The sequence below is a fragment of the Arachis hypogaea genome, chromosome 1, assembly GCF_003086295.3.
Source record: "Arachis hypogaea cultivar Tifrunner chromosome 1, arahy.Tifrunner.gnm2.J5K5, whole genome shotgun sequence".
NCBI classification, from domain to species: domain Eukaryota; kingdom Viridiplantae; phylum Streptophyta; class Magnoliopsida; order Fabales; family Fabaceae; genus Arachis; species Arachis hypogaea.
Window position 1 is genome coordinate 108,892,349 of NC_092036.1, and position 143,252 is coordinate 109,035,600.

General features: G+C 34.6%; 14 protein-coding genes, 2 long non-coding RNA genes and 2 other non-coding genes across 24 annotated transcripts in view; 8 read left to right on the top strand and 10 right to left on the bottom strand.

The window, feature by feature from the left end:
• The first annotated feature begins 5,150 nt into the window (after window positions 1-5,150).
• Window positions 5,151-6,256, top strand: LOC112782374 (tetraspanin-11-like). Its single transcript, XM_025824762.3, has 2 exons — window positions 5,151-5,697; window positions 5,833-6,256. The coding sequence occupies exons 1-2, from the start codon at window positions 5,176-5,178 to the stop codon at window positions 6,145-6,147; spliced, it is 837 nt and encodes a 278-aa protein (XP_025680547.1). The 5' UTR covers window positions 5,151-5,175; the 3' UTR covers window positions 6,148-6,256.
• A 1,805-nt stretch (window positions 6,257-8,061) lies between these two features.
• Window positions 8,062-11,010, bottom strand: LOC112709002 (protein CHAPERONE-LIKE PROTEIN OF POR1, chloroplastic). The gene is made up of 5 exons (XM_025760915.3): window positions 10,542-11,010; window positions 10,360-10,445; window positions 9,231-9,613; window positions 8,573-8,649; window positions 8,062-8,483 (listed from the first exon to the last, which is right to left on the bottom strand). Exons 1-5 carry the CDS (start codon window positions 10,595-10,597, stop codon window positions 8,333-8,335), a joined length of 753 nt encoding a protein of 250 aa, XP_025616700.1. The 5' UTR covers window positions 10,598-11,010; the 3' UTR covers window positions 8,062-8,332.
• Window positions 11,011-30,609: 19,599 nt separating this feature from the next.
• LOC112771214 (putative F-box protein At1g67623) lies at window positions 30,610-31,362 on the bottom strand. The gene has a single exon (XM_025815920.1). It carries the CDS (start codon window positions 31,360-31,362, stop codon window positions 30,610-30,612), a length of 753 nt encoding a protein of 250 aa, XP_025671705.1.
• A 1,205-nt stretch (window positions 31,363-32,567) lies between these two features.
• Window positions 32,568-34,780, top strand: LOC112771291 (protein MIS12 homolog). The gene is made up of 5 exons (XM_072233354.1): window positions 32,568-32,764; window positions 32,844-32,904; window positions 33,049-33,168; window positions 33,530-34,452; window positions 34,553-34,780. Exons 1-4 carry the CDS (start codon window positions 32,568-32,570, stop codon window positions 33,728-33,730), a joined length of 579 nt encoding a protein of 192 aa, XP_072089455.1. The 3' UTR covers window positions 33,731-34,452; window positions 34,553-34,780.
• Window positions 34,781-36,565: 1,785 nt separating this feature from the next.
• Window positions 36,566-37,905, bottom strand: LOC112709011 (uncharacterized). The gene is made up of 2 exons (XR_011865438.1): window positions 37,293-37,905; window positions 36,566-36,803 (listed from the first exon to the last, which is right to left on the bottom strand). It is a non-coding gene; the product is annotated as an uncharacterized protein (transcript).
• A 4,037-nt stretch (window positions 37,906-41,942) lies between these two features.
• Window positions 41,943-42,251, top strand: LOC140183839 (secreted RxLR effector protein 161-like). Its single transcript, XM_072233358.1, has one exon. It carries the CDS (start codon window positions 41,943-41,945, stop codon window positions 42,249-42,251), a length of 309 nt encoding a protein of 102 aa, XP_072089459.1.
• A 957-nt stretch (window positions 42,252-43,208) lies between these two features.
• On the bottom strand, window positions 43,209-44,517 carry LOC112709024 (protein STRICTOSIDINE SYNTHASE-LIKE 11). The gene is made up of 2 exons (XM_025760935.3): window positions 43,942-44,517; window positions 43,209-43,871 (listed from the first exon to the last, which is right to left on the bottom strand). Exons 1-2 carry the CDS (start codon window positions 44,451-44,453, stop codon window positions 43,382-43,384), a joined length of 1,002 nt encoding a protein of 333 aa, XP_025616720.1. The 5' UTR covers window positions 44,454-44,517; the 3' UTR covers window positions 43,209-43,381.
• Window positions 44,518-45,840: 1,323 nt separating this feature from the next.
• Window positions 45,841-53,517, bottom strand: LOC112709048 (phenylalanine--tRNA ligase beta subunit, cytoplasmic). Of its 2 annotated transcripts, none has more exons than XM_025760957.3 (20): window positions 53,197-53,517; window positions 53,052-53,107; window positions 52,843-52,946; window positions 52,569-52,698; window positions 52,298-52,413; window positions 51,904-51,970; window positions 51,244-51,285; window positions 51,022-51,063; window positions 50,787-50,863; window positions 49,921-50,047; window positions 49,676-49,843; window positions 49,138-49,266; window positions 48,904-49,035; window positions 48,617-48,751; window positions 47,477-47,551; window positions 47,255-47,362; window positions 46,941-47,036; window positions 46,740-46,823; window positions 46,323-46,409; window positions 45,841-46,144 (listed from the first exon to the last, which is right to left on the bottom strand). In XM_025760957.3, exons 1-19 carry the CDS (start codon window positions 53,252-53,254, stop codon window positions 46,341-46,343), a joined length of 1,815 nt encoding a protein of 604 aa, XP_025616742.1. In that variant the 5' UTR covers window positions 53,255-53,517; the 3' UTR covers window positions 45,841-46,144; window positions 46,323-46,340. The 2 variants fall into 2 exon arrangements, with proteins under 2 accessions (XP_025616742.1, XP_025616748.1); XM_025760963.3 differs by having other exon boundaries at window positions 45,841-46,178; window positions 53,197-53,450.
• On the bottom strand, window positions 48,066-48,207 carry LOC112714806 (small nucleolar RNA snoR135). Its single transcript, XR_003159366.1, has one exon. It is a non-coding gene; the product is annotated as a small nucleolar RNA snoR135 (small nucleolar RNA).
• A 226-nt stretch (window positions 53,518-53,743) lies between the features above and the next one.
• Window positions 53,744-55,084, top strand: LOC112709067 (H/ACA ribonucleoprotein complex subunit 2-like protein). Its single transcript, XM_025760970.2, has 4 exons — window positions 53,744-54,115; window positions 54,333-54,402; window positions 54,578-54,683; window positions 54,809-55,084. Exons 1-4 carry the CDS (start codon window positions 53,980-53,982, stop codon window positions 54,968-54,970), a joined length of 474 nt encoding a protein of 157 aa, XP_025616755.1. The 5' UTR covers window positions 53,744-53,979; the 3' UTR covers window positions 54,971-55,084.
• Window positions 55,085-55,399: 315 nt separating this feature from the next.
• LOC112709033 (inorganic pyrophosphatase TTM1) lies at window positions 55,400-62,198 on the bottom strand. Of its 3 annotated transcripts, XM_072202640.1 has the most exons (13): window positions 61,729-62,089; window positions 60,682-60,720; window positions 60,130-60,502; window positions 58,808-58,922; window positions 58,505-58,700; window positions 58,258-58,371; window positions 57,996-58,169; window positions 57,401-57,595; window positions 57,176-57,298; window positions 56,994-57,106; window positions 56,716-56,839; window positions 56,078-56,344; window positions 55,400-55,794 (listed from the first exon to the last, which is right to left on the bottom strand). In XM_072202640.1, the coding sequence occupies exons 3-13, from the start codon at window positions 60,470-60,472 to the stop codon at window positions 55,576-55,578; spliced, it is 1,983 nt and encodes a 660-aa protein (XP_072058741.1). In that variant the 5' UTR covers window positions 60,473-60,502; window positions 60,682-60,720; window positions 61,729-62,089; the 3' UTR covers window positions 55,400-55,575. The 3 variants fall into 3 exon arrangements, with proteins under 3 accessions (XP_072058741.1, XP_025616726.1, XP_025616729.1); XM_025760941.3 differs by lacking the exon at window positions 60,682-60,720 and having other exon boundaries at window positions 61,729-62,198; XM_025760944.3 differs by lacking the exon at window positions 60,682-60,720 and having other exon boundaries at window positions 57,006-57,106; window positions 61,729-62,109.
• A 9,188-nt stretch (window positions 62,199-71,386) lies between these two features.
• On the top strand, window positions 71,387-72,189 carry LOC140184021 (uncharacterized). The gene is made up of 2 exons (XR_011880681.1): window positions 71,387-71,577; window positions 71,771-72,189. It is a non-coding gene; the product is annotated as an uncharacterized lncRNA (long non-coding RNA).
• A 3,646-nt stretch (window positions 72,190-75,835) lies between these two features.
• On the top strand, window positions 75,836-76,835 carry LOC140184024 (uncharacterized). Its single transcript, XR_011880682.1, has 2 exons — window positions 75,836-76,422; window positions 76,506-76,835. It is a non-coding gene; the product is annotated as an uncharacterized lncRNA (long non-coding RNA).
• Window positions 76,836-79,723: 2,888 nt separating this feature from the next.
• On the bottom strand, window positions 79,724-80,548 carry LOC112771359 (uncharacterized). The gene has a single exon (XM_025816115.1). It carries the CDS (start codon window positions 80,546-80,548, stop codon window positions 79,724-79,726), a length of 825 nt encoding a protein of 274 aa, XP_025671900.1.
• A 7,964-nt stretch (window positions 80,549-88,512) lies between these two features.
• Window positions 88,513-88,935, top strand: LOC114925277 (uncharacterized). The gene has a single exon (XM_029292636.1). The coding sequence runs from the start codon at window positions 88,513-88,515 to the stop codon at window positions 88,933-88,935; it is 423 nt and encodes a 140-aa protein (XP_029148469.1).
• Window positions 88,936-100,082: 11,147 nt separating this feature from the next.
• Window positions 100,083-109,291, bottom strand: LOC112709075 (uncharacterized). Of its 2 annotated transcripts, XM_025760984.3 has the most exons (15): window positions 108,557-109,291; window positions 108,324-108,458; window positions 107,650-107,800; window positions 107,159-107,226; window positions 106,800-106,859; window positions 106,589-106,714; window positions 106,384-106,512; window positions 105,432-106,079; window positions 103,832-104,024; window positions 103,527-103,720; window positions 102,701-102,802; window positions 101,509-101,648; window positions 100,924-101,202; window positions 100,786-100,828; window positions 100,083-100,748 (listed from the first exon to the last, which is right to left on the bottom strand). In XM_025760984.3, the coding sequence occupies exons 1-15, from the start codon at window positions 108,755-108,757 to the stop codon at window positions 100,695-100,697; spliced, it is 2,523 nt and encodes an 840-aa protein (XP_025616769.1). In that variant the 5' UTR covers window positions 108,758-109,291; the 3' UTR covers window positions 100,083-100,694. The 2 variants fall into 2 exon arrangements, with proteins under 2 accessions (XP_025616769.1, XP_025616763.1); XM_025760978.3 differs by having other exon boundaries at window positions 100,083-100,828.
• A 17,060-nt stretch (window positions 109,292-126,351) lies between these two features.
• LOC140183841 (uncharacterized) lies at window positions 126,352-127,005 on the bottom strand. Its single transcript, XM_072233372.1, has one exon. The coding sequence runs from the start codon at window positions 127,003-127,005 to the stop codon at window positions 126,352-126,354; it is 654 nt and encodes a 217-aa protein (XP_072089473.1).
• A 14,040-nt stretch (window positions 127,006-141,045) lies between these two features.
• The window catches only part of LOC112709089 (agmatine deiminase), a 9,498-nt gene continuing 7,291 nt past the window's right edge, over window positions 141,046-143,252 (top strand). The window contains exon 1 of one of the 3 annotated variants that reach the window (XM_072202574.1): window positions 141,046-141,565. The gene's annotated coding sequence lies outside the window, so the exon portion shown is untranslated. The remainder of the gene's footprint in view (window positions 141,566-143,252) is intronic. The other 2 variants (XM_025760997.3, XM_072202560.1) reach the window with 2 other exon arrangements.

The following is a 143,252-nucleotide window of genomic DNA, read 5'->3' on the forward strand; positions in this document are numbered from 1 at the left end:
AAGGTGGTGGTTTTGGCACAAAGATGGAAGAATGAGTCTGAACAGGGCCTTTTTCGGCCTTGACAGCTTCTTTTAGTCTATAATGTGATATGAAAATCTTCTCAGCTTGATTTTTTGAAGGTAAATTGTAATCCCAATATATTTGAAAAAGTTCGGGTAGCAGGATTTGGTTGTGTGCTAAGAAATTACGTTGGTAATTAGATGAAAAGTTGTTCCAAAAATATTTCAATATGGAGTATCATAAGAGTAAAATTTTTTGGAATATGAAGAGGCATGGTCTTAGCTTGGGAATGTGGTATAAAGAAGATTATTTGTGAAACTGATTTGAGGAAAGTTTTCATTGCTGCTCAGAAGGAACCAACTTCAGATGGTAGGGAAGATGCAGATATAGTGTCACATATCTATGAAATGCTTGAAAGAGAGTGGGAGGTCCACTTGAGTTTAGTGTTACGTGAAATATTACTGAATGGCAAAGCTTAGGGATTGGAGTCCGAATGAGTATGCGGAATGATTTGATCCTCTCACCAACATTCTTAAAACTCTTCGTTAAGATCATGACGCTGTTTAAGTTCTAGGAATATTTTTTCTGTGTTTTTTATTGTACTTTTTGTTTTTTTTTTTAGACAAAACACGTTTTATTTTGTGTTATAAAATTTACATTTTTTAGTTTTAATATATTTTATTAAATTATATTATTTTTGTAATAATTATGTTATAGATTTTTAGTGTGTAAATTAAATTATATATTAAATTGTATTGAATGATGTTAAATTATTTTATTTTATAATTGATATATTAATTTTTATATTTTTAAAAATTTTTAAAGACATATAATATTTATAGATACATGTTAAATTTTTTTTATTAAGACAAATAAATACAGACTGCAATAAAAATATGAAAGAGACAGAATACTTTTTTTTAATAAATTAGTTGGCTTAAAAATAAATTAAAAAAGTTAAGAATAAAATTCTATAACCAAACAAAATATTTAATTAAATTCAACCAAATTGTTATAACCGATTTTCACATCACGTGCTTCTTCTTGTTCGCGTTCTTTTTCCTTCTCTTTCACATTCATCTTCCTCCCCAGTGATGTTGCTACTTCTTCTTCTACTCCTCCTTTTTCCTCTTTTTTTTTTCTCATGTTTCTCTTTTGTATCATCGTCGTCACCACCATCACACCACACCACAGCCTCCATCTCTTCCTCCTCCTCTTCTTTGTTTTTCTTTTCTTATTTAAATTTCTCCGATCTCCTCCATCTTTTCCTCCTCCTCCTCCTCCTGTTCCATCATGATTATTATCATCATCGTTATTATTATTATTATTGTCATCATTGTTATCATTGTTATTTAATGATAACAACACACAAACAAACCTAGTTCAAAATAACCATATTCTTCATTATCATCATCTTTTTTTTTTGTTCATCTTCTCCTTCTTGTTTTACATTCTTATATTTTTTTTTTGTTTTACCCTCTTAACAAGAATAAATATAAGTGTTGAGTTAAGAAATTAACTAACATATATGATGATGACAAATATGATATTATTGGACTAATTACCCAATTAGTTTTAATTATTTCTGTTGAGTGTTGCAGGCTAAAAATTCTTGTTGAAGCAGCCCAGTAAAATAGACAAGAAAAACAAAACTGATGGGTTGAACAATCAAAGGAAGCCCAAAGGAATCAAAGCAAATGAAATCAGATGGGCCAAAGAAATCTAACAGGTTGCTTGAATAATAACCGATCCAAACCCGATTGCTTCTCTCATTCAAACCCTTTCAATTTGCTTTCACCAAAAGCAACACTCACCTGTTTTCTCATGGTCAGAACTCAGAGAAAGAGAGAGAAAAAGTTTAGCTCCTAAGCTGTTCACCAAAGAAGTAAGAAAGAGAAGGTTTAGCAAAAAAGTTGAAGTGTAATCACCCACATCAAACTGTATCAAGAAGTCAGAAGCTAAAAGGTGACTTCATTTCCTTATACATGCATCATATCTTCTTCTCTTCATCTTCAAAATTCTGCCAATCCATTTTGGATTACATGGAAAAGATGATCTCTGTTCTAAACTGTTGTGCATCTACGGTTATAAATGTGTCTTGGGGACCAAGTTATGGTTCAAGGGCTAAAATATGGGTTTACCATTGAAAATACTTGTTTATGTTGTTCTATGGCTTTCGGTCAACAAAGAAGAGTCAGAACCACAGCTTCTAATTTGGGGGATTAACTGAAACGTTAGATGGTGAGTTGGTGAAGCACACTGCTCAAGGGTTGATCTAGGAGAGAGCAACTCAGCAACATACAAGGAGATACAAAAGAAGATTTCTCATCATTCAGAAGTCAAGGAGAGAAAATCAGAGTTTTGGTGAGTTGTGTTATGAGAAGAGTTCTCTGAAGAAGTTCATCAACTTGGACAGTGCTTCCTAGATAAAGGGGCATTCTGCCAGAATGAGAAACTAAATCAGAGGCTAGCAAATCTGGTTTATCACATAGCAAAGAGGCTGTTGAAACATCAATCTCCTTCATGTTTTACTGATTGTAATTTACTTTTCAATATTTATCTTTCTGTAATTTCTTGAGGTAAAAGGCTGAATGAGAGAGTCATTGAAAGAGTCTAAGAGTGAAAAAAGACAGAGAGATACATATGTGTGAAAAGCCTAGAGTTATTTCAGAATTTTTTTAGGTTGATTAAGTGTCTTGTATCTTGTACTAGTGAGGTATCCCTTTCTTAGTTGGATTAGCACTAAGAGTGAAGAGTTAGGTATTAGCATAACCAAGTCAAGTTAGGTTAGAATTTGAGTGTGAAATGATTGTGTCAATCATGTGGAATTGGTGTATGTAATACTTTAACTATAGTGGAAATCCCACCACTATTGTGGTGGAGATTGGACGTAGGTTGTATTGCACAAGGCAACTGAACCAGGATACATGATGGTGTTAGCTTCTTTCTTTCCTGTACTGTTCTATTTTCTGATATTTATGAGATAAAATAAAATTGTTTTATAAATTTTTCACTGTTGAGTTCAAATAGATTCAGATTAAAAGTTTATTTTAAAAGGATTATTTCATTAAAGTAAAAGAATGTCATAAATTCAACCCCCTTCTCTAAGTCTTCTACAACCTTCAATAAGAAAAAATCAAATAGAGAAGAAGAAAAAATATATAGTGTTGCAAAATTAGTAGGAAGCAACTAAATAAAATTGCTATATAATACATACATGTTCATTCAAGTATAATATGAGATGTAATGCTTCTAAAAGAAAAAATTACGAGCAACAAACAAAAAAGAAAGAAAGACTAGTAAAAAGAAGAAAAAAATACAACATTAAATAAGACATTTTTGTGTTTTCGTAACAAAATTTTGGTGTAGAAATTTAAAAATTTTGATATTTTTTTTGATAAATTTTTTATAATTCAAAATTTTTCTTCTTCCATCTTCTGCTATTTTTTTTTTCATCTTTTTTTTATTTTATTTTTTTATAATTTTTTTAATTTTATTCTCTTAAAAAGAATAAAAAAAATCAAATGGAGAAGACAATAGCAAACGAAGAAGATGAAGAGAAAAAAAATAAAAATAAAATGCAGCCATAAAAAAAAAAGAAAAATGAGACGTACAAAAAAATACAAAAAAATACAAAAAAAATTGCGTACATAATTTTAGGTGCATATTTTGTGAGTAAATTTTGTTGAATTTAAGTTAACTTGATTAAATTTGATTCTCAAAAAAACTTAGATATACAATAGAATTAAAAAATTAATTACCACCGACAGAAAAAGTTGGCTCAAATTAGTTTAAAAATTTAAATTTTCTTGTATTGCTAGTTAAAAAATTTTATATAGATAATTAATTATATTGTTATATTACAATCTAATTGAATGATCATGTAAGGTTTGTATTAAAAATTAATTTTTTTGGTATTTTCCTTGGGTATGCTATGAATGATGTTTTTATAGTGTTTTTTATTGTACTCTCGTATTTTGACCTTTTTTATCAACTTCTTAGTAATTCTTGTTCATATGATTTTTTTAATTATTTGCTTCTCTTTTGATTGAGTTTTTTTGTTGTACAATCCTATTGTTATGAATTTTTTATTATATTTATTATTATTATTTCTATTATTACTATTATTACATAATTTTAGGTGCATATTAATTCATGTATTTCTTTTTTTTATAGAGTTTTTTTTAGCTTAGTACAATTTTATGGTTATGAATTTTGTTTGGTAACTTATAATTATGGATTGTTATGCATTATGTTTATTATTATTGTTATTATTTCATAATATGAAATATTATTTTCATTAAGAAGACTCATTTAAAGACAAAAATTAAGTATAAAAATTATATCAGAGTAATAAATAATAAAAAATTATAATCAAAATAATACTAAAAATAATAACAAAAAGAATAGTGTATGTATAAGAAAGTAGTGAATATATTATATATTTTGTCTATTTTATCATGAGAGTACTAAAAAAATACATAAACTATTTATTTATTTATATATTATTTCTATGAATTTAATTTTTATGTACTGACAGTCACTATGCAATTAAATTGATGATTATTTTTGTTGATTTATATTTTTGATATATTATATATTTAGTATTTTTATATGTTATTTTTAATTTAATAATTATAAATTAATTTTATTATAAAATTTATTTAAATATTTAAAATAAATAATAAAATAATATAAAGATTTAAGTTCATATTTTCTTTTAATAATTTTACATCTTCAAATAACCTTGAGTAATATAATCCAATATTTATTCTATTGTAATTGATTTTGCAACACAATTCTATGTAATCAATTTGATGCATACTTTTAATTGTAAACTTCAATTTAAATACACATTTAGATAGAATAGTATTTCAAATTTCTACCGTTTAATTGATTATAAAAAGAAAAATAATTATGCTATCATACTGATCATGATGGCAGTTCATTTTGGTGGTTTTACTAATAACCATCCCTCAACGCAAGTGGCTCCAGAGAATAATGACAAGCAGTTTACACTAACGTGACGTGGTATTCCACCAACATTCTCAAAACAAACCGTTATTACTTACTTCCACACTTATAAAACATATTCTCCTTCTCACTCTTAATCTCCTTCTCCCTCTTAATCTCGTAAAAACAACACATTGTTACGTTCACTATTTTCTAACATTATGAGGTTCCAAATAAGCAACACCGTAGTGGGTGCTCTCAACATTCTATCTCTCCTGCTTGGTCTCTCTGCCCTTGCAACCTCCGCTTACATTCACTTTCACGGAGGTGATGGTGCCTCTGATTGCCAGAAGGTTCTCCAGTATCCTCTCCTCATTGCTGGAGTTTTCATTATCATCATCTCTACGCTTGGCATAGTAGGCTCCCTATGCCGCATCAACTTCGCATTGTATGCCTATCTGCTCATCACCTTCCTTCTTATTGTGGCTATGATTCTCTTTACCATTTTTGCCCTCTTTGTAACAAACAAGAAGGTTGGCCAGCAAGTCTCTACCAGAGCCTATGGCGAGTACGTGGTCACTGATTTCTCTCACTGGCTTCAGCATTACGTTGTCAACAACAAAAATTGGGATGAAGTTAAGAGTTGCTTGATGGATGCTGGTGTTTGCCATGATCTTGCTATCCACGGTGGCTTCAACCATAGCAATGAAGATCTCTTTTTCAAGCACTTGTCCACCACGCAGGTAACTACTCTTTATAAATAACCGTAAATTGATTCTACTATTACTTTTGAATTTTGAATTCAAAATAATATTCAGTTAAAGTATTGCTAGTCATAGTTATTAATTGTAAAAAGAATTTACTCATTGTTGTTGCAGGTAGGGTGTTGTAAGCCACCTGCGAATTGTGGATTCAAGATGAAGAATGCTACATACTGGGAAGCTCCAAAGACAGGAGCAAGTTGGGCAAATAATTCAGATTGCAAGATTTGGAGTAACAAAGAGGACAAACTTTGTTATGATTGCAATTCATGCAAAGGTGGGGTGTTGGCCAATATAAGGAACCAGTGGAAGCATCTCACCATATTCAACTCTGTTGTGTGTGTGCTTGTAACCGCCATTTATGTTTTGGGATGCTTTGCCATAAGGAACAACCGCATCGACATGTACAACAAGAACCACACACACCCTTGATCTCTCTTCAAATGCTATGTTTTCTTTAGGCTTTAGGTTCGGACTTTTATTTTTATATGTTAGATTGATTTTACGTTTTTTTCGCTTGAATTTGAAAAAACAATTAGCATATTAGTTTTAATTTCTTTAATTTCTAAAAAGATGTGTGTTATGTTTCTTAAAATTAATGGCCTATAACCACCATTTATGTTTTGGGATCTTTTGCCGTAAAGAACAACCGCATCGACATGTACAACAAGAACCACACACACCCTTGATCTCTCTTCAAATGCTATGTTTTTCTTTAGGCTTTGCGTTCGGACTTTAATTTTTATATGTGTGATTGATTTTACCTTTTTTGTTTGAATTCGAAAAAACAATTAGCATATTAGCTTTAATTATTTTTTTTATTTCTAAGAAGCTGTGTGTTATGTTTGTTAAAATTAATGGTCCAAAAACATCATCTCTTGTTTATCTTTTATTTATTATATAATAATATATAATTGTTCCTAAAAGAATATGAACTTTCTTAGAAACATTTTGATTTGTGAAAATATTTTTTATTTTTTTTATAATCAATTTTTATTTTCAACTTTTATATCTAAAAAAATATTGATGTAAAAAAATATTGATGTATGAAAGGAGGATTCATTGCAAACTAGTTTGGTCTATTTTAAAAATATACTTTTTTTTATATTTAGAATATAAAAATATTTTTTTATGTACGATTTTAGTTATTTAATTTTTTTAAAGCTAACAATTTATTTTTATACAATATTAAAAATAAAATGAATTATTATCTTAAAATAATTAATGGTATTGATCATTAAAAAATAAAACTAAAAAAGACTAGCAATTAATCTATTATTCACTATACTCTTTTAATTCTGTTAGTACGTACTCAATATTAAATAAAAATTCAACAAATACACTTTGTTTAATTCTAAATTGACTATTTTTATTAGCTCCTTTTTACTTACGGTTTATAGCATTGTGCCACTGTTTGCTGTACTTGGTTTTTTAAGTTGAACTTAGAAGATTTTATCTTTTTATTTTTATACTTATATTAAAAATCATGTTATTTTTTGTTAAATTTAATTAATAAAATTTCATTAAAAAATTACCATATTCAAAATTTTATCTTACCCCTTCAAAATGTTTTCAAACAGTGATAACTGAAAATTCTAAAAACAAGAACGCATTTTCAATTTTGTTCTATTTTTTTGAAAATATTTTCATTCGAAATACTAAAATAATCATATTTTTTATGTCTTATTTTATTTTTCAACGAATCAACACCTTAATTTCTCTTTGTACTTTGTAGTGTCGTTAACTAATATCTCACCATAATCTTTTGAGGAAAAAAATTTAGAAAATAATAAAAAATTCACGGATTAAAACGCGAATCTTGGCTTATTCCTTTGAATGATGCAACAATAACAGCCCTTTCAAAAATAACAGCCCTTTCGGGTGATATTTGCTTATTCAATTTCGTTAGGGCTCATCAACTATTTTTCTGACATAGCTTAGCAGCACCAATAGCAAGGAGACAATCGGAAAATTAAAATATGATCACAGCTAAAAGAAAGCCACGGAAAATTATAGCTAAAAGAAAGCCTCTTTAATCCAGTTTGAAAAATAGCTTAATTAGACTTTTTTAAAAAAATAGCTTAAACAATGAATGACTATTAAAAATAGTTTATAAATAAATTATTTTGTGTTTAAATTTTTAGTTATAAAAATATTTATTTTATAAAAATGTGATAAAAAATAATAATATTATGAGAGAAGTCATTTTTTTAACTTCTCTATAAGCTTCTAAATAGCTTCTTAAAAAGCTACAATTTAATTTTAAAAATTGCACCAATCATTAATACTTCTGTTTTTCATAAGTCAAAACTAAAAAAATTACTTTTGAAGGTTTACAAACGGGCCTTAAGTCTTAACAAAAGTTACTTTTGGATTCATTAAACAGATTCGGATATTACTATACTCTCAAAACTAATGGCAAGAACAAAACATGATTCCAGAACATAACCAGAACTTTAAGCAAAGAATCAAGGTCTAAAAAATATCTATGCTAACAACCGCCTAGTCAAACTCTTGCTTTGATAAGCACACTCAGAAACCCAAAAGTTTTGATCACCTAGCAACTCATTAAAGAGTGCAAGACACTGACTGAAGCTATGTAAGAATTGTCTCCACTTCACTTGAGGAAAGTACAGGCGAGGAACAAGAACAAGTAAACGAATAATGATGTTAAGAGTTCGAGTGTCCAGGTTGGGCGCAGCAACATAGACGGAATGTTGGGTACCGCCAATGAACCAGAAATCCATCCGCCCACTAGGGCCCCAAACCTGTAATTGTGCAATGAAAAACAATGTTGATGGTGAATAAGAAAAAAGGGGATTAAGAAATGTTAGTTGATGCAAGATCTGCTATGTACCCAATAATGCAGGCTCTACCCAAGCTCTTTGTCTTTTCATTGAGAAAATATATGCAAGCAGCCAAAGAGATTGCGACCTGCATCAGAAGAACAATTTCGTTAGAGGAAGCAAGAAGTTGGGGTATGGAAATGAGAGACAACTGTATACATATCAGCACTGTCCTTTGATGTCTCCATTCTAATACATGAACCACACATGTAATAAATAGTTAGATAACATAATAAACCTACATAGAGTGATGAACAAACTAGAAAAAAGTAAGCATGTATCAATAAAAGGTAATATTGACATTTTATTCAAAAGAAAATTTGACTTAAAAGCATGTGTTGGCTCAATCAGTGCAATGGCTGATCTAAGATTTCTATAATGATATATTTCTTCCTTTATCAAAAGAAAAGAAACATGTATAAGGATACTCAGACACAAGAAGTAGTCAATCAAGGTATAACACAAATCAAGAATAAGCCTAGGAAGCAAGACTATATTCAGAAAAATAATGGTACTCTTTTAAAGGATGAGGTATAGTTATGATTTTCAATTTTTTCCCCTCTATTTCAAAAATAAATACATGTTTAGTTTGAAAAATAATCATCTGACTATATACCACACAGATATAAATAGCATAATAAAAAATAAATAAATAAATTCAAAGCAAACCTGAAAAGCAGGTCCCGTTTCAGCAGAATTCATGATACTCCAAGCACCCATGAAGGCGAAGAGAAATAATCTTCTGAGGATGACTTCAGTTGGTGGAAGCTCAACAAAATTGAGCAAGTTCTTAACCCATGGTGGAGACTCCTCTACTTTCTTCTTCAACCTGCTTTTCAAGTTGATTTTTGTTTTCTTCCTCTGTTTGAAACTAGCCATCAATAGTTTTTCAAAAGCAGCCTCGATTGACTCTTCACTGGCCTCATGTCCAGAATATTGCTGCAACAGAAAATTTCTTGATCCCCAAATCTCTTCTTCAGATGCATCTCGACTAATACCAAGGCGTTTGTAAGGATCCCAAACGCTACGCCGAGGGAACTTTTGGACATTACCTACAAAGAAGATTTATATAAATACATAAATCAAATAGTTCAATAAGGTGGAACCAAAAAGACAGAGGAACACAGGGCACAAATGCAGAATTTATAAGCTCATATTCAGCTTTCATATTAGGCAACAGAACAATCCAATATTCACTGAAAAGCTACCAGAAAAGAAAACAGTACTAGGGAAGCGGAAATTGCACAATAGATCAAATTACAATCTCTCATTTCAAAGAATATAAACTTATAAAGTAATGATGCCAATCTACTCAGGCATAGCTGCAGCAACTCTCATCCTCATTCATAAAGCAGTAGAGGCCTCCGTGCACGCACACTCACATAAAATGAAAGTAAACCATAACAATGCTAACATAGCCTCCCTCTTAGATGCCCCTTTCTAAATTCCCCTTGTTATTGGTTTAGCTAAATCCATAGCTTGCCTTGTTCCACTTTAAGCACCACAACACCAACACAAAACAGGACCTAAAGGCTTACCAATCAAAAGGTTCCTACGAATAGAGCAGTGAGCAGAGATCGATTTTGCCCTAGGAACATGATAGATTCCCCAACCAAATGAAACCCAATCAAAGCTTAATTATCACACTATCAATTTTACTAAATGTCATCCAATCCTGCACAAGAGAAACATGTAATGTATACATAAAACCATGCACAACTAATCAGCAATTAGTGTAAATATAAGCACATATGCAAATGAATTCAAATTCGGTTGTTAATTAAGAACACGAAGAAACCTCCATAAGGCGTATCAACCGCACATCTGGTACGAATTGGAACATAGCAAAACTTTGTCCGCTTCCCCGTATTTCCTCGCAGCAACCTGAACAAACCCAAAACGCACAAACATAAATTAAATTAGATTAAAAAATCAAAACTTTCTTTTCCAAGAAAAACAACACAGAGAGAGAGAAAGTACAATTTATTGTGGAGGAAGGAGGTGGAATTAGGAGGGGAAAGAGTAAGAGAGAGCATGGTTGCAAGTTGTGATGAAGAGGGAAAATGGATGGGCTAATTGAAATTGAAGAGCATGGTGGGAGGGGAAGGGGAGGGGCTAAACGGTAAATATGGAAAAGATGGAGCTTGGGCTTTTGCCGGTTTGGTTCGACCACCACCACAAGTGGTGTGTCCGTGTGTGTTGGTTAGGTGGGTCGAAGAAGAACAAGACGGAAAGAGAAAGAAACGATAACAGATGATGACTCTTATTTTAGTTTGTGTGAAAGCTCGCTATCTGCTATGATGCGCACTAGGTGTATACTGCGTCTGCGTATATTATTATTTTTTTTGTCAGGTGGATTGGACAATCAATTCTAGGTACAACACACTAAGAATTGAGCCCAAGACTTTTAAGATGAGGAGGGAACAAAATACCGTGTGAGATAAAGTTCATTTACCTTGTATTACAATGTCTTTTTATTTATTATTATTATTATTTTAAAAATATTATGAATCTTAAATTATATTTTTAATATTAAATAAAAAAAATTTTTGAAACTTTTCATCTTTTTAATATTTTCAAACATTAAATATATACATAAATTCTTATCCATTTAAGAATTACAAGAATAATTTAAAAAATAATTAGAATTCTTAATCCCCTATTTTTAATTATCTCATTTTGTACTTATCACTCTTCATGTTCTTATAAAAAAATATTATATGTATATTAAAAATTAATTATTATATATTTATGTACAAATATATGTATTATTAAACTTACTTTTAATGTGTATTTTATATTTTAATATATATTTTATATTAATAATTAATTTCAGTAGCTAATTTCAATATTTCATTTTTATAGTACTAATGTAAAATTATAGAAACTCAAATGAGATTGTTTGAGAGAAGAAGAAAGAATAATAGAAAATAAATGACCAAAAAATTGAAACGTGTACAGAGAAAAAGAATTTTTTTTTACCAGATAAAACTAATCAATTATTATCTTTTAGTGCACTCAATACTTTAAAGAAGTCAATTACATATCTCAACTAACCCACCAAGATAGGAGGTAAGGCTACTACTTATACTAAATAGGCTCAACAGAATTTTAACAAGAATTCGTTATTCTCAATGGTAAACCCTAACTCTTTTTATATTGCAGATTCTGTTTTTTTTTTTTCACTGCTTAACAAGACTGATCCTCAAATACCTCTCCCTCCCCTCTCCCTATCAAGCTGAAGGTGTGCTTTGGCACAACTCTGAATTTGTTCTTAAGCCGTTCAAAACTAGCAGTAGATAATGGCTTTATCAAAATGTCAGCGACTTGTTCTACTCTTGGTATGTGAACCACTTGGAGAGCTTTATTATTCACCTTCTCTCTAACAACTTGAATGTCAAGTTAAAAGTGCTTAGTTTTGTCATGTAGTACAAGATTTGCTGTGAGCATAACGGTGCTCATGTTGTCACAAAAAATCATTGAAACAGTTGCCAAAGGAATCTTCAACTCATCAAGTAGATTTCTAACCTAAGTCACTTCTGCTTCACACGATGCTAGGCTTCGAAATTCTATCTCAGTAGATGACCTGCTTATAGTTGGTTGCTTCCAACAAGAACAATTAACCAGATTAGTTCCCAAGTAAATGCAATAACCTGAAACAGACCTCCTGCCTTCTAAATCTACTGCCCAATCTGAATCAGAAAAATCATACAACCTGTAATCTGTGCATTTATGTAGAAGTAAACCATGGTCTTTTGTTCCTTGTAGGTACCTGAGTATCCTCTTCACAGCCTTCCAGTGAGCCAAAAAAGGACTGTGCATAAAATGAGAGACCTTTTAAACAGCAAAGCTTAGGTCTGGTCGAGTTATAGTAGCATATTGTAGAGTTCCTACAACTGACTTGAAGAGTTTGGGATCCTCAAAACGTTCTGATCCAGTAGACAATAATTGTAAAGATGAGATCATAGGAGTTGACATAGGAGAAGCCTCACTCATCCCTAGTTTAGATAAGAGATCTTTAATGTACTTAGTTTGTGAATGGTGCAGCTGCCCAGTTTTACTTCGCTGAACCTCTATACCAAGGAAATATGATAATTCACCAAGGTCTTTTAAAGTAAAGATTTTGTTTAAGTTTTGAATCATAGCATTTATTTCAACAGAATCATTACCTGTTATTATAATATCATTAACATAACAAAGAATAAACATAACATAATAAGAACCATGCTTAATGAACAACGATGTATTTGATTTTGTGCTATAAAAACCAAACAGATTTAGAGTTTTGCTAAGCTTTAAAAACCACTCATGAGGGGCCTATTTCAGACCATACAAGGACTTATTTAACTTGCATACAATGTTGTCTGAATCATGAGAAAACTCAACTGGTTGATGCATGTAAATAGTTTCTTTTAGATCACCATTAAGAAAAGTATTATTAAAATCAAATTGTCTAACAGTCCAGTCTTTTGATAAAGCAATACTTAACACTAATTTGATTGTAATTGGTCTAATAACAGGGCTGAAAACTTGTTCAAAATCAAAGCCTTCAGATTGGTAGAAGTCTTGTGTCACCAATCTAGCTTTGTACTTTTGAATGGAACCATTAGGGAGTCTTTTGATGGTGTATATCCATTTGCAGCCGATGATCTTAGCATTATCAGGTTTGGGGACAAAAGTCCAGGTTTGATTTTTAATCAACGCATTATATTCTTCTTGCATAGCATTCTTCCAATGTGAAATGGCTAATGCAGCAGAGGGATTCTTAGGTGGCTGTTCTACAGAGGCATCAGAAAGTGTCTTTGTGATCTAGGTTTTCGGTTTAGAATTTTCAGTTTTAGACCTTGTAAGCATGGGATGACGATTATCAGTTAAGGGTGGTGAGGTATTAGCATGAGGGAATTTATGAAATTGATTTGGATTGCCATTAGGATCAATGGAGGGAGGCTTATCTGTGGTCCGGAGGCAGAAGTGGTATTTAGTATATTAGATTGAAGATTACTAGAATTAGGAAGATCAGTATTAGAGACAACACTAGGAAAAAAATTGTTGGACAAATAATTATTGGTGTGAGGTTGATTACTGCTGCTAACATGTATTGTATTGGACTTTTTAAGGTTAAAATCAGTAGAGAAAGAAGTAGCATTGGTATCGCGAGTATAATAGTGACTGGAAATAGTGGAGGGTATAATAGAACCTATACTAGGTATAAAAGTATCCGGTGTAGTAGAAGAATGGAATGAATGTGTAAAAAATAAGTCTTTGTAAGGGAAGGATGTTTCATCAAAATGAACGTGTCTTGTGATGTAAATCTTGCCACAAGGAGAAAGGCACTTATAGCCTTTTGAATTTGGAGCATATCCAATGAAAATACATCTATGAGATCAAAAATCAAGTTTTGTTTTGCTATGAGGTCTAAGAAGAGGGTAGCAAGTACTACCAAAGACTCTAAATTAATCATAGTTAGGTGTGGATTTGAATAGTGTTTCATATGGAGATTTCCTATCCAAAATCGAGGTGGGAATGCGATTAATCATATGAGTGGCTGTTAGCACAGCTTCATCCCAATATGTTAATGGCATAGAGGCTATAGATAACATAGCAATGCTCATCTCAATGAGATGCCTATGTTTTCTTTCAGCCCTGCCATTTTGTTCGGGAGTGTATGGACAACTAAATCTTTAAATAATACCCTGTTCAGTCAGGAATTGAGCGAACTGGTTAGAGGTGTACTCACCTCCATTATCAGATTGAAGAACCTTGATTTTATGTCCTGTGAGATTTTCTATTTGTTGTTTAAAGAGTTTAAAAACCCGAAATACTTGAGATTTAGTGACAAGAAGAAATAAATGTGTATATCTAGAGAAAGCATCAATAAGCGTCACATAGTATCTAAAATCCAAGTGAGAAATCACGAGTGCTGGACCCCAAACATCAGAATAAACAACTTGTAGAGGTGTAATATAAACAGTAAGGGATGAAGTAAATGGCAATTTATGCATCTTAGCATTCATGCAATTCTCACACATTTTTGAATTCAACTTTTCTTTATTATGAAGCAAGTCAGGATTACAATTTGAAAGAGCAGAAATTACAGTTTTCATGGCCATGTGGCCCATTCTTTTATGCCACAAGTCTAAAGAAATACTAGAAGCAGTAAAGACACATGATTTTTGTAAAATAGAAGATGTGTTAGGGGTAGCAATATTATAGAATTTGTAGATTCCTCCTTTTTCTATACCCTTGTAACAGTACCTTATCAATCCACTGGCATTTAACAAAACATACATGAGCATGAAATTGAAAATACACGTTATTATCTTCAGCAAATTTAGAAACACTAATTAGATTTTTAGTGATTTCAGGTGAGTATATTAATGTCTGCAATTGAAAAAATTTATTTGAGTCATAAGCATATAGATAAGAACTTCCAACTTTAGATATATGCAAACCTGCACCATTACCAATTTGTATTTTGTCAGAACCAGTGTAATCTGAAGAGGAAATGAAATTTGATGAGTCTTGTATAATGTGATGAGAAGCCCCTGTATCTGGATACCAAGAAAGATTTGCAATAGTTCCTGGGGCTGCTATGTATGTTGTAGGATTATGAAATGATGGGAGAGGTGGTGGTGGTGGTGTGGTGGCTGAATTCTGATTAGTTGTAGAAGAATTAGTATTTGTAGCATTTGAAAATCGTCCAGATTGATTTTCTTGGAAGGTTTGTGATGGTGGAGGAATATTCTTATCAAAACAATTGAAACAATGCCAAGTAATGTGGCCAAAGCGTCCACAAATTTGGCATTGTGGCCTTGGTGAGGAATAAAAAGATCGACCACCCCTTTGTGATCTACCACCACGACCTCTTTGACCTCCAAAATCTCTGTCAGTATTAGGGATTGATGGAAAAGAGGATTGGGTGAAGTTAGCTTGTACCATAGGGTTTGTAGATCTACGAAACTTGTCCAGCATATGATTAAGACATGATGATGGTTTCAACTTTACATTGACTGTATAATTCTGGTTTTGTATTGACTGTAGTGAGAATCATTTGATATTCTTCACTCAGTCCTTCAAGAAGAGCTTCTTTGTGTTCTTCTGTAGTTAAAGGAGATCCTAATGCAGCTAATGAATCAACAATATTTTTTATTTTGAAAACATAATCAGTGGGGCTTTGACCTTTTTTCTTGATGGCCTTGAGTTGAGCCTTTAGCTGCTTCACTCGAAATCTTGTTGATTCAGCAAAGTATTCTTCAATTGTTGTCCAAATCTGATGACTAAGTGTGCAACCAACCATTTTATTCTTGAACATAAGATCAATAGAAGCAAGCAACCAGGATTGAAGGTTATAATCATCTTGGAGCCACTATTGATAGGTAACAGATTCAAGAAAATTTTGCTGATCTTCAGTGGAAGCATATTGAGGTGGAACACGATCTGAAAATAGGTGATCCTCTAATTTTTTTTACCTCTAATAGCTGCTAATGCCTGCTGTTTTCAAGTCTTGTCATTCTTTTCTCCAAGCTTGTCAATAATGGGGTTGAAAGATCTCGAATTTAGTAGATGTGATGGAAAAGAGAAATTGTTTGCAAGAACATTGTTGTTAGGGTTTGAATTTGCAAAATTGGAGGGATTTGAATTCCCAGGATTAGAGTTGACAGATGCATTTGTCATGATTGAAGAATCCAGAAGCTCTTGATACCATATAGAAACTCAAATGAGATTGTTTGAGAGAAGAAGAAAGAAGAACATAGAACAAAGGACCAAAAAGTTGAAACATGTACAGAGAGAAAGAACTCTTCTTCACCAGAGAAAATTAATCAACTATTATTTTTTAGTGCACTCAATACTTTGAGAAAGTCAATCACAAATCTCAACTAACCCACCAAGATAGGAGGTAAGGCTACTACTTATACTAAACAGGCTCAACAGAATTTTAACAAGAATTTGTTATTCTCAACGGTAAACCTTAACTCTCTTTAAATTGCTCTGTTTTTTTTCACTGCTTAGCAAGACTGATCCTCGATAAAAATAAGAAGGTAAAAAATTATAATATTGATGGGCTTGTTTGGGTGAAAAAAAATTTTTTGAGTTATCTTTTTTTAAAAAGATCTTATAAAAAAGTAAAAATAATTTTATTTTTGGATATCTAGCAAAAAGATCTTTTTATCTATCAATTATATTTGAGTATAACAATATAAAGGTATTTTTTGTTTATTTATTATATAAAAAATATTTTTTTTAAAAAAGATCTTTTTAAAAAAGATACAAATTATAGCTTCTCAAAAAAGATATTTTTTATTTTTTTAGTGTTTTTATTTTTACTACTAGAAATTTGCCAAATACGCTAAAAAATAAAAAAGGATCTTTTTCATTGAAAAATATCTCTTTTTATCAAGATAATAGCGTCCAAACAAGCACTTATTTGATTGAATTTTTTTATATAATTTTAAACAAATTAATTTTTTTAAAAAAATCTATAATCATGCTATATATATACCAAAACCAATTATTAAAATCAGATATTAGTATAAAATATATATTAAAAATAAATTAAATAATAGTATATATATTATATATAAACATATAATAGTTAATTTTAGTGTATAAATAGTATTTTTGTAAATGATTATGCTATGTGTACATCAAAATCAGTCACTAATGTCAGTCATTAAAATTAGCTACCAATATAAAATACATATTAAAATATAAATATATATTAAAAATAAATTAAATCACATATACATATATTTATATACAAATACATTAATAATTTATTTTAATATCCAAATAGCATTTTTGTTTTGTAAAACATAATTTCCATCACGATAAAATTGTACAAAGCTAAAAAAAAGTTCCATAAGAAAAGAAATGTATGAATTATAAAGTAACAGTAATAATAAAATTAATAATAACAAATATAATACATAAAAATTCATAACAATAAAATTATTTAAAATTTAAAAAAAATCAATCAAAAAAATAGCATGCGTCAAAGAGAAGTAAACGATTTAAAAAATTACATGAATGAAAATTATTAAGAATTTCATAGAAAAATATCAAAACATACCTGAGAATCCAATAAAGAAAAAGAACATTAGAAAAAACACCATTCATCATGTGTATAAGAAAAATACAAAAAAAGAATAGTTTTAATTTTTAATATATATCGTAAATAATTTTATACGATCATTTAATTAGATTTATGTATTTAAATAATATGTTAGATAATAAATTTAAAAATAATTATTTTTATAATATAATAATATAATTAATTATCTGAATAAAACTTTTTAACTAATAATATAGTAAAATTAAATTCTTAAATTAATTTGAGCTAACTCTTTTAACAAATGATAATTAACTTTCTGAATTTACTTTTTAATTCTAAAATCTAATTTATATATTTTAAATTTTATATTTTAGATTTTCTAAAAAATAAAGATAAAAAAGTTATAATGAAAAATTGACTAATATTAATTTGATAAAAGTTAATTAGTTTTTTATACTTATTTTTTTAAATATTAATTGATACAATGGGATTGAAAAGTTAAAACTAATCAATAAAGTAGCATTTGTTTTAAGGTATTGAAACGGAAATGAAAAAATTATAACTCAGTATCATGTTTGTTAATTTAGAGATTGGTATCAAAATTTTAGTATCTGTTTTCAAAATTTCAGTATTTCAGTACCTTCAAAAAGTGAGAACACAAAAAACTGAAATTTTTGTGGACGACAACTGAAACTTTAATAACATTTTATACTTAAATTACCTCCGTTTCAATTAATTAATTTCAACTTTATTCTTTATACAAATTAAATTAAAGCTTAACTCTTATTTCAATCTTTATTCCCACTTTACATCAAATATAATACTCAAACTTATTTCAATCTTTATCTTTCAATTTCAATCTTAATATCTCAATCTTTATCTTTCTTCCAAAAAAGAGATGAAAACCATATGCACGTCATTTTGTGAAATTATTATTTAAAAATTATTAAATAATTTGATAAATTTAATTAAATTATTATTTTATATAAAAAATATATATGTGAATTTTTATCTAGAAGATAATGAAGAACTTAATTTTGATGCGGTACAATTTTGTTAGAGAATTAATAAAAGATGTAGTTAATTATATTTAACTAGTAGTTAATTTTTTTTAAATTTTTTAAAAAGATATAAATTCAAATGATCATAAAAAATATTTAAAATCTAATAAAAAATATCAAAAATTTAGACAAAAATATCTAACCGTAATAATATATAATAAACATTCAAAATCATTGTAAAATTATTTTAAATATTTTAAAATTCTAAAATACATTTAAAAATTCAAAATTTGCTTAGAAGTTTCAAAATTTATTTTAAAAATTTAAAATTATCTTAAAAATTTTAAAATTTATTTTAAAAAATCTTAATAAAAAGAAACACCCGAAACGTAACAAAAAACATCTAAAACCTAACAAAAAAGTTATATCCAAAATCATTTTAAAAATTATAATACATAACAAAATGAGACATCTAAAAAATATTGAAAAAAATTAAAAAAAAACATCTAAAATTATTAAAAAAACATCCAAAGCCCAAAATAAAGAAACATAAAAATATAAGAAAAAGCAAGCATTCGAAATTTAAGAAAAAGAAGTATCCAAATCTAGCAAAAAGAATAATCCAAAATTAAATAAAAGAAAAAGAAACATCTAAAACGTAACAAGACTTAGCAAAAAACTGGATATCGAAAAAACCTTTAAAATTTTTTTGAGAAAATACCAATTCAAATTATTCAAAAACACCTCCAAAATCTAAAAAAATCATCTAAAACTATTTAAAAAATTCAAAAATTCATTTTAACAATTCCAAAATTTATTTTAAAAAATTAGATACATAACAAAACGAAACATCCAAAACTTAGAGAAAAATATCTAAAATTATAAAGAAAAAACATCCAAAATCGAAGACAAAAAAATCCAAAAACATATACAACAACACGCTCGAAGAAGCGGCGACAGATGCGAGATGGAGGAAAAGAAGAAAGAGGAAGAAGAAGAAGAAAGTCATCGCCGACAACCAGCGACTCACGCAAATGAAGGGGGACAGGCGGCTGCAACTCACTTGGTGACGATAATGAGATGGGGGATGTCACTGTGTGGACGACACAAGCGTCTTCCTCGCTGTTTCTTCCTTCGTGAACAGCAGTAATGAAGGCAGTGGCTACAGTTGATTCTATCACGGAGGAGGGGCGACAGATCTCCAAACGATGCAGTGGTGGCTTTCTTCCCTTCGCGAGGGCTCCTGCGTCAACTACTACAAGAAAAACGCTGAATATAATCGAATTTACCCTCATATTCATCAAATAAATCCATCGGTAATCAATTTATCGGCATCTTTACCGTCGTCCTAGAGTTGATGGTATAAACGTCGCCAAGAACTTATTACTTGCATATTTTTTTCGTCTGATGTTAATTACCAGCAGATTTTCTGTCAGAATTTTCAATAGATTTGTCGAGACTAGTTTGATGATTACCATTGAATTAATTCGATAAAACTTTAGTACCATTTCACGTGTTTTGGCACCAAGTTACCATTGGATTTATCTGACGGTAAATCCTACGGTAATATTTTTTATTTTTTTATTTTTTTTGCATAATTAAGCGATAATTAGCAGTCAAATTAAAACTCTTGCTAACAAAATTGCTAGCAAAAATCTAAAATTAGTAAAAATTAACAAATTATTTTATTAAAAATAAATTGTCTAAATACAATAAAATATTATAGAAGTAGAGTACAATGAAGCAGACAAAAAAAAAATAAAACCCTAACCCTACAAAACCTAGTAATCGTCATCGTCATTGTGATCCCTCTGTTAGGGCGGCAGAGTAGGAGCTGACATCGGTGCCCCACCAGCAGCGTTGTCGCTGGAACCAGGAATGCCGCTGCCTCTAGCGTGCATTTGCTGGATGTACGCCTTCATCTGCTCTCGCAACCAATCAAGCTACTCCAGCTTTTTCGTTAGGTCCAAGTTGATTGCAATGGCTCCTTCCATGCATGCAAGAATATCGTTGTAACTCTGCTCAGACTGCTCTGTTGTTGGTGAAACTCCTGTGATAGCTTCTGCAACTCCTCCCTCAAGTTGACAACTTGCTAGGGATTGGTAGGGCTGGTAGTATAAGCAGAGGCAAAGAAAGTCGCCAACGCGAAGGAGCGGAGGTCACCGGCGAAGAATGACCCCAACCCAAAGCGGTGATTCTTTTTGGGTTCAGAGGTAGTCTCGCGCAAAACCTATTAGAATCTACCACTGAGATCTCGGAGTCAGCTTTGTCGTTTCCACTAGGTGGCTGAGATTGCTGGGTCGCGGCCTCCAACTGTTGCGTGTAATCTTCCTGTGTCACGCACATTGTGATTAGGATAATAGTTAATTGACTTTAAACCAAATAAATTTGAAACCTAGGATTAATTTAAACTTACATAATGGATCGCAGACCGCTCGTCAACAAATCTCTCGTTGTTGGCCTTCAAAATATGGGTTGAAGGTCTCTGCCAGTGTTGCTTCACGGTCCAACGACTTAGACTACAAATTAATATATCAACCAATAAAATAAATGAATAAATTAACTAACTAATTCAAGTAACTATTAAAAATTTAAACAATGACAAAATTCTTACCAGTATGCTCTTCCTCTTCATGAAGGTCACCGACCCACCCGTATACTTCGACGACTTGGGTGAAACCCTGTTAGCGACATTCATAAGACGTTTGAACCCTTCAACATTGTTAAATTAGGCTTCTAATTCCTTTTTTATGGCTGGACGGATCCACAATGTTAGGTGGTCGCGCCCCTTATAAACGTTGCTTATCGTCTGCTGAAGTCGTTTAACTGTCTGGTGGTCGTAGATCTTCCTGATCATGAGATTATGTTTCGCATCTCATATGAATTTTAACTGCACAAAGTGATTCAATAACATTAGTTAGTCATAATAAAATACAGTCTAAATATAGTTAATTAATCCAACATTGTTGAGTTTTTACCGTCCACTTCTGAAATCATCGATCTCTGGTCTCAGCTAGAATTTGCGTGTAGGTCGGCCACAGGTGGTCATCGACTTAATGACCTCGGAGATCTCCTGTGTACAAGCATTATTATTTGGTGCAGATCTATCAAAGAAAAAAATCTAACATTAATAAACACATAGAAATACATAAACTTAAGATTAACAAACTTAACCTTAAAAAACTGTATGTACTCATGCTTGCATGCCATCGGCCAAATTCTCAACCGGATAATAGGCGGTGGTGGAGGGGCATCCTATTGGGGGCACTGGAGGAATCACCCACCACGATCTCTATCACTGGATCTACAGAGGGCACAGCAGAAGAAGGTACATAGTTAGAGTGTGGGACCATGATGAACTGCTGGTCCGCTGGACTCGCCTGTTGCGTCATAAGGGTCGACGGGGTAGTTGGGGTAGAGGGTGAGGACTGAACAATCGCAGGAGATTCGATGGAAACTTTTCTTCTACAACGACCACGAGACCAACTAGGTCTACCTCTGCTACCTGTCGTCATGTCTGCCAAAAGAATGTATTACTAACACTAATCAAAATACAATTAAATTCACCAACTCTAAATATATTAATACACTCAATACAGTAAACATATTAATAACATAACAAACACTAATAAATAATAATATAAGAAAAAACTCAAAAAATAACAAATAATTATTAAAAAATGAGAAAAAGTATGAATAACAAATAATTATTTTAATTGTAAGTTAGGAAGTCAAACTTAAGTATGAATAATTCAATATTCAAGATTATATTGCAATGTTACAATCACACGAAGAAACTCAAAAAAGAAAATTGTACATGGATATAACCCAAAACACTTAAAATAAGAATTTTAAAGAGGGACCAATTCATGTTACAATTAATATAAATATTTATCAATCCTAAATATAATTTTAAAACTTTCGAAAATATAATTTTAATTTTTCAATTTTACTCAAAATCTTATTAAATTTTGGACAGAATCTCTCCTAAAATTTGGATTTTTCACCCTTCAAGAGTTCCGTCTAAACCAAATATCCATCCAAACTAATATAGAAGGGTTGAAATCCTAATTCACCCACTAAACAAACCAATTATTCAAACCAATGAAATTTACATAAAAAATTAAATCAAAAAATTTTCACATAGCCCATGATTTTTCAATCTAACAAAAATAAGTAAAAATAAAACACAAATAATAATCAAATAAGTCAGAATAAATCGTAAATTATTATATAATAACCAAGACATAAATCCTAAATTAATATGACCAAAAATTAACATGACCCTAAATCATAAATTATAATTAAGCACTGTATGTTCTGATATTTTAATATAATAGTTAACACACACAAACATACAAACCAAGCATGATTCTTGAATCAACATTCTCAGATATCCTAATTCCTAAAAAAATATATATAATGTTCCAACTAACTCATAATCATTCAACAACCACAATCCTCACTAATGAAATTCCTAACACTAATAGAATAACAAACTAACAGGTAACTCATCAACAATTAAAGAAATTATCTTTTTAAGATGAAGAGTGAGGATGTACCTGAATCTTGAGCGGCGACGGTGTTGGAGCGGCAACGAAGGGGGCTGGGCTGGGAAGAGAGAGAGAGAGAGAGAGAGAGAGAGAGAGGGTCCACACTCTCAATTTTAGAGCTGATTACCATCGAATTCTGCCTAAAACGTAATGTTTAACTAAAATGTGTTATCGTCAGAACAATTCGACGGTAGATCTGACGAAAAAGTTCGTGCCTATTCCATAGCTTTTCACAACAAACCTTCCATAAATCTGTTGGTAAACCGACGGTAACTCAAGACGCTAAAGCCGACAGTAAATCTAATGGTACTCAACATTTTTCTTGTAATGAACAGCAGTGGCTGCGACGGATTGTAACGAGGACGACGGATGATGGAATTTGGGAGGGTGCGACGACGACACGGTGGCAGTGCGATGAACATCCACGTGGAGGGGTAGGATACAGGGCAACACGTCGTGGGGGCTTGGGAGAGAAAGATTAGAATTTGTGTGGTGATTCTTTTACTGTGAGTGAGATTGTAATTAAAATTAGGATAGTTTTTTAATAGTAGATTTTTGTTACAGTAGGCCGGCCTATTTTACAATTAGTTTATTGTAGTCGTTGCCTACACTTTTAATTAGTTTTCTATATTTTTTATATTCATAAACATAATTATTTTGATTATATAAATGATTATTTAAAAAAATAAAAATAATTATACTATATAAAATATTTTATATTAAATTAGACTCAGAATGAAATGACAAAAAATTATATTATTTGTATATTTTTAATCATCATCTATTACCAAATTTAAAATAGAATGAATATTTAGTAAAATGTGGGTGATTATGATTTTTTCCTTCCACTTTTCGGTTACTTTATGGAATGAGAATGGAGTTTTGCTGGATTTTGTTAAGAAGAGATATTCTTTATCTCTTTCATATTTTTATTGGGTTCTATATTTAGTTGCCTCTATGAAAAAAAAATCGAATTTTAACATGTATCTATAGATATTATCTTTGAAAAATTTAAAAAAAATATAGAATAAAATAATTTAATATAATCTAACACAATTTAATATATAATTTAATTTACACTACAAGAAAAATGTTCAGAATCGTCAGATGTACCGTCAAATTTAGCGTCAAACGTTAGCAACGAATTTTCTGTCAGATGTCCCATCGGATTTGGCAATAAATTTGTCACTATAAAATATTACGTCAGAGTTGATGTTCCAACAGTAACATCGACGGTAAAATTTGGAGGGAAAAAAAGAAATTTTAGCGCGCTAGTTACCGCCGGATGTACCGACGAATAAATCCGACATTGAACCTTGTTTAGTGAAATGTTGTGTTTTGTTTACATGCACCACATTACCGTTAGATTAATCCGCCGATAAATCTGACAGTAATCGGATCCTAAATTCGAACCGCGAACCCTCTTCCCCTTCATTTCGAATTCTCTCTCTCTCTCTCTCTCTCTCTCTCTCTCTAACCTCTCACCTCTCAGTCTCTCTCTAGCCCATGCCGCTGCTGCAAAGGTCGCCACCACTGCTCCAACCGCCTTTGCCGCCACTACTGCCCTGCCTTGCCCCTGTTGAAAAGACCGCTGCCGCCACTGCTCAAAATGTCTCCTTCTCTCTTGTCTGTTCTTGCCGCTGCCACCCTGCCGCCACTGGAATGGCCGCCACCACCGCTACTTGAAATGCCAACTTCTATCTCCTCTCTTCTAATTGCTTTGTATTTCAGGTTTTCATTGAATCTGTTTTTCTCTTTGTTTAATTTTTGTTTAGTTAATCTTAATTTCATTTAGTTTGTTAATTTTTTGTAATTATTTTACTTAAATTAATTTCTATTTTAATTGATTTTAGGTGGTTAGAAATTTTCATTGAATCTGTTTTTCACGTTGTTTAATTTTTGCTTAGTTAATCTTAATTTATTTAGTTAATTAATTTTTAATAATTAGTTTAGGTAGATTATTTTAGTTGGTTTGGTTAGGATAATTTAGTTAGATTGATAGGTTCTGATCTCAACTCAATGTGTTTGGAATTATTATCTGAAATTGTCGATTCTTGTTGCTGGGATTATTTGAATTGGACTGAATTATTAATTCTACGTTTTACTGTTAATTTGACTAAGAAATTATTGCTGAATTTGTTTGGACAATGCTTAATTATTTTGATGATTCGCTAGTTGTTGTTGCTTTGTTTGAAAATTACTATTTTAATGCTTATTTTGCTAATTCATTTTGCTTCTGAAACTGTTGATTTGTGCTGATTAATTGTGGCATTCTGCCGTATGCATTACTAGTGATGTTTCATAATGTTAGTTTGTTCTTTCTTGACTTTTAATTTCAAATTCTTTGGATTGTTGGAATACTTTGAAAAATTGTTAGAATGCTTTGAAAGTTAGAATGTTTTAAATTTTTTTAACAAAGTTAGAATGCTTTGAGTTAAAATACTTTGTTAGAATAATTTGAAAGTTAGAATACTTTAAAAAAGAAAATAAGATAAAATAAAGTTAGAATGCTTTGAAAGTCTAATTTAATTATTTTGAAACTAAAATACTATATAATTTTCTTTTTTTATTTACTTAACTAAACCACTTTTCAATTATTTATTATTTCTTGGGTTTCTTCTTATGTTATTATTTATTAGTATTATTATGTTATTAATATGTTATTAATATATTTGTTGTACAGACATGACAACAGACAGCAGAAGTAGGTCGAGTGAGACACGTGATCGTGATAGAGGGCAGGTTTCTACCGAATTTTTCAGGGCTGCCCAATCATCGTTCTCTATCCCGGCTATCCTGTCAACTCCTGTGACATCACACGCAGATCTATCAAACCAGCAATTTATCATGGTCCTAATCCCAAATTGGGTGCCTTCTTGTACTATGTCCCCTGCAGATGCAGCAATGACATCGACAGATCTTTAGTAGGTGATACTTCTAATGCCCCCGAGCAGCATGTGCCTCCACCACCGCTCATCATCTGGTTGAGGATTTTGCCTGATGGGATGAAGTCGTGAGTTTAATTTTTTAATATTAAATTTGTTTATCTTGAGTTTGTTTATCTTATGCGTTTGTTAATGTGCGCTTTTTTCTCTGACAAGTTTGCACCGAACACCAATGCTTGCACATAGGAGATATCCGAGGTCATTAAGTCCATGTACGACCACCTGTGACCGACTTATACGCAGATCTCGGCTGAGACCAGAAAGAGCTTGTTTTAGAAGTGGGCGGTAAGAACTCAATTTGGTTAGAATTAATTTATTGTATTTGAACTATATTTTATTCTAGATAACTAATGTTGGTGAATCACTATATGTAGTTGAAATTCATGTGGGATGCGGAGCATAACCTCATGATCCGGAAGATCTATGACCACCGGGCAGCCAAACATTTTTAGTAGATGATGAGCGATGTTTGTTAGAGGAAAGTCCATATGACATCGTGGATCTGTCCAAACATCAAGCGTGACCTGAAGGCTCATTTTAGAGATAACGATGGGTTCAAGCGTTGCCGTTTGACGAATATCGCCAACAGGGCTTCGCCCAGGTTGTTGAGGTACACGGGTGGATTGGCCATCTTCATGAAGACGAAGATGAGACTGGTAACAATTTTGGCATTATTTTATGTTATAGTAGTAACTTGATTTAGTTTTTTAATTTGTTCAATTATTTTATAAGTTACTTGTTCTGTTGATATATACTTATATAGTCTTGTATGAACTGAACTGAGCTGAGCTAATATAGAACTGCTTTGTCGATTTAATTTTCTTTTTGATTATCTAGTTACTTAAGTAGTTAGTAGATTTTAGTTAGTTTAATCTTTATTTTTAGTGAATTTTAGGTGGTTAGGATAGGTTAGAATAAGTTAGATTAGGCTTTGAGATTGCTGAAAAATGTTAGATTATTGAACTGTTTGCTGATTTCTACTGCTGAAATTGTTTGAAAAATGTTTGATTGTATTAATAATGTTGCATATCTGGTTTGGATGGAACCCTTCAAGGATGGCTAAATTCGAATTTTAGAGGAGATTCTGTCGAAATTTTTATAAGATTTTCAGTGAAATTGAAAAAATTAAAATGATGTTTTCGAAATTAGAATTAAGATTTCCTGCTTTACATATATTTGTCTGTTATTTTTTAATTTGTTTGTTTATTTTATTGTTTGATTGATATATTTATTTGTAGTCTAAGTCGTTGAATCGTGAGGCGACACTGGCGGAAACCTTCAAGTATACTCATACTTTAAAGGCAAACAAGGAGAGATTTGTTGATGAGCGGTCTGCGGCCTATTATGTGAGTTTAAATTGATGCTAAATTTTAACTTTATTTGGTTTAAAATAAATTATTTAACTATTATCCTAATCACAACTAACGTGTGTGACGCAAGAGGAATTTCAGTAGAGGTTGGAGACCGCGACCTAGAAATCTCAGTCGTGGATCTCAATACGATTTGGTGCGAGACCGCCTCTGAACCCAAGAATTGCCGCTTCGGGTTGGGCTCCTTCTTTGCCAGTGGCCTCCACTCCTCCGTGTTGGCAGCTTCCTTTGCCTCTGCCTCTGTCTCTGCCACCAGTCCTGATGATCTCCAAAAAATTGTCGACCTGAGAGAGGAGATACCGAAGCTAACATAAAAGTTTCACCAGCAGGCAAATTAGTCTGAGCAGAAATATCGAGAGATTCTTGCACGCGTTTCCGTCAATTCAAACCTGATAGAAAAGATGGAGCAGCTTGATCAGTGCAACAACAAATGAAGGAGTACATAGTTACACGCTAAAAATTTATAACATAATTATTATAAAATAACATAATTTAATAAAATATATAGAAGCTAAAAAAATGTAAATTTACACCAAAAATAAAGACGGAAAGTGAGATTTGTGTCCACGTTTTACACACATATTTGCTCAATATATCTTCTAATATCCAATTTTTTATGAGTTATGATACACTGTCACACTCGCTTTCCTTTATGTTATACCATGCAAGTTTTCATTGTTAAAAATTCAAAATGTCATTTTATCTAATATTATCAATGTCAAACAAAATTGTTATTTTTTAAAAATTGTGTTTAAGTAAGTTCCATCAAATCACCATATAATCATAATTATTAGTTCCAAATTTGTATATATAGAAAAATTTAACATCTCAAATGTTATTCAAAATAGAAAGATTATGATTCTCTGTAAGATGGTAAAAATTAGTTCAAGTACTCAAAGTATTGAGAATAATTTTGTTTTAATGAACGAAATTAGTAGTGAAAAAAATTTCAATAGTACATTACATTAATTTTGTTTTTTCTTATAGAAAAATTTAAAAAAACAAAAATACTCTTTCAGAATAATTCACAAAATTCAAAGTAACAGAAGAAATTTATCAGTCAATCATTTATTTTTTGTAGATGATTCTATTTTATTCAACAAGACTTTCTCATTCTTTCAATGCTCCTGCAATGTAAAAAAGTGAATGGTCAAAAAATCAATATACATAAATCAGCATTATTTTTTAGCAATACTACTCCTCAGCATCTCAGAGAACGGTTGGCAAAAATTATGAATATATAACACATAGGAACTCAAGATAAATACCTTGGGTTACTTTTAATAGTGCAAAAATATAAAAAAGCTACATTTGGAGAAATAAAGGAGAAAGTCTAAAAAAAAGTTCAGGAAGAAAAACCTCCTTTTTGCCGAAGGGAGCCCCGTGCTCATCAAAGCGGTGGGAGAGATTGTCCAGATGTATACATTATCATGCTTTAAACTCCCTGATACTTTTTTAGATGATGTTCACCGAATCCTATGTCAATTCTGGTGGGGTCAAAGAGGTGAAGAGCACAGAACGTCTTGAATCAGTTAGGAAACAATGACAAAACCAAAGAGAGAAGATGGACTCGGATTCAAATACTTAAAGAGCTAACAATTTGGCTTTGCTTGGAAAACACTGTTGGAAAGTTGTTACTAGACCTTATTCTTTACTGACCAAATTGCTAAAAGGTAAGTACTTTAATTCATTCCTGTTGAATGCGAAAAAGGGATCTTAACCATCTTAGAATTGGCAGAACTAGCTAGAAGGAAGAACAGTTCTAGAGAAGGATTTGAGATGGAGTATAGGTGCTGGAGACAATGTCTGAATTCTCAATGATCCATTGCTTCATTCATCTTATCCTTTTATGATCAATAGTACAATTATTAACAACCCAAATGTCTATTGGGTCAAAGATTTGCTCAACGAAGAAAGGAAATGGAATCAGACACCGATTGAAAACACTTTTCTTTTTGAAAATGATAGGTAAAATTCTGGCCACTCCGCTTAATAATTCTGGGCATGATTCGTGGAGTTGGACATGGAACAAGCGTGGAACTTACGCATCCGGGTATTAAGTCATCTATGGTTTCCGACACCCACCCACTGAGCAATGCTCCCAACTGCTACAACATCGGAAGCTATAGAACTCTATTTGAATTTTGAAAGTGTCCTCAAAAATGCAAATCTTCACTTGCAGAGCTGTACATAAAAAAATTCCTATATTTGAGCTCATTCACTATCGTTTTTTTATCTAAATTGCTAATTTGTAACAGATATCAATCAGAAGATAAATCTGACATACACTGTATTTTGAGATGTCCACCATCAGTCTTAACTTAGACTATATCCCTATGAATGTTGAAGATCAAGTTGAGCTACTGCTTTCTAATTTTGCTACTTGATGAATTAAAAGGTTGGACAAAGCAGCTACAAATAGAGAGAAGTACAAGAGAGTATAAAAAAGATTGCTAATTTGTGGAAAGAAAAGAATGAATGGTTATTTAAATAAAAAGAAACACCTGCATTGAATATGGTTGCAATAACTACGAAAGCTTGTCCAAAAATTTCAGAGTACGGAGAGAAGAAGTCCCTGAACTAATCACTTTACTTTTTTTTTTTAAATATTAATATTTTACTTCTCTTCATTTGTTAGTGAGATGTGAGAGATCTCCTTTTGCTATATGTAGTCTTATGTTGGACAGCTGTATTTCTTTTATTTTAAAGAAATATAATTGTATCTCTTAAAAAAAAAATTACTGACGGCAAAAAACAGTACTTATCACATTATATATAAGTTGTGGTTATGTTTAATTTATCCAAAATATTTGGTAACTAAAAAAAATCAACAAAAAATAGTCATAATTTGTTTTATTTAATATTTATTAATTGTTACGATAATTAATGAATGCTAAATAAAATAAGTTTTCGCTTTTTTTTCTCCCTAACATTACTCTTAATTTATATTTCAACCTCCATGGTCTTTAAATATTTTGTTTAACTCATTTATCTTAGAAAAAAAAGGGAAATAATACAGACAATGAAAAGATCCCTCTATTGCGTAAGAATAATATAACTTCAAAAATTTTATAAGATAACTAATACAAAAAATTAAAGAACTCCATGATGAATTATATAGTTAGAACTAATTGATATTCATCAAGTCATAAAAGAATTCTAATTCGTAATCCCATCTACAATATTCACACGATTCAATAAGAATATCATCGTCATCATCATCATGTAGTGTCCATCGTCCTTTCTTCACTCTCCACCCTTTGCATGTGTTCTTGAAGGGACACAAAGGTAATTTTGTATTTACCTTAGTAAACATTCCCTTGTTCTTCAACATTATTCTAACAAATTCTTCTACCTTATTCCTTGTTCTTACAACGCACTTAGACTCTCTCAAGAAACGCAAATGCCATAATCCTAATTCTACCAACTTTTTATTTTGTCTTGATGAACATAACAAGATTATGCCGTACACATATTTTGCTTCTTTATGACCCTCATTAGCCGCCATATCCAAAAGCTTAAGACCTTCCGCGTTCCCATTCCCTAAGCATTCTCGCAATCCTTCTCTATATAAGCTCTCTATGTTTTGATTCTCCTTGCAACGCTTCAAGAATGACAATTCTTTATCGTTGGAATATCTTGGAATGAAGGAAAATTTGTCCAGAGAGACTCGTCGATAAACATAGTTGTCTTCTGCAGCTTCAAGAAGATCCTTGCAACTCTTCTTCACGTTGTGGAGGTCAATGAATGAATGAGAGGCTACACTTGCAACTATTTTTACCAATAAATCTTTCGGGAGTGATTTTATGGTTGAAGAAGAGGATGATGTACTCTTCTTCTTAAACAATGGTCGTTGCATGTTCTTGCTTATGTTCCTCATTGTTTTGAGGTTGTGTGTTTTGGAGTTTATGTTGTGTTCTATTTATAGTAGATGGTGTGATTATTATTCTTAGAAGTTATGGTAATGGTTTATTTAAAGATAGAGTGATTTTAAAAGGGTTTAGACAGATTTGATAAATCAGGAAAGATTCTTTAAAATATTATGCAGAATAGAAAAGTAATTCTTCCAAAAATTGTGTTAATTAAAGATATCAAATTATATTGGTAATAGCGATATAATAAGTCGGTTAGTTGATGGGAAAACAATATTTTTTTCCTGTTCAAACTACTCTAGTTAAATTAATTTGAACCACATATTTTATAGTGGTTTTGGGAAAGAGTTTATAAAAAAATCAATCCATTATGTTTTACGATTTATCTTGAATGAACCAAATAAGTGCAGAAAATTAAATAAAGAAATACGCTAAGGAAAGCTAACTTTATTAGAATGAAAGAAACTAAAGAAAGAAAAACGCTATATCATTCCTCGCTAATCACATCCCAATCTAAACTAATCAAAATCTGTAATCTCATTTAAACTAATCAAAACATAATTCCCAAAAAATAATGTATTATTTGGATTTAATTTGATATTATTTTTTAATAAACTACTCTTATTCGATTGAATTTTTTTATAGGTTTAATTACTATGTTGATCTCTATAGTTTAGTAAAACTTTTGATTAGATTTCTATACTTTTTTTTCTTTTGATTATGTTTTTTTAATTGGATTTTTACACTTTTTTTTCCTTTTATTTGGGTTTCTGTATTATTTTTTATTGAGTCCCTATATAATTAATCCAATTCCTATCAAGAAAAAGTTAATTGAAAAAAAATTTGATATAAAGATCCAATTAAAAGAAAAAAAAAAGTATAGAGACCTAATTAAAATTTTTGTAAAACTATAGAGAACAACAGAGTAATTAAATATTTTTTTATATAATTTTTAAAATAATCTAATTTAAAGAACTCTATAATTATATTATATAAATATCAAGATTAGCTACTAAAATTAAAAACTAATATAGAATACATAATAAAATATAAAATATATATTAAAAAATAAATCAAATAATATATATTTATATACAAATATATAATAATTAATTTTAGTGTATAAATAATATTTTTATGAAACAATATTCTTATAAAACATAATTTCTATCCAGCTTATTTAATTTTTTCATTTTACAAGATTTTAATTTTGATGCTATTTCTTTTGTCGTGGACCGCACAAACCATTTTTTTTCAATGGAAAATTTTCGAGAGTCCGATTTGGCGGGAAAATGGAAGGCAGAGAGAGGCCATCTTTGAATCGCTGAATCCGAATCCGCAGCTCTTTCTCAACGAAATTCGCAACACCCTCGACAATGTCGTCGACGAAGCCTTCGATTTCTTCCACCAGTAAGTAACATCCACACACTCTCCCTTCTCTCTCTCCGCTTTCAATTCTGATATATCATCTTCTGTTTTATGAATTCAGAGAGGCATCGACTAAGTTGAACTATGAAGGCTCCATACAAAGATCTGAGGATCTGAAAAAGGTAATTCATTTGCTGAATTGAACGGAATTCTTGCTAGTTAGGGTTACTCTTGTTGTGATAATGGAAATTTTGGAGTATGATAGAGTTGGTAGCTAGAGTATGCTAAGTGTGATTTATGCGATTGGTTTGGTGTTTGTGAAAAAGGGAGTTGATTGCGTTTGGAAGAGGATCCAATCTGTTCTGGACAATCGCTTAGCTATTTGGGAAAAATATTTTCTTCTTCACTGTTTTGCTGTTCTCCAAGGCCTTCATATGCCAAACACTGTATGGTTTCTCTCTCTTTCATTACATTTAATTATTACGAAGGATTATTGCGAGATATCCATGTCCAGAAAGAAGGATTATTAGGATCTATCATAAGGCATTATTATGCAAGCTAGACATTCAATCAGGTTCTGTCACAGACAAAAACTTGTAACTTTCACACTCATCACTTCAAAAAGGAAACCTGACTTTTATCTATGTGGCAACATCCTATTTGATGTCAGAGTAAAAATTAGTTCTGTACTTCTGTTAACCTGCTACTGCTATGAATAGGCGGGGTGTGTGTGTGTGAAGTCTTTCTATTATGGGAGTTCTACTCTGTTTGTCATTTGATTCACATTGATACTACTTGTGCTGTCAGGTGGGAAAGGAATTTGATGAAGTCTCGAATCATGAAATTCAAATATTAGAAAAGCAGTCTACTGTCAATGCTCACTATATCAATGAGCGATACAATTATATGAGCAAAACAATTTCCATGTGTTATTTCAGGGTAACTCAAGAGCTTCTCTTCATCTTTATATTCATTTTTGGACAGGCAAGTACTAAACTTTACCATTAGAGACTAGCTGTGATCGATGCGAAATGCATGCTTCCATTTGGATTAAGTTAAAGGGTACTTCATTTTGTACCTTTATATATATATGCTATACCTGCATGCAAATGAGCGTTGAATTCTTTGGATATTGATTCAACTGTATGGACTCTTGAAATATATTAAAAATATATATTATTTTTTTTTCTATCCAATTGCATAGACAGTCAAATAATGCACACTTAGGAAATAGTTTCTTTTTAATTTCGTGTTTTACATGTAGAAGATCAAAGTTTGTGAGATTGAGGGATTGCCAATAGACTAAAATGTATTTATAGCTTCTCCTAACCTGATCAAGCATGGTGGGGCTACAGATTTAATATGGTTTAGGGTGTCAAGCCCATGAACCCCAAGGGAGAAGCTTACCAAATAATGCTATCAACTTTTTTCCTGCATGATAATGATGATGATTATTGCTATTTCTATTTTTGTATGAAAATAAGCAGGAAGAATTTTGTACTTTATGATGGAAATAATTGTCAAGGTTTGAGCTGATACTAAATGAAGTTTTGGAGTTGACTGATCAATAAATAGGTTATTGTTTCCCATAGAGATTGTAACAACTGCAGCTGAACTTGGAATAAAAATAAAAAAGCTAAACGCTACCACAGTTGAAGAATCTGAACAAATGAAAACAAAAGTGGTTTACAACCCAGAGCTGAATCTGTCTTCTATAAAACCTGGCAAAGGTAACCTAAAAAAATATTCCTTGTATTTCCCTTGCTACTTGCTTTAGGCAAGTTGAAATGTTGCATTCCAAACTTCATAATGATTAATTTCTTTTTGTAGATCTCTCGAATATGAATCTAGATGACCTTCAAAAATTTGCAAATATTATGAAGAGTAAATGAAATTATGTGTTTTTCATCAGATCAGTCTTGTTGGAAAAGCTATTTTATTGATCCCTACTCTTTCTTTGTACTAGTTAGTTGGAATTTACCTTTGCAATACTAGGATTATTGTGAGCAATTCTGTGATACTTGAAATTAGGTTAAAAAATGAAATTACAAAGTTAAACATGTGTGACCAAGTGTCTATATATTGGAAATGTTGATTCCTTAACGATGGTACGAAGAAAACTATATTAATTTCAGAAAATTTATTTCTTTTTTCTTAAACTAAATGCATTCAGTTTAGCTTGACCTTGTTATTGCTTTATAAAACGGTATAATCGTTTCGTTGTTAGAATTTTTATCTATTTGTAGTCTAATTTGTTAATATAAAAATTAGTTTGGATGGTATGATAATTATTAAGGGTTAACCACCAACAACGTTTTTGAATTATTCAAACATCGATAAAAATGCGCTTAAATTTTACTATCAACAAAAATGCCTTTAAATAATTTAAAAATGCGACAAAAATGTTCTCGAATAATTTAAACATCGACAAAAATACATTCAAATTTTATTATAAAAAAATGTCTTCAAATAATTTTAAAACACAACAAAAATATCCAACAATAAATATATATTTTTAAAAAATACTTTAGAGATTGAACTTTAATGCGATTTTTTGTAAGTATAATTAAAAAAATAGATATTATTATTCTTAAAATTTGATAATTTTTTGTTAAGTATATATTGTTTTGTGATTTTTTAAAAGTATTATTGGTTGTTAATAAAAAAATTATAAAAAAATATATACTTAACAAAAAATAACCAAATTTTAAGTATAATAATATCTTATTTTTATAGTCATGCTTTCAAAAATTTACATCAAAATTAAATTTCTAAGATATTTTTTAAAAATATATATTTATTGTTGGATATTTTTGTTGTGTTTTAAAATTATTTGAAGGCATTTTTGTTGATAGTAAAATTCGAATGTATTTTTGTCGATATTTAAATTATTTGGGGACATTTTTAGTGATTAACCCTAATTATTAATTAATTATATTAATAGTTGGTTTGTGTTTTGATGGAAAAAACACTACTGTTTATAGAAATTTATAAAATTTGGATCTTCAATTCTAATTATGACAACAAACAGATATATTTTGATTTCATTTAGTTTGGTGATTCAAGAATTGAAAGTTTCAAATTGAATTAAAGAATATGATAATGACTAAAGATACGTAAATTACCAATTTTTATAAAATATCTAACATGTGGTATCAGAACTATCTTGTCATTTTAAAATTAAATCATTGTGTATTATTTTAATTAATTATTTAAAAAAAATACATAGTATAAATTTTGAAATGATAATTTTTGTAAATTTATAGAATAAAAAATTATTGAAATTAAAATTAACACACTATAAAAAGAGAAAATAATAAATAATAGTCTCCGAAAAAATCTTCCAAATTTGGGCTATAATTGTTCTTCATATTGGCATAATTTTTCATAATTTTTATACATTTCTGATTCTTGAAGACGATTTTTTTTTTTTCAGGTACTGAAGAACGTTTACGTGAACGTGTTAGGTTTCATTGTTTCAAATTTCAATGGGTGTTGTTTGTTTATTTTATTATATTGAATGCTTGGCCCCATTGTTACCTTTTTTTTCACGCTGTATATCGTTGAGTTTGCAGTTAAAAAAATAAAAACAAACTTATTATAAATTGTAAAATTTGTTTTGAGTGAGTATTGAATAGGCATGGCAACGGATATTTATGGGGCCTTCGCCCCGCCTCTATATTCAGTTTCTGTTCTCGTCCCATCTCCTTCACGGTAATGAAAATTCTGTATTTGCTGAAATTGGGGACTCCACGAGTACTTATGATTTTTTAAAAAATTAAAAAAAAATAAAAAAAATTATATCAATCATCATATTTTTTGTCTCCAAAGCACTAACAACAATAAAGACATTAATAATATATTTCTTGTCTTTAAAAATATTAACAACAATAAAGATATTAATATGTTCATAGTCTCCAAAAACATTAACAACAACAAACAATATCAAACATATTCATAAAACAACTAAAGTATCAAACATATCCAAAAACTACAAAGCATAATTCATCATATTATAGAATCTTTGAGTCTTTCTTCATGATATAATGGTAGTGATAGTAGATTCTAATTTGTTTAAATCCTACATAAAAAAAAAGAATACAATTAAAAGTTAAAATCATGAAATAAATCAAAAATAAGTCAATAAAATGGAAAAAATAGTATTATATATAATTTAGTAATTTTCTTATATCAACATCTGCTTCAATGCTATTAATTTTGTAGCACTCAAATCCTATATTAGCTACAGTTCCAAGCTCATTCCAAAACCAATCTTGATTATACATTAAAAATCAGAAATTGAGAATCAGAATTTCATTAACCTAACTCAGAAATTCAGAATCTAATTACCATAATTAGAAACCATAATTAGAAATCAGAATCTAATTACCCTAATTAACAATCAGAATAAGAAATTCAGAAATTCAAAGATCGGAATCTAATTACCCTAATTCAAAAATTCAGAAATCAGAAACTAATTACCCTAATTCAGAAATATAAACTCATAAATTCTTGAATCAGATCAACCTAATTCAGAAACATAAATTCAGAAACCACAGAATTGACTTACCCGACGGAGAAAAAGGAAAGACCAGCAAAGACTGGCGATTTGGCGGACGAACGGTGAAGAGGAGAAGACGACGAGTCTGCCGCGACGAGGAGAAGATGACGACCAGCGACAACGCGACAAGGAGAAGAAGACGACGTGGCCGCGACGGTGAGCGACCAGGCCACTCAAGAGGTGGGAGGCGGCGGTCGGTGGTCGGCGGTGTTTGGGAAGGAGACAAGAGAGGCTGAGGGTTTGAATTTTGAGGAGGAGCGGAGAGGAGACGAGACGAGACTGCGGCGTTGAGGGGCCCAGAGGGCGGGAGACTGGGAGGCGGCAATCGGCGATTGGCGGTGTTCGAGAAGGAGATAGGAGGGGCTGAGGGTTTGAACTTTGAGGAGGAGTGGAGAGGAGAGGACACGAGACTGAAGCAGTTAAGCATATGTGAGTGATGGGTATGGTTTTTTTTCAATAGCTCACATATTATATATATATATATATATATATATATATATATATATATATATATCAAGGGCATTTTGGTCATTCCACATAAACAGAAATTTAACGGGTCTTCACGGGGTCGGGACCTCTACCCCCGTCCCCGTCCCGTTTATTATACGGGACCCCGTCCCCCGTCCCCGCAGATAAAAATTGCTCCTTATATCTGCTCCCGGCAGGTAAATTCCTGCGGGTATCCGCCCTGTCGAAAATTTTTGCCATGCCTAGTGTTAAACTTGGATATTCCACTTTTTACCAAAATGTTTTAGCCACTGAAACACTTTTGATTTTTTGGATATTATGTGTCACTGGATTATATTTATGTAATGATGGTGGTTATATTTATATGCAACATAAATTTTTTCGCTGCATATCATATTGTGATTAATATATAATTTATTGAAAAATAGCCACAACATCATTGGTAATAATTATATTTAAAAAAATCATATAAATGTTAACATGATATATTTATAATTATTGTAAATGATATAGTAAACTTATTCACAGAAATTTATTATATTATTCACGTATAATTAGGTTAAAATTTTACTTTTTAATTATCCCACAAGTATTAAAAAGTAGTATTTTATTTTCTAGTTTTAATATTTTAGTCAATATAGTGGATATTATGTGTTAAAGTCTTTATCCACATATAAATTTTAATGACACTATAATTCATATTTATTTTTATATGACTTATATTAGCATGCATTATCATATGTTATGAATTCTGATGTGCTTATTTAAAGTTGAATAATGTTAGCATGATTTATTATTTACAACTATAACGATATCTGAAATTGTATTTTATGTTCAATTGTTAAGTGGTGACAACTATAAGGAGTGGAAAGATAAGATTCTCTTTAACTTACGGTGTGCAGATTTGGACTATGCTCTTTGTAGGAAAGAGCACTGATGCTAGTACTCAAGTCGAGATAGCATTATACGAGCGGTGGGAGAAATCCAACTGTTTAAGTATGATATTCATTAAGTCTCGTATCTCAACTAGTATCCGTGGTTCAATTCCTGATTGTGAAAATGTCAAGAATTACATAAAGCCTATTGATGAATAATTTGAGTCTTTTAGTAAGGCACTTGCAAGAACTCTAATGGCACAATTGTCATCTATGAGGCTTACTGCCGTAAGGGGTGTGCATAAACACATCATGAGTATGAGAGACATAGCAGCACATTGAAAACTTTAGAGGTTGAGATTTCTGACTCATTTCTGGTGCATCTTATTCTGAATTCTCTTCTTACCCAATATGGACTATTTAAGATTTCTTATAACACACATAAAGAAAAATGATCCATTAATGAATTACTGGTGATGTGTGTGCAAGAAGAAGGAAGACTAGTTCAGAAATTTGGTAAAAGTGCACTCTTGGTGATAAATGAGTAGTAAAAAATAAGTTCATAAGAAGAAAGAAAAGGGTATTACATCCCATTCTATGAAAAAAGAAGGTGCACAATGTTTCTTTTGCAATAAAAAAGGACGCATGAAGAAGAAGTACCCAAAGTTTAAAACTTGATTTGAGAAGAAATGTACTAACCTTTGTGATCTTATTCCTTTAGTATGTTTTGAATATAATTTTATTGAAATATGTCATGACACTTAATGGATTGATTTTGGTACTGAAATTCATATTTCAAATATCATGCAGAATTTCATAAGACAAAAAAAATTAATAGGAGGTGAACTGAACATTTATATGAATAATCGGATGCGTTCACATGTAAAAGCTGCTAGAATATTTAAGCTTGTATTAAGTACTGGTTGTATTTTAGATTTAGAAAGAAGTTTTTATGTTCTAGATTTCTCTAAAAATTTGATTTCTTTATCTAAACTTGTAAAACAAGAATTATGTATATATTTTAATGATGATACTGTTGACATTATTATAAATTCTAATATTATTGGACGTGGTATTTTAATTAGTGATTTATTCAACGTTCATTTAACTAATAATGTTCCATCAGGTTTAATGATTATGCATGGTAATGTTATGAATGAAAAATTCTTCATGTTATGGCACCGTAGGTTAGGACACATCTCCATTAGGAGAATAAAAAAATTAATAAATGATAGAATTTTTAAACTTCTAGACTTTACTGATTTTGATACTTGCATGGATTGCATTAAGAAAAAGCAAACTTAAAAGTCTCAAAAAAGTGCTAAGAGAAATTCTAACATATTAAAAATAATTCACACTAACATATGTTGTCTTAATATATCCTCAACTGGTCAAAAATACTTCATCTCTTTTATTGATGATTATTCACGATATGTGTATCTCTATATGCTTCATAATAAGTATGAAACATTAGACGCTTTTAAAGTTTATAAAGTCGAAGTAGAGAAACAATGCAAAAAGCAAATTAAGACCGTGAGATAAGATAGAGGTAGAGAATTTTATGGGAGATATACTGAAAGTGGACAGGGATCTGGTCCATTTGCAAAGTATCTTCAAGAGCATGGTATTATGGCACAATACACCATGTCTGCCACACCAAATCAAAATAGTGTAGGTGAAAGAAGAAATAGGACTTTGTTGAATATGGTGAAGAGTATGCTTAGCAACTCTAATCTTCCTTTATCTTTGTGGAGTGAAGCTCTTAAGACAACCGCATATATATTAAATAGAGTTCCAACTAAGGCAGTTGCTAAAATATCATTTGAACTATGCAAAGGTTGGAAATCTAGTTTTAATCATATACGCATTTGGGGTTGTCGTGCTGAAATTTGAGTTTATAATCCACAAAAAGAAGTTGGACCAAAGGACAATAAGTGCTTATTTTATTGGTTATGCAAAAAAGTATAAAAGTTATTGGTTTTATTGTCCCTCCCATTCAAGTAAAATAGTTAAATCAATAAATACAAAATTTTTAAAGCATGATGGAAAAAGTGAAAGATATCGTTCTCTTAAGGTTATTGATAATAATAATATTTGTCAAACCTCTCCATGTACAAGAGTGATTGTTCAATATAATGCCCATACAGATAGAATCAATATAGAATAACCTATTACTGATGTTTTACATTATGAAAATAATATTTTAGTAGATCATATAGTGAAAAATTAAACTCTTCATAATGAAAATATTGTTCAAGAACATATTGCTCAAGAACAACCTCAAGAAGAGAGATAACTTGTTATGCCATTACTTTTACAAGAGGTTGATGATGCAATATTATAAAGATCAACTAGAATAAAAAAATCTACAATTTCTAATGACTATATAGTGTATCTTGCTGAATCTGACTATGATGTTTGTGATGAAAAAGACCCAACGACATTTTTCACAAGCAATGAAAAGTCGTAATTCCAATTTATAGCTAGATGTTATGAATGATGGAATGAATTCTATGGCAAATAACTAAATTTGGGATCTTGTAGAATTGTCTGATAGAAAAAAGACATTGGCTGTAAATGGGTCTTTAAGACCAAAAAGGATTCATCAGGTAATATTGAGCGCTACAAGGTTCGACTTGTTACCAAAAGAATTACTCAAAGGGAAGGAGTTTACTACAAGAAAACCTTTTCTCCTATTTCAAAGAAGGACTCTTTCCGCATCATTATATCATTGGTAGCACATTTTAAAATAAAATTGTATCAAATAGATGTGAAAACGGTCTTACTTAATGGAGATTTAGAAGAAAATGTCTATATGAGACAACCCAAAGGGTTAATCTCAAGTGCTGGTAAGGAGTTAGTTTGCAAGTTTAAGAGAACAATATATGGTCTTAAGCAAGCTTTCTAACAGTGGTATTTGAAGTTTCACAATGTGATTTTTTCATTTGATTTTATTGAGAATATTTCTAATCAATGTATATACCACAAAATTAGTGAAAGTAAGATCATATTTCTCATCTTATATATAGATGATATTTTACTTGCAACAAATGACTTGGGATTGTTACATAAAGTGAAACAATTTCTCTTTGGACATTTTGATATAAAAGATATGAGTGACACATTTTATGTCATTGGCATAAAGATTCATAGAGATAAACATCAATAAATTTTATATTTATCTCAAGAAATCTATATTAATAAAATTTTTTAGGGGTTTAAAATATAAAATTATTCACCAAGTGTTGCACCTATTGTAAAAGGTGATAAGTTCTACTTAGATCAATTTTCTAAAAATAAACTTGGAAAGGAATAAATGCAGAATATTTCTTATGCTTTAGTCGTTGGAAGGATAATGTATGCTCAGGTTTGTACAAGTCTTGACATTGCTTTTGCTGTTGGCATGTTAGGAAGATATCAAAGTAATTCAAGAATTATCCATTGGAGTGCCGCAAAGAAGGTCTTAAGATATCTTAAAGACATCAAAGACTTCATGCTTACATATAGAAGAATTGACAATTTGAAAATTGTTGGATACTCAGATTCAGACTTGGCGAGATGTGTTGATTCTAGGAAATCAGCGTCAGGATACATCTTTATGATTGCTGATGGAGCAGTATTTTAGAAAATTGCAAAACAATCACTTGTAGCCACTTCTACCATAAAAACCGAGTTTATTGCTTGTTTTGAGGCTGCATCACAAGGTATTTGGTTAAAAAATTTCATCTCTAAGTTTAAAATTATGGATTGTATCTCTAGGCCATTGTAAATATATTGTGACAATTTCGTTGCTGTATTTATGGGTAAAAATAATAGAAATAGTAATCGAAGTAAGCATATCGACATTAAGTACTTAATCATTAAAGACCGAATTAGATCTAATAAGGTACATATAAAGCATATTAGTACTAAACATATGATAGCCGATCCTTTGACAAAAAAAGGCCACTAAAATTGTTTAAGAGTCATGTTACTATTATGAATTTATGTTCTGTAACGTCACTTATATGACTTATGTTGTATTATATGACATATTTGGATATCAAATTCTTATTATTATTTATTTCTCATTTGGTTAAATAATATGTACATATATGATTGAGAATAATAAATAAAGTTTAGTAAAAGACTTAGAATAAGTATTGGACTTATTCCTATAAAAATATCACATAAAGAATTTATTCAATTAAAAGATATTACATTACAATACTGTCAATACATGGAAGGTAATATTCGATTAACGAGGATTTATTACTATAATTTATATAATTTGTCTTAATTATTTAATTGTAGTATGTAATTATAGATGATATGTAACAAAGATTGGATCAAATAAAAAAATGTTAAAATTTTTATTTTATTTATGGTCTAATTTATTAATATAAAAATTAGTTTGGATGGTATTGATAGTTAATTTATTCTTTGATAAAAAAAACACGATTGTTGATAAAAGTTTATAAAGTTTGGGTCTCCAACTAATTTTAATCATCACAATAAACAAACACATTCTGATTATATCTGAGCAGTGATTCAAGAATTAAAAATCTCAAATTAAATTAAAAAATCTGACAATAACAGAAAATACTTAAATTACTTATTTTTATAAAATTTCTAACATGAACGACATTAATTTATAAGTTGTTGTTGAGATCTATAAGTGACAACAAGAAGAGCAAGAGGTTTTTCAGTGCTACTCCCTGGATTCATCAAGATTTTGGTTTTTATTTATAAGAATTTTGCTCATACTTTTCATAATTAGGGTGTAAAAACGACAGCATAGGAAGCAAAGAGGGATCCTCCATAGAGCGTCCCATTAAACTCTTGAACTTCACTGACTGCTTGTGTACGATATTCATCTACAAGAGGCACAATCTGTAAAGGAATCCCGGAATCGCTGATTCTGATTCCTGAGGCCATAAAAGGAGGCAGTGGAGGTGGAGGTGGTCCTAAGGGATTGTTAACTGCCACCCAAAACTGGTTCCTGGGGTTCCTCTTGATGTTATCTGGGCTTCCCGGAATTCGCGCAAATATATCCGATGTGTTTGCTCTTTGTCCTTTGAGCCAGAATCGCTGTATTCTTCTTCCCGAGAATTCAGTAACAAGGACAAATGATCCATCACTGCTTACTGCCACCCCGGCTGCAAAAGCAAGACCACGGAGCAACTCCGTGGTTTGGTTGGTGCTTGGGTCATATCTGAATAGGCTTCCAGAACTATCTCTGCTGTTTATCAATGCTGTCAAATTTCTGCAAAAAATTACATGTCAATTTGAGAAATAATAAATCCTTCAACTTAAAGAATGAAGTAAGTAATTACCTGATCTGAAAATTTGCACTAGACTGTGCAAAATAAACGATTCCAGTTTCAGGGTCGACGTCCAAGGCGTCTGTAAAGCGAAGAGGAGTGCCTTGTACAGCATCAACAAGCTGGGTTGGAGGCCCTCCATTGGGACCAATCTTGACCAAACCAAAATAGGCATCAGCAACATACAATTCGTTTGTCTGATGATTGAAACCCAACCCCAAAGGCCTCCCACAGGTTGTTTGGAGGTCTGAGAAGTCAGTAAGGCCATCACATACTGTCTTGTTCCTCGTCGGCGAAGAGTAACCATATTCCACAAAACTACCATTTCGTGGTCCGGTAGCTACATATTTAAAAATCCTTCCATCAGAAGAACCAACATAAGGCCCTCCGCCATTTCGATCAAATGCGAGGGACTCGGGGCCTCTCAACGGATTTGGTAGCTGGAGTTGGTTGAGTAAATAGGCTGCTGATGGGAAACACATGAAAAATAGGAGGATCAAACTTGTTAAGATACCCATCACCATAGTAGCGTTTGATGTGATTCACCAAGCCTTTGAAACCAGTAATATTTATAGGCATGCATGCAATGCTCTTACGTGAAACCTTAATAAGAGTAAGATTATGGACACAACAAAAGCAACAACCTCGTGAAAAGAACACAGAGGATAGCAAGAGATTCATGTTAGAAAGGATCATGGTTTGTTATGAGTTAGGAATTTTAGTTGGAGTAATATATGGAAAAAGCTCAAATGTACAATATGTGCATTATGGCAAAGAAGGAAAATGTGACTAATCAATGATAGGGATTATGGAGATTGGAGAGTAGAGAATCTACTAGCTAGCTTGATTGAGACTAGCTCTTCAAGGAGGTTTCTCTTGTGACGCCCTCGCATGAATTGATCTTCGTCTTTAGAGTGTGAAAGCATGTTCAAATTTTCCAACATTTAATTGATATGACTTATTTTTGCAAAATATTATAACGAGATGTAATTGTTGCTTATATGCTAGCTAAAAACCTGCTGACAACATAAACTTTCTTTTTTCATAATATAAGACTAAATTATTGTTAATTTAAGTTGTCCCACGCCTATATGGGGAAGCTTCCAAAATCACCATAAATGTGAGTACACTTAATATAGGGCTGGCTGTGGCTGGTATTAATATTGCTTTTCATTATTTAAAATCTCAACAACTTAAAAGTTATCCCCATTCATTATTCAGTTTTGCAAAATTATGTAACTAATAACATGTTTTTGAGTGGAAAGAAAAAGAATGTTATATGCTCTGCTTTTGTGTATATCTTTCTTGTGTATTTTTCATTTTCTTAATAAGAAATTAAAAAAGAAAAATTGTTTTAGTGTATAACAATACAAAATGCGACCAATTGATGCCAATCCATTTACACTAGATTACTATACATAATATAATAATATAATAATATATAATGAGAATACAAAAGGATTCATAAAATACTTATCATTTTAACTAATTTTGACAATTGTTATTATTATGTATATTTAATAAATAGAATAATAAATTTATAATATTTGAATGCCTATTAATACACTGTTGTAAATAAAAGCGCAAATACAAAACATGTACCAGCATTTGGCCAAGTAAAACCAAGATGCATGACATCATTACCCTCACGAGACTTGTCATTAACGTTGAGTAATACGATGTAAACGCTGTTAAGACCTTTCGAAAACATTTAATATGAAGCGAGAAGAAAAATCGGTTAACAAAAGTGTCTTCAGCTTAATAATGATGATTAACAGGATTCATCTTCACTAAGAAGTAAAAAGATGCCAAGGCATTGAGTTTAGCAATATTCCTCAATTATATTCCAAGGATATTATCATATTAAGCAATAATGAGAAAAAGTAACAGATTAATAAATGCTGTTGCATATGAGACATGACATGTGACTACTCACTTTGTATTAACAAGAATTTCAAACTCATCAAAATCTTATCTTGGCTTCTAGGCCAACCATAATCTTTTCCAACAATCGCTCCATAATTCACAGTAGAAACTATCCCACCCAGTCATTCATAGCTTCTAATGTTAAACAATGAACTAAGAAACAAGAAAATGATACAATTGTATAATTTAATCAGCAAGCCAAACTCAGTTCCCCATCAAGCAAGTGTAAGAAGCTGATGTCACTGAAGCACTTGAACTTATTGATTCCCAGTTTCAAAAGGAACAGTGCCTTCAAAAGAGCACACAGAAAATGGCAACTTAATCTACAAATATGTCAAAATATCAGCCAACCAAACTTTATCAGAGGGTGGAGATAATTTGATAGTGGGAACAGGGAAATGGGGGGAAACATGGGTCATGAACAGCATCATACAGACAACGATGAAATAGTTGTGGAAGACACTCACATTTGCTGTAAATGATCATTATAATAGGCTTTCAATGTTAAGTTCAACAAAGGAGCAGGGATCAGGAATGTCAAAATTGTTCAATACCTGAAATAACGCATAACATGTAAACTCAATAGTATTAGAGGAATATAACTCCAAAATACATGTACATTTGTACGTCAGTTAGAAATATAAATATGAAGTGTATGATGCCAATTCAAAAACAAACTGAACAACTAAGCATCCATTGTGCAATTCTTATTTATTTATTTATTTTTGTGGTGATATAACAATCTAAAAATAGTTCCATTGACCATTAGATAGGGTTGACATACACAATAAAATAATTAGCAAAATGACTAACGGGAATGCAAAAGTTATGTCAACAACTGGAGATATTACGATCAAGATGACAATTTTAGGGATCACGGATACCTCTGGGTGGACAATGCCAAAAGTGCCAATGTGCTTTCCCTTGTAAATGATTCTAGCTTGTCTACCCGCAAGAAACTCAGGCTCCTTCAATAAGCAGTAGAAAAGCAATCCAAAGCAAGTTAATTTTCTTTAAAAGAAAAAGGGGCAGAACACATGCAAATACATACACAGAATGTATGCTGTAAACATCATTACACTTACATCTGATCGCTCAATATAGTAACCTGATTTATCACCGGATGAAACAAAGGGAACCCCATTCTTTTCCATTACTCTGTCCACCAAACCATGAACAACCTGCATAACATTGGGTGAAATATGAGGGGCAGTGACATTTGCTTTAGAATCTAGATATCAAACATTTATTACAGTTAAAAAGAAAGAAAGTATGATAAATCCTAAACCTTTTAGGGAAACAATTTAATTTACTCTCAAGTTTCATCAAACCAAAGACGATACATCCAATATTGTATGTTCAGAACTTATATTTAAAGATCAAAGAGCCAAATCTGAACCTCAAATCCTGCATTAGCACCGCAGTATAGTGCAGCAAGTTGGCGAAGATTTTTTGCACCAACGTCATTGTTGTCATCTAAAACTGATATATCCCCTACTTCAAAAATCTGAACCAAAATGTTAAGATCTGAAGGTCACACTTCTATCATAGAAAACATGATTACCATAAGCTGGTGATACAAAAATCAAGGATCCACCATCGAAGGGAAGAAAAATAATACCTTTATGGGCTTTGGATGATCCTTGTTATGAGCCACAGTTTTCAAGATGCCAGGCATAAGACTGGTCCGTACAGCCTGAACATGTTACTATAAAAGTTAAAATTAATTGAACTTAAGAGAAAACCTTAACAACTAAATTGTCATATCACTCTAACGAAACAGACATCCAACCATATGCTTGAACTTTTTCTTTCCAAAAAGAAATTTGAGATTGAAACCAAAGGAACAGATTAACAGATATAGACTTGGGTGCATGTTGGGTTTGGCTGCAACTCAAGCCCTACCTTATTACTTGTTGGCATTATACAATTCCAAGAAAGTATGCAACTAGCTAAACTTAATAGTTTACCCTCAAGTAAATCTACTACTACCCGGAATGGCAATGTCAAATAATCATTAATGATGTGAAAACCAGTCAATCACAACAAGAAAAAGGATCAGAAAACTTTGACAAACTTAGTTGTAGACTGGATGGTTTAATGCAGCAGCAGTGCCATCTTGTCATTCATTATGTGACTCTAATTTATTTCAATTCTTATATAATAAAATTTTGCATTATTGCATCTCTAAGTACAAAAGGAAAGGAAAAAAATGTAGGGAAAATGATTGTTGAGATTATCAACAGGAAAATGAACCACAACTGCCCATTTTCTCATAGTAATCTTGCAGGGAAATCTTTCAGAAGAGTGCATTGAATTCAGCACACCCCTGATACACACAATCCCTGCACTCTCAACTCCTTTTGCTTCCAAATTAAGATCAAATAATCATAATTCAAATACAAAAACAAATTTACAAAAGAACTCGGGGATCATGAAAGAGCCACAAAGTAAGCTATAGGCACGGGGGAAGTAGGAAAGTACAAGTATATATAAAATTAACAGCATTGTAACCAGACAAATCATGAAATAAATAATGAACAACGACAATTAATAGTGAGCAGAAGTAATAACAGAAATAAATGGCTATCTGAAGAGCTATGTATGAGAAACAGTGAAAACCATTAGTAGTTCGCATAACTTCATGTGGATAGAGGACCATACAGATTACTAACATGTGGATCTATAATCGCAGTGAGATAAAATTGTCGTTATAATACTGAATAAAAACAGTCAGTGAACAAGGATAAGGTGTATACACCTCAAAGTCTGAAGACCTAGGGTTTCCAATGATAACTGCTTTTGATGTATCATCTTTGCGGTTTAGCATGGCAAAGTTTTCCTTTTTCGAGCAAAGTATAAATGTCAAGACCTCTGTGAACCCAACCATTGCCACCTGAAAGAAGTTCAGGAATACAGGGACTCAGATAACAAGGCACTTCCGATAATTAACAAACATCATCCATAAATAATTTATAATACTCAGTGATTTTATGTATTCTGACACTGATACAGTCACAGGTGTCAAGATGATATATTTATTCTAACCTCTTTTCTGATCAGATCACTAAGCTCATTCAGAGGAAGTAGCTTCAATGAAGCAGCCAATCTCTTTGAGCCCTTATTATCTACTATTGCTTTATCCTTGATAGCATTGAATCCATAAGCAATTGCAACATCCTATGCACAGAAAAACCAAAATAAAAAAGGTCTTCTAACTACATATACATGTAAAGGATCCAATTTTCATTCATGAATGATCAATACTATTATTGCCAATACCTCCATAACATCACACGGGTGAAGAATATCACTTCTAGTAGGGGGTACAGATACAACAAATTTAGCCTGCTTATTATCAGATGTAGACTGTTTGGCATGCAATTGCATCCTATTTAAGAGCTTAGTGACCTGAAGAAAAGGAAGAAAGATTAGAAAAATTACTGAAATATCATTTGTTTCATTTGGAAAAAAATGAGAGCACTGAATATTGCATTAGAGAGAATACATTCGGATAAAAAGACCACCTATTAGAACTTAATACATGACATCAACAACTGAAACACTCAACCACATATAAGGTAAATGCATATATAGATAAACAAGAGTATAAAATCATCACATAAAAGTATACTAACCTACAAAATCAACAAATAGAAGCATTACAAGTACTCTTTGCGTGAGATAAGAGAGAAGTGTTAAAAAAAGCATTAAAGAATTGCCAATAATCAATTTGAAAGAGCAGCAGGAAGAAAACACTTTGTACGAGGCCCCAAATTTCTTGTAACATTTATATTAGCAAGTTACAGGAAATAACTACCTCTTCTGCTTCCAAGGATACCCCAATTAATCCATTGACGTAAGGTAGAGAAACCTCCATATTATAGATGGATAAGTCGGGGTATATATGTGACTTTCCATCAGGATAAACCACTTCTACTGGTTCAATGACAAACTTATTTGCACAATATTCCGAGAAGGTTGTGACCTAAAAAAATAGTTGATCAGCAAACTCACAATTGTACATAAACAAAATGCAAAGAGTAACATACAATAAAATTTTACCATTGTGTTTAAAACAATCTTTGCCTTTGTTAAGTCAGTAGCAGTACATTCAATAAATACATTCTTTGTCTCCAGAGTGATGGCCGAATGTGCACCGTTGATAATTGGAGGCAAAGATAAAACAGTTCTGTCAAAATATTATAGTATATCAAAAATTTAATTCAATAACGATAGGTTGGAAGAGCATATGAGCAACTTAAAAGGTTTGGTGCCGTGAGTGTTATTCAAAGATAATCTATGAGATCACATTCCTGTATAGACTATACACTTATACAGGCATCAAAGCCCAGCGTGGAAGATGTAAACCAGTCACCATAGTCTACCAGGAGATCTCACAGCAGTGCATTTGTTTCAGATTCTTAAAAAGATGATTTTATAACAAACATTTTTATACAGATTAAAATTCTAGAAACATTTCTCTGAAGCTACTGTTTAAGATACTATTTAAAAGTTTTTCTTTTTCTTTCAAGATTATAAATATTTTTTTTTAATTAAATAAGAAATATAGACAAACATGAAAGAAGTTAATTTTTACAGCAAAAAAATGTTTTGTCTAGTGTGTGTGTGTGTGTTTTGTTTTGTTTTTTTTTTTTGGGGGGGGGGGGGTGCTATCTTATGTGAATGAGAGTGACATTAAAATTAAAATGAATCAAGATGTGACAAATTCACTTTGCATATGGAGCTACGCATGTGTAACAGCATACTGAATGGAGATGAGAACTATAAATTTGTAATTATAACTATAAAGATCCCATAACATTGAAGACAAAACAACTTTGACAGGACTACGCATTGGGGTACCCCAATATGAGCCAATAGATTTCAAATCTTTGTAAATTTAAAATGTCCTTATATAAAAGTAGTACCTGTTACGGTCATATATAACAGGAAAAACAGGGGAGTCCTCAATTATATGCAAGAATTTCTTCAGCTTCAAATCTGACTGTCAAACATGAACAACACATCTCGGAATAAGCATGATCTAAAAGGAACCATGGATAATCAACATAGTTAAGTGGATGCCAATGCATAAACCAACTTGAGCTAGGTTTATAATATGTTTCAATGTATGCAGCAAGGAGATACTACACAAAAACTCACTTTGTAGAACTCCATCAGCTCATCAGCCCTGAAGCTCCTTTCCTAGCATGGAAAGAAAACTTTAATTATTAGTTGCCGTTGGTACTCAAAATTTTTAAGTATGCTTTCCATTAAATCATGCAAGTATAAACTAAATCATACACCTTTCCAATAAAGGCGTGGTAAGAGTATTTGATTTCAAAACATGCTTACCAACAAATTGAATGCAAAAAAAAAAAGTACCTGCTTCAGCGGGGTAAAATTTACACTTGACGGTGGTAAAGCCTGTAGAAACACATGTCTAAAGTCACTGATGCTACAAATATAATCAAAGTACATGAGAAAATAGTTATTAACTAATATTTCAGTTGGTCAACTGATTTTGAGAGAATTCAGAAAGTTTTGGTACATAAACACCACATCACAACATGAAGAAGCAACCACCATGCTTCCTTTGATAGCAACAAGCTTCAAAACATAGTGGTGTGTTAACGATTCTAAAGAGATCACATTATGATGCAAGGTTAGGCTATATTCGGGAACGGAATTCACACCCATAAATCCACATCGACAGATCAATTCAGTAAAACATTTTCTTACGCCTCACATTTATAACGATGAAGTAAGATGTGAGGTAACAATAATAATATTCCATTACATCACAAGAAAGAAAAACTAAGTTTTATTTGAAATTTTATGCAGATTTTTGCAGAAGGCCCCTCCAAGAAAGCCCATGCCACAGCTGGATGTTTAATCACAAAAACCGACGTACCCAAGTAACAAGTTCCTTTTTGAAAGGGCACAAGGTAGCTTCAAACTTAGCACCCAAACTATTAAATTCGTGAGTTTTCTATCAAGAGTACAATAAAATTTTCCTCGTTATATAATTTAATAGGTACCAACCTCATAGGTGAAAGGTCCTTTCAATGTATCCAGATCATGAGTGCCAATAGCAACAAGGGTTCTTCTCCTGAAAAATAGATGACGAAGAATAAAACAAAGCAACTGAAAATCGATTCTTAAGTTAGTGGTGCAGTCAAGCGAGAAGACCGAAACCTAAAACATAAAGATAAGCATGCAACCAATAAAGAAAGAAACCACCAAAAGGTGAAAATCTAAGGTAATCCAACACAATCCCGAAACTTATATGAAAGCTAGCAACATAAAGAGAGTAAGACCAAGGAAGATATTACTATATTTAGAATACACATGCAACTTCAAGCAAACAAAGCAAGGAGAAAAAGGCCAGCACTTAAACTCACTCAAGCAAACAAATCTGTGAGTCAAACCACATTACCTACAAATGTTTTGGTGAAGCTTGTCTTGGAGATCGATAAAGCTGTTGTATCTTGCTTTATCAAAAGTAATACCTCTTAACACGGCACACACAATGTATGGACGAATCTGAGATGTCTGCAATAATTCAATAAACCATAAGAACTTAAGAGGCGTCACATTTTCAGCTCAGCAAAAAATGACCAAGCTCAATCGTTTTTCCTTAGGGAAAAAGAAGAAAAAATAAAAAATAGTTAAGGACTAATTCATGCATAACATAACATAATAACTACCTCAGGCTTAACATGCATTTTGAGCATTGCATCTTTACTAACATCTGCCAATTTGTAAGTGGGGATCTGCTGACACTCACAGAATACTCGAAGGGCCTGTGCAAGCCCTTCAAGGCACAACAAATCATATCTGAACAATAGCCCCAAAAATTAAATAAACAAAAGCAAGTTATCACCAATTCTCAACTTCATGAATTAATTATTAATGAACAATTACAATCAACACTCTTGAGTAAAAACCTTTTCTTTTGTTCAAATTTGTTATGATATATACCTATTGGCGGGAACTTCAATTTTGTAGATGACTTCTTCATCCTCGTCAGCATCTTCTTCTGCTTCCAAATGCCTCTCTTTCCTCACAATCGCCTTCTCCGTCGTCTGATACAATCACACTGTGTTCATCAGATTACCATATTCATCACTAAAAAATCCAAAATTAACTCATAAAAAAAAGAAAACGACGCATTGCTCAAAGCTCCTTACGACGTCATCCAGCTCGATCCCAAAGCTGAAGCACAAGTCTTCGAATTCCTCTTGCGCTGGAAAAAAAAAGTGTCAGCGCTAATGCGAGCTATGATTTGAAAAAAAAAATAAAAAGTGGTTTTTTTTTGTCAAAATGGAGGCTCACTGTAGGTTCTTCCTAGAGCCGCAAACAGGCGATCCCGCCCCACACTGATGGTAGGCATTCTTCCTAGTTCTCACTTCTTACTCTGCAAATGCGATGAGATGCCACACTCCTAGTCCTCTCGACGTAGACGAATCCCAAAAACACCGTGCGTTTAGGTTTTTCTAATATGGGCCGGGTCATGCCATCTCGGCCCATTGGGCCCTTGTTTATGGGCTTCAGTTAATCTCGTCTCGTTAATCAGTAAAAAAAAAAAAAAGATCGTTGGTCGGCCAGAATCCTCTGCTTTGGTTGTTCACTGGAATTTAGTAGCAATGGTGGGGATTCAATCAGAAGCCTTCAGCCTGCCATTGGAGAGCCAGAAGATCGGGAATTATCCTCAAGCTGTTGTCCTCAGAAGCAGGGTTCTCTTGGTTTGTTCCCCTTCGCCGGCGCGCAGAATCAACCGCCCGAGTCTCCGAAGCGTCATGCGTCATGCGAGCAGCAGGAGGGAGAGGCGATGAGGCGCAACTTACGGGTAGTTTCGGCCTTTCAGGGAGTGATTTTTTTTTTTTTGGGTCTTAGGGAGTGATTTGAATTTCTGGTGTTGTTTTCGAGCGTGGGTCTTTCGGTGCGGGTCGGTCATATCCGGCCCATACCCATACCAAAAAAAAAGTTGGTCATTGTTACGCGCCAGGCGCGTGTTGTTTTGGTGTCAAACCCTAATTAAACCCTGACCTAGGAGGTTCTTTCTCTTTCACCTTCACTTCCACCATCATCTTCGCGGCAGAGAGAGAGAGAGAGAGAATGGGGAGTGACAGCGAAGCAGAGAAGTCGGCGCATAAGGAGAAGGAGAGGAAGAAGATGCTTGCGCTTGCTCCTATTGCGAAGCCCCTTGCTGGCAAGAAGCTCTGCAAGCGAACCTTGAAGCTTGTTCGTAAGGGTATCGCTATGCTATGCTTAATGCTTTGTTGTGGTTCTTCTTTGATGCTGCTCTCTAAAATTTTAGCCCTTAGTAGGAAAAAATTAACATTTTTTCAGCTTCTATCATATGTATCCCATCTTCTGTTATTAAAATGATGGAGAATGTGTGCTGTAAATTTTTTTCTGTTGTTGGAATCTGCAATGTAATGAAGATGCTGTTGGTTGATTGGTTTCAGCTGCTGAACATAAGTGCTTGAAGAGAGGAGTAAAGGAAGTTGTCAAAAGCATAAGGCGTGGTCATAAAGGGTAAATTTGTTAGTATTACATTATTTCATGAACTTTCTCTTTTTCATAAAGGGAAGATAAAAAAAACACATACTCAATCGGGTTATGTGAATTCTGGTTTTTCATTTTGTGGTTTTTCATTGAGCAAAAGGAATGTAGTTTGCCTAATTTTGATGTGTTTGTTCTGTGAGTGCAGAGTGTGTGTTATAGCTGGGAACATATCACCCATTGATGTGATCACTCACGTTCCTATCTTGTGTGAAGAGGCTGACATTCCCTATGTTTATGTCCCCTCCAAAGAAGTATGTACCTTACCCATACTTTTGTTTTTATGTCTTATAGATTATATTGTTATTGTTATTGGAATTATTACAACTATAGGAAGAAAAGAACTGTTGTTCAAAGATGCTGTGTTCATAATGTTCAGGATCTTGCAAGTGCTGGAGCAACAAAGAGGCCTACTTGCTGTGTGTTGGTGATGACCAAGCCTGCAAAGGGAGAACTGGAGAAAGGGGAGCAAGAGAAACTGAAGTCAGATTATGATCAAGTTGTAACTGAAATTAATGAGATTGCAGCTACACTTTTTTGAAATCAGTAATACATGTATTTATGCCCGCTGTACCAGTTGGCAGTTGGGTTAACGTTATCAGTAGAGTACCTTCTGCAATCAATTTATTTGGCGTCGTTTTTCTAGATGGGTTAATATCTGTGTGGATTCTACTTGCCACTATTTTTCCTTTCTATTTAGTTTGCTTTATTTTTCTTCTTTCAATGGATCTACTGAAGCTATGGTTATCGCCATTGAATTTGGTATGGTATTTGGTTCATTAAAACATCTTTTGACTGAAATTACTTAACAATTTTTCATTAGCAAACCGGGAACGATACATTCGTATGGAATGAGCAATGAAATTATTGTACTTCTTGTTTACTCAGCAAACTTGGTAAGATCAATGGGAAGTGTAAAGCCCATTAAGATGAAGTTTAATACTTGACTCCACAAAAAAAAGTTGATGAATTATTTTAAGAACAAATATATTGACAATCAAAATATACCATCATCCCATTGTCGTTACACATAGATGGCTGTGTTTACTGTTTAGAGACACATTTGGCATATACTTATTACTTATTAGGCTTCCTTCTCAACGTGTCAAGTAATGGGGAAAAATTACATATTTACGTATATCTATATTATTTTTGGGATGTGAAACCCCTGAACAAGAAGACACCAACAGCACCAATGGCCAAAGTCAGAACCAGGGGGATGGCAATGGTTTCCACTTCGTGCATTCTATTTATCTGGTCTGTCCTTCCCTGTCGCGACCTTTCACCGCAGTATTCGTGCAACAGAGTACTTAGAGAGTCTAGTTGATGTATAATTTGCCGCTGTCCTCGTGCAACAAGCAGAACCTATTAAACATTAAACGACAATAGAACACTGTTTTATTGCTTCAAGTTGATGTTTTCAGCATAGCAGTTAGCGAAATGTTAAACCATGTCAGACTTAAAATCTAAACATCATCGCGCCCATATATCCTATTATCCAACTCATATAATTCCCTTTCTATAAGTATTTTAAATAGACCAATATCATGCTCGAGATTATATAATGTTCTCATCTAGGTCTCATATGGCATCAATTATAGAATGCATAAACTGCCATATGAATTTGTAAGGGTATATAGTGATCTACCTCTTCCATCAGGGGAGCATCCCTAGCTAATTGGGAAGACGATGAAGAATGAGGCAGCAATGATCTTGTCAATGAACCATTTCCCAATCCAGTTACAAAAAGAGAAGTGTGACCTGAGCCATTGCAGGCTTCAGCAGGCAAGGCTATGTTCTGTTGACTGGCTTTTCTGGATGCAAACTTTGAATTTAGCTCCTCAATACGATTCGTGAACTCATCCATTCTTTCAGTTAATGTGGATATTTGTTCAGAAAGCTGAGTGATGACTCCCTGAACAACTCAAGCAAATATCAGCATATGACTCATTGATGTGGATAAAGAAAAATAGTCAAGAAAGGATAATAACAATAACAACCAAGTCTCATTACACCAAGTTCGGTTAGTTACACAAAGCAAACAACACCAGTTTCCTAGTGTAATTTTGTCCACATGGATAGGAAAGTAAGAAACAGAAAAATAAGCCTTACTAATGATGGATTCCAGCTATTATATTTCTTTGCAACTTATCACAGAAAAAGGAAAATAAAAATAAACTTGATTAATTTCCCACGAAGTTCAATACAGTTTGCTACGCATACCATCTAAGGTTCATTGCCATTATGTAGTACAATTGCATGTCATTCGATACAAATATATCTTACTTGGTTGGCAACTGGCGCAGGTGATTCAAGAGCTCTCCCATCAAATCTTCTGTTATTTATAGCTAGTCTAGTCAACTTAGATAGATGCTTCTCTCTCTGAGTTGAAAATGAGTGAGAAATACCACTACAGAAGACAAACATGAGAAAAACATCACAAGGCCATACTTCAACTTTATTTCAGTAGGATTTATAGATTCATATGATAAACAAGAAAAACAAGTAGAGGATATATCAGTATTCTCTTCATGGCAACAAAAATATATAAAGAAATTAAGCACCGATTTAGATACTTCATTCTCCTATCAGCAGAAGCTCGAGAAAGGGCTTCTTTAGGGCTTGAAACCATATCATCATCAATGCTGAGCTTTGTCTTAAGATCCTCTGGCAGTGCCTGCACTTTGGATAAATCAGTAAACAAGTATAGCTCGGGGGGAAACCAAATGTAGCAGAAGAATCATACCATTACATCATTAACAAGCTTTTCTAGCTGAATTTGTTCTATGTAAGTGCGAGGAACATATGAACCATCCAATCCCAGTTTCTCTGCAACAAGTTTAACATAGTTTCTATCTTTCCCTTGAACCTTCAAAACAAAACAAAATGAAACAACTATCAGAGTTGCCGACAAGAAAGTAGACAAAAACATGAGAACAGGTGTGAACATTTATACAATATCTTGTTATACCTGAACATATAGGCGGTTAACTTGTTCGAGCCAATCAGTTTTTACAGTCACCTTATCATCGGAAAAGACATGGCTGCTTCGTTTTAGTATAGCTGCAATTGTGTAACCCAATGCCATCAACCCTCCTAGAAGGCGCACGCTGACCTCAAATGTTATTCTGGGTGATATTATGAATGGAATATCTGTGACCCATTCCTGAAAAGAAGAAATGTCTATTAATATAAAGGATATTCCTAATAGCGGGATCAAAGAAAACTACTTATCTTAAATCTGACAGCCAAATATTATCAAGGAAGCATTGCATTGCCAAATTAGTTTAAAAGAAAATAAAGTATACCTTCTTCAACATTGTCTCAACAATAATATAAGTATATAGAGATTAATTTTGATGTACTGACAAAGAGTAAATAGATTTGCACAGTCATCTAATAAGATTCGTGTGTTTATATGACTTTAAGTAATGAGTTTGAAAATTAGTTATTTTAACTAATGTGGCAATACACGATTGGTTGTATGTGTCTTACATAGTGCATGAAAATTGAATTTAAGTTTACAAATACAAGAATCCAAAAGGTTAAGTTTTCGATCACCAAACCTCAAACATGAGATTATACTTCCCATCGCGGTTTCTCATCCTCAGGTATGATTGACATGCTTCAGGGTCTTCCCCTGGTGGTAGAAGATATATGTCATATGTTTCCTCTCTCGTCTCAGTATGCTCAGCAGCAATAACTGACTTGATTTGATCCTCTGTCACAGCTTTTAGTGACTAAAGAAGTATTTTAAAAAATCAGGAATCGTCAACAAGACGCTTGAAAACAAAAACACCGGACTATGATAATATGGCATAGTTTCACCTTCAATATGTAGGTGGGATTCTGGAATCCAGAGAACGGATTAAACTTGTTAATAATTTTTATATGTGCTGTTTGAAGATCAGGCTCAATAAAAGCTTTATACATAGGATAAACCTACAATAAAAAATGAATTAAAAAAAAAAAGAAAAGTAAAGATCAAAGGAGATACCTCTTACTTCACAATCATGTTTTACAAAATACAATTAGAAAGAAAATAAAAATATCTAACATGGGATCAGTGTAAAACCGTTTCAGAGATTTGATGAATGATTTCTTCAGGCTCTTGACCAGCACGTTGAATGTCACGCAGCACACGCTTGACAAGGTCAAAGTGAACTCCCCCAGTGACCGAAACTCGAAGATCAAGCAAAGGCCGTAATTTTTCACTTAAGGCATAAATGCCTTCTATGATGACAATGCGGGAACTAGGGACTTCAACAGTCCTGTAAGCAAAATATAACAAATGCAATCAACAAAGATATTAGTAGTATGATGAAAATACATTTGATTTAAAATATTCTATCAAAGAGGACATTCAAAGGTACACAACCTGTAACCTACGCGAGAACTAGTCTTGAAATCATATATTGGAACCTGTACTGCTTTCCCTTCTTTAAGACCCATTATATTTTCAAGCAAAGTATCATAATCCGTCAAACGAGGGTCTGTTTCAAAATATCATGACATTAGAAATATGGGTCATATGGCATCCCCTCCTAATTCTTGCTTATTAACTACAACAATAAACAAGTAAAAAGTATTTTAAGGCAAAAAGAAATGAGTATAGCATATGTAGATACTAAGGGAAACTCATGTATTGCATATACATATAGACATGCTTGTTACTCTGATTTTTTCCTAGGATATGTAAATGTATAGGTTATGGCATATAGATCATCCAATATTGGGTTCTGCAAAAAAAAAATGATATCGAGGGATTCTTATTGTGGATCACACTTAATTTAACTAACTTGATTACATTATCAACTAATCACTAACTAACTAATTTAATCAATTAGTTAATTAAGGGTTTGTTTGGGTGAGCTTCTAAGAAAAGATCTTTTTTCAAAAGATCTTGTAAAAAAGTAAAAATAATTTTGTGTTTGGATATCTCATGCAAAAAGATCTTTTTTATTTATCAATTATGTTTGGTTATAACCATATAAAAGTACTTTGTTGTTTATTTATTACGTGAAAAATATCTTTTCTTTAAAGCAAAAAGATTTTTTAAAAAAAATGTAAATTGTAGCTTCCCAAAGAAAATGTTTTTTTTTTTTCTAGTGCTTTTATTTTACTACTAGAAATTTACCAAATACGCTACAAAATAAAAAAAAAAAGATATTTTTTCATTGAAAAAAAGATCATTTTTTTTATCAACTTAATGGCGCCCAAATAAGGGCTAAGCTTGATCCACAATACTTCTACACCTATCAATAAATGCAGAGATTAGAAAGCTGCTCTATCTAAGTGCAGTGGCTTTAGGATTATCTTCTCGAATGCACGAAAGGGATGGCTAGGGAGAGTGTGGATGCTACGCTAGATAACAAAATGCTACTTTTAGCTAATAACCAAATAGCTTGAGATCAATCCATGGAAAACTAAAAAAAACTTGCCTTTCTGGACAAGGAGAATTCAGAAAAGAAACTCATTGTGATCATTCGAGTCTTGCGTTTAGAATTTAAATATTACAAAAGGACATAGAAAAAAATGATAACGTTATGCCCACTATGCAGTTATGCAAAAACCATGATGGGAAAAGAAGTAATCCTTCTTTATAGTTTATGTTCAATCTTAATTTTATTCTCTTACTATGTTCACAATCAAAATTGTAAGAATAAATTATACACAACAACGACAACAGAGAGACCTTACCATCAAAATTGCCATCTATGATTCGACTAGAATCGTTATAATTGTCCATTGTGATGACGGCTAAGCTTGGCATAAAATTGTTGACCTTCTCAGTGAAAACAGTTTTGCCTGCTCCAGAGGGACCTGCAAGTCCTACTAATATGATCCCATCATTCTTTTGAGCCAACAACTGGCATGCACGAATCACGATGAAAAATCCTTTCTCAAACGACAAGGAATCCTGGATTGGAACAATTTCATAGCGATCACAATCCTTTCTTTTAACCAGTTGAACTTGGTCCCGTAGTAGGCCATAACGCCTCGTACGAGGCGAATCAGCACCAGAAGCTGGGTCTTGGGCCATTAAGGAAACCAAGGATGTTCACTCCATATGCTGCAGAAAATGGAAGAGAGCAATGAAAAACTCAATGGCAGAGACCGAAAAAAACAGGGACAAATTATGACTTGAAACTGCAAATTCCTATGGAATCAAGGGGTCACATTATCATATATCAAAGATATATTGTAGAAACAAAATATAATTTAATTCCCGCAGTGAATTTACAAAATCACCAGATCATAAACACTTTCCTGGTCCAAAATTCTGAATCCCTACAAAGAAAATAATTATAAGTTCATAACAACAATTTATTTGGGGAGGGTAGCCAAAAACACACACACACACACACACACACTAGAGTAATTGACCTGAATCAAAGGACTCATGAAGTCATAGTTATAAGAATCAAACCAGTAATTGACCCGGTCGATCACTGGTTCAACTGGTGGTCACTGATTCACCCGGTTGACTCGGTCATAATTAAATAAAAATGTAAAATTATAAAGTTAAAATTAAAATCAAAAGTTAAAACTTAAAATGCATGCCTTCACAAATATATTAATAACAATCAAGTATTAATTTTTAGACATAACTAATGATGCAAAAGGAGATAATCAACTAGTTACCAGTACAAAATACTTTCTCAATCTAAATGAATAAGAGAGGCCAAAAGATAACACAATCAGTAAATCAAATCCATGGGATGATCTCAAAGTCCACATCTATATCTTCATAAGACAAATTTGAAGCTTGCCTAACATTTCTTTTATTTTGATTTGTATCTATATTTATATTTATATATTTGTGTATTATTCACAAAACAATACCAAGAATAATTGATAACAGCAACTGAGTTGTGATGAAACATTTTAAAAATTCTAGCAAAAAAAGAAAAACAAACAGAGAGCATGGGAACAACAATTTAACTGAACAATTTTGTTCTGAGTTGCAGAGAACATGAACCTCATTTTCAACAACAAATTCAACTATGATAATTTTCAGTAAAATAATTTTCAGTAAAAAAGATTTAGCTCAAAAGATGATTTACAGCAACAAAAAATTTAGCTAAGTGATTATTTCAGCAAGACAACAACAGATTCAATCTTCAGTGATGATAGTCAATAACAAATTCAACTCTGTGATGATTTTCAGCCACAAAAAAATTAGTTCAATGATATTTTCAGCAACAAATACAACTTTCAGCACAAAATCAAGGTGCACAGATGAATTACAGCAACAAGATTGAGCATGAAAGAACAGGGTAATTTGTTGGAACTCACCAAATCGGGGACCAGCTGCTGATGGCGAGGCTCGAAGCAAGAAGACGACAACGATGACCGGCCCCGGGACGTGCTGCTTCTTCCGCCACCGGTGATGAGCGCAGGGAAGGCGCGCGACTGAGTGCGAGACGGTGACGAGACAAAGAGCGACTACGACGACCAACCCGGACCTGCAGCTTATGCAAAGTGCAAAGTTCGAATTCGAACCTTTGAAAAAGTGGAAAATTCGGAGAGATTGAACGGTGCTGTACTGTGCAGAGTGGAAGATCCTTTTGATTTTTGTTTTGCTGTAAAATTTCCGGCACCTGTCGGATTCTGCGATTTTCTTTTTCTTTTTTTTTTTTCTTTTCTTCAATTTTTCAAAGAGAATTAAAAAAGGACACGTGGAAAGAATTTATGGGTTAATACAAAACATCCGAAGGACTTGAGGTCAGAGGAGTCTTCCTGATCCTGATCGTCCCGACCAATCCAACAATGCCTTAATAATCTACTTAAGCTTTTACTTTTGATTTTTTTTTTTTTGTGTATCAAAAGTAAATAATAGAATTTGTGTTCTTTCTCTTGCGAGTTGAGAGTACTAAGCTTAATTAAGCTGCTTACAAACTGTAAAATAAGTGGAATAGTTTGGTGGTTAAGTGAAATGTAAAGAGAGACTTGAGATTAGAAAAGGAAACGAAGAATGTTTAACAATTTAAAAGTTGTAAATACAAAAAATTAAAAATTAATTAGTTATTACTTTAAAAATGCGTATTTCGTGTGTTAAAAAAATGATTAAATATTGTGAAAAGATTAATATTTTAATAAAATATATTTAATTACTTATGGATTTAAATGTTTTAATAATTAATTATTTTGTTAAGAAAATATGTAAAATAATTTATATATATATATGCACAAAAGTATTAAAAATTCATTTTATCGTAATATTAAAATGGTATGATTATTTAAATGCAAGTCATTATCTATCCGAATATTAAAATGGTATGATTATTTTAGTCTTTCCTAATTTTTTTTTTTCGGTAAAAGTCTTTCCTAATTTTAATATTTTTTTTTTTGTTATGGTCCGGATTGGGTGGGCTGAAACCCAACCAAATCAGCATCCAACTATCTAATGCAGCCTTGCTCCATCCCATTACACCACGACCAGGATGGATTCATTCAATAAGCAGTGGAGGCAAGTGACCCAATAAGATTTATGACAAACCCAGAAATCAGTACTGCAGTGGATTAGTCATTGGCTTATCAAATTGAAAAATACTGTAGGAAAAAAAGATTTATAAAGTTCTTGAGTAGTTTCTAATACTGTTAATTTATTCCATTGTATCTGTTATAAAATAAATAAATAAATAAATAAGAAAAAATAAATATAAAATAAAAATATATAAATAAAAAACTCTAATATTAATATTCACTGATATTATTATATTAATATAATTAAAGTTATTAATATATATTCACTAATATTATATATTACACCGTACATCAATATAAAAAAAGAAGTGTTTTATATTAATTTTATGTGTCATATCTCAAACTATACTATTCTATTTATACACATATAAATGATATTATTTTCAAACCTCATTAAATACAATTTCTTTCAATAATACGAGCCTCTCAATATTGAAAAATTCAGCTATCCATATTGAAAGAAGTCATGAACATCCATATCACAACACTCCTTCTTAAATATTCATTTAGGATTATGTCTCATTAGAACTTTAGTAAAAAAAAACTCAATAGAAAAAAATTTTAGTGAAGAAAAAAGAGTATAATATCCTTTATGATGGGACTGTCTCGTTAAAAATCTTGTCAAGAAAAATTCAATAAGAATAAAAATTTGACCAAAGAAAAAAGAGTACAATATCCCCCTCTTGTTGAAATTATTTAATATCTCAAAATCGGTGCATCTCAATCTGATGTACCAATCTTTTAAAGAAGGATTTTAAAAGTGACTTTGTAAATAAATCTGTCAAAATATTGCTTGAGCTGATCTGTTGGACATCAATTGTTCCTTGATTTTGAAGGTCATGAGTGAAGAAGAATTTGGAAGAAATATAATTTGTTCTATCACCTTTGATGTATCTACCCTTAAGTTGAACAATGCATGCTGTATTATTTTCAAATAGAATAGTTGGAGCTATTTTATGATCAATCAATCCACATGATAACATAATATATTGGATTAAACTTCTAAACTAAAAGCACTCGCGAATTGCTTCATGTATCGCTAGTATTTCAGCATGATTAAAGGATGTTGTTGCTATCGTCTATTTTGTAGACCTCCATTATATAGCTGTATCACAATATGTGAATAAGTATCCTATTTGAGATCTTTCTTTGTGTGGATCAGACAAGTATCCTACATCTACATAGCCAACTAATTGTAACTTTGATTCATATGGATATAACAATCCCATATTAATTGTTCCATGAAGATATTGAAAGATTTGTTTGATTCCATTCTACTCTTTTGGTTGAAGAGGAACTATACCTTACTAGTAAATTCACAGTAAATAATATATCGGGTCATGTATTATTAACAAGATGCATTATTAGTGCTCCAATAACACTGAGATATGGTACTTCAGGATCAAAGATATCTTCATTTTCTTCGTTCAGACAAAAGTGATCATTTTCCACATCCAAAGACCTACGATCATTGGGGTACTTAATGGATGTGATCTATCCATATAAAATCTCTTCAAGATCTTTTCTATGTATATTATTTGATGAATAAAGATCTCATTTTTTATATGCTCAATCTGTAGGTCAAGACAAAATTTAGTCTTTCCAAGATTTTTTATTCAAACTCTTCTTTTAGAGTTTTTATAATTGTTAAAATTTCTTCAGGGGTTCCAATAATATTTAAATCGTTAACGTACACAGCAATTATAATGAATTCAAATACATATTTCTTTATGAAAACACATTGGCAGATATCATCATTCTTGAATCCGTTTTCAACCAGATACTCAGTAAGACGATTATACCACATTCGTTCAGATTGCTTTAGATCATATAAAGATCTTTGCAATTTGACTGAGTGTAACCCCTACGAATATGCATTGGATGGTTTAGATATCTTTAGTCCTTCAGAAATTTTCATATAGATATCATGATCTAATAATCCGTATAAATAAGCTGTCACGACATCCATTAGATGCATGTGTAGTTTATGGTATGCAGATAAAGATTAAATAACGCAATGTTATTGCATCTACTACAGGGAAATATGTTTCTTCATAATCTATACCGAGTCTTTGTAAAAAATCTTGTGCCACAAGTTGAGCTTTATTTGTAGCGTATAACTTCATTTTTCTCGTTTTGTTTTCCTACAAATACTCATCTGTATCCAATAGGTTTTACATCTTTTGTTGTACAGACTACAGGTCCAAAGACTTCACGTTTTGCAAGTGAGTCTAACTCAGCCTTTATAGCTTCTTCCCATTTTGGCCAACCATTCCTTTGTCGACATTCTTCGACTGTTCTTGGCTCAAGATCCTTACTTTCATGCATGATGTGTAATGCCACATTATATGCAAATATTTCATTGACATTTATTTTATTTTAGTTCCATTTTTCTCCCGTAAAGACATAATTTATCAAGATCTCATCATTTTCACAATTTTTTTTGTTTTTCAGGTAGCTGAACATCTTCTAGTTACATCAGAGTTTTGGACAACTGCAGGTGTCTTTACTATGTCTTTATCTTTTTCAACAGGAATAATATTCATCTCTTTTCTTTTTCGATGATTTTTATCTTTGGAACCGATAGGTCTACCACGCTTCTAGCGTGAATTTGTTTCGGTGACCATTTATCCAACTGAGACATCACTTTGAATTGGGATATTTTTAGGTGGTATATATGATATAGTTATCCTTTTCATATTAGAAAATGTATCAGGCAATTCATTTTCTATCATTTGCAAATGTATAATCTTTTGAACTTCTAGTTCACATTGCCCTGATTGAGGATCAAAATAGATCAAGGATGATGCATTTCAATCAAGTTCCTTTCCAAGAAGCTTATTCTCTCTCACCAATGTTAAAAATTTTGATTCATCAAAATGACAATCTTTAAATCGGGCTTTAAATATATCTCACTATAAGAAAAATGTTGAATAACGTCAAATTTACCGTCAATTTAGCAGCGGATGTTAGCGGCGAGTTTAACGGCGGATTTACCGGTGGATGTGGCAATAAATTCGTCGAATAAAAAGGTTACCGTCGGATTTGATATTCCGACAGTAAATTTGTCAGTAATAATTGGAGGAAAAACAAGAAACTTTGGTGTTGAGATTACCGTGGGATTTACCATCAGATTTATCCGCCGGTAAATCTCAATTAATGGAACGTTGCGATTTGGTCATACACAATGCATTATCGTCGGATTTATCCGTCTATAAATTCGATGGTAAACCTGATCTAAATTCAAAATGCGCAACCCCCTCCCCTCACTTTCAAGATCACCCTTCTCTCTCCCCTATTCTCCCCTCGCTTCTCTCTCCCCTGTAACATCTTCCGGCAGCACCTCCGGCCACCCTCCACTAGCGCTGCCCACCTCCATTCTCTTCCAACGTCTACGTCAAGTTGTCTGGACCATGTTTTGTTGCCTCAAATGAAGTTGCTACATTTGTCTCCGCCACCATTGGAAGAGCTAATGCTGCCGCTCCCTCTATCGCCGGAGTTGTGTCTCTCCTTCGTCGTCTAGGTAGGTTGCCCTCATCCCTCTCCCTGTTCCATTTGTTTTTTATTTTTTTAATAAAAAACTGTAACCCCATTTTTTACCCTAACCCCATTTTCATCCGCGGTTCCACATCTCTCTTCCCCTCTCTGCGAACCATAGAATCACAACCGATAAGTCCTCCATTCTCTCCTCTTTCTTCCTCTCGGTCTAGATCATCGCTACCGCTGCCTTGCTTCTGCTGCACCCAGCCTCACCGAGACTGACATCAGTAGAACACGGCCCTGCTTTTCTCTCTCTAGTGACCTCCTTGCCACCGCAACTTTCACCAACAGCGGTTGTCACAGCGCAGCTGCTACCTCATCTCTCCACTATTTTCTTATTTGTTTGTTCTTCACTTAGGTTTTGCCCAAGTTCCTTCTAATTTTCTCTATTCCAATTAAGTAGGATTTATTTAGATTTCAATTTTTAGTTAGTAAATGGATTGCTTATGATTGTTTTCTACTGTTGCTAGGTTGCTTTAGAATAGGGTTAGTATTGGTCATAGATAATTAATCATGCTATTAGGATTCTTGCATTTGAATTTCATTTGGTTTGAACTAAAATTGAGCTTTTAGTTAATTTTAAATTCTTGTGATTGAGTTGATTATACCTTTTTAAATTCTGTTATTTAATTTTACTTTCATTAAGTTAATTGATTTCTAGTTTATTAGTCATATTTTAATTTTGTTACTATATTTAGGTGGTTATGTGATGTGTGAGTATCTTATACCCTTTTTCTTAGTATTTTCTAGTTGTTTTTAGTTATATTTTATTAAATTTATAGTATATTTTAGTGCAAAATTCATCTTTGGATGCTACTTTACATTTTTGTTTTATTTCTATAATTTTAGGTGATTTTTGGGCGAGTTTGGCAGAATCTTGTTCAGAGACAAAGAAAGGATAGCAGATGTTGTCAATCTTAACCTCCGTACATTCCAGCGAGCATATCATGAGTTACAAAGATTTAATTGATGCGGTCTTAACGGCTTTGGAAAGCTAACTTTTAGAGCTTTCTATCAATATATAATAGTCTATACTTTTTTTTGAAATCAATGCCCAAAACGAGCGTTGAACGTCCACATCTAGCGTTTAATGCTCAAGAAGGACTGACCTCCCAAGTTGAACGCCCAAAACTAGCGTTCAACACCATCCAGGGAGCAGAAGCCAGCGAGCTCACCCCCATCTCCATGTTTAACGCCTAGTTTCCAAGTTGAACGCCAGTCTTCAGCCCAAACACTCACCAAATGGGCCCCAAAGTGGATTTTAGCACTCCTTGGTTTATTTTATTTTCTTTTTGTAATTTTTTATGGGAATTAATATCTTTTTCAGTCTAGTAATTATTGGATTAGTATATATAGGAGTAGATCGCCCATGTTTAGGATCTTCTTCCGAATCATCACACATTACTTTTCTTTTCTGTAAAGTTATGAGCAACTAAACCTCCTGGTTAAGGTTAGGAGCTCTGCTTATCTCTATGGATTAATATCATTACTATTCTATTTTAATATATGTTTGATTTAGTTCTAAGGTTTATTTTTGTTCTTCATCTAAAAGAGACTGGAGGGAATGGACCCCCTTTTTTCTACATGAGTTCTTGTGATACTAGGAACAAGTCGCTCGAGCTACAACTTGAAAACACTCCTCCTAGATCGAGATCATCTGAGCTAATTGGGATATATGACATATGATCTCGTCAGTTTTGGGTGATTGAGGTTTCTATGGCGTTAAACTAGTTTTCTGAACTTCACCCTCTGATCCGAAAAATCTGACCTTGTCTGTGGCGTTTTAAGTAGGATTGGGGAAGATTAATTCACTAAACGGATAGGTTTTAATCACTTACAGTTTGCCATAGAATGAATCATTCATTGTTAAAATAGTGGGTAAGAAATATTAATCCGGAAGGGTAATCATCTCCGAGACCTTAACTATTCTCTCATTATTATTCCTACACAATTTTCTTACTGCTTTCTTTATTATTTTGTTTTATGCGAGTTCAACATCTACAACCTTTTCTCTATTCGCCTGACTAAAATCTGCAAGACAATCATTGCTTCCTCAATCCAACAATCCTCATGGGATCGATCCTCACTCACTTGAGGTATTACTTGTACGACCCGGTGCACTTGCCGATTTAGTTGTGCGAGTTCTAATTTCGTGCACCATTAGGTTAGGATAATTTAGTTTACTTTAGATTCTTAGGTTTTGCATTGTTGATGGAAGTGTTTGAGATTATTATGAGTTTGCTGATTTACGATGGATTCACTGATTGCTGTGAAATTGTTGCTCTATTCATGTGAACCAACTTGATTGAATTTCTATTCAATTAGTGGATATGTTGCTGGAAAGTGTTGAATTCTTGCTCTGCTTCTTGATTCTTACTGCTGGACTTATTGAATTGCTCACTATATTAATTTTGCTGAGAATTTGATGCTGACTTTTGGCATTCTGCTATTTTGGCTTTGTTTCTTGATTGATATTCATTGTTGGATTGAGATTGCAATTATAATTTGGTGCTGATTTTTGGCATTGCTTGATGATCTTGTGATTTATTGAACTGGAATTGCAAATTATATAGGAATTACTTTTTGGATCTTTAGCTTTATGATTTGTCATTGTTTAGTTTCCATGTAAGCGGTAGATTCCATTCATGAATGAAGTAGTTTCAAAATAAAAAAAAAAGAGATTAAAAAAATTGTTTAGTTCATCTTCTATATTTAAAATTCTTGTTTGTGAACTTCCAACTAAAAATTATAAACAAAATATTATAAGAAATTCTAAAACTTTAAACATTGTTAGCTTAGAAATTATTAAATTTAGATATTTAAAATTATATAGTGAATTTTCAAAAAAAAATTAAAATATTAAAATTTAAGTTTATCGTCGGATTTACTGGAAAAAAATTCGACGATCACAAGCTCCAGAATTTTGTAATTAAAAGTTTATATCCACCGCTAAATCCGCCGGTAATTAGCAGTGAACGAAAAAATCCGCCGATAAACAGTTACCGGCGAGATTTATATTTTAGATTTATTCCGCCACTAAATCTGACGATATTCAGTGTTTTTCTTGTAGTGTCTCTAGTTTGTATCTCAAGATACTCCACTATAAAGGGAGAATCATATCCAACATATATCCCCAATTTTCTTTGGGTCCCATTTTAGTGCGACAAGGCAGGGCAATTGGAATATATATCGCACACCCGAATATTCTCAAATAGAAAATATTTGGCTGCTAACCAAAAGTTAATTGTAGAGGAGAGAATATATTAACTTGTTGGCCTTTAGTGAATAAATGCTGTAGCATGTAAAATGGCATGCCCCCAAGCAGAGGTTGGGAGATTTGTTCTCATAAGTAAGGGTCTAATAATTAATTGGAGCCATTTAGTAAGTGACTCTGCTAGTCCATTTTATGTATGAACATGAACTACTGAATATTTAATACTTATACCATTGGCCATATAATAAGCGTCGAAAGGTTGAGAGGTAAATTCACCAGCATTATCAAGACAAATTATTTTGATTGGATTTCTAGAAACTGTGCTTTTAATCGAATAATTTGAACAAGTAATCTCGCAAATGCTATATTGCGAGAAGACAATAAGCATACATGTGACCATCTCGAGAATGTATCTAATAGGACTATAAAATATCTAAAAGATCCACATGATGGATTAATATGTCCACATATATCACCTTGAATCATTTCTAGGAATTCAAGAGACTCAAATTTAATCTTTACTATTGATGACCTTAAAATTAACTTTCATTGAGAACATGCAGCACAACGAAATTCACTAGATTTAAGAATCTTCTGATTCTTTGGTGAATGTCCATAAAATTTTCAATAATTCTCCGCATCATGGTTGTTTCAGGATGACCCAATCGATCATGTCAATTTATAAATTCATTTGGGCTAGTAAACTTCTGGTTTACAACGACATCTGATTCAATTGTATTAATTTTAGTATAATATAACCCAGATGAAAGTGAGAGTAACTTTTTCTAATGTAACATTTTTATTTGAATCATAAGTTGTGATATATAAGTACTCATGATTTTCCTTATTCATTATTTCTATATGATATCCACTTTGGCGAATATCTTTAAAACTCAATAAGTTCCTTAGAAATTTAGTAGATAATAGTGCATTATTTGTTATGAATTTTGTTCCTCAAAAAAATATAATTATAGTTCTTCCAGAGCCTTCTATCACATTGTATGAACCAATAATTATATTAACACATTCTTCTTTTGGTACAAAATGAATAAAATATATATTATTTTTGACAATGATATGTGAACTTGTATTATCCACAAGGCAAATATCTTCATTATATGTCCTTGCCATTTTCTTCATAATAATAATACGATCATAACATAAAATAAGTAAAGGTACATGCACAGTAAAATTGTATTTCTAATTGGAACTGTTTGTCTAAATTAAATGACACTGTATATAAAAATAGTATCATATACTAAAAGTTTTACTATTATTATTGTTATTATTATTATTCTAGAACTTGACACATTTAGTGATTTTGAAATTCTTAAACATAAATATTAATATTTTATTAAACATTATTTATATACATCATACTTGAAATTCAAATACATAGAAGATAAAACTTAACAAAAAAATTTTTACAAAAGTAAACTTTAATTTCTTTTAATAACAAATAATTTTTTTAATGATATTGTAAAAATTATTAAATTATACTGTCTTAAAATAAGAGTAAATAACCATTTCTAACTATGAAAGATTTATTTTGGTGATTTGACCATAAAAAATTTGGACACGGACAAAACTTACCACAAAAGAACTAAATAAATTTTATATCTATAAAAAATGAATTATGTTCGACAAAAATATCTAATTATTAAATTTTTATTAATTATGCTTAAAAAACACATTAAATTTCAAAATTAACCCAATCACTAATCATCTTCAACCTTCCATCTTTTGCTATGCTTCCTCTTTCATTTTCTTCTTCTTTTTTTTATTACAGAAACAAAATGAAAAATAAAAGAACCTTAAATTAAAATTTATCTCTATTCTCACAAGGCTTTGCTTCCCAAATCAAATAACAAAGGGATGAAATTGAACAATTCCTCCAAACTCAGGTACGTACCAAATTATTCATTTTTTTAATTATTATTCTTTTTGTGGGATAAAAGTTCAAAACAACCAATCATAAGGCTTTCACGGTCAGCACCATCATTTTCATCAGTTCCAGTTTGCTCTAAACTCTCCTCATGGTCTCCATTTACTTTTGGCGACCGTTGATGCAAACGATTTTTCTCCTTATCTGAGTAGGGTTTAGGAGTTGCGGTGGGTATTGGCAAAGAAAAAGCAGAGGCACTACCTAGTGCTGTTGACTGCCGCGGAAGAGGTGGTGGCACATTGGCTAAAGGATAAGGAGGCAGAGGTTAAGAAGGTCACATGACGGAACACTGAACTAGAGGCACGTGCCATGCAGCTTGCGGCGAAGGCGCATGTCTGAATAATTGTGGACAGATTTGAAAAAGAAATAGATTTAGGTTTAGGGTTCTTTTGTTTTCTATTTTGTTTATGTAATGGAAGAAGAGGAAGAAGAAGAAAAAGAAATGAAGAAGGAGGCATATCTCGAGATTGAAGGTTGAAGATAATTGGTGATATGGTTAATTTTAGAATTTAGTATGATTTTTAAACAAAATTAATAAAAATTTAATAGTTGGATATTTTTTTTAACATAATTATCTTTGTGGATATAAAGTTTAGTTAGTTTTTTTATAGTCAATTTTGTCCGTGACTAAATCTTTAATGGTCAAAAATGACTATTTATTACTTAAAATAATATGTTTTTAAATTAGAAGAAAAATAAAAACAATCAAATATGACTAGTATTCACTTTGGAAATTAATATACCTCTTAAATACGTCTCTTGTTCATTTTCTTTCTCATTTGCTCTGGTTTTAGGCCACCAAACCCTTGTTATTACTTTATCTAAACAAAAATCTCTCATTATAAGGTCTGTTTCGAATATTTTATTTTAGGATAACCATCTTTTTTCCTTAGCACTAGATAGAATAAGAATCTTTAACTCTATTTAAAAGTAGACGCTCAAGTTCACACCAATCAAACGAGTTAAACTCCAAATTAGTCATTGAGATTCACGAAATGCACTGATTTGGCCTCTGACTTTCTAATTACACTACGTATATTTCCAAGATTGAATAAAATGCACCTAAGTGGCCCCTTACCTATTTTCCGGTGAAATTGCTTGCTGCCGAGAGTGACCTGGCATATTGGATTGTCTAACGGTTATATGAGGTGGCAGTCGAAACTGTACAACCTAGTTTGGTCCCTTATCCCCTTTTCAACCCTAACTGTAGTAGTAGCTCACCACTTCTTCGTCTTCTTCTTCTTATTCTTCTTCTTCCCTGTGTGTTCATTTTTTTTGTCGTTGTTGTGTTGTTTGGAACGATGGTTGGACGTGCAAATGAAGGTTAAGGGGAGTTCTACTCGATCAACAACAGGGACGAAAAGTTGGAATAGAGCCTCTTGAGTGCCAGAGTGGTGTGGGTGTGGGTGCCGCTCTGTGCTCCGATAGTCTGGAATAAATACCCACCCAAATAAGCTTTTCTTTGGATGTCCAAATTACAACGTGAGTTTTTCTTTAAGAATTGTTGTTGAGTTCTTGTATGCTAATTCATAAATTTGCTGCATATAGAATAGTGAAAAAAGATGATATGAATTTTTTTTATGGACAGACATTGTAAAATAAGATGATAATGGGAATTTTGAAGACACCAAAGCTAATAATAATGAACAAGTGAGCGTCAATCTAGCTTTCAGGATTGGAAATATTTGGAAGCTAAATTAAGGACCCATAAATGTATAATATAAATGTTAGGATTGCTGTTTTTTTTTCTTGTTAATTGTTATTTTAATTGTGATGGTAAAAATTTGACAATGTTATTTATGAATGATGAAAATATTTGTTTATGAATGTATAGTCACTCTATGTTTTATTGGTGTGGTCTGTTTTGATAGATTACGAAACTAAAAACCAAAACTGAATGAATATAACAAGTAAATAAATAATAATAGTTTCTGATTATAATAAATAGACTGTAAATGCAACATATAAAGATAAACAACATAAAGCAGCTACCACAAAATAAACACAAGAAGATCTCCAAGTTTAAAGAGTCATTGTAAAGTATTTACTACCAAAAAAAACATACAGTCTGGTTATGTGTTATTCTTAAATGAAAATAACAAAAAAAAATAACCAATGCCCTAATTCCATATATGATCGAATATCATCAGCAAGTGTATCCAATATAAGGTATTTTTTTTCCTTGGTGCTTTGAACCCTAGAGTTAGAACAAACTTCAGAAAACTGGCCAACCTAGAAAATGTTACTACACTTGCTCCTTGCATGGGATCAACACTACCGATGACTATTAGAGGTGAGGTCCTCTTTTTTGTTGGCAACTTATGTGGTCTTATTGGTGGTGGTTGTGGTGCCTAATTAAGGTTAGGAAACTTATTGTTAGTTTAGATTAGTGTGAATAAGGAGCTACGAGAAAAAGTAAAAAACAAATTGGAGGAATAAACTTTACCTCATCTTGTGTTCCACCATAGTTTGGTTGAGATAAGTCAATCTCTGCAGCTTGGGGTGCAACCACTGGTGGTGGAAGATTTTCTATGATAGTAACAGCAGCATGAGGAGGATTTTAGATACCTACATAAGGAGGAGTCTCAACCGCTTGTGGTGTCTCATTGGTAGTATTGCTTGCTTCAGTTGCACTCTCAGTAGCAGTAGCTTTGGACTTGGCAGCCGCCGCAGCAGCCACTGCAGCTGCAAGATCAGCAGCAACCTCGTCAGATCTCTTCTTTGTACATCTCCTCTTGGTATGACCTTTACTCCACAATATCTGCATGTGAATGACTTCAGGTGTCTCTTTAGACTAACAGTTGGCTTAGCTTTCTTATTTTCATGAGTACCCTCATCAGCATCCTTCGTTTATTTGGTTGTGAGTTTTACTGGCTTCCATTTAATGTTAGGAGCTTGTGGTTGATTATAGATTGATTTTTTTTCACAGAGCTTGGCCTGGGAGAGGATTGATGTGATGTGCATATGACTTCTTTTATTCGCCCATGCAAGCGTAGCACAAGCATGAGCACAGGAAATGCCTACAATTAATTAATCAAATCCAGACCGATTCACATTCTGTTTCAAGTAAAGCAAAAAAAAATTAACAGTGAAAATAACCATGTTGTAAAAGTAAAAAAGGTCGCCTGTTAACATCTAGAACTGGCAGGTGCATAGTCTTTTGCCTAGATCCCCAACCATGTTTATTGGGTGTCAATGCACTTCAAACTTTTTGTAACCTTCATCTCCAGTCTATATAGGGACCTAATTCTTTGATTCTTTCCTAACTTTTTCTAACCAGTTCGGAACATTAGGAGGAAGTTTTCAACCATGGTTGTTCAACTTTACCTTGTTCTTTGCAATTAATCTCATAACGAACATCCTTACCTCTTCAAGTAATGTGATGATTGGCTTGCTCCTATCCTCCTTGATCCATTCATTGAAAACTTCACATGCATTATTGCAAATATTATCCAGCTTTGGCTTGTGGCTGAATTGAGACTTTGTCCATGATTGCTTCGGTCACTTGTTAAGATATGTCCATGCTTCCTCACTCACCTTCTTTATCTTGTCCATGTTGTCCATGGAGTCTTGGAATGTGGTTGACCTAGCACACTCCCAGAGGAGTCTCCTGTAAGACCCAAAACTTTTGAAAAGTCTTATTATAAACTAAGTTTAAATTACATATTTATTTACAGTTTTAGTTTCAGAAATTATTTTATTAAAAATAATTAAAGACAATTTTGATTAATTGGATTTAAAGTAAATTAAGGTTTTATCCAAACTCTATAATTATGGATTATTTTCCTATTTATGATTTAAAGTTTTAAAAATTTGAAAATAATGAGATTTGACTATTTAAATTAGAATTTTATCTAATTTTATCATTTTTGAATTATTTTCTATATTTAAATTATAAAGTTGGTAGTTATGAATTTTATATAATATGATTTAAATAATTGATATTTTTATAATTTAATACTTTAAGTTTTAGGAATAAAGAAAATTAATCTTATCATTTCATAATTTCAATTAAAGTATTTGATTTCAAATTAATAAGTATTTTGATACAACAAATAATATTTTTGAAATAATTTCAAGAATTTAATTAAATTTCAATTTATTACTCTATGCCCTAATTTTATTAAAATTACCTTATTCTAATTAAATCTAAAATCTCCAATTACAATACACAAAACTTAACCTTAACTTTTACCAAATTGAACCCTAATCCCCCCAAAACACAAACAACAGCCGCAGCCCCCCTTTTCCAATAAAACATACGCACACACATCAGAAAAAGTAAAAGAAAGAAAGAAGAAAGGGAAGAGAGGAGAGGGGAGCCGCGGGAAAGGGAAGGAAGAGGGGAAGAGGAAGGACGGCGCCGGTGGGTGTCACTGCCGCTGCACCGCCGTGTTGCACAGAGGAGGGAGAGAGCACGAAGAGTAGAGGGAAGAGAGAAAAAAACGCGTGCGAGGAAGCTTAGCCGCGGGAAGAGGAGGCGCGTGTTTGACCCGTCACCGCCGGTCCGTCCATCCCGACCCGTCATCGTCGCGAGGAAGACCAGAATCGAGGGAGAGAGAGAGCCGCACGAGGAGGAGAAGTCACCGTCGCCGTTTATCCTCCTCGCTGCCAGATGCCGTCGCCGTTTGCGAGAGGGAGAGAGACGCGCTATAAGGGAGCTACCGCCGTGGAGTGTGTTGCCGTTGCGAAGTCGTCGCCACCAGATTCGCCACTGCCGAAGCTTATGGCCGAGCCTCTGCCGCTGGATCTCCACACTGCTGCTGTTGCCGCCAAAAACCGCCACTGAAGCCTGTGTCATTTGGTAAGCTCTAACCATGCTTCAGCTTTCTTATCCGTTAAGTTCACCTTTACCATGAGAGTTGTTGCTGAGGCTGTTTGTGCTAGGAGTTTATCGCGAGTTGCCGTTGCCGGAGCCACCACCTGAGCTACTTTCGTTCGGTTCAGCTGTTCTTCCTTGTTATAATAGGTATCTCTGTTTCGAAACTCTCATCGCTAGTTATAAGAGTTTTCTGTTATGTTTGGTTATAAACTGGTTCTAGTAACGTAGGTTCCCCCTTTGTATCTTGCATGTCACTTTTAAGTTGCTGTAATTGTCGCGAAAGTGATCATGGACTGAGGTTTCGGGCCGAGAGAAAAGAGTTCCGTTGACGTGTTTGGTTTATGATTTCGACTTGTTGAAGTAGGAGCTTTTTATAAAAACTAATTTATTTTAAATTGGAGATTTTTTATTGGTTTGGTTTTGAAATGATTTTAATACTTGAAAGTCTAAATTTCGTTTTATTGGAAACTGATTTGGTTTTGAACCTGTTAGAAAGGGTTGAGGATTGGTTTGGTTGGGACCCGAAAAGGGTGGCAAAGTCCAATTTTTTAAGGGAGGTGCTGCCAAATTTTCTATAAAATTTGAAACTTTGTTGAAATGTTATTTAGAAAAGTTTTGAATTTGAAAAATCGTATTATATGATTTATTAAGAAAATGATTATGTTTCGAATTTAATTTATTTGAGAAAAACATATGTCTCGAGTTTGATTTATTCAGAAAAGAATTATTTTACGATTTTAAATTACTTAAGAAAAGTATTATATTCTAAGATCGATTTTATATAAAAATGGCTTATGTTTTGAGTTGGACGTAGGGACTTCATCCAGATGCGCTTTACTAAATTTACAAGAAATTGGACTTTGATTGAATGATGTCATTTTGTGATGTTTTGGAAAAAGTTGGAAGAATTGGTTTCAAGAAAAAAAATTGGATTGGATCTTGGGATTTAAATTGTTTCGAAACTTTTAAATCATATGTTTTGGTTTTGATTTGGTCTAGAAACTTCCTTTGAATAATTCAAATTAAGAGCACAATGATTTCTAAGAATTTTTACTGAATTTAAGAAAATAAGGTCGATTGTTTTCCCCTAAAGTCTTGAGACCTTGCCGTGGATTTTAATTAATAACGTTTGATTTTAAAGTGATTGATCGAATAGTTTGAAAATGAATGATTTTGAGTATTTCATAAGAGATTTTGAATTTGGCATGGTTTTGAAGTTGTTTGGAAGTTTTGGAAAGAGGTTGCGGTAAATGGCTTTGTTTTGAAAAAGAAAAATTTACTTGAGAAAAGTGGTTCTTTGCAAGATGTGAACTCAATACGTTTGTTATTGGAGGTAAATGGGTCAAGAATGATTTTGATTATGGTATGAGCCTAATTGATTGTGTATATTACTGAGATTGTTGATAAGTCATTTGCGCCTGGCAAGGACAGTGGTTAATCCCGCTTGTCGAGGTTGTAGCGCTGGCGTAAGGACGGTGGTTAATCCCACTTGTGTGGTGTGAGGTCGGAGGCAGAATATCCCACTCACATCCTTTCAGAATCACAAGAGTGTGCAGGCACTATATCTTAGACCATGTGTTGGGTACGTTATCCCAGGGGATTTCCATTTATTCGGGACCGAAAGACGACATCTCCATGGGGATGTGTCGGGTTGACAGTTGAACTGACATGTGATATCACAGCCAGTAGGACAGACATTCATCATTTGCATCTATGTGACATTGTTTGGGTGTGCATATTGTAATTGGTTTGCCTATGTGAATACTTATGTTAACTGCTAACTATTATATTCATTGTAATTGTTCTTGATTGTGCTTAAACTACATTAATTGTGATTGTGTTTGATTGGTTGGTTTGTGATGAATTGGTTGATGATTGAGTTGTTTGGGCTGGGGGCCGTGTTGGTTTTGGATGGGCCTGAGGCCGTGATTGGTATGCTTGAGGTCTAGTTCTTTATAAAGTATCTGATTGGTTTATCATAGACTTAATGAACCTATGCTTGGAACAAGATGATCATTTATACTGCGTAGGTAACTTCTTTTATGTTCATGGTCTAGTAAAATATGAAAAATCAAAATCTTACAGCATAGACTTAATTGAACATATGCTTGGGACAGGTTGGTCATTCATACTGTCTAGGAAAACTTTTGAGGTTTTACCAGAAAGAAAAAAGGTTTTGAATTTTGGGGAATTAACAAAGTTTTCTTTTAAAAAGGATTTTTGGATTTTTAAATGTGAACCTAGATATTTGAGAAGATACATAAGACGAACAATGAATCACTGTACTTTAAAAATAGTTTTATTTTACGTATCTTATTATAGCAATTCTGTAAACCTATAGTGAGAACCATCGAGGCCGATGTTCTCACTCCCCTACAGGTTTATTCTTTTTCACGATATGGGCGACGAAGCTTCAGAAGAGCTTATTCGTTTTCTATTTATTCGATATTTTTGTATTATCTTAGTTATTTTTTTCTCTCGCCTTTTTCTTTATTAATTTTGTAAGAGAGATAGGAATATGTGATATATATGTTTGTAAGTTATGGTTATGTGTGTGTGTGTATATATATATATATATATATATATATATATATATATATATATATATATTAAAGTATTGTATCTGGTCTGTATGTATATATATGTATATGTTTTCAACGAAGAAGTGTTTTTGAAAGGTTATGCGGTTTTAAGTTTAAACAGACTCTTATTTTAGTATTAAATATGTTTAGAGTCGTTGTAATATCTAATCTATCAGAGTGGCGCAGCCGGAAGCGTGATATTCTGATAGTGAGGGTGCTACATTTTCTCAGCTCAAGATTCTTCCGCTGTTTGTTAAAACTTTTCCATAGGTGCCATACACAGAAACGATGATGGAACTATAACATGACATCTTCCACAGCAGAAATCAAACCTTGCATATCACAAACACATGTATATCACATTACTTTAATGATGGAGAAACAGTCCCTAACTTATATAAAATAAACCAAACTAGTTTAACACTTTGTTAATTTCATAAATTAAATATACAATTTAGTAGATATTTTGAAATAATCCATCTGCATCCTATTTTAACAACATCAGGCCAGTCTCATCCCAGAAATTTAAAGCAAAAACATAGTTCCACCATTTCTTTCCATTCATACCAATTTCAGTCTAGAAATTTTATGCAGATATCAATTAATTAGAGTTGACAAATAGCTACCTTCTGCATATCAGAAATAAAATACCACTCGTTAGTCTTGTAGTCTCCTAAATCATTGTGGAGTAGCTCCAGAAATTATTTCCAGTTCTCCTTGTTTTCAATGTTAACTATAGCCCAAGTAATCACATAAATGTGATGATTTGCATCTTGTGCCATCGCTGATAATATCTGCCCACCAATTTGTGTCTCCAGAAATGCACTATCCAATCCAATTAATGGTCGATACCCAGCTTTAAACCTGTTCTTGCAACCACTCAAGCAAACATACATCTTCTCAAACATAATCTGTCCATCAAGTAGTGGAGTCACCCCAATCTTTACTGTAGATTCCAGATTATTTTTCAGAAGAGTTTCAACATAATCCCTTAACATGGCATATTGTGCCTTCTCATCCTGGTAAACAACATTCCTTGCATCTGCCAAGGCTCGAGCAATTGAATTCCTATGTAGAATCAGATCACACTTTGACTTAAAGTACTCTACAGCCTCACATTGCTTGAAATTAAGGTACTTCCTAACCTTTTTAACTAACTTACTAGCCAGCCATGCTCTGTTTGTAGCCCTGTTTGAATTTTTTCTTGGACATATATGATCATCATAAAATATCTTGATTTGCCAGCAACAATCCTCATGATCCCTTGAGGCATACTCAATCCAACAGCACTCATCCACTTGGCACACTGCCCGACACCTAACACTGTCTTGTTTTATGAACTTAATCCATCTTTCCTCTTGTATAGTAAACTCTTGCACGACATCTTTAAACTCTTGTTTGGTATTGAATTTCATTCCCACTTGAAGTTTCAACTCCCCAAATCTTTGACCCTCTTTGAGAATGGAAAATTCATCTGACTTCCCATTAGATTCCAATTCATCCTCAGAATTATGAGGAGTTTTCATTTCCTCTGAGTGCTAGGAGTTAGCACCATCAGATTCTGTACTTAGGTCAAGAGCTTCAGACATAATTCCTTTCCCTGGATTCCCTAGAAAACCTAGGTCCACCTCTACATATGAAATATCTTCAACAATTGCATCATCATCTTGCATAACAGTCTCCTTTCCTATCTTCTACTTTCCTTTAGCCATGGTTGCTGTGCTTTGAACCTTCTTGACCTCTTTCCTATTTGGTTTAGAAATTTTTTTAACTTATTTATCTTTATTGCTAGAGCTGGCCTGCTAGTACTGAACTTTCATCACTGCTACTTGATTCATTTGTAGTTAAATCCATATGAAGAATTTGCTTGCCTTTCTTAGCACTCCAACATCCTTTTTCCTGAGATCTTACAATCTTCTTAGGTGGGTTAAATTTGGATTTGGGTTCGGTTTCGAAAGTAAACTTAGGCTTTGGTTGATTTTTGTTGAGCTTCAGCTTTGGGTTGGGCTTTGTTGTTGGATTTTGCTCATGGGGACAATGGGAGTTAGATAGGGCTTCTTATTCGGTTTCAGAATTGGTCCATAATTGGGTTTGGGATTCTCAGGATTTGTCATAGAGTTTGGGTCATCATTGGTAGGATTTGAGATGGGGCTTAGCAGTGGATTTGTTTAGGATAGGGTATGGAGTAGAAAGAATTAGGCTAGTAGTTGATTTGTCCTCTGGGGTTTGATTTGAGGTATCCACAGGGAGGTTCTTACTAGTCTTTAAGTCACCACCTTCAAAAATCTCTCCTTCTTCATAATCCAGACACACCAAAGCTCCCTTCCTCTCCAACAATTCTAGTGTGAAAACTTCATGTTCAAAATAAACATCAACTACTCCATCATTCATCTATGCCTGAAAGTACATCTCTTTTAATTCATCATTACTGGTTAGAGCTCTCAGTCCAACCTCCAAGCTCCTCTCCGGAACCAGCCACCAACACTCAAGTACCTTGTCATATCCGAGCTCCTTGAAATAGTTTCTAACGAAGAAAACATCGAGTGTATCCTCATCTAAATCTCCTAAGCAACTTCTATTGTCAGGTGAGTAAACCAATATTTCAGCAACATTTTTCTTAAATGTTCCACCATGATAGAACATGATATCCATCAATTTTTTCATCTGTGTGAAAACATATAAAAATCCCTACCTACAACAAACACAAAAATCCTAGCTAATAATCTAGTTTCAATGATTTTTCATCAACCTACACAAAATTCCGAAGTAAAATCCACAATCATGCATACCTTAATACTGTAAAAAAGAGAAAAAATTTATCTACTGTGCACCTACCTCTGTGTCAGGGAGTTTTGCGAAGAAACCTTACTCCTTCCTTCAGCGATTTCAAGCCAATGATAACCAGGGTTCCGATGAACTCCAAGTCGCTTCACCACAATAACCCTCACAAGGATTCACGGATGCCAACATTTTCAGCAACGTCTTTTACGTTTGAAGAAGATAAAGAAGACAAAGTGATCTCTTTGATATGGGATTTGAACATCTTAACTCCCTCATAGTTAAAACGACGTCGTTTTAATATGGGTTTAACGCCAAAATTAGTTTGATGTTTCAGGTTGTCCAACATGACAATCATTTGTCAAGTCACTCCTGGCGACAAGCAATTTTACTAGAAAATAGGTAAGGGACCACTTAGATGTATTTTATTCAATCTTAAGAATATAAGTAGTGCAATTAAAAAGTTAAGAACCAAATAAATACATTTTGTGAATCTCATAAATTACTTTGAGTTTAACTCCCAATCAAAGCAAACGAGACTTTTATTGTTGATCGAGCCCAACATCTCTATATTTCCATTACACGTGGCTGATTTGGCTCAGCCTCAGCTAACCCACCAAAAATTTAAATGTGCATCAACAAGCCCTGATCTGACACAATCACCTTCCTCCAATACAACAACTCCCATGTGTTCAATTAGCAATGTAACAGAGAGAATTTTTGTATCTTTGATCAAGTTACATCTATACTGTAATGTTCACCAGATATTATATATAAATTTATTAGTATACTTTCATCGTATCATTTATTACATATACAGCAACATTCATATGTAAAATAAACTAAGGCCTAAATCATTATCATCTCAAATCTTTTTATTGATAAATAGAAGTTTTAATAATTATAACACTTGAAAATTGTATTTCCTTATCCACTTTGTTTGACACCGTCAACAAGGATTGGAAAGGAAGATACCTGAAAAGATCGCACCTAATTACAACTGTCTACATTAAGAAACATGACACCATACTGAAGCTTTTTTACTGAAATACGCATGAAAAATTCTTTAATTCTCAATATACGTACGATTTGATCTTCCTCCTCAAATACGCACAGCTATTTTATTTGAATCAGCCACGAAATAGTTCTTGGCAGCAAGTTAAGAATGGTGAGCACGAAATAGTGCATTGGGTCGGGCCACAGCTTCTACAGCAGGTACAAAATAGGCGACCTCGCCTATGACACACACGAAATGGTAGAATTCGTGTATGAAGCACACGAAATGGACGAACTCAATGCAGACACGCACGAAATGGGCAAAAGAGTGGAATACTTTACTGTAATCATGTTTTCAATTTTTATGTATTATTTAAGGGCTTTTTTACAATACAAATTATAATCATGTTTTACATTGCCAATAGTTTAACATAGATTCTATTTTCCCTCAGAATTTAAAAGTATCATTCTTTTGATTTTGATCAACATCTATTTTTTGATTAGCTTATAAATTTTATAATTTATTTTAGTTCCGTGAGTATTCTTTAATTTAGTATATTTTGGATTATAAATTTTTATTATTTATGACTCTTTTGTTACATATAATTAGTATATAATAAAAACAAAAATAAAATACAATAAAAAGTACAATAAAAATAAAAAACAAAAAAAATCATACAAATATAACATATAATAATTACAACCAATAATATATATCATATGAACAAAAAAATTATAATAAAAAATAAATAAAATTTATATCAATAAAATCAAATAAAAAAATAAAAAATTTTATACATAATATAAATCTAGTACAATAAAAGATAGAAAAAATAATTTATATAAACAAAAAATAATAAAAATTAATAAAAATAGAATTTATATCAATAATAGTTGTCATATAAATAAAAAAATACAATAAAAAATTAAAAAATAACATCAAAGAAAGACAGGTAGCTTATTGAGTTACAAGAACAGGTAGGCTGCTTACATTGTGTGTTTTGTTGTGTATTTTTGTTTATTCATATTAACATTGATGATATGCATCACCACTGCCGTGTCCCCAATTCATGTCTGCTGTCCCTGATTTGGTCTATTCATTTCGCTTCTGCCATGCTTAAAATGAGTTCCCCATTTCATGCCTGCACTAAGTGAAATAGTCCTCCCATTTCGTGGCCACCATGCTAGGAATAGTGTGAAAATCCATTTCGTGTCTGCCATCCTAAAAATGGCCCTGCGTATTTTGAGAAACATTTTCATATATGCGCATTCTGGGAATTAAAGAATTTTCCATGTGCATTTAAGTAAAAAAGTCCCATACTGAGAACTGTAACGTATTTTGTGTTCAAAAGACCTGTATACATGATACAACAAATGTTATGGGATGGGGCATATATGCACATAGAATCTACATTGAAATACTACTTTTTGAAAGAGTAAATGCAACACAATTTAATTTGCAGCAGCAATATAACAGTATCAAATGACTTGTTCATAGCTCAAAAATTAGAAATCATCAATATTCAATACTACGACAGTCCAATGACACAAGAAAATAACCACTATTATTCTCTGTTAGCAAGCAGTATGTTAGTCTAAAAAGACATTCTATTCAGATTCTTGGAGTTGTTGGCATTGAGAGAAAAACAAGACAATATTAAAGAATTGATCATAAAATTCTATTATAAAATTAAGGCACATAATATTTGACATAATTACAAAATATTATTTACTAAACTTAGTCTACTAAAAAAATTACTTCAAACAATTAGAAGTCTCAAAAATAAATCAATCACGTCTTAAATACATATCCATCTAAAATGTTGTCCCATAAACACTATAAATTAATTATCAAACACATAAATCTTATGAAAAACCAAACATTGATATAGGATGCATAAGAAACTCGAATATATCTAATAAATTTCTTCTACAAAATTTGTTGTATCTTTGTACACATGAACGGTGTCATCCACACCGAAAGTTCTCATGTTTTGATCCTTTTTTAAATATAGTTAATTTCACATTATACTAATTATCTCGGAAATTTGAAATACTCACTTTTAAGCTTCCCAATCCCTCCAAAGTGTAGCATACTAACTGATCGATCCAGCCTCTGTTTGTCTCCGACTCCGTCGTCTCGGTTCCGTTTACAGTGTGTTTGTCGTTATACTCGCCTTTTACATTAGTTCTATTTTACAGTGTGTTCTTTCTATTTAATTAAATTGTATTTGAAGTAATATTGATTATATTCATATAAATTATTGATTGATGCTAATATAATATTATGATGTGATTAGTTTTTAATTTTAATTTATTAATATAATATTATTATTTAAAAAAAATATGGATCAAGAACCAAAATATAAGAACAAAATTAAAATTAATATAAAAGAAAATAATGATATTTTGGTCTTTGATGCGGTGCAAATAAATACCGAAAGAAAAGTAAAAATGATTGAAATTAATATGTACAGCAATAGTTTTTCCGTGCAACAAATTTATTTTAAAAATTCTTTAAAGTTTTCATTTCATTCTTTTGTAACCTGTTTGGAATGTTACCGAACACTATAAATGAGAAAGAATGTAAAATATTTATTTATAAATATTATGAATCAACTTTTATTAATTTTGAGTTTAATCAAGAAGGTTGGGACCAACTTAAAAAATATTTAAAAGATTTTACAAATATTTTAGCTTGTTTATAAGAGAGAAAAGAAAAGGCTATTTTTTTCCAATATGATAACGGAATGTGAGTAACGCAGCGTTATGGAGGTTGTGGGTGTTATACAAGGCTGTGACGGCGGAAAGCTGAAGTTAGGTGGGGGATGAAATCGGACCGTCCGATTTATTTCTGAGGGAAAGGGAGTCTAATCGGACTGACCGATTTTGGGTTAGTTTGTATATGATTCAAAAAATCGGACGTACCGATTTGTTGCTACTCGAATCAAGGAGACCTCAAATCGGTCCCAGGGATTTGTGGGTCAGCAAAAAACCACAAATCGGTCCCAGGGATTTGTGGGTCAGAAAAAATTTGGAGACCTCAAATCGGTCCCAGGAATTTGTGGGTCAGCAAAAAACCAGAAATCGGTCCCAGGGATTTGTGGGTCAGAAAAAAATTTTGATCCTTAGGAGACTAAATCGGATCCACCGATTTGCTGCAAGGTAAAACAGCTGCTGAGAAATCGGTGGCAGCGATTTCTAGTGCGTGGAAATTTCTGAATGAACCGGTCGGTCCGTCCGATTAAGCGACTCATGCGTCCATAAACGAAGATTGTACCTAGAACCCCAATTCTTCTTCTTCTTCAGTCCGTGAGTGTCTGCAACCCGGTGATGTTCTTCCTCTTCTTTCATTTTTCTTTATTTTTGTATATTAGATTTTATTGAGAGTGAGACTGTTTAAAGTAGTTTGATATTATGGATGATAGAGTTATATTAAAAATTTATTGTTATGGACAGATTTTGTTAGAAACATATGAGGGAGTTCAATTTGTATGTCAAAATCTAGTAGATGTTGTTATTCCGTTCACATTGTCATTGGATGAATTGAAAGGTGTGATTTGTGAGAAGATACATTCAGAAAGATCAGGAAGAATATCGTGTATTTTGTACAGGTATCTTTTACCTGTGTTTAGTGGATTCGTCCATTTTCAGACGAAATACGTGACAGATGAAGCGAGTATGCAGGAAATGTTTTCAATGTATATTGAGAATCGCCGGCGAATATCGTGCATCGAGTTGTATATTGAGTTCGAGCAATCTGAAGTGGACCGAAATATTGAAGTCGAAGATTATGATAGTGGTAGCGATGAGGATTTTGAAAGTAACTATGAGATCGTTGGTCCAGGTGAAAACGAAGATGGAGCTGATGGCCCCATGAACCCAGATGTGGAGGAGGTTGCTAATGCACTAGCAAACTCGCATCCGTTTCAGGAGCCTTCTTTCATGCGGTCATTGGATTTGGAAGCGATGAATGCAGCTGAGTTTCCGCAATATATGAATGCAGGTATGCCGTTTGGTACCATACCATTTGATTAATATATTAATTACTAGTTCTCTATGTAGATAGAATAGCGAATGTAGATAGAATAGGGAATGTAAAGACTATTATAGGAGGATTTTATTTGTTAAGATATATATATATATATATATATATATATATATATATATATATATATATGTATGTAATGATTATTTATGAATATATATTTCCTGCGGTGTGATTGTGGCAGAGCTTCCTGTTGTGGCCGACGGTGAATTTACGGTGGGGATGGAATTCAGTTCAAGGGAGGAAGTAATCAAGGCAATGAAAGACTATACCATCCGTAGAGGGGTAGACTATCGGGTTTATGAGTCGGAACCGACGACATTCTATGCTAAATGTACACATTATGGCAAAGGTTGTGATTGGCTGATCAGGGTTACGAAAATGCAGAAGAAATACTGCTGGGAGATAAGGAGGTACAATGGTAGTCACACTTGTACCTGGTCGACAATTTCTCAAGACCATTCGAAACTGGACTCCAAGACAGTTGCAGAAGCAATTAAGCCGTTGGTAGAGGTTGACCCATCTTTGAAGGTGAAATCAGTCATTGCGGAAGTGCAATCGAAGTTTAACTATACCATCAGCTATAGGAAAGCTTGGTTAGCAAAGCAGAAGGCGGTTGAGTCAATTTTCGGAGGTTGGGAAGCATCGTATGAAGCTTTACCCATATGGTTTGGGGCCATGTGTCACAAGGAGCCGTCAGCAGTGGTTCACTTTGAAACAATGGATGCCTACCAGGGGGATGACTTGGTTCCTGATATCCATGTACTACATAGAGTCTTCTGGGGTTATTACCCTTGTATTAGGGCCTTCAGACATTGCAAGCCAGTAGTGCAGGTGGACGGGACTCATTTGTATGGTAAATACAAGGGTTGTTTGTTGGTTGCAGTCTCACAAGATGGTAATAACAACATCGTGCCTATTGCATTTGCCATAGTGGAGGGGGAGACCTCTGATGCATGGTACTTTTTTCTAAGTAACCTTCGTCAACATGTGGTCACACGTGATGGTGTCGGACTTATCTCTGATCGACACGATTCTATCAGGTCAGCTATTGATCGGAGTAATGGGGCTTGGTCTCCTCCCAGAGCTTTCCATATGTTCTGTATCCGGCATATTGAGTTGAATTTCTTGAGGAAGTTTAAGGCACTGTACTTGCAGAAGCTCATCGTCAATATCGGTAAGTTTAATTACGCGGTTGATTTCCACTGTTTACTAAGTAAATTTGGCTCGATAGAACGTGATTCATTGATGATGGTTTTTTATCGTAGGGTATTCGAGGACGATACGGGAGTACCAGATGCGCTATGAACGATTAAAAGAACGGGGTGAGACTTACACCAACTGGCTTGACCGCATCCCACGTGAGCAGTATGCTTTGGCATTCGATGGTGGATACAGATGGGGACATATGACCACCAATCTTGTGGAGTGCATCAACTCCGTGCTGAAGGGTGCACGCAATCTCCCGGTCACTGCGCTTGTTAAGGCTACATTTTACAGACTAAATGAGTTGTTCACTAGAAAAAGAGCCGAGGCTGAGGCTCGAATTAATGCTGGACATGTGTTCTCTGAGATGGTCACCTCGAAGCTGCATGCAAACCAGCGAGCATCGGAAACATACAGGTGAGCTGTTTTGACAGAGAACATGAAGTCTTCGAAGTTCGTGAGATGCCTAATAGGGTTGAGTATGCAGTTGACCTACGCCAACAGCGGTGCGACTGTGGTGAATTCCAGGTTGACCGAATTCCGTGTCGACATGTTCTAGCTTGCTGTGCAAATCAGCGGTTGGATTGGCAAGTATATGTTCATGACGTATACAAGATGGATTCAGTTCGAAGAGTATACAGGGCGAGGTTTAGACCATTGGGAAATCCTACAACGTGGCCTGCGTATCGTGGTCCACGATTCGTTGGCAATCCGTTCCTCAGACGGGTGGCCAAAGGTCGGCCTAAGATGACCCGCTTCTTGAATGAGATGGACACCCGCATGTTGCGTGGTCCTAGGAAATGCAAGCAATGCGGTGCCGAGGGCCACAGCCGGAGTAGATGTCGTCAGCGAGGTGGTCTAAGTGCGGGGGCACCCGGAGAGTAGAAGTGACTATTGTTAATTTTCATCTTAAATTACGTTGCTGCCTGACATTCGCAGTTTGATATATCGTAAGGAAGTGACTATTGTCAGCGCGGTCTTCATCAGCTTGGTCGGCTGGATCATCAGCGACGTCATCATTGTCATCCTCGGAATCATCTTCGTCCTCGTCCTCATCATCATCCTCATCCTCATCATCATGGTTTCCATCACTCTCCGGATGGTTTACTAGATAGTCATCAGTGTCATCATCAACTCCCATATTACTCTCATGAATTAGACTCATCGGAATACGCCCCTGGTTTCGAGTCTGAGTAATTCCTCCCGCGGCTTCAGCACTCTTACTCGAATCAACAGACATTCTGGCTCCAGAATTTTCAGAGGAAGTGCGATCCTGAGGTCTCAAATCCAATGACCTCCTACGTTGAGTAACACCACCCGAACGTGCCCAGTGGTCGGCGGGGATGTCCGCATAGTTACCTGAATATGAGTGACCTACTCCTGAACTACCCATGAAACCAAGCAGCTGGGAGAACGATCCTTGCTCCACTGTCTCAAACTGTAGACCACCCCAATACTGCTGATGTATAGGTACTGACGGTGAAAGATAATCAGACGGTTGCGTGTGAGGAACATATGGAGCAAAATACTCAACATCTTGCTGTGCCTGTGGCGGTGGAGGCGACGGGTGGGGTGAAGGTGGATGTGGCTGTGGCGCTGGTTGTTCCTGTTGATTCTCTTGAATATCAACCGGGGGCTTTTCTGGATTCTCTTGTGCTACAAGGTCAGACAATTGCAAGTGAGCACCGAAAGCTCCTCGGTACCAATGCATGTAAGTGTCCAAGGAATAATATGGAGGACCCATTTCATCAACTAGAATGTGACTGTACCGGTTGGTCCACTGCATCACCCATTCAGAGTGCGTATTTGCCCAATCTTGATTTTTAGGCCCAGTTAGTACTTCACCATGTGATGCACCTAGATCCCGCGGCTGATTAGGGACACCCTGATTCAAGCCAAATTGCCTCCTGATTCTATCAGTTGCATGCCACTCGACGCATTCGAATGATATAAGCGGCACCCTGGCACTCCAAATAACAGAATTATGACGGATATCTAAGGGAATCATGTCTGGACCAACGTGTCCAATGCCATAAGCCTGCCAAACAAACTGGACACACCGACAGTATCAGATGATTAAACAACTATAAATTCATTGACAAAACAAATGCATGAAATATTTTTTAATGACATACATGTCCTTCTTGCATATCATCTAACAACCTCCTATAGTGGAGAACGGAATGATACCGGTAACCATAGTTTTCACGCTCCCAGTTTTGCCACCTGCATTAAGACAAATTCTTAATTAACTTGTTTTCGTCAATTCATATATCAATTCATACCGCTTCTGTCAAGTCATACAACAATTCATTAACTATTCTAGTGCTTGTGTCAATTCATACATCAATTCATTTTACCTATTTGCAATCGGAAATAATCGGGGGTTGCCAGGAATCGGCGCAAGAAACGGTAACCGGATCCAAGCCCATGTAAGCAAAAGTGTCAAAGGACCGTCCATCTCCTTGCAGTCGACGCGAGTTGCCCTACACAATGATCTATACAGGTGCGCAAGGCATGTCGAACCCCAACTAAACTGTATGATCCCCGAGAAGTTACGGAGCAACGGCAGAAATTTCCAGTGCACCGCTACACCAGACTTATCTCCAAACAAAATAGTACCAAACAACAACATTATGTGGCACTTTACATACATCTGAATGTGAAAATCATCAGTCAACACTATGCGTTCTTTCAAACGCCTAAACCAAGTCAACTTTATAAAACTTCCTCTACATTCTTTTATCGTCGGCGCAACTCCAAAATGGTGCAAGCACTCAGCTTCCATCGCCTCAAAAGAACTCATGGTTGGTCCTGTAACCGGAAAACCATTTGTCGGGAGACCGAGAATCATTGCCATATCCTCCAATGTCACCGCACACTCACCAACTGGAAAATGAAATGGGTGCGTCTCAGGACGCCATCTCTCAATCAGAGCATTAATCATTGCTGACTGACACTGAATTACCCCAATTTGAGAAATATAATAGAAACCCGTCTCCCGTAAGTGAGCCTCAACAATTTGATTGTACGGATCGGGCGGCTTCAAATGATCACAAACCAACAAGCGTGAACCCTACAAAATCACAGTTCCTTTATGAATTCCAGCATAATAAGTATATTAACAATAACATAATTTCTCTTACATGTCCCTCCTTACAATAATATAATCTGCCTATCAAACATACATACATTTGTAAACATACAAATTAATAAACATGCCTAATTATTTGTCTAAATTATACTCAGTTAATAATAATAATAATAATAATAATAATAATAATAATAATAATAATAATAATTAACATTACCTATGGACAATATCGATAATAATAATAGTAATATCGTTAATAATAATAATAATCATGCTAATAATTAATTACATTTATTCACGGATAATAATAATAATAATAATAATAATAATAATAATAATAATAATAATAATAACAACAATAAACCGATAATAATAATAATAACAACAATTATAGTAAAAACAATAATAACAATAATAATAATAATAATAATAATAATAATAAAATTTTTCATTAACCTCCACGAATAATAATAATAATAATAATAATAATAATAATAATAATAATAATATAAAAATAATAAAATTTTTTGTTACTGTTACTCCACGGATAATAATAATAATAATAATAATAATAATAATAATAATAATAATAATAATAATAATAAAAGAAATTAAATTTTAAATTTTAAATTTATATACAGATCTTCATTTCATTTTAATATATTATTCAATAAATTCAAATCAAATAAAAAACCTAACATTTATTATCTATTGTGAAAGCTTTAAAGGGATAAACACTAACTAACTAATTAACTCAAGTTTAATTTCTATGTCTAATATCTAACAGTAATCATAACCATATCATACATATATATCATTAACAGTAACCATATACATATATATATTATTAATCTCTACTTAGTGCTATAATAATATATATTGTTATTAAAAATAGTAAAATTTTATCACTATTATTATTTAATTATTAAATTAAAATATTAAAAATAGAAACTTACATAATTAGGATGTCCAAGATAATTAGCAATATGAAGCTCTGGTTGATTTACATCTTTGATTTTTCTTCTCTTGGGCATTTTTTCAAATTTTTCTGGTGTTTTTAGTGGTCCAACAATGGTGGTGGGGTTGGAAAACACAGAGAAAAAGAGATGAGAGTGGTGGGGAACAAAGAGAGAGAAGAAGAAATGAGGGTGAAAGGGACAACTGAAGTTATGAAGCTGGGATATTAACTTGCTTCCTTTCAACCAAACCGAAGGAGGAATGGCTTGCATGCACGCCACCTGACATGGAGACCTCAAATCGGTCCCAGGGATTTGCTTCCCTCCGATTACAAGAAATCGGTCCATCCGATTTTGGAGTCCTAAATCGGTCCGTCCGATTTCAGTTATGCCGCCGTCATAACTCGGTGATACACCTAATTCTCCCATAAGCCTGTTATACACAATCGTTACTTCCATATTAAAATTAAAAATCTCAAAAGAAAACACATGGAGAATTAAAAAAATAAAAATAATTTCGTGATACATCAAGGAAAGGATACCTGACCGGTACAGAGTTATTTGCTTTTCAAAGAAGAACAAACAAGAAAACAAATTATTGAGCAATGAAAACCTTGCTATTGGTGCGCTTATTCCAACTGAAGATCCGAATTTAAATCTGCTTTTGCAACTTAAAGTATTCAAGAGATTTATGAAAGACAATAGGTGAGTTGATCAATTGATTTTAATTATTTTATTATTTTTATGTGAATTATTATTTTTATTGTTATATATATTATTTTTTTTAAAAAGAATTGCATTGGAAGTCAATTTTTCAACATCTATATTTTATAGAATGCAGAGATAAAATTTTTTATTTTTTGATGGTCCATAAATATATGTATAAAAATAATACCATAATAACAGACAAAAAAAATTAAGTGATAAGTTGATTTTTTTTATTATCTCAAGAAAAAAAGACTTACATCTCAAGAAAGAAAATCTATATTTGGAGAATTGGGTGATTACTACGACGATTAGTTCTCTCAATATAAGTCTTTTTTTTTGAGATATAGGTCCTCTTTCTTGAGATAATAAAAAAGCTAATCTGACACTTTATTTCAAATTTTTTTTTGTGAGATATAGGTCCTCTTTCTTGGGATAATAAAAAAGCTAATCTGACACTTTATTTCTCTCTTCTGTTGTTATGGTGTTATTTTTATACAAATATTTATGGGTCATCAAAAATTAAAATATTTTGTCCCTGTATTCCATAAAACATGAACGTTGGAGAATGGTGTCACAGAAAATTTTAGAAGGTTAGATTTAACAGTGTTTGTATAGTTTTTTGGAGTGTTTGAGAATACTCTAGATGGTTCCGGAACGTTCTAGAATGTCCTAGAAGGTTCCGGAATACTCTAGAAGGTTTTAGAAGGCTCTGGAAGGTCATAGAGTATTCTAGAAGAGTATAGATGTATATAGAAGTATAAAGAGTGGTATGGAATAATCTAGAAACATTTAGAGAGTTGTGGTAGGATAGATATTTGTAAAGAAGGTTCTGGATGATTAATCTGGACCGTTGATTAGATTTAATCATAACCATCCATTGAGGAGGTGGATGGCTATAAATAGGGGTGAGAGTTAGAGTTTGGGTGTGTGAATCATTTGTAACCACACTTGAGCAATAAAGTGTTCTTCCACCAAAGCTTCCTTTCTCTTGTGTTCTCTTGTATTCTTAGCTTTCTTGCTAAGTATTGAGGGTTAGGCTGACTTGGTCTTAGCTCAAGAGGTTGAGTAAGTCCGAGTGCCGGCACGGTAGCGTTGGAGTGTGTCCAAGGCCGTGACAATTTGGTATGAGAGCAAGGTTCGAGAGGGAGCACAAGTGATTTGTGGGTATGGCTTCTAGTATCACCATGGAGAATATTGAGTCTCAAAGGGGAAGGAATGCTATTCCTTCTCAATGGGGAGGCAAGAAGGTCCGTTCTTCAAGTGAGCCTAGAGGTAAGGACTCTAACTTCTTAGAAGAAAGAGTTTCTATGTTAGAAAATGTTCTATCCTCTATGGATGAGCGCTTCCAAAGGATAGAACATGACAAGGAAACCCTCGAGGCTCACGTGTTGGGAGAATTAGATGCTTTCAAAGAAAGTATGCTCCAAATTGAAGAGAAGCTTGAGAATTCCTTGAAGCTATTTGAGGAAGTTCGAGTTTGGTTCGAGGAGGCAAAATCTCGACCAACCATTATAAGGGAGATGACAAAGATTGATCTCCCCAAGCCAAAGGAGTTCAAGGGCGTAAGGGACGCTCACGAGGTGGAGAACTTCCTATGGCAAATGGAGAGTTACTTCGAAGGCCAAGGGGTGGTCGAAGAAGCAATAAAGGTACGCACTGCAGCTTTCTACCTTTCTGATAATGCTACTTTGTGGTGGAGGAGAAAGTGCGTAGATATGGAAAAGGGTACTTGCAACATAGCCACATGGGAAGATTTCAAAAGGGAATTGAAAAGACAATTCTTCCCTGAGAATGTGGTTTATGAAGCAAGGAAGAAGTTGAGGGAGTTGAAGCACAAGAGTACGATTAGCGACTACGTAAAGGAGTTTACTACTCTCACGCTTCAAATCCCCAACTTAGCATCAGAGGATGCATTGTTCTTCTTCATTGATGGACTCCAACCTTGGGCAAAGCAAGAACTACAAAGAAGAAATGTTAAGGATGTCGATGAGGCCATCGTGGTGGCCGAATCACTTACTGAGTATCATAGGGGAGACTCTAAACCCAAGTCTTCCTCCAAGCCTAGTTTTGCTAAAGGTGGGGGAGACAAGGGGAAGAGTTTCTCAACCAAGAAGGAAGGAAAATACTCTTCAAAGAAAGAGTACGAAGAAAAGAAGAAGGCTTTCGTGCCCAAAGGAGGATGCTTCGTGTGCAAGGGACCACACCAAATGAAGGATTGTCCCAAGCTAGGGACTTTGGCATCTATCGCTGAGGAACGAGAAGCTCAAACTCAAGTAACTGAGTGTGTTGGATCTATCCAACACATAAATGCTGTGAAGGCCAAAGAGGCAAGCACTGCAGAAAAGAAAGGCTTGATGTATGTCAAAGCCTTTATCAATGAAAAACCCGTCATGGCTATGATCGACACTGGTGCTACACACAACTTCATCACGCCTGATGAAGCAAAGAGGCTTGGGTTGAAGATCACCGAAAAGAATGGCTGGTTCAAACCCGTGAATACCAAGGGTGAACCCCTTAAGGGAGTAGCAAAAGGGGTTGAGATGACTCTTGGTTCTTGGAAGGGCCTTGTGGATTTCTCAGTAGCACCCATGGACGATTTTAAAATAGTCATCAGGCTCGATTTGCAAAGGAAGGCAAATATAATACCTATGCCATACTACAATATAGTATGCGTCATGGAGAAAGGGTCTCCATGCATGGTCCCTACAATCTCAAAGGTGGGAGGAATCCCGATGCTCTCGACCATGCAACTCAAGAAAGGTTTCAAGAAGGAGGAGATGATGTCTTTGGCTTTACTACAAGAGGAGTCAACAGCCAAAGGAGAAGATGTTCCCTATAAAATCAAGGAAGTCCTTGAAGAAAATAAGGATGTGATACCTCTCGAGTTGCCAAAGCAGTTACCACCTAGAAGAAAGATGGATGACAACATTGAATTGGAGTTAGGAGCAAAACCGCCTATCTCAAAACCATACAGGATGGGGGCCATTTCTATGGTTGAAGGAGATATTGTGCATACCATCAAGGAAGGGTTGCATCACGATCCATTAGCCAAGAAGTTGGTGGAGTTGGCTAGAGAAGGTAAGACCAAAAGATTTTGGTTAGAAAACGACCTTCTCTACACAAAAGGGAGAAGACTATACGTTCCTAAATGGGAAAATCTAAGAAGGAATTTGGTAAGAGAATGCCACGATACCAAGTGGGCTGGTCGCCAAGGTCAGCGAAGGACCTTAGCACTCATTGAATCTTCTTATTATTGGCCTCAAATGAGAGATGAAGTGGAGAGCTATGTGAAGACTTGTCTTGTGTGCCAACAAGATAAGATTGAAAACAAGACACCAAGCGGGTTGTTGGAACCTCTGCCTCCATCAGAGCGACCGTGGGAAAGTGTCTCTCTAAATTTCATCTCTACCTTACCGAAGTCCGAGGGGTTTGGATCTATTCTCGTGGTAGTGGATCGATTTTCGAAGTATGCTACCTTTATACCTGCCCCTACTGACTGCACTGCAGAGGAAGCAGCACGACTATTCTTCAAGAATGTGGTGAAGTACTGGGGATTGCCTAAGAGCATCATTAGTGATCGAGATCCACGCTTCACAGGACGACTATGGACAGAGCTGTTCAAACTCCTTGGGTCGGAGCTTCATTTCTCAACAAGCTTCCATCCTCAAACCGATGGGCAGACTGAGAGAGTGAATGCCTTACTTGAGTGTTACTTGAGGCATTTTGTAAGCGCTAATCAGAAGGATTGGACAAAACTCCTAGACATTGCTCAATTCTCATACAATCTGCAAAGGAGTGAGTCTACAGGGAAGAGCTCATTCGAGATTGTGATTGGACAACAGCCGCTTACACCTCACTCTCTTTCTTCCTCTTACTCAGGGAAGAGCCCTGGAGCTTATCATATGATTAAGTCATGGGAAGAACAAGCATATGTCACTCATTCTTACCTCGACAAAGCTGCCAAGAGGATGAAGAAATGGGCAGATAAGAAGAGGAGGCATGCAAGCTATCAAGTGGGAGACAAGGTAATGATCAAACTTCTTCCACAACAATTCAAAGCCTTTCGCAAGGTTCATAAGGGCTTAATCCGCAAATACGAAGGGCCATTTGAGATCATTGGACGTGTTGGGGAGGTTGCTTACAAAGTACAACTTCCTCCCTCTATGAAGATTCACCCGATATTCCATGTGAGTATGCTTAAACCATATCATGGAGACCAAGACGAACCGAGTAGAGGTGACTCAAGTCGCGCTCCGCCTGTGGTAATTAGATCATTTGATAAAGAAATCGAAGAGATCTTAGCTAATCGCATCGTGCGACGAAGAGGGGCGCCACCAAGTATCCAATACTTGATCAAGTGGAAAGGGCTCCCGATAACCGAAGCTAGCTGGGAAACTCGCGAAGATCTGTGGCAATTCCAAGAACACCTAGAGCACTATCATGAACAAAACGCGACGAGGACGTCTGCGCATTAGGTGGGGGAGAATGTCACAGAAAATTTTAGAAGGTTAGATTTAACAGTGTTTGTATAGTTTTCTGGAGTGTTTGAGAATACTCTAGATGGTTCCGGAACGTTCTAGAATGTCCTAGAAGGTTCCGGAATACTCTAGAAGGTTTTAGAAGGCTCTGGAAGGTCATAGAGTATTCTAGAAGAGTATAGATGTATATAGAAGTATAAAGAATGGTATGGAATAATCTAGAAACATTTAGAGAGTTGTGGTAGGATAGATATTTGTAAAGAAGGTTCTGGATGATTAATCTGGACCGTTGATTAGATTTAATCATAACCATCCATTAAGGAGGTGGATGGCTATAAATAGGGGTGAGAGTTAGAGTTTGGGTGTGTGTGAATCATTTGTAACCACACTTGAGCAATAAAGTGTTCTTCCACCAAAGCTTCCTTTCTCTTGTGTTCTCTTGTATTCTTAGCTTTCTTGCTAAGTATTGAGGGTTAGGCTGACTTGGTCTTAGCTCAAGAGGTTGAGTAAGTCCGAGTGCCGGCACGGTAGCGTTGGAGTGTGTCCAAGGCCGTAACAATGGACTCCTAATGTAATTCTTTTCTACCAAACAATATATGTAACAATAAAAATAATAATTTATATAAAATAATAAAATAATTAAAATCAATTGATCAACTTACTTATTTTCTCCCATAAATATCTTGAATAATTTAAGCTCCAAAGACAGATTTAAACTCAGATTATCGCTTGAAATAAGAGTACCAATAGAACAATTTTCATTCTTCACTAGTTTGTTTTTCACTTGTTCCTTCTGTTTCAACCGGTGAGGTATCCTTTTTCTTGAGGTATCACAGTATTGTTTTTATTTTGTAATCCTTCATATATAATTTCTTTTCTCTCTTGTAAATAAGTAAGGAGGCTTGTTACACATATAAGTTTTTTTGGTTTACAAGTCTTACAAGTTGGCACAAACTCAACAAAACACACGTATTATATTCCCACATTCAAAAGTAAATAAACGCACATTATTTAACTACTTCCTGTTTCCAAAGCGCGCTACTCACCATGCATTATGAACGACTCTTCTTCTTCCTCCATGAAAAAGAGTTTCTTGCCAAATTTGAAGATAATGGAACTTCAGAAATACACCCAAAGGATTACAGAAATACACCCAAAATTCGTTGAAGTATACCTTATGCATAATTCAGAACTCTTTCTCTTTCTCCTCCTCATTTTCTTCTTCAAAAATGATTTCAGATCTTGATGTCAAAAACCAATGGAAATCGAGAATAATAAAAAAAGAAAACAGAGAGAAAAACACGGTAAATGAAGAAGGAGAAAGAGAAGGTAAGAAACGAAAGAAAAAAAGAAGAAGAGGAAGAAAAACGTATAGCAAGAAAAAGAAGAAGATGCAGTGAAAACGTGTGATTCGAAGCATGTTGATATAAATGACTATAAATAATTTGTATAAAAAAAATGCATGTATGTGGAGAATTATTCACAAGTTGAAGTATTTGTACAATTTTTTAAATATCTTTTTAAGTTAGTCTCAATCTTCTTTATGAAACACAAAATTGGTAAAAGTTGATTCATAACATTTATAGATAAATATTCTACATTCTTTCTAATTAACAGTGTCCAGGTAGTATTCCAAACCAGTTACAAAAAAAGGGATGATAATTTTAAAGGATTTGTAAAACAAATTTGCTGCACAGAAAAATTATTACTGTGCATGTCACTTTAATCATTTTTACTTTTCTTTCGATATTTATTTGTAGTGCATCAAAGACCGAAATATCATTATTTTTTTTTTCATATTAATTTTAATTTTGTCTTTATATTTTAATTTTTGATTCATATTTTTTTTAAAATAATAATATTATATTAATAAATTAAAATTAAAAACTAACCACAGCATAGTATTAGTATTACATTAGCATCAATTAATCATTTGTATAAATATAATCAATATTTCTTTAAATACAATTTAACTAAATAAAAGAAACACAAAAATAAAGTGATTGAAAAAAAATTACCTCTACAACTGCAAAACCAAAACTAATATAAAAAGCGAGTACGGCTGCAAAGCACACTGCAGATGGAGCCGATGCGACCGGGTTGGAGACAAGCAGAGGCCGGATCGACGAAGATGAAGACGAGCTTGGTGAAGCACACCGGGGCAGCACACAGACGAGCAGAGGAGCTGGAAACGAGGCAGTGACCGTGGAATGACAGTGAGTGAGTTAGAAAGGTGAGGTAAAATAACTTGATGAACGAAGTTAGTGTGTTGCACTTTGGAAGGATTGGAAAGCTTAAAAAGTCCTTCAATTTTTCCTCCGCTTCTCTCAAATCAAAGATGCTCTTTATTACTCTTTTACCTTTTCACTGAAGCTACTGATACAATGACATTGCAGATTTTTCCTTTCCTCGTTTATTTTCCTCTGCTTCTCTCAAATCAAAGATGGTCTTCATTGCTCTTTTTCTTTCTCTTGAAGTTACTGGTACAATGACGTTGTCCGCAGATCTGCACGATCAGAGATTTTTCCGATTTTTAAAAAATAGGCTAAACAATGGCGTTTTGGAATGAATTAATAAAAAAACAAAACAAAAACAGGGCCCAAAATTTATATTATTAATAAAAAACCTTAAATTTCTAAATTGAAAAATTGAATGGTGAGGGAAGTAGAAGTGAAGGAAAGGGAGAGGTTCTTCTTCAGTGACGTATCGGCCATTAAAGACAATGAGCATGTAATTGATGAGTAAAATAAAGAGCAGTTATCAGTTAAAGAAGAAGTGTTGCTCACACCACTAAACTTTTGCTGCTACTTTTACCGCTGCCGTGAATGGCTTAGTGGCAAATTAGGATTAATAATGTTTGGTATTTGAGTTATGCTAGGTAACTAATGACTTTTTTAAACAACATAAACACCGGTTCCTAAATTATAAATCTAACATTGAAAACTAAAATGAAAAAAAAAGTTAGCACTACTCCAACTAAATTTTTTGCCTCTATATTATTCACCTTTCAGCGTACAAACTTTTAGGACTCCTTTCTCTAATTTGAATATTACAACCACTTAAGTATTAAATATCAAACAAAATTGGTATCTTCCCGCTAACAATCACCAACACACACTTTCTTTTCAAGAAGATTAACCTGCATCATTTCTTCTCCAACTCCTAAAGATTGGGCGGGAAGTGGAGAAAAGCAATCCCTTGAGGTCTTTAATGTGAAGTAGGGGCCCATGCATCTCTCAATTCGTTAACGCAGTATCGAAGAAAGCCGAAGTTAAATTTATCTCCTCCTCTTCCTCCCTTTTCCTAGTTGTCCAGATTTGAAAGCATGTTCTTGTTCTTGAAGGAATGCCTTAGCTCTACCATACTTCTCAGTTCTTTCTTTTTCTTGTAAGGACCTTTCTTTATCCTTCACCTCAAGCAAGAAATAATTGTCTTTACGCAATTCACGAGCAGCTCCTTTTGCTTCACGCTTCAACTGTCTCTTCAACTTTCTCATTTCGGCTCGTTCACGGTCTGGATCATAATCTCTACCCTTGACGTAACTGCAGAATAAATATGACAATTGAGTGTTTAATTCGAGTTCCCTGCAAACAAACCAAATCAACATTTTGAATGTGCGAAAAAGAGGTCAACTTACTTCTCCTCAAACTTGGGATTCAATAATTTGATTGGTACTGGCTTTTGTTTTCGCATTTGAAGTGGTCTCCTCAAAGTGTGATGTTTATCTATGTTCGCCTTAATTAGCTCAGTCACATCTTTAATTTTCTCTGTTAATGCATTTGGCATATTTTTCTGTTCTGATATCTCAAATAGAATCCTCAAAATTGGTAAAAATATTTCAGGAAACGAGCTTAAGCCTTCATAGACTTCGACATATCCTTGTAGAGTTTCGATAACGGCAACTAACACACTAGCCCTGTAATCATTGAAAACCAAATTAGCAAGGATAAATGAAGATACACACCAGGACTACAACCAAAACTCAAGACTATATAGCCACTAAGTGTAAACATAGAGATATAACTGGCAACTTTTAGGAAGATCGATATGATTGCATTATCTTCATAAAAAAAATTCCCAACTCCTCTACAAGCTTTACCCCCAAAACCCCCTTGAAAAGGAATAAATAAAGAACCCTTTAAAGTCCGAGGGACTCGGCATTAAAAAGATATATCTTGATAACAATGTGCATCTTTTTGAGTGTGAATAAATTATTGATTACCTGAAATTATCAGAAGAATAAATAGAAGAGTCCTCCGGCATGTCCATTATGTGGAAAAAGTTCAGAGGACTGATCTCATTTACGGTTTCACATATGCACAGCACAGGCTTGAGAGCTTTCAGTTCCATAAGTTGATAGGCCTAGCATAAAACAAATAGCATGCTTACTTCAATGTTCAACCAGGAAAATGTAGCACCAACATGGCAACATAACGCATATAGCACTACATAGCCGATAATGTACACCAAAAATCACGATCTAATGGATCTACTACTGCACAAACCTCAAGCCTATATATGAAGTCTTCTTGCATGATAAGCAATACACTCAATTGATCAGTAGCACAAATGCAAGATCAATATAAATATCTGTTAACGTTGGGACTGATTGCACTGAAATATCCACTAAATGTTGAAGTATATAGTGCATCAACATTCTTATTTTTGTAAACAACATTAAAAGAGTATCATACATGAAAATGCTAATTAACCCAATAATCTGAAATACTCATCCTATGAAAGCAACTCTTTAGTTTAGAACAATGTGAATTTTGGACATTGATTTACCTTATTTTAGTTACGGAAAAAATGGTGAAAATTTTCAAGTGCAAGATTCTTGCTGAAAAACTGTCTGGGGGTAGAATAATCAGCATCTAACATGCACTTTGCTCTGTAAGGGATTTGATCTTAGTCATAATCATGGATTTACATTATAACTAAGATCAGATCTCTTCATTTTTTAGAGGATTTGATTGAAATTAAAATGCTTTGGTGTGTTATAAATGCAAACTATCATAAAGCTGTTATTTAACTCCTCCCAAGTTCATATCATGTAGCAGTAGCATATGTTCTGATAAAAACATGTATAGAAATTAATTATATATGTATAGTTTCCATGCATGATTTAGGGGAGCACTAATCAAAAGTACAAGAAATTACAGAATTTTTCTCTAAACAAAACAATAGTTTTATACTTGGAATTACCAGAAAATAATTTTCATAAAGCTAACACAAGTTTTTTCGATGAAAAAGCTAACACAAATTAATAGGCCAGATGTATACGAAATATCTTTCTTTCCATGTCCCTGCTCCTTTTTCTTTTGCCTCCTAATGGTTTCTATTTAGTGAAATTTCCATTACAAATATAGCCAAACCGAAAGGAAACTTCTTCATTATCCATTAAGAAGTCATACCTGAGAATCTGCATGCGAAATATTACTCTCAGCCGCTGCAATCAGCGCAGCTTGGAGGAACATTATTGCTTCAGGACAGAACTTTCTTGACTGTCTAAATACCTATATTCACGGTAAGTATATTATAAGCAAGCAGCAAATGCAATCATTCAAAAACAAAGAAACTTGACATACAGAAGTGCAATATATATCATGCTTGCAACAAAAGATGTCCAAAGCAAAGTTTCTAAATCATACCACATGCTAGCTAAATATGAACTTTTCTCATCTCATGGTGCATAGGATGAGACGGTAAGGCAGAGGTAGGTTGAAAGGAATTGGTATTAATAGTGATAATGGTATAGAACTCTAGGAGACAAGTCCTGACTAGAATGATCGAGTGAAAGAAAAACTGCAGAATCGGACAAGTTTGGTATATTTGGTGACTGCTTGGCAAAATCTAGGATTTTGGAGTATGTCCTACTGACTAGTTTTGATGGTTTTAGGCAAAAGAAGAAAGATACACAAACCAATGGCGCATTGGGGCTATCTGCCAATATATTTGTATATATCTCAGCACATGATTTTTAGTAAGTGTTTTGCTGTCATGTAAGTTAAGTGATTAAAACAAATTACCAAGAAAAGAAATTATTAGAAAAATTATCCCTTTATGACAGTTTTTTCCTTTTGTTAGCTCATTTTTATTATTATTATTATTATTATTATCATCATGAAGACACATCAAGTTGTCAACATTGCAACAAAACAACTTTTATGATACTAATCAAGCATAGAATAAACTGCACGCCTTAAGTTAGTGTATAGAAATATCCCAAGCAGTACTTACAGAGAGAAGCATTGAGCATAAGAAAGAGCCAATGGCAATATCCTGACCAGATACTATTCGGCAACGCATGAGATACTCACACATCAATAGAATCGCAGGGGTCATAACTGGATGCCTAAAGTCAGAGCATGGAAATATCATGGACCACAATCGCAAGAGAAATAATGTCTTTGTAGAAGGCCAGCTGCTGCTTTCTGCAACAAGAATGGTACTCTTCAAACCGTGTAAAACAGGCATACAACTGTATAGCTCCCGATAAAAGGTAATGGAGAAAATGATCTTATTCAATTGAATTTCATTCTTACCTGGATTCTTGATGCTCTCAACAAACTGCTTTCTAATACTCTCTATTCTGCGACGAGCACATATTGCAGCAAAGTACGGGATCTCCATACTCATCTCTATCAATGGTTTCCCTAGCATATTGAGTAACCCAACATTCAAAGGTTTCTTGTTTGCCATAACAGCAAAATACTGCAATAATACCCCATAAAATACCTGAAAAGGGAAGACCTAGGATTATTTCCAACTATATAGTTTGACAAATAATAATCATCAAGCACAACTCTTGATAAATGATATAGATGAAGTCGCAACCTATCACCAAAAGAAAAGGAGTATCTGTCAGGGAAATGTTGCCATAATTTTATTTCCCATATTGTGCAAACAAAGTTGAGCAAACATCTTTGATGCAGCAGTTAAAGGAGGGAAAAATTAGTTAGTTTCCAAGCTAGATAATTATTTATTTATCGGATAAAAGAAGAATTTCAAAAGATGAGTAGAAGGATAATAAAAAATTGGGGATAAGAGTTCCCCTATGAAAAGCAAAACATGTAGGGTTGGATACGAGTTCCCCTATGTAATGGCAATACACTTTTGTAACCGTGAGTTTTCTTTTAATCTTTTTAATTTTTTTTTTTCATATCCACAGATATATATCGACTGGATTGGAGATGAACCAACTGGGTTGAGCACAAGCGAACCAGTTCGTAAACTGAACTGCGTACGTGTAAGCCTTCAAAAACAATTCCAAGATGGCTAGTTTTTGGAATTAAATCTGGTACATTCATGTTATTCTCCTTTCACATGGTCCTCAACTAATGAGCTATAGTTGAGTTTGTATTTATCGTGTCATATATATGTATATCTTCCGTTTGTTTAGTCTCATATTATAATATTATATACTTTATAATAATTTTAATATTTTAATTTAATAAATTATATTAATGCCTAATAAATTTAGTGTTTAATTAAATAAATCAAATTAATACCTAAACCATACTAATCTATATTGAATGCTACATATCCAATCCCAATGCAGCTTGAACGTGGACCAGCGTAACATGTGGTATTTTCTCAAAGGCACAACCATATCCCCTTGGGAAACAATGTCGCAACAATATCAATAGCAATTAATGCATAACATGGTATTTTCTCAAGCTTGGTTAATAGCTTTCAAGAACAAAATTAAATTATTGCATGATACAACATATGCATAGGGATATGATGTAAAACACTGTATCAAACTATATTAGCTAGCTAATTTTACTTTTATCAAAGCATTAGTTTGATTCAAACTGATGATTAAGGATTCCTACAATAATGAAAGAGTATATATGTCCGGTCTAAGCAGTAACTACCAGCAAAAGCATAACATAAATGTAGTAGCATATCAACTACATTTACTCAACAAATGAAGTGTGAACTGATACTAGTAATATTAATACATATGACATATAATAGCAATATACAATTTTAATTAAATGTTAATATCAGATCAATGAGAAAATGCTTTTAGCCAACAAAGTTTCAGAGACAACATCATTAGTGGAACATCACATGTATAAATGCAAAGATATTATCTAGAACTAAAGAGAAGTTGATCAAAGTGAAGGAATTTCATACTTGCATTTTCTTGCGATTTTCCACTGCAAGTGTGATTGGATTGCTTTTCCGAATCCGGTTAATTACTAGGATGGTATCAGAAATAGAGCAATTATCCAGCAGGGAATATAATTCTTCAATGTTCTTGGGAGCTTCAATTATATAAGGTAACTCTTTTGACGGTTTTCCTCCAACATATATTTTTTTGGCTTGTAAAGGATCCTTCATGTCTTTCTTTGAACTCATATCCACAACATTTTTCCCATCAACTTCTTCTGAAGTTCTTTCTTTGCTTTCTTCCTCGTTATCTTCATCTTCCAGATCTATTCCAATATTATCATCATCACTCTGCTCCCAATCTTTTAAAGAAAGATCCTTCTCATGATCATCAAGATCCTCATCAGATCCCTCATCCGCACCTTCAGAGCTTCCTAAGTCATCAGAATATTCACCATCACTCTCTTCGCTGTCAGAATCTTCCTCATCTTTTCTTTCAAGAATCTCATCAATCCAACCCTTCTTAGCCATAGTTTCTTCATTTGGAGAGAAGGAATCACCAAGATCATCACCAGATAGAGATCTTGGATTTTGCTTAGATGCCTTTTCTGAATCTTCATTGTCTTCATCACTTGAATCTTCAGAAGCAAGCATCCTTTTCTGCCGCTCTTCCTGAAAGGAAGAACAAAGGGACTCGTTAGTTTTGTATCGAAACTGAGGATGAACACTAGCCCATTAGTTAATTATCCAAAGCCAAGCCTAGCTTCTCATTTAGGTATGGCATGCTTGGAGGTCTGACAGGAACTCAAAAATACCAAACAAAATTCATGATTGATATTTATAAATTCAGTTATTCAACCAAGGACAAAACTCTGTTTTCTTGAACAATTACATAAAAACTCGTTATATCATATTATCATGTAAGCAATTTTATTCAAAGCACAATAACAAATACTTAAAAATCAAGTAATCGTACCTCCATTTCCTCTAAATGTTCTCTTTCTTCTTGAGCTATCTCTTCTGGTGTCTTTATCCTATTTGAAGGACGAGCACGCATCTCCAGTCCCATTTGTTTGACAAGCATGTCATACTCATCCGGTTTTTCCTGCCACAAAGAAAAAGAAGTTAAAATAAGAGATAGTTACTAAGGCCTAAAGAAGACTCTCCTGTGTTAAAAGTACCTGCTGAGAATTACTATTCGGTTTCCTTAGAGAAACTAATGCTTGAGATTGAGACAAAGAAGTGAACTTCCTATCTAATTCGTCAAGCAATTCTTCTTTTTCTTCCTTTTCTTTGGCTTTTTCAGCCTGCAAAATATTAAAGAGTGAAAGAATAAGTGTACATATATATTAGGAAAACAAACACAAGAGGCTGAATAAAAAAATTCCACACCTTAAAATATTTGCTTTTTGCAATAATTTCCTTCATAACCTCTGCATGAGTTTTCTTCTTCTGCAGAAGATGTCACCATTAACAAACAATTTCATAATATAGTGATAATGGTAAAGAAGTTGGCGAGGAATAGAAATCAAAATCACAATGAATAATGTCAGATCATGAAGTTGATACATTCTCCTTTTGTATGCATCAACCATTACAACAACATACAATAATATAGAAATAAAAGAAAGAGGGGGGGTGTTCAAATATACTTATATTTATACTAGAAGGAGTCACCCAAAAAAAAAATTATATATATATATATATATATATATATATATATATATATATATACTTATAAGGCATCTTACATTTGCTTCACCTTCAGCCACACTTGTCTCCGTTGGAATCTGCATATGCAGCCCCAAAGCTGATTTTCCTGTCAAAACAATATACAACATGACCACCCCAAGATGATGGAATAACATATAGTAAAGAATATTTGATAAATTAATTATATAGCAGAAAGCTGTAATGATAGTACAAAAAGTCACAACTTCAGCAAAAGAATTCAATAGGATTGAAGTAGCCAAAGATATGAAAAATAACATAATAGGAAGCTAGAAGTTAATATGCAGGAATTACATTGACGAAAGGTATCAAAATAGTAATACGGCCATCATCAGACACACAATAACATACATACACTTAACCTATTATCATGCAAAACAAAGTCATCCTAAGAAACCAAATCAAAAGCAAGAGAACAAATAGAGCACAAACTCCACTGCTTGTCATTATCAACATCCAAATAATTATAAGGTAAAAGACTCTTTTCTAAAACTACGTAAATGCTACGTACGTTTAGTTTCATAAGCTTCGTCACCATCATCGTCTGGAAGCATTTCATCTTCAAAATCATCTCTTTCCAAACCCAAAGTATTAGGTTCATCAAAATCATCCTCTTCATCCGACAGGTGATACTTGCTTTTCTTGCTTAGTTTCACGTTCAACTATGAAGATCCAAAGAACATGAATGAAGAAGCGTTAGAAAAGGAATGCTGGAGAACAGCAACACATTTAAGTTATAAGAAGATAACTTTACAAACTTCTAACTTATTTATAACATCTACAATCATAATTATCATAATTCATGCGTCGCAGAAACAAAGCTACAACCTTGGACATAAGTAGAAGTATATTGCCAATTTGCAAGAAACTGAATCATTTAGTTGGCAACAAAACTTTCTTGAATTTCAACAATCTCATCAATCTAGCTGTTTAAACATGTGATACTAGGATAAATTACACTGAACTCCCCTAAAATTAGGCAATAGTAGCTTCCATTATAAATCTATAACCTAACTAACTACCCTTGAAAATTAACAATGACATTCGAACTTAGATATCCCTCCCTGATTATGTAATGTACAATTGAACTCCACTGTAAATATGATACTGCCCTACCCTCTAGGGAATATGTAATATTAACATAAATGAAATCAGCACAGTCAACCCAAAAAAAATATAAGAAACCTGGCGTTCTCGCTGGGTTCTCAAGATAGCCTTGCCAAACTCATCAAGTGCTTTATCTCCCTCACCAATTCGCTTATCCTCAAACACCGAAGACTTAGTGCTCTGTTTGTACTCTTTTAGAAGTGTCTTCTTCCTCTGTAGAACCACTCAGCACCCAAAACAAACAGTCTTAACTAAACATATATAGAGTACAATAATACTGAAAACTATTCGCAATCGGTTCAAAAAGAAACCTTCTCGATGGCGAGGGAGCGAGCGAGGCCAATGCGGCGGGTGTCCCCCTTGCGCTTCTGTCCGAGGACGTCAAACTTCCTTCGAGACCAGATGGACTCAAAAGGGTTGTCGGCGCCCTTAGAAGATGCTTTCAATTTCATGGCTATTGCATCAGGACCGGAATTCTTGTTGCTCTTCTTGTTCTTCTTGGTCTTCCCCATGGTATGGCGATCGTCAAAGGGTTAGGGAAGTAAAAAAAAAAACAGTGTCCCCTTGGCCTTTTGTTTGTGTTCGTGTGCTGTGTAGCACTTGCACACTTGGGGAGCGTCAGTCGTCACCGAGAAGCAGGGCAGCACCGTAGGTCGTCAGTCGTCGGACGTCAATCGTAGGCCGTCATCATCGTCAGTCGAACGAGGAGCTGGGAGTGCGTCGTGCGTGCTGGGAGACTGGGAGTGGGAGAGAAGACGAGGTCAGGGGTCAGCCTGGGGACTGGGGACTGGGGACTGGGGGAGTGACTTAAGTGAGGCTGAATGGCTGAGGGAGGCAGGGAGCTTGAGGGCTGAGGCTGAACTGAATGGAGAATGACTGAATGGTCTTGGGGCCGGACCGGGCCGTCTGCACCGTTTTGATAGGTAATCCAATATCTGGTAAGAAAGGTCGAGTCGGCTACTCGAAGCAGAGAAGCAAGAACTCACTCGGCTCGAGAGGAAGTCTCGTTCCAAACTGCTCAACTTTTATAAATGGGGACAATAAACGTTAAAGTATAGTCTTTGGTGTATTTATTTAGGGCTGGGTTAATATGTGTTTCTAAAATATATATTAACATATTATTAATGAAATTTTTAATCTTCTAATAAATATATAAGAAATATATTGGAAATTTAAATTTTTTATATTATTTATAAAAAAATTTCAATTAAAAATCCTAGTTTAGTAAACTCTCTTTTTATTATTTATTCTTTTAATATTTTTAAATATTTACTTCAAAATATATGATAACACTACTGAACATTTTAGTTGTTTTACGTTCTTTTATAAGAACATCTCTGATCCATTCAAACTTAAGAATTAGTGAGTGGAACTATTAATTTTTTTTTAATCAATGAATAATTTTAGAGCATTTGTTAAATTTAAAAAATAAAAAAATATTTAATGTATTTAAAACATAAATTTTATCATAAAATTTAAATTTTTTTTAATTCATTAATTAATACCATAAACTAAACTAAACTAAAATCACAAGAACAAATTGTTATTTTAAAGAGTATAAGATATATAATTATTTTATTTATTTAACAACTTAAATTTTTAAGATAAATAGTTCCATTAAAAATAAGAATGGAAGAGCAACATAAATTCCTTCCCTATATAAATAGTGTGAAGTCACATTATTATAGTGAATTCATCTACAATGTTTGCCTGTGACTCATGGATTCCACATGCATGCAGGGTGGAACCTCATCACACAATATTGGATGGATTGGTCTGAAAGTACCTATTTTTTTAACATTTTTAATGCAATTTTTTAGTTTTTACTAAAAATTTAATTTTAATACATCATTATTGTAAAGTAGTTTTACGTTAGTCATGTAATATTACTGTTACGTTGGGTAACCGGAGGTAATGGGCTGGACTTGTTAGGTTGGCCCAATGTATGGGGGAGGAAGCCTTTGAGTGGGTTAGCGCCTTTAGAGACTCCTTCCGACTTATGAGCGTAGGAGAATGGAGGTAGTACCTCCAAAGACACTCCGATGCCTAAGTTAGCAAAGGTGTGAGTAGGTCTAGAGAGTATTGGGACTTAGAGATACCTGAGGAATGTCAGTGTATTTATAGTGGTGAACCAATAACCACCGTTGGAGTAGTTCCACCTTTTAGGGTGGATAACCGTCCCTTTATCTTAGGGAGGTTACGATATGGCTTCTAGAAGTGGATTGAGAGATTTTAGGGGCAGTTATTATCTGCCAGCTAATCTCTGCTTCCGACTTCTTTAGAGCAAGTCGTGGGGAGCACCGACCTCTAAAGAGGAGGTCGGTATATTGAGGAGTCCAAGTAGTGGGTTGAATCTCGCTACATGGACTTGGGCCTTAGCGTTGGGTCGGGGTATGAACAGTGTCCCTACTCGAGCCCAATTCCTTTTAAGGGTTGGGGTCGAGTATTATAACTCGGGACCGTAGCCGACTTGATAAGGATCCGACGTGATTTTTCGGAACCGACGTGTTTTTAAAAGTTTTCAACAGTCGCGTCAAATCAAACGTCGCGTCTCTCAGGGGTCTGATCATTTATACGCGGGGGCGGTTACATTGGTAACGGTGCAACTTTTGAATGGTCTGCGTTGTTTTTACCTTTGTGCCCCTAACGTGTGTATAAATGTTTTCCCTTCTTCTTGCTTGTTTCATTTCTGAAAACTTTTGCATCTGCACCCTTTGATTGAAAGAAGAAAGCTCCTTCCTTTTCGAGTGCTGTTACTTCCATTTTCTTGCAAGAAGAAAAAAGGTCAGCTTCCTTTCTTATCTTTTCTTTGTAGAGTTGCATGTTTTTTACTTGAGAGGAGAGTTGGTCGTAGATTTTGTTTGTCAAGGATCTGACTCCAGGCCCCTTTAGAGACCCTATTTTTTATCCTTTTTTTTCTTTTCTTTGTAGGTTTTTTCTAGAAAAACAAAAAATGTCTTCTGTTAAAATTCTCGCTTAGTGGGTGGATGTCACGGTTTTGGGGGAAGAACCCCTTGTTGACACGGACTTCATCACCAACCTCCGCACTCATCATAGTCTTTGTACCTTTCATGAGGACGAGCCAAAATATGAACTGGTTGTCCCGGGTCCCGAAGACCGAGTTTGCTTTGGGAGGGCCTCTGAGGCAGCCCCTCATTTTTTCTATATGTATGAGAGTATGATTACCCGCTTGGGCATTTTTCTCCCTTTTTCTGACTTTGAAATGAATGTTTTAGGCCATTGCCGCGTTGCTCCAACACAGCTCCACCCCAATTCTTGGGATTTTTTGAAAATTTATCAATTCATTAGCCATGCCCTAGATTTTTCGACTTCTTTTAGGATTTTCTTTTTTCTTTTTCACATGACTAAGCCCTTCAGTGGGCAAAATAATAAACAACAATGGATTTCTTTCCGGGCTATACAAGGCCGGAGAGTCTTTACCCTTTTTGATGAATCATTCCATGACTTTAAAAATTTCTTTTTCAAAGTGCAAGCTGTAGAGGGTCACCACCCTTTTTTCCTGGATGAAAATTCTTCCCCTCGCTTTCCTCTGTACTGGTTAGAGGCCTCTCCTTGCGAGAAATATAGTTTAGATGATTTGGATGAGGTGGAGGCCGCCATCGTTGGGTTCCTCCGAGAAGTTTGGGGGAGAGCCCCTTATTTGGATACCAAGAAATTTCTCCAGGGTTCCCCGACCTTCGTGCCCAATTAGGTAGTACCATATTGGTTTGTTGGGTCTTCCGATTTTTCGAGTTGTTTTCTCCGATTTGTCTTATTGACTTTTTACTTAATGGTTTTTTTGCAGAAATGGCGAAGAGGAATTCAAGGGAGTCTTACCAGAGGGTTCAGGAGGCCAAGGCTAGATCCCGCGCCAGGGTTGGTGGCGCCAGGGCGACCGGTCCTTCTCCTCCCCCTTCTTCTCACAGCTTGGAAACCCCTGCCCGACCTATCGTTATTTCTTCCTCGGCTTCTTCTCTGCCGCCTCATTCTTCTCGACCTTCTCCTGCCAGAAAAGAAAAAACGCAAGGCTCTAGAGTCTGGCTCTCCTTTTGAAGGTGAGGCCAAGGTGGATGCGTGTCAATTTATCCGGGAGCATATCTATCCTTATACACGTATAAGTATGGATGATGCTTCTCTTCGGAACCACCTTACTATTCTGGCTCAGGAGAGTGTTAGGGCAGCGGGGGTGTGCAGCAAATTTCTTGATATTTTTGAGAAAACTCCCCTTAGCTCTTTGGGCTCATCCTAAAGGGTTGAAGAGCTAGAGGGGAGGATTCTTTTGTATCAAGAATCTGAGAGGAGTCTGAAGGAAGAGGTTACCAAGCTGAGGGAAGAGAGGGATAATCTCCGGAAGGAGGTGGAGAAGTTGATGGGCCGATGCTCTATGGCGGAGGGCCTACGGGAGAAGGCAGAGCAGAGCTACTCAAGTTTGTTCCAGAACCTTGTGGAGGTCAAAAAAGATCTACTGAAGGCTTGGGACGCTTATGCGGAGCTGGAGGACTCTATTGCCGAGGGGTCCGAGGAGGCGTGGAGAGTTTTTAAGGAACAGGTCGGGGTTCTTGCTCCCGACCTGGATTTCTCACCCTTGGATCCGGATAAAGTCGTAATTGATGGGGCCATTGTGTCTCCTCCCCGACCTGTATCTAAATCCGAGTTGAAGACTTGGGGCCAGAGAATTATAGAGTCTCCTCCCCGATCGGATGATGCTCTGAGTTCCTCCAAGGTTCCTGAAACGTCCCCTCCAACTCCTATAGATGTCTCTCTCCCTGACTCTGGTGGTGCTCTGACTATTCTTCTAGGTGGTGATGGTGATGCCCTTTGAAAAATTATCTCTGGCTATACGGGGGCCCGGCCTGTAGGTCCCCACTTTTTTAAACTATTTATTTTTATGCTGTTGTGGTAGGCGGTTGACACCTTTTTGGCCTTTTATGGCCATAAACAAAATATTTAAATATTTAAAAATACCCTTTTTTTAGACAAAGGTTTAGGTTATTTTTGTTGGTTGTGTGCATGCTCTTTCTGTTTTAGGTTTTCGAAACCTTTTTTTATCTTTTTTATTCTGAAAACCTTTTCTTGGCCGGCTGTCTCTTTTAAGCTTCTGGGTTTTTAAAGGTTTGAGACAGTCTTTTATTGCTTTCCATGAGTTTTCTTACCTCTTTTTGGTATTCATTGTGCTCAATTTTTTATATTGAGTTTTTATAACTTAGGTTATTTTTGTGATGCATTTATTTGTTTCTCGAAATTTCTGATTTGTTAATCGATTAATTTCCGAGTTTATTCACGATCGACTTTTATAACCTCTTTACGCCGACTTGTACCTCGTCGTTTTATCCTGACGACCATCTAGGTTGGTTCATGGGATTTTCACGCTTTGTCGAGCTTAAGTCGGCGCATTTCGTAGAAAGCGAAAAGGAATTTATAAGAGATATTTGAAAAAGATCTTTATTTATTTGCAAAGGTACTTTATCGCTACTAAGGGTTTCGGGGTATCTGTGACCTCTTAGTCTCTACTGTGATGCCTCGTTAAAAATCCTTCTTCAGAAAAAACCCTTTTACTTAGGGAAAAAATCATGAAGTTGGGAAAAGAGTACATCAAGGAGTAGAGTTCGCTTTTAACTGTAGTACCTTTTCATATTACAAGCATGCCACGACCTGGGTAACTCGGTGCCATTTAAGTCGGTCACCTTATAATAACATTTTCCTAGGACTTCCTTAATCTTGTATGGTCCCTTCCAATTAGCGGCGAGCTTTCCTTCCCCAGACTTGTTGATTCCTATGTCATTTCTGATTAAGACCAAGTTGTCTGAGGCAAAGCTCCTTCGAATGACTTTCTGGTTGTATCTATTCGCCATTCTTTGCTTCAATGTTGTTTCTCTAATATGGGCTCGTTCGCGGACTTCAGGGAGAAGTTTGAGTTCTTCTTTGTGCCCCTTTATGTTTCCAACCTCGTCGTAGAAGTTCACCCTTGGGCTTTGCTCGTTGATTTCAACCGGTATCATGGCTTCTATGCCGTAAGCAAGTCGGAAGGGTGTTTCTCCTGTGGCAGACTGAGGTGTGGTCCAATAAGCCCAAAGCACTTGTGGGAGTTCCTCGGCCCATGCTCCTTTTGCGTCCTGCAATCTTTTCTTCAACCCTGCCAATATGACCTTGTTTGCAGTCTCGGCTTGTCCATTTGCTTGTGGATGTTCCACTGATGTGAATTGATGTTTGATTTTCATACTGGCTACCAGGTCTTTGAAGGTCGAGTCGGTGAATTGAGTGCCATTATCAGTGGTGATGGAGTGGGGTACCCCATACCTGGTGATAATGTTCTTGTAGAGGAATTTCTGACTTCTTTGAGCGGTGATGGTGGCCAATGGTTCTGCTTCTATCCACTTTGTGAAGTAATCCACTCCCACTATTAGATATTTTACTTGCCCCGGCGCTTGTGGAATGGTCCTAGTAAGTCCAATCCCCATTTTGCGAAGGGCCATGGGGAAGTTATGCTAATGAGTTCCTCGGGAAGGGCTACATGAAAGTTTGCGTGCATTTGGCACGGTTGGCACTTTTTCACAAATTCCATGGAGTCTTTTTGTAAGGTCGGCTAGTAGAATCCTGCCGGATTACCTTCTTAGTTAACGACCTTGCTCCAAGATGCTTTCCGCAGATCCCATTGTGTACCTCTTCTAGCACCTCGGTTGTCTTTGAGGTCGGGACGCACTTTAGTAATGGTGTTGATATCCCCCTTTGGTAGAGGATATTTTTCACCAGCGTGTAGTTTTGTGCTTCCCTCCGGATTTTTTTGGCCTCTTTTTCTTCTTTGGGGAGGATGTCGAATTTCAGGTATTCGACAAAGGGCTTCATCCATCCGAGGTCTAACCCGGTGATTTCAAAGACATCTTGAGCAACCTCCATTTTGTCCACGGAGGGTTCAGGGAGAGTTTCTTGGATCAGGCTTCTGTTGTTTCCTCCTGGTTTGGTACTTGCTAGCTTGGAGAGGGCGTCTACCCTGCTGTTGAGATCCCGAGTTATATGCTTTACCTCGGTCTCTTCGAAGTGCCTAAGGTGCTCCAAGGTTTTGTCCAAGTATTTTTTCATGTTGGGATATTTGGCCTAATACTCTCCATTTATTTGGGAGGTCACCACCTGAGAGTCACTTAATATTATTACTTTGGTCGCACCGACTTCTTCTGCCAGTTTTAACCCTGCAATCAAGGCTTCATATTCAGCCTGATTGTTGGAGGCTGGGAACTCGAACTTGAGGGAAGCTTCTATTTGCGTTCCCCCTTCGCTGACCAATATTATGCCTGCCCCGCTTCCAACTTTATTGGAGGACCCATCTACATATAACTCCCATGTAGTGGATTTTTCTTCTTGGTCTCCCGCGTATTCTGCAAGGAAGTCGGTGAGGCATTGAGCTTTTATTACCATTCTGGCTTCGTATTTCAAGTCGAACTCGGAGAGCTCGATTGCCCACTGAACCATTCTCCCTGAAATGTCCGTCTTCTGAAGGACTTGCTTTATGGGCTGGTTCGTTCGGACTTTTATCGTGTGTGCTTGGAAATACGGTCGTAATCGGCGTGAGGCCACTACTAAGGAGTATGCAAACTTTTCAAGTTTTTGATACTTTAGTTCTGGGCCCTGTAGAACTTTGCTGGTGAAGTATACAGGATGCTGCTCGGCTTCATCTTCCCGTACTAGAGCTGATGCTATAGCTTTGTCTGCTACTGACAAGTATAGAACGAGCTCTTCCCCGACTACGGGTCGGGTCAGGATTAGAGGCTGGCTCAAGAACTTTTTGAATTCCCGGAAAGCTTCTTCGCACTCCGGAGTCCATTCGAACAGGCACCCTTTTCTTAATAGGGAAAATAGTGGAAGGGATCTTAGTGCCGATCCCGCCAGGAACCTAGAAAGGGCGGCAAGCCTTCCATTTAATTGCTGGACCTCCTTCAAGCAAGTCAGGCTTTTCATTTCCAATATAGCTTTACATTTATCGGGGTTTGCTTCGATTCCCCTTTGTGTAAGCATAAACCCTAAAAACTTTCCTGCCTCCACCGCGAAGGTGCATTTTGTGGGATTTAGTCTCATCCCATGCGACCTTACGGTGTCTAAAACTTGCGAGAGGTCTGTCAGGAGGTCTGCTTCCTCCTTAGTTTTTACCAGCATGTCATCTACGTAGACCTCCATTAAGTTCCCAAGGTGGGGGCGAACACTTTATTCATCAACCTTTGATACGTGGCCCCGGCATTTTTTAACCCAAATGGCATCACCACGTAGCAGTAATTTACTATAGGTATGATGAATGAAGTTTTTTCCTCATATGGCTTGTACATCGGGATTTGGTTGTATCCCGAGTAAGCATCCATAAACAACAAGTATTGATACCCTGAGCTTGCATCTACTAGGGTGTCAATACTGGGGAGTGGATACGGGTCTTTGGGGCATGCTTTATTCAGGTCAGTATAGTCGACGCACATCCTCCACTTGCCGTTTTGCTTTTTAACTAGCACTACATTTGCTAGCCATGCCGGGTACTTGACCTCTCGGATGAAGTTAGCTTCCAAGAGGGCTTGTACTTGCTCTTCCACTACCTGAGCTCATTCTGCACCGAGCTTACGCCTGCGCTGCTGTATGGGTCGTGATCCGGGGTGTACCAAAAGCTTGTGGTATAAGCTAGAATTGATGGCGGCATTGAAGAGAATCCGGAAGGTCTAAACCTTGTCTGTGGTATTCTGAGTAGGATTCAATGATTGAATGACTGTGACGAGCTTCAAACTCGCGATTGTGGGGCGTTAGTGACAGACGCAAAAGAATCACTGGATTCTATTCCGACATGATCGAGAACCGACAGCTGGATAGCCGTGCCGTGACAGGGTGCGTTGAACATTTCCACTGAGAGGATGGGAGGTAGCCACTGACAACGGTGAAACCCTTGCATACAGCTTGCCATGGAAAGGAGTAAGAAGGATTGGATGAAGACAGTAGGAAAGCAGAGAGACGGAAGGGATCAAGCATCTTCATACGCTTATCTGAAATTCCCACCAATGAATTACATAAGTATCTCTATCTTTATCTTTATGTTTTATTCATCATTCATAACCATTTGAGTTTGCCTGACTAAGATTTACAAGGTGACCATAGCTTGCTTCATACCAACAATCTCTGTGGGATCGACCCTTACTCGCGTAAGGTTTATTACTTGGACGACCCAGTACACTTGCTGGTTAGTTGTGCGAAGTTGTGTTTATGCCATGGTATTGAACACCAAGTTTTTGGGTTCATCACCGGGGATTATTTGAGTTGTGAAAAGTATTGATCACAATTTCGTCCACCAAGTTTTTGGCGCCGTTGCCGGGGATTGTTGAGTTTGGACAACTGACGGTTCATCTTGTTGCTTAAATTAGGTATTTTTTTCTTCAGAATTCTTAAGAATGAATTCTAGAGTTTCAAAGATGATCTGTTGAAATCTGGCTGGCTGTGAAGCCATGTCTAACTTTATTGGACCGAGGTTTCATCTTATCATCACAAGAGCTTGTTGATTTCTATCAATCTTGCTGTTGGAGCAGTGATCTGCTAAGGCTTGGCTGGCCATTGGCCATGTCTAGTGTTTTGGACCGGAGCTTTCTTTGAAAGCTTGGCTGGCTATGAAGCCATGTCTAATTCCTGGACCGGAGTCTTAGACTAACATTGCATGATTCCTGGAATTCTCATTAAGAATTTCGATACCTTTATTTTCTTTTCAACTTAATTTTCGAAAAAAAAAATTTCAAAATCATAAAAACCAAAAAAATATTTTATGTTTCTTGTTGAGTCTAGAGTCTCATGTTAAGTTTGGTGTCAATTGCATGTTTTTGTTCTTCTTGCATTCATGCATGTGTCTTCATTAATCTTCAAGTTGTTCTTGGTGATTTCATTGCTCTAATTTTTAAATTCTCTTGACTTGAGTGTTTAAGTGTTTCATATGCATTCTCATTTTGTTAGTGTCAGTAGTATACAAACTGCTAAGTTTGGTGTCTTGCATGCATTGTTATTTGATTTTAGTGCTTTTTAATTATTCCTCATTATTAAAAATCCAAAAATATTTTTAATTTGTGTCTTTTCAAGTCAATAATACAGAGAATTGAAGATTCAGAACATACTGCAGAGGAATTACACAGAAAAAGCTGGGCGTTCAAAACGCCCAGTGAAGAAGGGCAAACTGGCGTTTAAACGCCAGCCAGGGTGCCTGGCTGGGCGTTTAACGCCCAAAAGGGTAGTGCTTTGGGCGTTAAACGCCAGAATGTGCACCATTCTAGGCGTTTAACGCCAGGATGGCACAAGAGGGAAGATTTTGTTTTCAAATCAAATTTTTTTAAGTTTTCAAAATCTTTTCAAAATCAAATCTTTTTCAAATCAAATATTTTCAATCAAATCTTTTTCAAAATCAATTTCTTTCCATTTTCAAGGATACTTGCTATCAATTAATGATTTGATTCAACATTTCAAGTATGTTGCCTTTTCTGTTGAGAAAGGTTTAATGTTTGAATCATATATTTTCTTGTTAGCCAAGTTATTAATTTTTAAAATCAATTTTTTTTTAAAATATTTTTCAAATCATATCTTCTCAATCACAACTTTTTAAAATCAATCATATCTTCTTAACCACATCTTTTTCAAAATAGTTTTCAATCATATCTTTTTAATTTCTTATTTCAAAATCTTTTTCAAAAATCACTTTACTTCTTTCTCAATTTTGGTTTTCGAAAATCAATTAAAGTTTTTCAAAATGTTTTCAAAATCTTTTACTTAATTTTCGAAAATTTCTTTCCCTCTTCTCACATCCTTCTATTTATGGACTAACACTATTCCTTAATGCATAATTCGAACTCCATCTTCTCTCATAAGTTCAAATTTTCTACTTCTACCTTCTATTTTTCTTTTCCTCTGACACCTCAAGGAATCTCTATACTGTGACATAGAGGATTCCATATTTTCTTGTTCTCTTCTCTTTCATATGAGCAGGAGCAAAGACAAAAATATTCTTGTTGGGGCTGACCCTGAACCTAAAAGAACCTTGAGCGAAAGCTAAGAGAAGCTAAGGCACAACTCTCTGTAGAGGATCTAACAGAAATCTTCAAAGAAGAAGAATCCATGGCAGCCGAAAACAACAACAATGCCAACAATGCAAGGAAGGTGCTGGGTGACTTTACTGCACCTACTTCCGACTTCTATGGGAGAAGCATCTGTATCCCTGCCATTGGAGCAAACAACTTTGAGCTTAAGCCTCAATTAGTTTCTCTAATGCAACAGAATTGCAAGTTCCATGGACTTCCATTGGAAGATCCTCATCAGTTTTTAGCTGAATTCTTGCAAATCTGTGACACTGTCAAGACTAATGGGGTTGACCCTGAGGTCTACAGACTTATGCTATTCCCTTTTGCTGTAAGAGACAGATTTAGAATATGGTTGGACTCACAACCTAAAGAAAGCCTGAACTCTTGGGAAAAGCTAGTCAATGCCTTCTTGGCAAAGTTCTTTCCACCTCAAAAATTGAGTAAGCTTAGAGTGGAAGTCCAGACCTTCAGACAGAAGGAAGGAGAATCCATCTATGAAGCTTGGGAAAGATACAAACAATTAATCAGAAAGTGTCCCTCTGACATGCTTTCTGAATGGAGCATCATAGGTATTTTCTATGATGGTCTCTCTGAACTATCCAAGATGTCTTTGGATAGCTCTGCTGGAGGATCTCTTCATCTGAAGAAGACGCCTACAGAAGCTCAAGAACTAATTGAAATGGTTGCAAATAACCAATTCATGTACACTTCTGAGAGAAATCCTGTGAACAATGGGACAAATCAGAAGAAAGGAGTTCTTGAGATTGACACTCTGAATGCCATATTGGCTCAGAACAAAATATTGACTCAGCAAGTCAATTTGATTTCTCAAAGTCTGTTTGAATGCAAAATGCACCAGGTAGTACTAAGGAGGCTTCATCTGAAGAAGAAGCTTATGATCCTGAGAACCCTTCAATGGAAGAGGTGAATTACATGGGAGAACCCTATGGAAACACCTATAATCCTTCATGGAGAAATCATCCAAATCTCTCATGGAAGGATCAACAGAGACCTCAACAAGGTTTCAACAACAATAATGGTGGAAGAAACAGGTTTAGCAATGGCAAGCCTTTTCCATCATCTTCTCAGCAACAGACAGAGAGTTCTAAGCAGAACCACTCTGACTTAGCAACCATGGTCTCTGATCTGATCAAAACCACTCAAAGTTTCATGACTGAAACAAGGTCCCCCATTAGAAATTTGGAGGCACAAGTGGGTCAGCTGAGCAAGAAAATTACTGAACTCCCTCCTAGTACTCTTCCAAGCAATACAGAAGAAAACCCAAAAGGAGAGTGCAAAGCCATCAACATGGCCGAATTAGGAGAGGAGGAAGAGGCAGTGAACGCCACTGAGGAAGACCTCAATGGACGTCCACTGACTTCCAATGAGTTCCCCAATGAGGAACCATGGGAATCTGAGGCTCAAAATGAGACCATAGAGATTCCATTGGGCTTACTTCTGCCATTCATGAGCTCTGATGAATATTCTTCCTCTGAAGAGGATGAGTATGTCACTGAAGAGCAAGTTGCTAAATACCTTGGAGCAATCATGAAGCTAAATGACAAGTTATTTGGAAATGAGACTTGGGATGATGAACCCCCTCTGCTCACCAAAGAACTGGATGACTTGTCTAGGCAGAAACTGCCTCAAAAGAGACAGGATCCTGGGAAGTTTTCAATACCTTGTACCATAGGCACCATGACCTTTAAGAAGGCCTTGTGTGACCTAGGGTCAAGTGTAAACCTCATGCCTCTCTCTGTAATGGAGAAGCTAGGGATCTGTGAGGTGTAAGCTGCAAAAATCTCACTAGAGATGGCAGACAACTCAAGAAAACAAGCTTATGGACTTGTAGAGGATGTTCTGGTAAAAGTTGAAGACCATTACATCCCTGCTGATTTCATAGTCCTAGAGACTGGGAAGTGCATGGATGAATCCATCATCCTTGGCAGACCCTTCCTAGCCACAGCAAAGGCTATGATTGATGTTGATAGAGGAGAATTGATCATTCAAGTGAATGAAGAATCCTTGGTGTTTAAGGCTCAAGGATATCCCTCTGTCACCATGGAGAGGAAGCATCATGAGCTTCTCTCAAAACAGAGTCAAACAGAGCCCCCACAGTCAAACTCTAAGTTTGGTGTTGGGAGGCCACAACCAACTTCTAAGTTTGGTGTTGAACCCCCACATTCAAACTCTAAGTTTGGTGTTGGGAGGTTCCAACATTGCTCTGAGTATCTGTGAGGCTCCATGAGAGCCCACTGTCAAGCTAATGACATTAAAGAAGCGCTTGTTGGGAGGCAACCCAATGTTTTATATTTTATCTATTTTCCTTTGTTATTTTATGTTTTCTGTAGGTTGATGATCATGAGAAGTCACAAAATCAATTGAAAAAGCAAAAACAGAAAGAAAAATAGAAAGAAAAATAGCACACCCTGGAGGAAGAACCTGCTGGCGTTTAAACGCCAGTAAGGCTAGTAGATGGGCGTTTAACGCCCAGTCTGGCACCATTCTGGGCGTTTAACGCCAGAAAGGAGCACCAGACTGGCGTTAAACGCCAGAAAAGGGCAAGAACTTGGCGTTAAACGCCAGAAATGGGCACCAGCCCGGCGTTTAACGCCAGAATTGGCACAAAGAGCAATTTCGCTCGCCACTTGGTGCAGGGATGACTTTTCCTTGACACCTCAGGATGTGGACCCCACAGGATCCTCACCTACCCCACCACTCTCTCTCTTCTTCACCTATTCACCAATCACCTCAACACCTCTTCCCCAAAAACCCTTCACCTATCAAATCTCATCTTTCTCTTCACCACTCACATCCATCCTTCATAAAACCCCACCTACCTCACCATTCAAATTCAAAACACTTTCCCTCTCAAACCCACCCTCCCATAACCGAACCGTACCCCTCTCCCCACTCCTATATAAACCCATCTTCACTCCTTCATTTTCACACAACATAAACACTACTTCTCCCCCCTTTTTGGCCGAACCACAAAGCCATTTCCATCTCCTTCATTTTTTCTTCTTCTACTCTCTTCTTTTCTCTTTTGCTCGAGGACGAGCAAACCTTTTAAGTTTGGTGTGGTAAAAGCATTGCTTTTTGTTTTTCTATAACCATTTATGGCATCCAAGGCTGGAGAAACCTCTAGAAAGAGGAAAGGGAAGGCAAAAGCTTCCACCTCCGAGTCATGAGAGATGGAGAGATTTATCTCAAGGGTGCATCAAGACCACTTCTATGAAGTTGTAGCCTTGAAGAAGGTGATCCCCGAGGTCCCTTTTAAACTCAAAAAGAGTGAATATCCGAAGATCCGACATGAGATCCGAAGGAGAGGTTGGGAAGTTCTTACCAACCCCATTCAACAAGTCGGAATCTTAATGGTTCAAGAGTTCTATGCCAATGCATGGATCACCAAGAACCATGATCAAAGTGTGAACCCAGACCCAAAGAATTGGCTTACTATGGTTCGGGGGAAATACTTGGATTTTAGTCCGGAAAATGTAAGGTTGGCATTCAACTTGCCCATGATGCAAGGAGATGAACATCCTTACACTAGAAGGGTCAACTTTGATCAAAGGTTGGACCAAGTCCTCATAGACATCTGTGAAGAGGGCGCCCAATGGAAGAGAGATTCAAGAGGAAAGCCGGTTCAATTGAGAAGGCATGACCTCAAACCCGTGGCTAGAGGATGGTTGGAGTTTATCCAACGCTCAATCATTCCCACTAGCAACCGGTCCGAAGTTACCATAGACCGGGCTATCATGATTCATAGCATCATGATTGGAGAAGAAGTAGAAGTTCATGAGGTTATATCCCAAGAACTTTATAAGGTGGCGGACAAGTCTTCTACCTTGGCAAGGTTAGCCTTTCCTCATCTCATTTGTCACCTCTGTTATTCAGTTGGATTTGACATAGAGGGAGACATCCCCATTGATGAGGACAAGCCCATCACTAAGAAGAGGATGGAGCAAACAAGAGACCCCTCTCATCATCAAATCCCTGAGATGCCTCAAGGGATGCACTTTCCTCCACAAAACTATTGGGAGCAACTAAACACCTCCCTAGGAGAATTGAGTTCCAACATGGGACAACTAAGGGTGGAGCACCAAGAACATTCCATCCTCCTCCATGAAATTAGAGAAGATCAAAGAATCATGAGAGAGGAGCAACAAAGACAAGGAAGAGACATTGAGGAGCTCAAGCACTCCATAGGATCTTCAAGAGGAAGAACAAGCCGCTATCACTAAGTTGGACACGTTCTTTAATTTCCTTGTTCTTTATTTTTCTGTTTTTCAAAAATTATGCTTATGTTTATCTATGTTTGTGTCTTGTGATCATTAGTGTCTTAGTGTCTATGCCTTAAAGTTATTAATGTCCTATGAATCCATCACCTTTCTTGAATGAAAAATGTTCTTAATTGAAAAAGAGAAGAATTGCATGAATTTTGAATTTTATAACAGTTTAATTATTTTGATGTGGTGGCAATACTTTTGTTTTCTGAATGTATGCTTAAACAGTGCATATGTCTTTTGAATTTGTGGTTCATGAATGATGGCTCTTGAAAGAATGATGAAAAAGGAGACATGTTACTGAGGATCTGAAAAATCATAAAAATAATTCTTGAAGCAAGAAAAAGCAGTGAATTCAAAAAAAAATTTCGAAAAAAAAAGAGAAAAGAAAGAAAAAGAAAGAGACAAAGAAAGAAATAAAGTTGTGATCCAAGGCAAAAAGAGTGTGCTTAAGAACCCTGGACACCTCTAATTGGGGACTCTAGCAAAGCTGAGTCACAATCTGAAAAGGTTCACCCAATTATGTGTCTGTGGCATGTATGTATCCGGTGGTAATACTGGAAGACAGAGTGCTTTGGGTCACGGCCAAGACTCAATAAGTAGCTGTGTTCAAGAATCATCATATTTAACTAGGAGAATCAATGACACTATCTGGATTCTGAGTTCCTAAAGAAGCCAATCATTCTGAATTTCAAAGGATAGAGTGAGATGCCAAAACTGTTCAGAGGCAAAAAGCTAAAAGTCCCGCTCATCTAATTAATACTGATCTTCATAGATGTTTTTGGAATTCATTGCATATTCTCTTCTTTTTATCTTATTTGATTTTCAGTTGCTTGAGGACAAGCAACAATTTAAGTTTGGTGTTGTGATGAGCGGATAATTTGTACGCTTTTTGGCATTATTTTTAGTATGTTTTTAGTATGATCTAGTTAGTTTTTAGTATATTTTTATTAGTTTTTAGTTAAAATTCACTTTTCTGGGCTTTACTATGAGTTTGTGTGTTTTTCTGTGATTTCAGGTATTTTCTGGCTGAAATTGAGGGACCTGAGCAAAAATCTGATTCAGAGACTAAAAAGGACTGCAGATGCTGTTGGATTCTGACCTCCCTGCACTCGAAGTGGATTTTCTGGAGCTACAGAAGCCTAATTGGCGCGCTCTCAACGGCGTTGAAAAGTAGACATCCTGGGCTTTCCAGAAATATATGATAGTCCATACTTTGCCCAAGATTTGATGGCCCAAACCGGCGTTCAAAGTCACCCTTAGAATTCCCAGCGTTAAACGCCGGAACTGGCACCAAAGTGGGAGTTAAACGCCCAAACTGGCACAAAAGCTGGCGTTTAACTCCAAGAGAAGTCTCTACACAAAAATGCTTCAATGCTCAGCCCAAGCACACACCAAGTGGGCCCGGAAGTGGATTTTTATGTCATTTACTCATCTTTGTAAACCCTAGGCTACTAGTTCTCTATAAGTAGGACCTTTTACTATTGTATTTTCATCTTTTGATCACTTTAGATCTCTAGATCATCTGGGTAGCTATCTTTATTCTTATGCTATCTTAGATCATTGGGAGGCTGGCCTCACGGCCATGCCTAGACCTTGTTCTTATGTATTTTCAACGGTGGAGTTTCTACACACCATAGATTAAGGTGTGGAGCTCTGCTGTACCTCGAGTATTAATGCAATTACTATTGTTCTTCTATTCAATTCCGCTTGTTCTTGTTCTAAGATATCACTTGTTCTTCAACTTGATGAATGTGATGATCCGTGACACTCATCATCATTCTCACCTATGAACATGTGCCTGACAACCACCTGCGTTCTACCTTAGATTGGGTGGATATCTCTTGGATTCTTTAACCGGAATCTTCGTGGTATAAGCTAGAATTGATGGCGGCATTGAAGAGAATCCGGAAGGTCTAAACCTTGTCTGTGGTATTCTGAGTAGGATTCAATGATTGAATGACTGTGACGAGCTTCAAACTCGCGATTGTGGGGCGTTAGTGACAGACGCAAAAGAATCACTGGATTCTATTCCGACATGATCGAGAACCGACAGCTGGATAGCCGTGCCGTGACAGGGTGCGTTGAACATTTCCACTGAGAGGATGTGAGGTAGCCACTGACAACGGTGAAACCCTTGCATACAGCTTGCCATGGAAAGGAGTAAGAAGGATTGGATGAAGACAGTAGGAAAGCAGAGAGACGGAAGGGATCAAGCATCTTCATACGCTTATCTGAAATTCCCACCAATGAATTACATAAGTATCTCTATCTTTATCTTTATGTTTTATTCATCATTCATAACCATTTGAGTTTGCCTGACTAAGATTTACAAGGTGACCATAGCTTGCTTCATACCAACAATCTCTGTGGGATCGACCCTTACTCGCGTAAGGTTTATTACTTGGACGACCCAGTACACTTGCTGGTTACTTGTGCGAAGTTGTGTTTATGCCATGGTATTGAACACCAAGTTTTTGGGTTCATCACCGGGGATTATTTGAGTTGTGAAAAGTATTGATCACAATTTCGTCCACCAGTCCCCCTCCCGCGAATCCTCCAGAGATCATATGTATGTGTCTCTCGGGAGTTTGTGGCGGTGGGTTTCTTCTGTCTTCATCATCTCGCTTTCTTTTTCCATGATTGTCTGACCTATTCGTGAGATATCTATCAAGTCGGCCTTCCCTGGCCAACCTTTCTATCACATTTTTGAGGTCGTAGCAATCATTTGTTGGATGACCATATATCTTATGGTATTCGCAGTAGTCGTTGTGACTCCCCCCTTTTTTTATTTTTAATGGGTCTAGAAGGCGGCAATCTTTCAGTGTTGCAGATTTCTCTGTACACATATACTAGGGAGACTTTTAGAGGAGTGTAGGAGTGATATCTCCTAGGTCTGTCGGGGCCGACCTCCTCTTTTTTCTTTGGCTCCCTTTCTTTTTCTTTTGCTGAGTGAGGGGGCCCCAGTCGCCAGCTGGGTTCCCGTAGTTTGGCATTTTCCTCCATATTGATGTACTTTTTCGCTCTCTCCTGTACATCGCTCAAAGAGGTCGGGTGCCTTTTTGATATGGATTGAGAGAAGGGGCCTTCTCTAAGTCCATTTACTAATCCCATGATAACTGCCTCTGTGGGCAGATCTTGAATTTCCAAACACGCTTTGTTGAACCTTTCCATGTAATCACGCAGAGGTTCCCTGACCTCCTGTTTAACTCTCAGGAGGCTCGGCGCGTGTTTTACTTTATCCTTCTGGATGGAGAATCGCATTAGAAATTTTCTTGAGAGGTCCTCAAAGCTGGTAACCGACCTTGGAGGGAGGCTATCGAACCACTTTATCGCCGCTTTCAACAGGGTGGTCGGAAAAGCCTTGCAACGTGTTGCATCAGAAGCATCAGCCAGATACATCCGACTTTTGAAATTGCTTAAATGATGCTTCGGGTCTGTGGTTCCGTCATAGAGGTTCATATCAGGGCTTTTGAAGTTTCTTGGAACCTTTGCCCTCATTATGTCCTCGCTGAACGGGTCCTCTCCTGCCAGGCACTCTTCTCGGTCGCCGCGGGAGTTTCGGCTTTTAAGGGAGGATTCAAGTTTTGTGAGTTTTTCTTCCAACTCTTTTCGTTGTTCTATTTCCTTCCAGAGGTTTCGTTCTGCCTCTCGCTGTCATTCTAGTTCCTGTTCCAGTTGCTCCAGATGACCTTGGTGGCCGTGGACCAGCCCCATTAGTTCGGCCGCATGGGGTGGCCCTTCCTTTTCGGATTCTCGTCCTTCCGAGGAGTTTACCTTTGGGTTTTTGAGCCCAGAGGTGCCTTCTATATGTTGGTCGCTGGTTCCTTGATGAAGGGTCAGGTTTGCGTCATTGTTTCCGATACTTGGATTTTCTTGCTCGGAATCAGACGCTGTATGACCATCTTCTGGTGAATTGTCCGCCATTATGGGTTGATCCCTCGGGTCCCCGGCAACGGCGCCAATGTTATGTTGGGTAACCGGAGGTAATGGGCTGGACTCGTTAGGTTGGCCCAATCGTATGGGGGAGGAAGTCTTTGAGCGGGTTGGCGCTTTTAGAGACTCCTTCCGACTTGTGAGCGTGGGAGAATGGGGGGTGGTACCTGCAAAGACACTCCGATACCTAAGTTAGCAAAGGTGTGAGCAGGTCTAGAGAGTATTGTGACTTAGAGATACCTGAGGGATGTCAGTGTATTTATAGTGGTGAACCAATAACCACCGTTGGAGTTGTTCTACCTTTTAGGGTGGATAACCGTCCCTTTATCTTAGGGAGGTTACGATATGGCTTCTGGAAGTGGATTGAGAGATTTTAGGCGCAGTTATTATCTGCCAGCTAATCTCTACTTCCGACTTCTTTAGAGCAAGTCATGGGGAGCACCGACCTCTAAAGAGGAGGTCGGTATATTGAGGAGTCCAAGTAGCGGGTTGGATCTCGCTACATGGACTTGGGCCTTAGCGTTGGGTTAGGATATGAACAATTACATTAGCAAAAATAATTATTTTTATATCAATTGTATGGCTAATCATTTAAAAAATTAAACAATTACGTAAAATAATTTACACTTTGAACACATCAAAATTAAATTTCTATTTTAGAGAAATTTATAATTTTGTTAGCCAGATAACACTTTATGAGTAAAAGATTTTGGTGGTTCACTATAATATTTTCGATAGTTAACGATGATTCTAAAATAATATTGTAACAGTTTTGAATCACCATTAAATATTTTGTGGCAGTTAAATAACTGCTGAAAGATAGATCGCAAACAAACGGTTAATAGTAATTTATGCTAACCGCTCGAATAATTGTTGTGTAATATGAATTGGTTCTGTGTGTTATGATAATGAAGTTTTGGGATATATGATTGTTGTGAAAATTGAAAACAACATAATCTTGTAATCAGCTGGAGAGGTAAACCCACTTGAGATCTTTAGACATTTGTTTGCTTTATCTGCCTCCCCCGAAAAAAAAAGTAAAAAAAATAAAAGAAAAGAGACATTTATTTAGATATATTTGATGAATTGATGTTATGTCTTTATAATATTTAGTTCAACTAATGAAATTTTATAAACCATTCAGGGTTAGACGGTGGGAAGGGGATGAGTGCACTTAAATGTTTAACCCTTTTTTTAACTAAAAAAATTATTTACATTATTTTTTTAAGGATTTATTTATTTTATGTTTTAAGGACACATGTTAATATTATAAATTAAAATTTTTTTTATTAAAAATACAAAAAATTTAAATTTTTAATGTATTTATTTTATAATTATTAAAAAATTTTAAATCAACTAATAATAATCTTATCATGTTAATTAAATCTTTTTTTAATCACCATTCAATTTGTTTGTAGATTTTGCCATTTTGGCAAATGACAATTCAGAGGGCTCATAGGTTTCTAAACTGAAGGATACTTAAGGTGGAAGCATACATGTTGATGGAGAAGGTAACAACTCTGAAGTGATTTATTGGTTTTTTTCTACTAGAAAATCTGTGAATACTCGTTATATCTTCTTAAAATATTTTAAATATATTGTCATAAAACTACCTTTTTAAAAAGAATAAATGACCATTTGTACCTATGAGAGATGAAAACGTTGACATTAGTACCCATGAAAGCTTGAAATTAATCTTGTACCCATGATAGATGCTGTCTGTATAACAAAAGTGTTCTGGCTTGAATCTGAGCTTGGTTCGTGGGTTTCTGAACCTACGTGGCACTCCCACCCCACCCCCAAGCTCTCAGCAGCATCAGACAAGCCAAATTTTTCAAACAGTAGCATGAATCAAAACAGCAAAATTTTCAAAATCAAAACAAACCTAAATCCACTATCCATCTCAGATTATCTAACAACCTAAGCAAATAACATGCATTTCTAACTAACCAAATTAAGCAAAATGAACTAAAAGCAATACAATGAAAGAAACAGAACTCAACAAATGAAAATGGAAACCTGGGAAGTAGAGAATGAACAGGTGAAGGAAAGATGATGGCTGAATTGGCCGAGGCAGAAGCGGCGGCCTGGTAGTGGCACTGCTTCAATTGCAGCAGCGGAGAGTGAACGCAGCCATGAAACAGGAAAAACGGAGGGGATGGAAGACACAGGGGCTGCACCCTGTTCTAGTAGTTCCATGGGAGAACGGGAAACGGGGCCGGAATCGCGACGGTGCTAGGCTGGTTCGCGATGGTGAGACGGGATGACAGAGAAGGAAGAAGAAAGGGAGAAAGGGGCTCATCGTCGGTGTCGCTGTGGCTCGTCGACGGCGCGGCGGTTTGGCCAGTGAGAGAGAGGGAGGAGAAGGTGGCCGGTTCGTTCGTGTGGCTGAGGAAGACAGAGAACACGCAAAGGAGAGAAAAGGGAAGAGGGTTACGGTGGCTCGTAGAGGTCGACGGTGATGGTTGGCGGAGCTAGGGTTCAGACAAGGGAGTGGTGACGGGTTGGAACGCCGTAAGGACGCTGCGAAGAAGGTTGGGTGTCACGGCTGTTTGGTGGCAGACGAGAGGAGACCCAGGAATGGAGAAGGTGGCCGCTGCCGCTCTGGGCTTTGGTGGAGAGGAGGAGCTGGCGCTGTGGTTTCTGGGTTCAGTGGAGGTGAGAAGAGGGGAAGAAGAAGAGAAAGGGGTGCGGCGGTGTGGGTTGTCGCCGGAGGTTGTGGTGAAGGGAGGTGGCTGTGGCGGTGCTGAGGTGATGGTGATGGAGGTTATGGTGGCTGGGAAGAGACAGTGACGGATGGGGATGATGGTGAAGAAGATGAAGATGATGATTGTGAATGGTTGGCTCAGATATGGCTTTTGGGGGGGGGGGGAGTGCCACGTAGGTTCGGAAACCCACGAACCAAGCTCAGATCCAAGCCAAGGCACTTTTGTCACACGGACAGCATCTATCATGAGTACAAGATTAGTTTCGAGCTTTCATGGGTACAAATGTCAGCGTTTTCATCTCTCATGAGTACAAATGGTCATTTATTCTTTTAAAAAACTTGAAACCATCGAATAAATAAATACATATAAATAGTTATTGATAAATTTACTTAGAAATAAGAATTGTTTTGATTCCTAACATTGAGAGTCAGAATCGAAATCGTCCCTGATGTAATTTTTTATTTAAAATCGTTCTAAATGTTTTATTTCGTATTAAAATTGTCCTTTTAACTTTTTATGGACAAAAATATCCTCCACCACCACCAGCACTTTTACCACCACTATCAGCATCTTTACCACCACCAAATATACCAAATCAGATTCAAGAACACCAAATCAGATTAAACAATATCAAATTCAATAACAAAATCAACACACAACAACAATAAAATCAGAAAATAACAAATTAAAATTAGAATTAGAAGCAAAGACAGAAGCAGAAGCAGAAACCAAAGAAGCAGAAGACAGAAGCAAAGCCGAAGAAGCAGAAGCAGAAGCTCAAGCAAAAAAAAGTGAGGGGGAAGAAGGGGTGACGGCGAGCCAGTGACCAAGGGGGAGGAGTTGCCGCCGTCACACGCGTCGGCATCGTGTCGCACCCAGAGAAAAGAGAGAGAGAGGATGCGAGCTAGTGACCAAGAGGGAGGAGTCGTTGCCGTTACACGCGTTGCTGTCGAGGCGAGGAATGCGTCGCGCCCAGCCGCCACTCAGCCTTGTCCCGCCGCGAGGTAGAGGTCATCGCGCGCTGCCGAAGAAAGAAAGAGAGAGACAGAGAGAGGGAGCCCGCGAAGATGGAGAAAACGCGACGGTGGTGGTGAGTGGCTACCGTGTTGCCGCCACTTCCGTCTCCCCTCCCCTCTTCCCCTTCCTCTTCCCCCTTCCCCCCTTCCCCCTCTTCCTTTTCCCTTTCCCCTTCCACCCCCTTTCGTGTACCTTTTTTCCTTTCCCCCCCCCCCAACGTGTTCTTTCCTTTTTTTTTAAAAAAAATGTATAACTTTTTTTATTAAAGTAGGGGTAATTTAGTAATAAATTAAAAATTTTATTAAAAGAACGATTTTAATACGAAATAAAATGTTTAGGACGATTCTAAATAAAAAATTACATCAGGAATGGTTTTGATTCTGACCTTCAACGTTAGAGATCAAAACAATACTTATCCCATTTACTTACATAAAATTTTTTTTATGTTTGAAATTTGAAGCTAAATTATACATAAATTTATTTTTGTTTTATACTAAAATTCTATCTTTATTTAAACGAATAGACTAACTGAAATTTAAATCTATTAAATCTTTTTGTCACAAAAATTTTAATTTCATACTATAAAATTATTTATCGCAAAATAACTTAATCTATTCGATAAAAATAAATAAATAATTATATATCTAATATATATGTTAGACACAATGCAGAAAAGCATAAAAAATAGTTAGATACAGTTAGTAATAATGATTTACCCACCGGAGAGCAGGTTTAGGGGACATTTTTTTTCATGGGGGACTGCCGGAGGATTTTCGTCGGTGAAGAATTTCTCAAAATAACTTCGTTAGAAGTATAGTTCTAAACCGACAAGCAATCTTTGGTCAACGTTTAAATTGTTTGTCACAAGTACAAACCCAATAAAATAACCGAAGTATTCAAATCTCGGATCGTCTCTCAAAGGAATTGTAGGGAAGTGTACTTATTATTGGTTATAGGAAAAGTATTTTTGGGGTTTTGTAATAAAAAATAAGAAAGTAAATTGGCAAGAAAATAAACTAATAACTAAGAAAGCTCTTAGCAAGAAAAGAGAATTAGAAGCCCTATCCTCATGATCATCATCAATTGTGATAGTAAATTTAAATTGTCTTCACTTAGTTAACCTCTAACCAATGAAGGAAAGTCAAGTGCATACAATCAACTTGAGTTTACAAGTCCTAGTCAACTTATAGTGAGAGACTAGATTCAGTGAAGTTCAAGCTAACCGGCAATCTTCAATTACCAATCAACAAGTGACTTTGACAATTCAAAAGTCTCCAAATAATCAACCCAAGCTAAGAATACAAAAATCTAAATTAAAATCCACCCAAGCATTTTATCAAACACTTGGAAGGCACAAAATAAAAGCATAGAAAGGTAACAAGAAATAGTAAAATCTAAGATTAACAAATGGAAGGAATCAATAACCAACAATTAAAAAAAGAAGCAATAAACAAGAAATACCTCAAATTGTATTAAAAAGAAATTGAATCTAACAAGAAGAGTTCATAAACTAAATTGAAAAAATAAAAAAATCAACAAGAGAAGATAAACTAAGATAGTAGAGCAATAAAAGGTAGAAGAAAACTAAATTAAAGCTAGATAAAATTTTGAAGCTAAGAAGAAATAAGACTAAAAGAAATCCTAAAACCTAGAGAGAGGAATGATTGTCCAACTCCACTCTCCAGCCTCTTGTCTTCACCTAAAATTGGGTCAAAAGCAGCCAAGAAATCGCCCCCAGCGTTTTCTCTAAATTGCAGCATGTGACACTCGTCTCGCGTACGCGTCAGCCACGCGTACGCATCGAATGGACGAATTCCTGGTCACATGTATGCGTCAGTCACGCGTACGCATCGGTTGTAGGATGGTGTGATCACGCGTGCGCTTCAGCCACGCGCGCACGTCAGTTCCAGCTTCTCAAACCTTCAATTTCTTGTGTTTCTTTCACTTTTGTATGCTTCCTTTCCATCCTCTAAGTCATTCCTGCCCTATAAACTCTAAAATCACTTAACGCGCATATCACAGCATCAAATGATAATAAAGAAGGATTAAAAATTAGCAATTCTAAGGCCAAAGAAACATGTTTTCAATCATAGCACAAAATTAGGAAGGAAACTTAAAAACATGCAATTTACATGAATAAGTGTGAGAATAGTTGACAAAATCCACTCAATTCAATCCAAAATGTACTGTAAAATAGTGGTTTATCAATCTTTCCACACTTAAACATTAGCATGTCCTCATGCTAAACTCAAGAGAACCAAAAGAGTGAAGGAAAAATGGTAAGACTTATGCAATGCAACTTATCTATATGAATGCAACTACATGCAAAAATGCTTTTACCTACTTGGTTAAAGGTAAATAAATCTTTCAAGAACAAATATAAACTGGATTTCACTAATTCAAATCTCAAAACGAAGTACAAATTGACTTGCAAGAAGAAAGCTCGTGAAAGCCGGGAACAATGAATCGAGCATCGAATTCTTATCGGAAGTGTATACACTCTAATCACTCTAGTGTTTGAGAGTTGATTCTCTCAGTTCTCTACTAATCTTGCTTTCTAAACCTTACTCTTCTTTTACCAATCAACAAAAAATTTAATGCATGAGTACACATATCAAGAGGTCTTTTCAAGGGTTGTAATGTGGTTAGGGTCAAGGTAGAAATGTATTTGGTTAAGTGGACTAAAATCCGAATCCTTGATTAATTTAAACTTCCCACCTAACCTAAGACAATACATGTAATCAAAATACAAAAACCTAACTACCCATTGACTATCTTTTGCCACATATTCATGCATCCCAAATTTGAGTACAATACATATGCATTGCCAACACCACTTACGTTGGGGCATTTGTTCTCTTTTTATTGCTTTCTTTTTCACTTTTTTCTTTTTTTTTATTCTTTTTTTTAATTCTTTTTAATATACATGGACGAGAGATTAATGCATATGATTAAAGTATTGAATGCATGAACATGTGCTCAACTATCTTTTTTTTCACATTTTCAAAAATATACAATACCCAATTTCCAAATCAAATGTTCCCAAACCCAATTTTCCCACACTTAAATCATGCACTCTCTCACTGGTCTAAGCTAACCAAGGATTCAAATTAGGGACATTTATTATTTTTCACTTAGAGTTAGTGATGTGCTAAAATAGAGAACAAAGGGGTAAAACAGGCTCAACATTAGTTTGCAAAGGATAATGAAAGAGTAAGGCCATATGGATATGTAAGCTTAGTGAAACAAAGGTCTCAATCATATTGGTGCATGCATACATCAAACAATGAAAATATAGAATCAAGTAAGGTAAATATCACAATTTTAGAGAGAACAACACACACCGAAACAAAATATTGGTTGATAAGATGCAACCAATCAATTAGGTTCAAAAATCTCAAAGTGTTTGAGCTCTAAAATCATATTCCAAATTATATTTCTTCAAGCAAGTTCAACAAACATTTTAATTCAAATTAGTGAACCCCAAAACAGTTTCTTGAAAAGAAAATCATACTACAAGAAAAAAAATATGTCGACACACTTTTTTTCTTACCACGTTGTTTATGTATTTTCGAAAAATTAAAAACAAAAAAGTATTTTGTTTTTTAGTAATACTAAAAAAATAATAATTTAAAATTATCTTATGTAATTTAACATTTATAATTTTATACATGTAATATTTATAATTACATATTTTTTAAATTTAAAATTATTTAATTATTCTGATAATATTTAAAAATATAAAAAAAACTTTAAACTCTTTTAAGTTTATTTTTGTTATCTTTTAAATATTTTTATTTAGTGGATAATTCTTTAAAATTTTACGTAAAAAATTGTATTGCCCTGCTCAATAATTAAAATTAAACTATAAAAAAATAAGTAAAAGAACTAGCGATATGTATGATTTTATGCCATTAATTTGAAAAACAAAATTACTTTACTCAAACTTAATATTTATTTCAAAATATGCAGATTTGTAAGGTTGCATTTAGAACAAATATTAAAATTAAGAGATAAAAATTAAGAGATAAAGATAAAACTATATTTAAATATTATGTTTGATATAAAGTATATATGTTTGAGTTATATACCAGTAACTTATTTGATTTAAGATAAAAATAGAGACTGAAATTATTAAAATACTTTTATTCATGTTGCTGTATAATTTTTAAAACTATACCAGATTGGTCGACTGAAACCAATTTTCTAGTTAGATTGGTTGAGATTGAAAATAAACCGGCGAAAATCCGATAAAAAATCGATCAAATTGATGGTTAAATGACAAACTGTGTGAACTGGTTCGATTTTTTGGAATTTGTCTAGTCTACTAAGAATTTACTAAATGGCATCGATTTATTCATTACAGAAAAATTTCATTAAATCCTAGCAGCCGCTCACCCCTACCTTCCCCATCATTGAGTACTCTTGTCGGCCAGAGGGTGCCGTCGCTGCCGGACAAGCTTCAACCGAGCCTCCCACTTCTCAAGTCAACATCGCTCGTGTGCAAAAAACCCACGGACACCTTTGTTTTCTCACCAGAACTCTTCGTTTTTCCGTCATCGCCGTCCTCTTCTCAGCATTGCGGTGGTTCATTCTCTCCTTGGCATCTCTCCTCTTTTATCTCACTCTCTCCGCCACTGTTTCACTACTTTGAATAATTTTTCTTGAGTTAAATGTTTTCTCATTTTGTGGCTTCTGAGTTAATTTTGTTTTTGTTGATGGTTAATTTTCTGAGCTAATTGTTGATTGTTGTTAATTTTTTATAGAGTTGATTTGTTGTTAATTTTTTGAGTTAGTAAAAGCCTGTTTTTGTTTTGAGTTAACGTGTAACACCCGACCACACAGAGTTTTACGCTTAAGTCATAAAATAGAGGTGGTGTGGTATTACGACTTCTAAAATAATATATATATAATAACTGAAAGAATACAATATACGATGAACCTTCAAGAATAGATAAAGCAAAAATCGTAAAAATTAAAAGCGCAACGCTCAGACAAGGATACTTGCGTACGACTAGAGTTCGTACACTTATATATATATATATATATATATATATATATATATATATATATATATATATATATATATATATATATATATATATATATATATATATATATATATATATATATATATATATATATATAAGGTAAGAACAGAGGGTCAAGAATACAAAATAACAAGCTCCTAAGTAAGGTTGGCCGGAGAATATTTACATACATATAAACTTAACCCAAAACCCAAAATACATATATAATAAGTCCTGGTTCTCCATAAACCTCTAAGAGGTACAAAAGTAAAATATATATACACATGGAGAAAGTCTACACACATATCAAAATATCAAAAGTAGGGCCCCAAATATATGCTTCGCTGCAGAACTTCAGATGCCTACCGATGTGCCTCTCGACTTGCATTTGAAAAATAACAATATTGTATAGAATGAGAACCAGGAATTCTCAGCATGGTAAAGGTGCCACGCACATAAGATATAAGGTCATGGGAATGTTAGAGACAATTCTAGAACACCAATACTCAAATTTTAAAACTTAAAGAGCTAAAACAAAAACCATACACAAGTGGTCCTCTAAGGTTCTAACTTAACCAAATCCGGACTAAATCCCTCAATCTCTTTACCTTTCTTCCGTTCCTCCAACTCTGATGAAATTGCACAGACAGGCAAGTAGACAAAGAAAACACAGATAGTTTACAGATACAGCAAACAGAATACATAACAGTTAAACATGAATATCAATTAGGCAATCCAAGAATGCAAACTAAAGCAAACAAACGAATGCACATGATGTATGCCTGTCCTATGCCTGTTGATATCAACTATCGGTTACTTAGCCAGCCCAACATGTCTTGGTAGCTAATCGTGGATAGAACACCAAACACGGAGCAAGTGGGACATTGCCTAAACCCTTGCATCTTACCCGTGTACTTGGAGTAGGGGACAACCTCACCACTGTCTTTTACCCAAACTGTGTTATAGTTCTCAACCCGGAGCAAGCGGCGACAGAATTCCACCCTTGCGTCTTACCCGGAGCTTCGAACTCCTAATCGGAGCAAGTAGATACACCACTGCATCTTACCCGGCAATCTCGCCTTTTATCCAGAGCAAGTGGATAACACCACTGCGTCTTACTCAGAGGTGTATTGCAATCACATTCAATCTTATCATCATTATAATTCATTCAAATTCCTTCAATTTCACAATCCAATTCAGTTTTCATCATTTTCCCAATTCATTCATAATCATTTATAACCAATGCGTAATCATCCTTTACAACCATGGCATCACATATACTTCAGTTCTCTGCATTTTCATACATAATTCATCATTTTTCAACCTTACTTTACCCCCAAGTTACCACCATTTCCTAGTTCTATTTCATTATTAGGCATACTATTAAGATCTATGGCTAAAAGAATGAAAATAGAGGTTTGAAAGTTCAAAATTGGGTATAAAACACAAAATATTTATTTGCTGAAAAACAGGGCTATGCGTACGCTTGTCATGGTATGCGTACGCATAGGTCCTCTTTTGGCCCAAGATGCGTATGCATACACCTGTCCGCGTACGCATAGGTCCCTTTTTGGGCAGTATGCGTACGCATACACATGTTCGCGTACGCATACATGCCAAACAGAAACGACCCTTCGCGTATGAAGGGTATGCGTACGCATGCAAGGAGGTTTTATAAAAAATTTGGCTAAGTCTGAAAGTTTGCAGAATTTTAGTTTTGAACCCCAAACTTTTGATGCGCATAACTTTTTCGTTTTAAATCATTTTTCATCCGTTCATTAAACGGCGTAAACTTCATGGATCCAATTTTCATACGAAACAAGTTTGAAACAATTTGGGGGTCCAGAAACCAAGTTATAGCTCGCCAGAGTTCGGCCAAAAATATAATTTTTCACAAAACCTCAAACCTCAATTTTCTTTAAAACCCAAACTCAAATCCAACCTCCTATACATATATTCAACTTAACAACACATCATAGCACACCAATACAGTACCAAACTTTCCTATATCCTACTACATTCAAGCATGCTTCAATATTACACAATTTCACACCTAATTTCCTCAAGTTACTCAACAAGATTATCCACAATCCACCGTTCATGCATAATCACTACTATCAACGTATCTAGAGACGGATCTACCTTAACCATGTGGGGACAAGTGTCCCCATTGAATTTTTATGAAACTTCATGTAGAATATATATATAAAAAATATATTTGCCCCCACTCAAAAAATAAATTTGACCCCACAAATTTTTTTTGTTGGTTCACACACTTCTCACTATATAAAAATGAAAAAAAAATATAAATATAAATATTAACCAATAATAAATATATAAAAACACCAATAAAACACATTAATTCAATTTTAGTAAATAAATTTATTATTATTAAAACTTAATACACTGTAGCAATGTTAAAATAAAATTATTTTTTATTTATTAATTTAGTGCTTAACAAATTAAATAAATTAAATAAATATAATGAAGAGCCAAAATTTGACTTTATTAAATATTTTTTTATTATAAAAAATTAAAAATTTATCCATAAAAAATATATTTAGTTTGCTTAATATTAATAAAAAGTTAATATCTAAATTATTTGAATATTTAAAAATAATTTTAGATTTTTGGTATGTTTATGTAAACAAATATTATTAAAGATTTTTTTTATAAATTGTCTATATCAAAATTTGTAGCAAAATTTTAAAATCTAATTAATGAAAGACTAAAAAAATTAAAAATAAAACAAAAAAATGTTGTCTGAAATTAAATAGCTTAGTTTCTAAAATAATTTTTTTTTTACATAGACCCAAAAGAATATTTTTTTTATTGGTATTTTTTTTAAATTAGTTTTAGGTTTGCAGTAACCACAACATTATTTGAAAAAACCTCTTCGCCTATAAATATTATAAAAAGTCGATTTCGTAATTATATGAGAGATGAATTTTTAAATGATTGTTCAATAACATATATAAAAAGAAAAATATTTGATTGTATTGACAATTAAAAAAAATATAAAACCTATTTAACTTATTATTTTAGTGTTTAAATTTATTTGTTAGACAATTTGAAAACTAATTATATTTTACCATAATAAAATATAGTTATAAAAATTATTATCATATTATATATGTATTACCCCCACTGACAAATTTTTTTAGATCCGTCACTGAACGTATCAACCATCATTCAATCACCAACACATACTTAATATACTTATCCTTCTAAGCATATCATATGGTCATCTAACTTAAATTTTCACAAGACATTATATATTAAATACGAGAAACCTAAATCATACCTTGACTGATTTCCACGTATAACCCAAGGTTGCAAGCCTCAAACACCAAAATTTAGCAACTAGATCTCACTCCAAGCTTCCAACACTTCCAATTGCTTCATATATATATATATATATATATATATATATATATATATATATATATATATATATATATATATATATATATATATATATATATATATATATATATACACACACACACCTAACACATTTTATCACATATACATACCCAAAATTTAATATCCAACACATATAAACAAGGAGTTGACTAGGGTTAATGATCCTTACCTTGGATGTGCCTCAATTTAGCAAAAGCCCACTAATCTCTCAAGTCAATTTGATCCTAAAACATCTAATTAACTAAAATCTCAATACCCAAAACCTTGACATTTTTGAACTGAAGAAGAGAGATTAGGAACTAGAAATATGATTTTCTCACCTTATAACTTACTAGGCTTTGTAGAGTTTGTTACTGCGGATGTTTGACCTCAAATAGTATGGCAATCGGAGTTCCAGATCAAAAGTTATGTGAATTCGATTACAATCAAGGGTTTGTGTTTTATGGTGGTGTTCTTCCCCTTGGCCTAGAGTTTTCAGCGTGTTTTCTGAATGAGGGAGGAAGGAGAGCTTCCTTTAAGTGTGTTTGGGCAGTTTGGCTGAGTGGGCTGGGCCTTGGGCCTATTTTAAATTCGGTTCGATCGGTTCAGTCCGTTCAATCTAATCTTAAGCCAAATTTTTTGAAATTAATATCAAAATTCTTATTTTAATTAGCTCTATTACATTAAACTATAAAATTCACAATTTTAATTTCTTTTATTAAAAAATTAATTTATTGACTAAATATTTGCTAATTTTGCGGGATTTACATAACGGGACCTGCTTTTATTATATCCATGGTTTTAAAAATTGGATTGGACTGACCGGTCAAACTGGTCCAATCGAGAACCGGCTATAAAAACGGTCCGGTTAGTAGCTAATAACCGCCCATCTACAAACCGTTCAAAAACTATTGAACCGGCTTAGAACCGGCCAATTTTTAATAAACTGCATCGTTTTGATTTAAAAAAAGGTAAAATATACTTTTTGTCTTTGAAGTTTGACATAAATTTTAAAAATACTCCTAAATTTTATTTTATTTCAATTTTGTCCCAAAAAATTTGGATTTGCATCAAATATACCCTGACAGCTAATTTTTCAAAAAATTTAAAACTAATTCAATAACAATTTTATAAGAACAACCCTCAATACAAATAAATCAAACATAATTTTCATGCATTATTATTAGATTAATCTTAAATTTTTAAAAATTTAACTGTCAAAAATATATTTAATATAAATAAAAAATTTTTAAAATAAAATTAAAACAAAATAAAACTTTAAGATATCTTTCAAATTTTTACCAAATTTTAGCACAAAAGAATACACTTTGTCAAAAGAAAAAAAAGACCCAAGTTCATTCTCACACGTTCCTCTTAAGAGCTTTTTGGTTTTGCCCTCAAACAAATCCTAACCATCTAACCTCCACTACCGCCGCAGGGAGTGAGGCACTACCGCCGTCCGTCGCACTGTCGTCGTGCTCCAGGTCTCCAACCCCTGTTCATTCTCACGGTCTTACCAATTACAGCTTCTTCCTTGCGATCGACATTCGCGTCTGGTTTTCGTCTGCTCAGCCGCGCTTCTGCCGTAGTCAGTCGTCGTGCCCGTCGCCTGATCGCCATCATCCGTCGCACTCAACTGCTCTTCCTCACACTCTGCCCAAACTGCTCAGATCGAAGGTAATGGCTTCTCTGCGCACTCCTCCACGCCGCCCGCCTCCTCCACGTCACCGGAGCCCTTGGTCCTGATAGTCTCGTGTTCGATTGTCACGGCGGAGGGCCATACACCGACATCGCCGACGGTCGGATTCTAAATTGGGAAGGAGATGAAGTTGGTTGGACTTAGTTTGCTGTCACCTCTTCCAATAGGTACCAAAATGTGAACTTGTTTCTAAAATGGTGAACTTTATGTGAATTTGAGGGTTGATATGCCTTAGTTTTTGTTGAAAATAGTGAGTATTCAAATCGGTCTAGATTTTTTTGGAGATTTATTAGTTTTAGAATCAAAAGTTTTGTTTATTGTGTTTTGGTGTTCTGGGTTTGCTAGTGGTAGAAGACTTGATATGAGGATTTGGACACCTTAATGAATATTCGTTCTCTGTTCTTAGTTCTGATCAGAACATTGATTTTTTTGGGGGAATTCTGCTAGTGCTACTAATTGAAATTTGAATCCTTGAATGATTAGCTCTGTTTTGGATTGAATGATTACTGATTAGTTGATTCATTTTAGTCCTGTTTTTGTTCTTTGTATTGTTCTGTGTTCTTGCTTTGAATGATTAGCTCTGTTCACTGCTGTTTTACTGTGCTGTGCTGAAATTGTCCTCAAAGCCTGAAATTTCGATAATCCTTGTTAATCTTTAGAAAAGTTTTTTGCTGCTGCGTAATTTTTTATTGTGTTATTGTGTTTTAATTGTTCGTGTTGTGGCTCTGTTACTTTCAATTGTTCATGTTGGTGTTGTTGCTTTATTTTAAATTTTAATTGGTGGTGTTGTTTTAATTCTAAGTCATTCAATTTTTCTATTAGATATTATGCCTCTAGCTTCATTTTATGTCATTCATCAATGATTAATTGAACTCTTAATTCATTTTATTGCCTCTAATTCATTTGTCTTAGCTTAAGGTAGGATATATGAATTTTTAAATATGGTCAATAAGTTTTATTTATCTAAGTTTTGGCAAAATGATAGACATTAAAGTTTGAATAATATTTTGATGTTTGTATTTTTTGAGTGTTTATTTATAATTTATTTATTTATTATTTTATTATAAAACAGTTTTTCCGGTTAAATTATGATTGGACCGATTGGACCAATAAACCAGTGAACCAGTGACAAGAATGGTTCGATGACTGGTCCGATTTTCAGAACCTTGGTTATAACATCCTCCACCTCATTCAATTGCGCTTCAAGCTCTTCGATTTTTCTTTGCTGATTAATTGACGCTTTCTTTGCTTCGACTATCTGCATACAAAGAAAACATCGTTTATGGTACTTTGTCTCTCTAAAACTAAAAACAAATGCAATATTTGAAAACAAATATTCAAAAATTATTCCTCAAGAACATTCACGTTTATAATCTGAGCCATTTAGTAAACAATTCTTCTTCCGGAGGACTCAAGATGTGGAGAGTGTGGGCCTCCAATCCCCTAATCCATTGAACTTTTAGGATTTTGGTTAGTAGGTGCAATCAGTATGCTCAAACTTCATTATAGTTATTATCAAAATTTGTATTATTTTTTTTGTCTTACTTTGTCTCAAATGTGAACTATTCGAAATTATTTATTAAATTTTTAATAATTTTATTGGAGTAAATAGTCAAATTCATCCATGAAAGATCACTTGTTCTCCAAATTGGTCTGCGAATTTTTTTTAAATCAAATTCGTTCTTTAAAGATTTTAAATTAATCGCGTTGGTCCTTCCGTCATTTCCTTTGACGGTGTCCAAATTTGCTGGTATTACACGTTAGTTGATACTACATCATACGTCTAGAAGTCTTAATTGATTGCTAACATGATAAGTTTATGAAATTAGCATGGTTCTGAAAACCGGATCGGAC

Bases quoted from the DNA above. Each gene is read 5' to 3' on its own strand.
- LOC112709067 (XM_025760970.2), top strand. From the start codon at position 53,980: ATGGGGAGTGACAGCGAAGCAGAGAAGTCGGCGCATAAGGAGAAGGAG. The intron at 54,116-54,332 runs GTATCGCTATGC...GATTGGTTTCAG, and splicing joins CTTGAAGCTTGTTCGTAAGG to CTGCTGAACATAAGTGCTTG. The intron at 54,403-54,577 runs GTAAATTTGTTA...CTGTGAGTGCAG, and splicing joins ATAAGGCGTGGTCATAAAGG to AGTGTGTGTTATAGCTGGGA.
- LOC112709075 (XM_025760978.3), bottom strand. From the start codon at position 108,757: ATGGGGAAGACCAAGAAGAACAAGAAGAGCAACAAGAATTCCGGTCCT. The intron at 106,860-107,158 runs GTAAGATGCCTT...CATCTTCTGCAG, and splicing joins TGGCTGAAGGTGAAGCAAAT to AAGAAGAAAACTCATGCAGA. The intron at 102,803-103,526 runs GTAAGTACTGCT...CCGTGAATATAG, and splicing joins TATGCTCAATGCTTCTCTCT to GTATTTAGACAGTCAAGAAA.
- LOC112709024 (XM_025760935.3), bottom strand. From the start codon at position 44,453: ATGGTGATGGGTATCTTAACAAGTTTGATCCTCCTATTTTTCATGTGT. The intron at 43,872-43,941 runs GTAATTACTTAC...AATTTTTTGCAG, and splicing joins AGTGCAAATTTTCAGATCAG to AAATTTGACAGCATTGATAA.
- LOC112709002 (XM_025760915.3), bottom strand. From the start codon at position 10,597: ATGCTCTCTCTTACTCTTTCCCCTCCTAATTCCACCTCCTTCCTCCAC. The intron at 10,446-10,541 runs GTACTTTCTCTC...GGGTTTGTTCAG, and splicing joins TCCTTCCTCCACAATAAATT to GTTGCTGCGAGGAAATACGG. The intron at 8,650-9,230 runs GTTTGCTTTGAA...CTTCTGATGCAG, and splicing joins AAACGGGACCTGCTTTTCAG to GTCGCAATCTCTTTGGCTGC.
- LOC114925277 (XM_029292636.1), top strand. From the start codon at position 88,513: ATGCCTAATAGGGTTGAGTATGCAGTTGACCTACGCCAACAGCGGTGC.
- LOC112771359 (XM_025816115.1), bottom strand. From the start codon at position 80,548: ATGAAAACTCCTCATAATTCTGAGGATGAATTGGAATCTAATGGGAAG.
- LOC112782374 (XM_025824762.3), top strand. From the start codon at position 5,176: ATGAGGTTCCAAATAAGCAACACCGTAGTGGGTGCTCTCAACATTCTA. The intron at 5,698-5,832 runs GTAACTACTCTT...TTGTTGTTGCAG, and splicing joins AGCACTTGTCCACCACGCAG to GTAGGGTGTTGTAAGCCACC.
- LOC112771291 (XM_072233354.1), top strand. From the start codon at position 32,568: ATGCTATTTCTTTTGTCGTGGACCGCACAAACCATTTTTTTTCAATGG. The intron at 32,905-33,048 runs GTAATTCATTTG...TTTGTGAAAAAG, and splicing joins GATCTGAGGATCTGAAAAAG to GGAGTTGATTGCGTTTGGAA. The intron at 33,169-33,529 runs GTATGGTTTCTC...TTGTGCTGTCAG, and splicing joins GCCTTCATATGCCAAACACT to GTGGGAAAGGAATTTGATGA.
- LOC112771214 (XM_025815920.1), bottom strand. From the start codon at position 31,362: ATGAGGAACATAAGCAAGAACATGCAACGACCATTGTTTAAGAAGAAG.
- LOC112709048 (XM_025760957.3), bottom strand. From the start codon at position 53,254: ATGCCTACCATCAGTGTGGGGCGGGATCGCCTGTTTGCGGCTCTAGGA. The intron at 49,844-49,920 runs GTAAAATTTTAT...CTATTTTTTTAG, and splicing joins AGATTGTTTTAAACACAATG to GTCACAACCTTCTCGGAATA. The intron at 49,267-49,675 runs GTAGTTATTTCC...CCTTTTCTTCAG, and splicing joins TATCCTTGGAAGCAGAAGAG to GTCACTAAGCTCTTAAATAG.
- LOC140183839 (XM_072233358.1), top strand. From the start codon at position 41,943: ATGCAGAATATTTCTTATGCTTTAGTCGTTGGAAGGATAATGTATGCT.
- LOC140183841 (XM_072233372.1), bottom strand. From the start codon at position 127,005: ATGTATCTGGCTGATGCTTCTGATGCAACACGTTGCAAGGCTTTTCCG.
- LOC112709033 (XM_025760941.3), bottom strand. From the start codon at position 60,472: ATGGCCCAAGACCCAGCTTCTGGTGCTGATTCGCCTCGTACGAGGCGT. The intron at 56,840-56,993 runs GTGCTTAATTTC...TGTCTTCTGTAG, and splicing joins AGAATGAAGTATCTAAATCG to TGGTATTTCTCACTCATTTT. The intron at 55,795-56,077 runs GTAGATCACTAT...AATGTTTAATAG, and splicing joins ATGCTCCCCTGATGGAAGAG to GTTCTGCTTGTTGCACGAGG.